General features: G+C 38.7%; 3 protein-coding genes and 3 pseudogenes across 11 annotated transcripts; 3 read left to right on the top strand and 3 right to left on the bottom strand.

Moving 5' to 3' along the window:
• Positions 1-22402: 22402 nt before the first annotated feature.
• LOC128020944 (protein Aster-B) lies at positions 22403-72423 on the top strand. Of its 8 annotated transcripts, XM_052607772.1 has the most exons (21): positions 22403-22611; positions 24962-25514; positions 27393-27470; positions 56238-56454; positions 58599-58619; positions 63002-63086; positions 63305-63408; positions 63647-63742; positions 63813-63893; positions 63992-64107; positions 64683-64839; positions 64988-65180; positions 65280-65423; positions 65509-65627; positions 65742-65884; positions 66027-66130; positions 66594-66797; positions 66951-67041; positions 67924-68031; positions 68377-68497; positions 68816-72423. In XM_052607772.1, the coding sequence occupies exons 2-21, from the start codon at positions 25150-25152 to the stop codon at positions 68897-68899; spliced, it is 2631 nt and encodes an 876-aa protein (XP_052463732.1). In that variant the 5' UTR covers positions 22403-22611; positions 24962-25149; the 3' UTR covers positions 68900-72423. The 8 variants fall into 8 exon arrangements, with proteins under 8 accessions (XP_052463732.1, XP_052463730.1, XP_052463731.1 ...); XM_052607770.1 differs by lacking the exon at positions 24962-25514 and having other exon boundaries at positions 22418-22611; positions 64659-64839; positions 65277-65423; XM_052607771.1 differs by lacking the exon at positions 24962-25514 and having other exon boundaries at positions 22549-22611.
• Positions 72424-73364: 941 nt separating this feature from the next.
• Positions 73365-82494, top strand: LOC128020945 (ARF GTPase-activating protein GIT2-like). 2 transcript variants are annotated; one of them, XM_052607773.1, is made up of 20 exons: positions 73365-73565; positions 74589-74722; positions 75126-75238; positions 75324-75429; positions 75581-75667; positions 75997-76127; positions 76234-76328; positions 76419-76464; positions 76660-76711; positions 76869-76941; positions 77045-77142; positions 77226-77337; positions 77415-77557; positions 77629-77781; positions 77893-78102; positions 78299-78388; positions 79205-79287; positions 79387-79578; positions 80751-80814; positions 80944-82494. In XM_052607773.1, exons 1-20 carry the CDS (start codon positions 73511-73513, stop codon positions 81121-81123), a joined length of 2217 nt encoding a protein of 738 aa, XP_052463733.1. In that variant the 5' UTR covers positions 73365-73510; the 3' UTR covers positions 81124-82494. The 2 variants fall into 2 exon arrangements, with proteins under 2 accessions (XP_052463733.1, XP_052463734.1); XM_052607774.1 differs by lacking the exon at positions 78299-78388.
• Positions 82495-92894: 10400 nt separating this feature from the next.
• Positions 92895-94502, bottom strand: LOC128020630 (trace amine-associated receptor 13c-like). Its single transcript, XM_052607244.1, has 3 exons — positions 94440-94502; positions 93540-94328; positions 92895-92936 (listed from the first exon to the last, which is right to left on the bottom strand). Exons 1-3 carry the CDS (start codon positions 94500-94502, stop codon positions 92895-92897), a joined length of 894 nt encoding a protein of 297 aa, XP_052463204.1.
• An 8308-nt stretch (positions 94503-102810) lies between these two features.
• On the bottom strand, positions 102811-103847 carry LOC128020943 (trace amine-associated receptor 13c-like; annotated as a pseudogene).
• Positions 103848-116927: 13080 nt separating this feature from the next.
• On the top strand, positions 116928-117954 carry LOC128020942 (uncharacterized; annotated as a pseudogene).
• A 9179-nt stretch (positions 117955-127133) lies between these two features.
• On the bottom strand, positions 127134-128186 carry LOC128021686 (trace amine-associated receptor 13c-like; annotated as a pseudogene).
• Between the last annotated feature and the right edge of the window lie 14359 nt (positions 128187-142545).

Below are 142545 nucleotides of genomic sequence, written 5' to 3'. Positions count from 1 at the left end.
CGGCGACGTTGACGTGCGGTCGAGCCGCCAATGAGGCGTCTAGGTATTTATAGTTCTATGGTTTTGTGAACCGATTAAACTGAATCATCTAAAAGATCTGAATCACAAGAACAATTCGTTCACGAATCGGACAACGATTTAAAGCGCCGAGACTTACGGGGGAAAAACAATGTTGAGTTAGTAATTAAAGTAAATCAAATTAAGATAATCGTCGTGCTCGTATCACACAGAACGCTTCCATTATGACGCGCCGATCTAGAATATAATTCAATATGATTTCGTACGATTAAATCAAGTGTCACAAAATCACAAATCATAAGAATCAGTTCGCTAGTTTCCCAACCCCTGCAGTCCAGCCCATGTCCAGATCCGCGAACAGCACCTCCCGCCCTCATTTCGTCCTGAGGCGAACTTTCCATCTCACTGGAGCTTAGATGCACTTTACACGAGCAGTCGAGAAAAATGGCTTGTACCGTTGGCGGTCGGATCATACCGCAGTTAAACATAGAGGAGGCGACGGAGGACAGCAGCCCGTCCCGGAGCATCTCCAGCCGGTGGAGCAAAACCTCCTTTTCCCCGTTCAACTCGAGGAAACATCAGAGGTAAGAATTCAGTGCGACGTTCCAGATGTTCAATATCAAATGAGTTTGGTCGCACTAAGGCTTATTTTGGTTATATAGGAACTATTAACAGCTGAGGTAAAGTTGGCTCAGGTCTTTTTAGACAAACGTCAGTCAATTTGACAAGTGTCAATCATGTTGACATCTGGTCTTGTAACAACTACAAAGTTCAGTAGCTTTTGCTTAAACCATCAAACAAGCCATCCATTTCACACATCCTCCATTTATTTCCCTTTTAAGAATCACATTTCATTTCTGAACCCTCAAAAGAGAGAGAGAGGAAAATAGAAGATGAGTGAAGCTTCTAAATGGATTTGTCCTATCATCTTTGAAGTCATTTCAATCTCCGCAGCTGTATTAAATCTGCAGAACGTCAAACATCATTCTGTGCTTGCAGAAGAGCAGAAGCAATCTGCTGAAATCAGTTCGCGGGCAATTACAGCAAATGCTCAAGAGGACTTCCAAAACCTCGTTAGCAGTCTATTTAATTAAAAGCTTTTAGTTCATCTGTAAATAAACATGTGCTAAACACATATTTTCCAGTTTGGGGTCAGCGATGATGGCCTCACCTGTCACCGTGGTGACTGTCCATGAAACCTATTTGGAGGTTTCAGCCGAAGGGAACATGTGAAACTAGATGTTAGTCTCGATTCCAAGCACAGAGGCAGCCTGCATGTTGGGATTGATTAACCATTGAGCTGGTGTATTTAGAGGACACTGCAGAGGGTACGAGAGCTGCAGTGTTTTATTAAAGGCAAATGTAGATATCAGATTTGTCAGAAATAAGTCCTTCTGACATTTACTTGTTTTCTAAGCAATGAATTATGACTATTGTACATTTTTACCATGATTTACAGAAGATACAAATTAGTGACCAAGGGTGATGATACACGGGGCAACATTTGAGCAATGTTTGTGGGCAACTTTAAATGTTCCCATCAACGGGTGAGACACAGGGCCCACAACCGATCCAGATATCCGGCCAAGCAACATTGCTCAAAAAAAGTTGCCCTGTGTACTCATCAGCCTAAAACGCAATTAATAATTATTATTTTTTGCCAATATCCTATATTTTTAATAACTTAAAATATAATAACATGTTTTCTTTTCTATATTTTGAAAAGTACAAATCAGAATAAGTATGTTGTTTCATTTTTACATTAATAATGTATATTTGTTACACTAAAAGATGAGTGGATCATTATTTAACCCATATTTTAACATTCAATTTTTACAAAAAAAATATTTGAAACACAATTTACTAGCATTTCATATGCATATATGAACATACTTGTTTATGTAATTACTATAATTGTATTATTTAAATATGAATAAACATTATGGATTAAGTGTTTGACAATTTGACACCATATGAATGTAGTTTTGATTGATGATCAAGATTTCATTTAAATACATACTTCCAAATAATGGTGCATCAATTATTTTACTCACTGTTTATTTCACAGATTAATAACTTGCATATGCTTTGTGAAAAATCCATTAAAAAAAGACTCTTTTCTTCAGGGGTCTTTTAGCTTCTTTGTACTCTATACTGTATGTTTAAGGTTTGTTCTGGTTTTCACTTTATCCTGACAGCCATCGGATTCATCATCAGAGCATGTAGAGCTGAAGTCAGATGGCTTAGTAACACATTTTTGTCGTTGTACTATAATATCTTGGCCTATAAATCTTGTACACACTGCTGGCTCTCTACCACTGCGGTGAAAGAGCTAGGCAGCTGGAGTAGCAGACATCAACTCTTTTATTAGCTTGATTACCCACTTTATATAACGAACAAAACTACGCAGTAGGCCTATAGCAAGTAATTGAAGTCATCATCGGTCAGACGTTGTTAAATCAAATGATTAATTTACTGGGATATAGCCTGTAGTTTTACCCAGCTCATTTGTTCTTGTAACCATCTCATTCAGATTGCCAGGAACTCAAGGACAGCATGCTTAATGCGTGACGTTATATCTGCTGCTGTAGAAGACGTTTCCTTGGCTTCTCTCCAGAGAATCCCAAGGCTGATGCATCATGACAAGGCTTTCTAAAGGATGGAACTTGCCTGGTACAGATACATCTCCGTCACTTGATCCATGCATCTTGGTGTTGATCCGTGAGCATGTTGATGTAGTATGAGCTGTGTCCAGTATGTTGTTTTGCTTATAAAAGTGATGTTTCCCGCTGAGAATAAAACGGTACTTTTTCTCAACTTTTGTGCTGTTCCGAAACTCTTATGCCTAGTTTGGCGTTTCTGGTCAAAAATGACCAGCCTTTTAAAAATTGCTGGAATATCTATAATGATGCTGCATTTATCACGAAATATTAGATTCAGTCTTTTTGTTACCTTAGCACAGGTTTTTTTCACCTCTGTGTTTTGAAAGAAATTGAAAGAAAACAAGTTGATAAAAAAAAGATTAAATCCAATATTCAGTAGAAACAGTGCATAACAAGAAATTTATAAGCAATTTCTTGTAGACTGGCAATATCACAAGTGTAACAAGGTGGGGGAAAAATCCCTCAAAAGTACAGTAAGTTCGCCGTGTGAGCATATTTGTTAGGTTTTAGTCCAATGCGATAACATTTAACAAGTATTTTTGTGAAAATAAAAATCCTCTCTGGTTCAAAATGACCGGTGCACAACATGAGGGATAATCTCCCTATCTTTAATTGTGAAATAATTATTCTGAATTGCAGCTACAGTATATGTCTCATAATTGGAAGCTTGTATATCTTGTATTTCTTATTTTAAACTTTATCTCACCATAATTTTTTTTTCTTTTGGAGGTTTTCATAATTGCTTTTTTACGTTATTATACTTGTGTTTTTTGTTCTTTCTTGACTTTAGCCATTAAGTAACCATCTAGCAAGACCACCCAGAGACCTATTCTTGCTCATAGTGCAGTGCGGCCCATTACAGTTTTATGTACATTATTGATTGTTAGTCCATTACCTGTAACCTCTGTGAGACACCCAGACAGTCCTGCCAGAATTAGATATGGTTGACCACATATTCTGGTTGTGGTTTAGAATAATATCATATTTTGCTTATTTTGCATTAGATAGTAAAGAAATAATAAGTCTCTCTGCAATCTATAAGTCATTTTAGTAGAAACAGAGGACAAGAGCATGAAAAGAGTTTTCTAGAACTCTGTTAGTCTGTGTTTGTCATAATTTAGTGGCTTGCTCTTTGCAGAGGACTGACTGATCTCTTTCAAGGCAAAAATGATGAATATGAAATGAAGGCACTGTTTTGCAAGTCACGCTGGTTGTCTTTAAGAGCTGCTCAGACTCACAGAAATGTGTCCTTGTTGAGTTTTTGTGGATCAAATTCAGTAGAGGGCCTTGAGAAAGCCACCTCTCCCAGGGACCTTCAGCATTCCAGATAACAGACACAGATAATAACAGAGAAATCAGCACCATGGACAGCAGCCTCACATTAGTCATGAATGCTTCACTGGCATTCACTAACACTAATGGCACTTGGTTATGATTATTTTATTAGTGACCTAGAAATGCAAATATCTTATTTAGGGATATAGGGATTCTTGTTTTTTATTATATAGTGATTTTTTTAGTTGTACATGCTCATTTGGCCTAATTTAACATCTACAGAGGTCACTACCTCACCTTTTTTTTTTTAAACACAACAAATGTACTAGCAGCATGAATGGACATTTATTTTGAGATTATTTTGAGATAAAAAATTATTAATGTTTTTAAATATTTTCTTTAGGTTAGGTAATATAAATATTTTACACACACACACATATGCATATACATACACTGGTATATAGTTTTATATCAAAATTGGGATTTTGGAAAATTATGTCATGATGTATAATGAATAAAATATAGAGAGAGCGAGAATTTTATTGCCTTTTAATTTAATTTTAAGATCCCATTTTTGGACCCCACTGTATTAATGTTTTTTAATTTTCAGTGTCTGTCTAAATGGATGCATTTGAGATTTAGTGTGAAGTGAATGTAAGCCTACATAAAAAATAAAACTTAGTGCAAAAGGAGGGAATTCAGTCACCTGATTAGCTGATTTACAGTATATAAAATATTTACAGTAGATTTCAATACAGGACACCAGAGGGCAGCACTTGTACATAGTTCATAACTTAATCTCATCTTTATTGACTGTTATATCAAGACCTTTAGAGGTACTATATGTTACTATAGAAGAAATAAATTCATACCATAATAACACTGAAATTTTAATTTACTGGATAATTACGTTCATCTAAATGTAAAGAAAAATATAGGAAGGTCCAGAGACAGGAAATACTCTGTTTGTGCATGCATGTGGCATTTTCGTCATGGTGAATCAGGCCAGTGACTCAGAAAGAGCTAAACTGATTTAGGTCATAGTAAAAAAAAAATAATCATGTTGCATGAATAACACGGAGTGGGTGTATGCCACATCAAATAAATGAATAGATGAGTGGATTTTTTGGGCAGAGCCTTTCTTCTGTCCATAAAATGGTGTTACTCATGCAGTTACGTAAGTTCCCACACATTCATCCAGTGTTATTTGAATGTAGGAAGACCCATACATTATCATCTGAATGGTCTCGGTTCTAAGTTATCTTGGCCTTTGGTGTATGTGTCATCTTAAGAGAGTAGCAAAATTATGAGTAATCTGCATTGTGATTGAGCTCGAACTTTCAGACAAAAGTGGGATTTTTTAGTGACAGATGTCCATCTGACGTTTTACGCAAATGCACAACGATGTGACACAGAAGCTGTCAATGGGAGTGAAGCTCAGCCTAGTGCAAATGCTTGCTGGCAGCCCACAGTATAGTGACTGTATGACCTTTATTGATTTAACCGCTGTCGGTGTGAACGGCCCTCGAGGCTGAGACTAGCGCAGAGATGCATTGATGTTTCCTCTGAATCCACTTCTGATGGTTTATAAAAATGAATACATAAAACAATGTAATGTTTTTAATCATTGCTCTCAGACTTCTAGCTGATCTTTTTTTTTAGCCTCACTGATGCTGTCATCTCTAAGCTGGGCTGAAAGTGCATGGTCACATGTGTCATTTTGCCTTTTTCAGTTCATCAATGTGCCACAGGCCCCAAAGTCAAATGCTATTTCACACACTAGGCTTAATGCCAGCGGTAGTGGACTATGAATTTCACATTTCAGTTTCACAAGTTTAAGACACATCAGCCCATGAGGAAAACTGTATATGATTATGCTTTCTGATCCAATCCCTCTTAAGACATCAAGTGTGTTCCTTTAGCTGCTCAGAGCTGGAAATAATTTCCTCTGGACCAGGAAACTATAGAGGAACCACAATAATACACTACTGTTTAAATGTGTGGGGTCAGTAAGATGAAAAAAAAAAAGAAATTAATACTTTTATTTAGAATGGAATTGATCAAATGTGACAGTAAATTACATTTTATAATGTTACAAAAGATTTCTATTTCAAATAAATGCTGTTCATTTGACATTTCTATTGATCAAATAACCATAAAATAACCATAAAGTATATATATATGTAAATAGAAAATAATATATGGTAAACAATAAGAAATTAATTGTCAATTTATTTAAAAAAATATAATTGCAAATTTTTCTGTAACCGATTGCTATTAATTGCATATAACGTCTCGGTTACGTATGGTAACCCTCGTTCCCTGAAGGAGGGAACGGAGACGCCACGTCGGATGACCGACGAATATGGGATATCGCTTCGATAGACCAATCTACTTTGAGTGTAAACTAAACGAGCCAATGCACATTGGCATGCAATTATTGCATCCAGCTGCCGCTGATCACTGCGTGAGTATAAGAGGGCAGCAGGTGCAATGCATACCAGTTTTTCGCTGAGGAGCCGAGCCGGGAACCCGGCAGCTCAGCGGCGGTACAGCAACCATGGCGACGGGACGTGGCGTCTCCGTTCCCTCCTTCAGGGAACGAGGGTTACCATACGTAACCGAGATGTTCCCTTTCAGTCGGTCACTCTCGACGCCACGTCGGATGACCGACGAATATGGGATCCCTATCAAAGCGCCATGGGTGCTGCCCCTTCCAGTGCCCTGTGCGAGCCGCCTGCGCCCCTATTAGGTGTAGGCCGGGGCTCAGAACAAGTAGCTCCACTCACCATTGTCAAAGCACTACCTCACTGGGTGAGATTGGATAACACTGGGAAAACGTACCCGGTCCGCTTGGAGCCGGGACGCTGCGGAAGCCCCATCCTTCCCGAAGGAGGTCTCGGAGGCAAATACACATATAGCATCCGTTTAGGAGTATACGGAGAAATTTGAGGTGATTAAAACCCTCTTGGGAAGGCAGAAGTCTGCCGGGGAAACACGGGCTCTAAGGCTATACCGTGGACTATACACATACGAGTACCACTTAGGTCTCAATATGGAGCCGAGCCTTCCATGGTTCTCACGGATTCATCATGAAGGCCTGGCGCCGGACGTTCCGCCGCGTCCAGCTGCCTAGGGTGATGGAGGATCTCAACAGGGTCTACAGTACGGACACTCTGGAGCAGTTTTAGCAAGCCGACACTAACCGGGGCCTCTCAGTGCCACTACCCGTTTGAGGTGAGAACACAGGAGGATACCGGCTCTACACGAAGGCTATAGAACCTAGCGAACGTGTTAGGGGTCGCCCAGCCCGCAGCTCTACAAATATCTGTCAGCGAGGCGCCACGAGCCAGCGCCCAGGAGGATGCAACACTTCTAGTTGAGTGAGCTCGCAACCTGAACGGGCAGGGCACATCCTGAGCCTGATAAGCCAGGGTTATGGCATCTACAATCCAGTGGGCCATCCTCTGCTTAGAGACGGCACTCCCCTTCTGCCGGCCTCCGTAACAGACAAAGAGCTGGTCTGAGGTCCTGAAGCTTTGCGTCCGGTCTACGTAGCATCTTAATGCTCGAACAGGACAAAGCAAAGCCATGGCTGGGTCTGCCTCCTCCAGGGGCAGCGCTTGCAGGTTCACCACTTGGTCTTTGAAGGATGTAGTGGGAACCTTGGGCACATAGCCAGGCCGGGGCCTCAGGATTACCTGGGAGTCAGCCGGCCCAAACTCTAGGCACGAATCGTCGACCGAAAATGCATGCAGGTCCCCTACCCTCTTGATGGAGGCCAGTGCAAGCAGGAGCAGAGTTTTCAATGAAAGAAACTTTAGCTCAACTGAATGCAAAGGCTCGAATGGGGCCTGCTGTAGTGATTTAAGCACTAGAGACAGGTCCCAAGAGGGTACACAGGGGGGCCGGGATGGATTTAACCTCCTGGCCCCTCTAAGGAACCTGATGATGAGGTCATGCTTACCCAAAGACTTCCCATTCACAGGGTCATGGTACGCAGCAATAGCGGCAACCTGGACTTTGAGGGTGGAGGGAGACAGCCTTTGCTCCAACCCTTGCTGCAGAAAGGATAGCACGACCGCAATCGGGCATCTTCGGGGGTCTTCTCGGCGAGAAGAACACCACTCAACGAACAGGTTCCACTTCAAGGCATAGGCGTGTCTCGTAGACGGTGCTCTTGCCGAAGTGATGGTGTTCACTACCTCTTGGGGCAGGTCACCTAGAACCTCCGCGTCCCGTCCAGGGACCAAACATGGAGTTTCCAAAGGTCTGGACGCGAGTGCCAAATGGTGCCCCGTCTCTGAGTCAGTAAATCCCTCCTCAGAGGAACCGGCCAAGGAGGGGCTGTCGAGAGGAGCACTAGTTCGGGGAACCAGGTCCGAGTAGGCCAATATGGCGCTACTAGCAGGACTTGCTCCTCGTCCTCCCGGACTTTGCACAGTGTCTGTGCGAGAAGGCTCACTGGGGGAAACGCATACTTGCGTAGGTCCCGCGGCCAGCTGTGTGCCAGTGCGTCCGAGCCGAGAGTACCCTCGGTCAGGGAGTAGAATAACTGGCAGTGAGAGGTCTCTGGAGAAGCAAACAAGTCTACCTGAGCGGCTCCGAACCATCTCCAAATCAGCTGGACCGTCAGGGGATGGAGTCGCCATTCTCCCGGGAGCATTGCTCGAGACAGCTCGTCGGCTGTACGATTGAGCAGGCCTGGAATGTGAACGGCACGAAGTGACCTCAGAACCTTCTGACTCCAAAGGAGGAGGTGGCGAGCGAGTTGCGACATGCGACGGGAGCGCAGACCACCTTGTCGGTTGATGTACGCAACGGTCGCAGTGTTGTCCGTTCGGACCAGCACATGCTTGCCTCGTAAGAGACCTTTGAGACGGTTCAGGGCAAGGTGTACTGCTAGCAACTCTAGGCAATTGATGTGCCACTGCAGCTGCGGGCCCGTCCAAACCCCTGAGACTGCATGCCCATTGTACGTGGCCCCCCAACCGGTGGTGGAGGCATCCGTGTAAACCACAGCATGCCTGGAGATCTGCTCTAGGGGCACCCCTGCCCGGAGAAACGCAAGATCTGACCACGGGGTGAGGGTTTGGCGACAGGCCGGTGTAACTTGGACCCGGTGACTGCCACGCTTCCACGCCCACCTCGGGACTCGGCCATAAAGCCAGTGCTGGAGCGGTCTCATATGTAATAGGCCGAGCGGTGTAAGTGCCGCCGCGGCCGCCATATGCCCCAGGAGCCTCTGAAAGAATTTCAGTGGGACCGCTGTCCTGCCTTTGATCGTATTCAAGCAGGCTAGCACCGACCGCGCACGTTCCTCTGTGAGGCGTGCTGTCTGTTCGACCGAATCCAACTCCATACCAAGAAAAGAGACCCTCTGACTCGGCGAGAGTTTGTTCTTCTCCCAGTTGACCCGAAGGCCCAGCAGGCTCAGGTGCCAGAGCACCACATCCCTGTGCTCGCGCAACTGATCCCGAGACTGTGCCAGTATCAGCCAATCGTCTAAGTAGTTGAGTATGCGAACACCTTGCTCTCTGAGGGGAACGAGAGCTGCCTCTGTGATCTTCGTAAAGACACGGGGAGACAGGGAAAGCCCGAAGGGCAGGACCTTGTACTGATATGCCCGTCCTTCGAACGCAAACCGCAGAAAAGGTCTGTGGCGCGGAAGGATGGACACATGAAAGTACGCGTCCTTCAGGTCGATCGCTGCAAACCAATCTTGGGGACGGACGCACCCGAAAATGCGTTTCTGTGTCAACATTTTGAACGGTAGCCGATGGAGAGCCCGATTCAAAACTCGCAGATCCAAGATCGGCCGTAACCCACCGCCTTTCTTGGGTACAATGAAGTAGGGGCTGTAAAACCCCGTCCTCATATCGGCTGGAGGGACCGGCTCTATCGCGTCCTTCGCCAGTAAGACTGCGATCTCTTCCCGCAAGACAGGGGCATCGGACGCTTTCACTGCAGTGAAGCGGATACCGCGGAACTTGGGGGGACGCCGGGCGAACTGAATCGCATAGCCGAGGCTGATGGTCCGCAGAAGCCAGCGAGACGGGCTGGGCAGCGCTGACCAGGCGCTTAAGAACCGTGCAAGCGGGACCAGCGCGACCACAGCCGTACCCGCAGTGGGGCAGCGAGGTGGAACACAGGGACCCAGCTCGGGCGGCTTGCGAGCAGGCCGGAGTGTGGTGTGGGGTGCAGGGCTCACCTGGTTCCACGGGTTGGCAGAGGGTGCGTGAGTAGGGCCTTTGCTGACGCTCTCGAACCGCCCGCTGCTGCCATCTGGCGAAGGAGGAGGATGAGTGAGGTCCGGTGCTTGGCCGTCCGCAACTCTCCGTGCCCCCCTGTGACCCAGAGATAAGGGAAATTGCTCTTTTATCGAGTATTTGGGTACCGTCGGCCGCGAGGCCAACGGCGGGAAAAAATGAAACAAAAGATTCTCCACCCGGCCCTCCTCCGGGGGAGGGAGTGGTGCGTTCACCATCTCCCGAAGAGCAGATCCCTCCATCTCTGGGTCGCCTGTCTCAGGGCCGCTTGCTCTTCCGTTCACCACCAGGTTTGGCGGGGGCCTGGACAGGCGGGGCCGCCTGCCCACGCCTGGCTCCACGGCGCTGCTTTGCTGGAGGCTGCTGCTGATGCGGCGCGGGAGCGGGGGCAGACGCAGGGGGCCGCCCTCGGCGACGTGCAGGCTGGGGCACTGCGGCCGGCGGACGGGAGGAGGCAGCAGGTGCCCGCCGGGGCAGGATGTGTCGTATTGCCTCAGTCTGTTTCCGGGCAGCCGAGAACTGCTGGGCGAAGCTCTCGACCGCGTCGCCGAATAGGCCGGTCTGGGACACGGGGGCATTGAGGAACCGGACCTTGTCGGAGTCCCTCATGTCTGCCAGACACAGCCAGAGATGGCGCTCCTGGACCACAAGCGTGGACATCGCACGACCCAGGGAACTCGCGGTGACCTTCGTCGCTCGGAGCGCGAGGTCAGTGGCGGTTCGGAGTTCCTTTAGAACTTCTGGGTCGTGACCACCCTCGTGCAGGTCCTTCAGTGCCTTAGCCTGGTGCACCTGCAGTAACGCCATAGCGTGTAAGGCGGAAGCAGCTTCCCCGCAAGCCGTATAGGCACTGCCGGTCAGACCAGACGAGTGCCTACAGGCCCGGGAAGGAAGCACCGGGTCTCCACGCCAGGAGGAGGCGGACTTAGGACACAATTGCATCGCTACCGCCCGCTCCACCGACGGAATTCCCGAATACCCCTTCGCTGCACCGCCATCGAGGGTGGTGAGGGGAGGAGGAGCCCACCGGCCGGTTTCTGGCAGTAAAAGGTGCCGTCCACGACCTGGTGAGCTCGTCATGCACTTCCGGAAAGAAAGGCACTGGAGTGGGGCGCTGAGAACCAGCGCGCGCCACCCCGAGAAACCAATCATCCAGCCGCGAGGGCTCGGGACGCGGTGGAGGATTCCACTCGAGCCCTACCCTCTCGGCGGCCCGGGAAAGCATAGCTGACATTTCGGGGTCCGACTCAGGCCAGTGGTTGCTCCACTGGATCGGAGGTGCAAGAGGAGTGGTGGTCCCCAGAGGGTTGGTTCCCTGCGGGGTTTGCCACCACTGTGACCCTCAAACCGCCCGAGCCACTACCGGAAGTGGACCTCGTCTGTCCGCCAGAACGAGCCCCAGATCGCGGCAGAGGCAGCGGGACTCCGCCCCCCTGAAGGTAGCGGAGCCTGGTTCGCAGCTCCGAGATGGTCATCTTCCCGCAATGGGAACATGAGTCATCCACGAAAGCCACCTCAGCGTGCTTGACGCCCAGACACGTGAGGCAGCGATCGTGACCATCACCCGGTGCCAGGTAACGACCGCACCCAGAAACGCACGGGTGAAACGGCATCCTTAAAAGGACGATCCGTCGTCTTTACAAAGACGCACCCGTGAAGCTCTTTTAGAGAGAATTTGCTCTTTTAGGAAATGCTCTTCAGTGCTGAGGCGCACAGGGGAGATGGCCGCTTGCCACACTACAGGGGATAGTGCAGCCTGAAGTGTGCAACCCACTCGATACTGGAACGACCGCCGCTGTAACGCCATCCCGCCAACACAGGAAGCTTCCCAGAGCGTGCTGAACTCGCAGTTCACCGTAGACACAGTTCAAGGTAAGCAGAACGATACTGTCGCTCGGCTTCGAAGCGAAAAGCTGGTATGCATTGCACCTGCTGCCCTCTTATACTCACGCAGTGATCAGCGGCAGCTGGATGCAATAATTGCATGCCAATGTGCATTGGCTCGTTTAGTTTACACTCAAAGTAGATTGGTCTATCGAAGCGATATCCCATATTCGTCGGTCATCCGACGTGGCGTCGAGAGTGACCGACTGAAAGGGAACTATAGTAATTTTTTATTCTCATCAGTTTATATTCTCTTTTTTTTTTGCATCTTATCGTGCTCAATATGTGTTCATATAGTCTGTAGCCAAAGGGATGCATTAATTGCATTAATTATTTTTAACACATTAAATGGAAAAACATTATTCATATAGTATACATTTAAAAAATAATAAATAAAAATTGCTTCACACTTGCTGTTATGAACCTCAAATTGTGTGCACCATTTTTTTTTTTTCACAATCATTAAAGCTCTTGTCTCATTAGATATTCATGACCTATAGACAGTTACTGAAACTTTCTTGCACTTTTCCATTTGAGAGAAACTGATTGAGTCCACACTGTTCCGTATGTTTATTGGGCCGCTGTGTGGGGGATTTCGTACTATGGGAAAAGCCACCAAGCACAGGTTGAGACAAACCTGTTATTTTCTCTAGATCAGAGAGACAAAGAGAGAAATAAATAGAGCGAGATCCACATTCAGTGAAGCACCTGAACACTGTTATTTTTAATGGGCTGCTTTTCATTTGTTCATAATAAATCATACATTGATTACTTTCAAACAGCAGTATTTTGAAGTGTGCTTCTGTGCAGAGAGAAGTGAAGGCAGAGGCATGTTTGTCCACCCTCTGAGCTGCGAAAGGAACGTTGTGTGGGCTTCTGTTTATCACAATATGCTAATGGTGGAAATAAGGTTGAACCGTAGAGCCCAAAGTCAGTTACACCTACTTTATTTGCACAATGGAAATATCAACTAGCTTCAGTAGCATCTGAAGAGAAACTCTTTTGTTTGGAGGCAAAAATAAACCTGGTCCTTCACTGAGCATTTTCGACAGTAAATGAGACTCCTGTGACTGTATGCACGTGTCTCTGCTCAATACATTTTTAAAGGGCTTGACTGAATATGTCCAATGAATCCCAAGATACCTGAAACTCTTTTAAATGATGCCAACTTATTTCTGTCTCACCCTGAAGAGTCAGTCTACCCACATCACAGAAATGAACCAATTCCACCCAAACCAGTGAGAATGATTTAGCCAAACCAGTGAGGACAATTTTTTTTCTTTTCAATCAAACATACCTAAATTTGCACTCAGTTTATTGTTATTTAAAAAAAAATGTATTACAAAAATAATGAAAATGTCAAAGTTCAAGTGTTACACATTAGGAAATAATTATTACATAAATGTGTTTAAAAGCAGCAGAGGTCAGAATAAATATGAGATGACATCACATCATATATAAAAAAAAAAAAAAAATCTTCCAAACAAGATTACTTTTGAAACAAAAGTGTATTATAACAGATAAATATTAAAGTAGGTAAATATATTATTATATTTATTTTAAATCTTAATTTTAATGTAACATATTAAATAATGTAATTATTTAAAATATTATTATGTATTAATATTTCATTTACATTAGTTTTTATTTTATTTTTTGTAATTTTATGAACTTATTTTTATTAATTGGCAATATTTAAAGCATAAAACTTACAGGTTTATTCTAAAACAATTGTAAAAATTAATTAGATTTATAAAATAAATAAATAAATAAAAATAAAATAAAAAGATTTACTAAAAACATGTTGTTACACATACATTTATATGTGTGTGTGTGTGTTCTAGATGTCTGTGAACTTCCTGATAGGCAACTGTACAACCATACATAAAGAGATGGAGCCCAGCAGGTTTAAGTGTGTTCATAAGTGAAGTAACAGAAGAAGAGCAGAACACCTGGAGACGGAGAGAGAGAGAGAGAGGGGGGGAGAGATTGCTGCGCTGACTGGGCAGCAGCGTGACGTGTGCTCAGTGTCTCGTGAATAAGTGCTGCACCGTTTCTTTCCGTGTGGGCTTAATGCAGTTCGACTGCGAAGTGGAGGCTGTTGTGTCATACGGTTGGGGACAGGTAACAGTAAAGCCTTTTTATCCAAATCCTGTGCATGTCCAGGTTTCTGAATGCATGTAAATGAATCGTATAGGTGTTGACATGCATGTGTCGCTGTGGGACTCCAGTTCACTTTCACTTTTGCGTGTATGTTGATGGAGCATGACTTCAGAGTAAATTCCTCCACTGCTTTGGAGTGCAATCAGGCTATAACACTTAAAAATTCATGCACATCTTTATTGTAGTGCATGTTTTGAACCGTTCTCTGCTGCCTTAGGTATGGAACGTTTACTAGTTGTTTTTTTAGACCGTGCCAAGAATCTGTCTGATGCCCTGCAAAGTCTTGTATCCATAAAAAGCATCATATTCCTGATGGCCTTTATTGTTTCGCTCCTTACCTCTCTCTCCGTCTGTCTTCAGCCTTTTGAGACTCTGCTTTATTCAGCATCATGCTGGGCAAACACAGTTCAAACCCTCTGGCAGCTACTTCTTCCATATTCATGAGATCACATGTTTATATCCCTGAAATGCCAGGCTAATGTCTGTGGCCTCCCGCTGAGGTCATTGTGTCCACGTCTTGGTCCAATCAGCTGTTAGAGACCGGGACGGTCCTGCGTCCATGCAGATGAGTTGTTGTGAGATCGATATCACTGCACCTCTGAGATCGCTTATCATCTTAATAATGCATTTTTATATCGTTACTGAAGACCAGATTAGTGTGTGTCTTATCTGTTTGTTTACTCAAAGTTTTCAGGTGATGTGACATTAAATATGCAGAAATGTTTTTGTCCAAGTAATGTCAAAATGTATTTAAACAGGGCTTTTTACAGTATATATATATATATATATATATATATATCAGCCGATAATATAGTTAACATTTTACAAAGATATTCAAGATTTGTTATAGTGCAAAGGAGTTAATATGGTTATGTTTTGCAAAAAAAAAAAAAAAAAAAAAAAAAACATCAGGCAGTTGAGATTAGCTTTGTAGTATACATCACTTTTTGGAAATGTGACAACATTGGAAAGCAACTTTATCACACCAAAATCATGTTAACACATACATTCTTGTGACTTTTCAGCTATCAGTACCTACCTGTAAATGGTGTGTATTTTAAAATGCGTTTTATTTTAGCCTTTGCCCATAGACTTACTGCACACTCTTATAATTAGGGTTTCATTTATTAATTTTAATGTATCAATTTATAGACAAATATAAAATTAAATTAAAATTAAAAATTTAATTTATGCATTTAGCAGACGCTTTTATCCAAAGCAACTTACAGTGCATTCAGGCTATCAATTTTTACCTATCATGTGTTCCCGGGGCATCGAACCCCCAACCTTGCGCTTGCTTGCTTGCTAACGCAATGCTTTACCAGTTGATCTACAGGAACACAGGAAAATATAAAGAATCCCCCCCCCCCCCCCATTGTGTCCAGTGCTGTTTTTGCCCACTGCCTTTCATTTTCAGGGCAAAAAATTACAATTAAATAAATAATTTGCTATTGTGCAGTCAATGATTTGTCCTGATTTTATTCCGCCTGGTGCTGAATAGACCCGGAGTTCTCTACAGGGGGACTGTTTCATAACATTTTGACGTCATGCACCTGTAACAGTTGCTTTATATTTCTCTATTCATGCTGACACTATTTTTACATTCTATTCTTGCTTATTATGTGCATTGTGTCAAATTAACACTGTTTAGTGCCCCAGGTTAGCTCATTTATAAAATGACATCAAACAAATGGCATTTCTGATGATGTTCACACTCTAGGTGCATATTTTCATTCAAAGTTAATGATTAAATGCAGCAGCATTTTACAGACTGGCGGTTTTCTAAAGTGAGCCTTTCAAATGTGATTCAGAATTGACAAATGTATTCAGTTAGCACTGTCAATCAACTGTACTTCAGCTCCCAGCAATCATGTATTCCAGAGCGAGGCTGCTTTGTTTTGTGAATGCAAGGTCGGCTTGTCAAATACTAAACAAACCAATGCATCGCAGACCATTGCTCCTTTGCAGCTCATGCCGGGACATTTTTAGGTACGTACTCACACATTCCCCTTGTAACTTGTCATTCTTCCATATGGTTGGAGACTCCCAAAGCTTCCCTTTTTTTAAGTTCCCAAAACATCACATCAGACTTTGAGAATGGTTGTCATGGTAACGTTGTGTTGAGTAGTATGTTTTCTTATAAGATTGGACAGAGCTTGGTTGCGAAGAGGCAAAAACTCAGTTTGTCCCCTCGCTTCATTCACAGTCAGAAAAATGTTGTTTGTTGAACTTGTCTTCAGGAATCAGGATCAGGATGTGCATGGATGGATGCGCAGTTGTAGAATTCATTTCTATAATTGGGTAGGGTAGTTGACAGATAGCATGGACATTTGTTTTCAGGTTTAAGTTTAGGTTAGAGAGAATGTGTTATTTCAGATAATGCACCATTTGCAGTTCTGCAATAGTCTTGAAGTGTAAAATGAATTTTAAATGTTTAAATAATTAATTACAAAATGTCTGTTTATTTGATTACTACAGAATAATGTGCAACTCTCAGAATTAATCATTTTGAATGATTAATTCTGAATTACTAGATATGATGGAATCATTATGTTCTTGTTTTTGAAGAAGATTAATTTAAAATAAATATTGACTTACTTGGCAGTCTATGGGACAGTCACAAGCCTCCCGGTTTTCATCTAAAATATCTTAAATTGTGTTTTAAAGATGAACAAAGCTTTTAAGGGGTTTGGCTGTAAACCCTTTAATCACTTACATGGGGGTAAGTGGTTAATGACAACATTTTCATATTGGGGTGGACTATCCCTTTAAATTACAAAAACCGAAAAAAGTAAATTAAAGCCAACTAAGAAATAAAGACAAATGACGAAAGAACAAAATTACTAAAACTTAAACTAACATAAAATAAAATATATTGAAAAAAGCGTGTATATATATATATATATATATATATATATATATATATATATATATATATATATATATATATATATATATATATATATAATACAAAAATAATGCTGATTTTTTTTATGTAAAATAAATTATGTATTGTAGGGTTAAAATAGTTTTAGATGAAGGACAAAACATGTTTATTGTAATGATTGAGCATTATGGAACCCATGGAAATGTGTCTAATTTCAATTTTCTTTGTCTGGCACATCTATGACGTGATGACACAGTGATGGTCTTGACAGGATATGACATGTGAACTGCCAGTGACTTCCCACTCAGTGCACATTCTGTCAGCAGCATTTACCATATTCGATGATTCCTATTTTTCTTTTCCATGTTAAGACTACACAGCGTTTCAAACTTTTGCGTGTATGTTGATGGAGCATGACTTCAGAGTAAATTCCTCCACTGCTTTGGAGTGCAATCAGTCTTTTACACATAAAAATTCATGCACATCTTTATTGTAGTGCATGTTTTAAACCATTCTCTGCTGCCTTAGGTATGGAACGTTCACCAGGTTTTTTTTAGACCGTGCCAAGAATCTGTCTGATGCCCTGCAAAGTCTTGTATCCATAAAAAGCATCATGTTCCTGATGGCCTTTATTGTTTCGCTTCTTACCTTTCTCTCCGTCTGTCTTCAGCCTTTTGAGACTGCTTCATTGAGCATCATGCTGGGCAAACACGGTTCAAACCCTCTGGCAAAATGTTGTCATTAATCACTCACCCCCATGTCGTTTCAAACCCATAAAAGCTTTGTTCGTGCTAGGAACACAATTTAAGATATTTTGGATACAAACTGGGAGGTTTATGACTGTCCCATAGATGCCAAGTAAGTTAAACTGTCAAGGTCCAGAAAAGTATGTTCTTGCCCAGTCTTCCGGATGCGGTGACTTGTGTCCTTTCTGTGGTTGTTCCTGCTAAATAATTCACACAAACCTATTTGGATTACTCAGGAAGGGTCTCTGGGCATCATTTCTCTCTTTTGAACTGCTCAGGTTATATTATATTGAGTTTCAAAGGGCACCTGTTCTTTTATGTGTGATATGAAATCTCAGCTCAAAGTTTATCATCACTGAGAAATGAAAGATGAAGTCAGAGTTATGGATTAGGAATTAATTTGTTCTTGTGTTTTTCATTTAAGATTGGTCATTTAAATGCTGATCCTGTGAAGTTAATATTACATCGCGCTTGTTGCCAGATTAATTATTTTGATTAAACAGCTCCAAAATTTTGGTGGATGGTTGATTTCACATAGGAGATCATAACATAGACAACAACAGATAAATTATTATTATTAAACAAGATTCTTTTCGGCATATACTTCACGAGCTCTGAGAGCAGATTAGAGATTTTACTATTTCATTACACTGAGCATATATTACAGTCATTAATTAATTTATTTTTATTAATTTCTAGTGGTCAAAGACATAAAAAGCCATTGGGTTGAATGAACTTGAAGACCTGCCGTATTCCTTAGCCCATGTTCTACTCTTCCACCCACACTGTCCTCTATCATATAAATATTCCAAGCACTACTCAAATATATTATAAAGTATACTTCATGAGGAAGATGATTACTCACTGATTGTTGAAGATTCACAGTACATGACTGACAGTTTTTCCCTTCTAAGCTCTAGGGGCATCTCTCCCATTTCTAGCCCAATTGCATCTGCAGGGGATGTTTTAACTGATTAACGTATCGTATTTTACGATCATATTACACTTTGATTAAATTTTACCTATATGCAGTTTCCATGATCATTTTCCATCAAACACTGTTTCCAATGTTTGAATATTCAAATTCAAATCTAAATGTTAAGTCTTCTTGTTCTTTTGTGAATGACATAACTCCTTTATGCCTTTAATAGCATTTTTAATATTGCTGCCTCTCTTCCATAATGATCCATCATCTGTTTAAAGAGCTAATCATATTCCTGTTTTTTTTTCTGTATCAAAAACATAATTAATCATTAAATTAAACAAAATTGGGCTAATTGCACTCCCCCGCAGAGTTCAATTTATAATGTAATAAGGAGCTGATATTTATTCTCCAAATTTAACCTGAAAAGCGTTTTTAAATAAAAAGTCTAAAATTTGCCACCTATTCTAATTTTGGTCAGTTTAATTAGCAAACCTTCCCTCCACAAAGTGTCATAAAAAAGACTCCCGACATGTATTCTTATATTACAAAAGCTTTTTTAACTTCAATTTCAAACAATACCATAGCATCTACTGTACCTTTCCTTAAAGATTAAATTTGAAACTTTGATAACCCTTCTCTTTTCTCCATAACGTAATTCAGTCACCTTAAAATCATTCTGTCTCTTACTTTACATAGCGTAGAGGTAAGAATGATATGTCTATAACTATTTTCCAAGGCTTAGCTATAGCGAGCACAATTGCAGTGTTCCATTGATTAGGAAGGTCACACTCATTCCATAAATAATTATATAAGTCCTATAATGTTTCTTTTTGTGTGCTCAGTTGCAGAACTTTATCTCAGTTCCTTCCTTCCCGTAATTTTGCTGTCCTCCACATTATGCACATTGCATTTTCCCTTTGCAAACAGCAGCAGTAGGCTATGCCTTATGTTCTGACATTTATTACAACTTAAAGAAGGGGGAACATACTCTCAAACCACATACAGTAACTGATAAATCCTAGCTTCACCTTCACCCACTAAATTAATGTCTTCAAAGTGTATCAACACAGAGAGACTATCAGACTTTTTATTATCTGGCATTCCTGAAATCACCCCACATGTTGCCCCCATCACTGATCCATATGATTCTTTTCAGAATCTGTTGATTTGTCTTGATGTTTTCTCAAAACGAGTCTCCTGTTGTTCCCACTGCAGACTCACTCTTTCATCCGACGTCCAGTCCCTAGCAGCAGTCCGACATGCACTTTGCTTGCAGGAGATCTAAACATACATCACATCCACCTTAGTCTCATGTAGCCAGACCTTCAGACTGATGGCTGAGTGTCAGGAATCCATGACAGCTTTATTGGCCAAGGCCCTCCCACGATCACAGTTTGTTTCATTCAGCGTCAAGGTTCAGGGCGTGGAAATGTCGCCAAAATAACAGACCGGTGTGTAAAAATCTCGGACGTATTTTAAAGATTCTATGCCACCAACTTTAAATATCTCACATACTTTTGAATATCCAGCATTTAGTTGATCCTGATAAGTGCTCATCGTCACAGTTGTTAACACAACAGTTTTCTTCTTTTGTGAGGGAGTTTGGCAGCACGGAATCTTTGTTTCCGGGTGGAACGTTAAAGAACGTGACACACACGTCTCTCAGAAATCCTGTATAACTCAACCACTTCGAAACTCCTGAAGTGTGTGTGCTAAATGTATCACCGGTCCGTGGGCATGATGTCTGAGGCTGAGACTACATCCACCTCTACTAAAGAATGAATTGTTCTCTCAGCTCCGATTACGCCTCTAGAGGCCGCTCTCGTTCTGTATGACAGAAGAGCCTTCTCACTCAGACACTCCAGCAAAAGCTGCAACCCGGAAAAACTATCGGCATGGATTTTTGCCCATTGCTCCAGCAATCAATTATCGGTGCCGATTTATCTGCAAAACTGTTAGATCGGTCGACCACTTTATGTAACACCTTACATAACCTTTAAAAGCAGAGTAAGTAAGATCTGCAGAAAAGCACAGTTTGCCACTGAATATGAATGTGTGGGCTATTCCTGCTAATCACTTACTGTAACTTAAAAAAATATGTATGGGTATATGCTCAGAAGATATTTTGAATAATGTGTGTCCAATTATATACAAGTGAAATTATAGCTATATGTTTAGATGATTTGATATTGTGATAAGCATACTAGTTAATGAATACAATATCTCTCAATGTTATCTACACGTGGGTCATAAGGAGCTATTATATTACAGTTTGGCGTTTAATTTACACTCTGAAAACCAGAAATGTTCATTTTTATTCTCATAAGACATGATGTGAATACAGATGGTCAAAGGTGTTAATAACAAACGCTCTTATATGGCGTGACTTATGGACAGGTGTTGTCAGTCTGCTTGACTGGTTGATCATTCATCAGTGACATTTAATGGCACAACGGTCTCATTCAGAATCAAAAAGAAGGCCAGTTGGCACATACACTCCAGTGTAGTGAATGAATACATCAGGGACATTATGGTGCGGTGAGGGAACTGTCACACGCAGAACAGACTGAAGTAGTCATCTGCCAAATAAATCCAGCATCCTGTGGCTTAATGTTCCTGAGCCAGTTAAAGAGACTCCCCAAATATCAAGCTGTGAAGCAAATTACTAAGAATTTGTGCTAGAAAATATTGCCAATAGAGTAACTTTAATGAACTGTGCTTTAGTGTTAATTTGCATAAAAATTAAATATGGCAAAAAAATTAAATAATGTTACTGCTTGAATGAGTATTAATGCAAAACAATTTTTGGATTAAAATAACAAGATGGACTACCCTTCAGTACTTCATGGTAGGTACTTTCTGTCAGACAAGATTTGTAGTTTATACTTTTACCTTAGTTTTACCTCGTTGTACAGTATCTCCTGATGTCAAAATGTGCTTCTCATAATTCTAGGTACATTTTGACTGTCATTTTATTAGAAGTATTTCTGGCTGTCAAGATGTGTGTTTTTTTTTTTTTTTTTTTTTACCCCAGTTATGTTTTTGACGAGTATTTCCTACTGCTAAGATATGAATATGATGTTTTCACCTCAGTTATAGGTGATTGTACATTTTGACATGTTTTTCCGGAAAATAATGTGTTTTTGATGGTTCTTTTTTTTAGTAACGTTACGTAGGCTTTTTTTACACTGTCTAGGTGTAATATTATGATTTTATATCAGCAAGTTGAACATTCTCGTGTTTCCAGCTGACAAGAAATGAAGTTTTTAACGTTTAAAGTAGTTCGCTTTGAGTGAGAATCTAGTTTCTCCAGACAAGCACGGCAGTTTTAAATGATCGCATATTCTGCGTTAATGTTTTTTTGCTACAGCAATCTCTTTTAAACGACAAGCCTGCACCGGTTGCTTTTATACTGAGAGATCCGGGGCGCCCCGATCTCAGAAAGAGGGGTTAAGCGCAACGCGAAATCTATGACATTTCCCGATCTTTTTTTTTTTAACCACACACAGATATTTTAATGGGATGTATGTGTGCATTTCTTTCGCTTATAACAAACCTAGTACACGCTTTTCTATAAAACAACATTTATTTCGTTTCTGCTTTGCATCTCTCCCCATGAATTGTAGTGGATTCGTCCGGGGAAAAGGAAACGTGAAGATAACGGAACAGTATGGGAATAAACGCCGTAACAGTTCCTCATTCATTCCGGCTAATTAAAACTTAAAGACAACGAGTATATATTAAAAACGAAGGTTTTGGTTAGGTATCTGAAATGTAAAAGGTAAGTTTTTTTTTTATTTCTCTTTAGTGCATATTTTCAACTTTTTGTTTGTACCGGTAACGATGGTTAACCGATCAACAGCATTTTAAAGAGCATTTGAAACCGTATTTTCCGCTTAAAACGATGAAGTATAGCATATTTTACATGAAATATTGTTATGCGCTTTGGTGTTGCATAATTAGTCTACTTTTAAACTTTGCTTTCTGATATAGTCAGATGCGGAGCTTAAGATTTGGTTTCTTTCCTTGAAAGTATCAAATGCATTATTATGCCACATGGTAAGTTAATACAAAAAGTGCAGTGTCAGTATTATGGTAAAATGATTGTAATATATTGTAGTGCCATGGTACTTTCATAATACCATGGTAATCTGATAAATACTTTGGAACTTAAATTAATGTAGCCTACCACACTTTTCACATGTAATAGCCAAGAATATGCCCTGGTATTACTATGGTGCCAGGTCCAAAAACCCTTGGTAGTGCCATGGTACAGTTGGAGATACAGGTGTAAAATATAATACATTGCACACCAATGCACATGATTCATATGCATTGTGATTTCTTAAAAAAATAAAAATGGTTGATTTTAGCACCTAACTTTACAAAAAGTTACAGGTAAGATATGTGCAGTACAGTTTATGCATTGTGGTACAGTGTGCACATTTCCGGTGCACCACTTGTAGTGGACATGGTTGGATTTGTTTTTATAGAACATCTCAGTCTAAGAATGCAGAATTCATATATTTGGCATTTACCGCTAAAGACAAGACCACAGAGACTTATTTTTATAAAAAAAAAAAAAAAAAAAAAAAAAACCCTGGCCATCTCCAGTGGAGCAGGAGCAGGAGTGATCTAACCATGTGTGACAGGTTACTAACCCGCCGTAGGGGTCAGTCAGCAGATTGTGTGATTTGTTGAGCAGGCAGATGGGCCGTGAGTGTGTGTCTGCTCTCAGTAGGATGCGGCTTACTGCACTTCCTCCTGTAACATGAACTCACTCGCATGTTTACGCCTGACTTCCTTACACACGCCTGAAGTGCAGCGCTACGTGACGCCTGGTATATTAACACTGGCATGCATGGCTGACTCTAAAATGTTTTATTAGGGACATTTCCTGAGGAATCAAGCTTCCTAGATTTTTATTTTTTTTTTTTTTTTTTTTTTTTAGATAAGAGTCGTTGTACTTTGAAAATTTATTGTAACTATCAAGGCAAAACTTCCATCCTAGTGAAAAAAGTATCTACTGAAATTATTGAAGTGGACTTTAGGGGGAAAAATGAAATGTATAAATATACATTACCAGTCAAAACTTTTTAATAATTAAGATTTAAAAAAATGAAATAAATATCTTATAATTACCTATTTATTTGATAAAAAAATACAGTGATATTGTAAAATATTTTTACAATTTAAAATAATATATTTTAAAGTGTAATTTATTTATGTGATGACAAAGTTGATTTTCCAGCAGTCATTACTACAGATTTCATGTAATACTTCAGAAACCATTATGGTGTGCAGATTTAGTGCTCCATTATTATTAATTATTATTCTTGCCCTGTTATTAATCATGTTTCATATTATTACTGAAAACAGTTTTGCTGCTTAGTATGGTTATGATAATTTAATTTTTCAGCATTATTTGTTAGATAGAAAATTCATATAAACAGCATTTATTTTAAATAATAAAGAAAACCTTTCCGGTCACTTTTGATAAATGTAACCCATCCATACATTTTATTATTATTATTATTATTATTATTATTATTATTATTATTATTATTATTATTATTATTATTATTTTACATTTTGAAACCTTTGAATGGTAGCATATCACAGTTTACTATATATATATATATATATATTGTGAATGTCCAGTGGGGTAATTTGAGGGGAAATCTTTAAATTAAGGTGTGATCATGAATGTTCATTTCACAGTGGTTTTACAGTAATACTCCAAAGCAGAGCAGGAAGAGCATGTGTGTGTGAGAGAGCAAATATGTCATTTTTGTTTCCTATTAGTATGTGTCTGACTTATTTGCATTTCTATGCTATCCTTTCTGTGAAATCTTTGCTGTTTTCTTTCAACTCTTGTGTGCATGTTTATGTGCATGTATAGACTCTGTCCACCTAGCACAGTGGTTCTCAAACACTTCAGCTCAAGTAGCACCTCTGATCAACTCAGAACATTCAGGAACAAGCACATTTTCAAACAAATAAATAACCTACAGTATGTACTTCCAGCAATCCAAACTCAAACTTAAAAATTCAAATAAAAGATACATTTTTATCTCAGAGTTTGAGAACCGCTGACCTAGTAGACCCTATGACCTTCCTCTGATTTCTAGGGAGCTATCCTGGTTTTCTGGACAGAAGCTTTTTGAAGGAAATCTTCTATAAGTCCCAACATGTCAGCACTGAGCTGTCTAGCAGAAAGTGCTAAACTTAGCTCAGCCCAGGTGTGGACTCGCTGAGCTCTTTGATCTGCATCTGTACTTGGTTCTGGACTCATGTAAGACTGAGCAGAAGCAGAATCATGTCAGAAACCCTCCAGCTGCCCGCGCTGCAGATCCAGGGCCCGGTAGATGAGGAGTGCAACGGATGCGAGGTGGATTCGGCCCTATCCAGCTCTTCTAGCCCTTCTCTGCGGCGTAAGCGCTTTAAAATGCGCCGTATGAAGAACGTCATGAGCGAGAAAGAGCAACTGGAAAAGGAACAACTTCAGCGTTCCAGCTCCAAGGAGTACCTGCAGCTTCCGTCCATTGAGATCACGCCGTCCAGCGATGAGGATGCGGCATGGTCGAGCTGTTCGACGCCCAGCGCCTCGCCCCAACGGAGACGCTTCCTCCTGCGCAAGTGGCTGAGAGGAGGCGAGAAAAAAGAGCACGGCAGTGAGAGCAGGTCTGTATGAGCACGAGACCGACCCCTCTGCACTGCCTGATCTCAGCACACAAACCCATCCATGCTCCATTCTCGCTGTCCATCATGTTGAAAAAACAAACAAAAACAGCATATGCTGGTTAGGTATGTTTAGAAGCATGGCAGCTGGTTTGAGCTGGCTTAGGCTGGTCCTGAGCTGGTTATAAACTGGTTATGCACCAGCATATAATGTTTTTTTTTTTTTCAACAGGGTCTGCATCACTTCATTAGTCTTCGTGTGAGCTTGCTCTACTACACAAGTCATAGCAGAAAACCTTTGTGTTTCTGTTTGAGTGTGATTTTTCCATCTTCTCTGGAGGGACTGAAGTCTCTGCTGTGACATTTATAGGCTGGAGGGAAGAACAAGCTGCCAGGAATGCTGACAGGAGTTTGTCGGGGGACGTCTTAAATATTCATGACTCTCACTGGCTTTTAATAGACAAAAATACGAAATATGTATCTGCTATGACCTGAACATTTACTTTAAGCCTCTTTAACAATAGCTGAAATTAGACTTCAAGTACACTCCCAGTCAAAAGTATGGACACACTTGACTGAATTTCAGATTTATGATCTTGAATATTTATAAATAAATTATTAATTTACAAAATAGAAATAGCTGAAGTAAGATTTGAGACGCTGTACAAACATACAGTAAAAAAAAAAATATATATATATATATTTTTTTTTTTTTTCTGAGCAAATTATTCTGCTTACCAAGGCTGCATTTATTTGATCAAAAATACTGTAAAATGTATTATTATGAAATACTATTACAATTTAAAATAACTGATTTCTATTCTAGTATATTTTACATTACTCCAGTGCTTAGTCTCACATTATCCTTCATAAATCATTCTAATATACTGACATATTGCTCAAAAAGTATTATTATTTATGTTGAAAACAGTTGTGCTGCTTAATATTTTTGTGAAAACTGTAATGCAGTTTTGAGTATTCTTTTATGAAGACATTAAAGCATTAATTTGAAATAGATTTGTGATGGAAAAGTCTTAACTTTCACTTTCAATCAATGTAATGTATCCTTGGAGTAGCAAAAAGTATTCATTTATTTTAAAAAAAATTGCCTGTTATTTTTACAGCTGCATAATTCTCATACTTTAAGTTTTTCATTTCAGAAATTTCATGACTTTACTATCATCCTAAAATGCTTCTAATAAAGAATGGGTAGGTGTGTGTAAACTTTAACTGGTAGTGTACATTTATGATTTAGAATTTGTATTCCAACGTGTAGCCAGATGTTTGACATGACTGACATGAATCCATTATTGTTTGTGTACTGAAAGCTGTCAGGTGTTTGCTGGTAGAAAACCCTTTTAAATACACCAGTTTTTACCAGTGTATGAGTCTGTTATGTTGATCTGTTAGGTTGTTTTCTCACCTGCTTCCTTTTTATGTAGCCAGGGAACCACTTTTGTGGTCAAATGCACAGGATGTTTTTCTGCCATTTCTTTTCTTAAGCATACTTTGCACACTGTACAATGCACTTGATAATCATGTCAAGGTTTACTGGTTAAATGTGTGTTTTGCTGTGTTGTTTGAGTTTATAGCACTTTTGTCAAATAGTACACTCTTTGCTGTCCTCTAGTGGAAAAGACTAAACAGCATCCTTAAAATAAACACTAAACTATCAAACTATGTACACGTTGTGATTTGATCTTGTATGTATTGTTTGAACATTTTTTGTTATAGTAATTAAAAGACATCACTGTGTGTCCAAACTCACCTTCTGTCATGTCATTCTCAGTATAAGTGAACATCTGTTGTGTGTGTGTGTGTGTGTGTGTGTGAGTGTGTTTTTCTTATGTTGTGATTGTAATGTGATGCTCTGTGTTACAGCAGTCAGCAGAGCAGTCTGCAGAGCAGCCATGAGGAAGAGTCCACACGCTACCTGAGCCCCAACACACGCGACGACAGGTACACACTCTGGGCTGCTTTGCATGTCATTTTCATTGTCAGTAGATTTTACATGTTAAAGTATTTGGAAGCTTATTAGTTGAGATATTTATCTCACTCGTCTAATATTTATACATTATGCTGATCTTACCGTGGTTTCCTTATGTGTCCAACAAGGGTCAGTAGTTGGACCGCTCACAATCTGGCTGAACCCAATTTGTATGCTTATAACTATTAGCTTGTGAACATATATCTTATCACAAATTATTTGTGAGCCATATTAGCATAGATCTGAAATCTAAAAATATGAAACCTTTTGACTTCTTATATACTACCTTATTTCTCATTAGGCCATCCTTAAAAATATTTTGGTTTGCAGTAACAGTAAATTTATTTTTAAAAAAAAAGGTCGGTAGGTAGGTTTATTTATTTTATTTTTTTTTCAAGTTTCAATGAAAATTTTTGGTGATGGTGATTATGTAGGTATGAATTTAAACAAATTTGCATATCATTACGCCACTGACTGGGTCTTCAACCCGTGCCTTCGGGCGCATAATTGCAAACCTCATTTTGATACAGGCTATATAAACCACAAACAAATTGAAATCTTTGTCAAAAACATGTTTATTGCATGAATTTCAGGTGAGAAGAAAAAAATGATGTACTGTTAACTGTTTTACTTCCACCGCTAAGTATCAGTGCAACCTACAAATGAGAGACCGTTTACTTTGCTTTTTTGGGTTGTCACTTTTGTGAAAATAATCCTGTTTAAATTGAGAGACAAGTGTTCATTAAATCGATTGTAAAATCGATTTTGCATGTCTAAATACGTTTTATATGGCAAGTAACACCAAATATAGGTAAACCCATGGACAACAGGCAGGACGAATGTAAAGATTCAATATATTGGTAAAGACCAATATTTCTGATGATTTATTGGAGTAAAAAACAAGGAGTGCAACATTCTCGAAAAACAATAAGCAGAGTGGACTGCCATCATGCAAAACATTTACTGCAGGCTTCAACATGGCTGTGTTTATGATTAGAAATGTCAACAACAACAAAAAATTGCATAAGCAATTCTAGCCCGAATCTGTATCTGGGTCAAAGACGTTAAGATGTCCGCAACAAAAGAAATGTACAAAAGTGATTTTGTGTCCATAGAAACCACATTAAAGGTAAATAAAATGTCTACTTTTATGTTTCAAATAAGTTTTTGTAGAATAAAATGTCAAAATTTGGTTGAAATAATGATACATGGTTATTCAGTGTAACACAATATTTATGCAAAAATTCAAACAACATGCTTATTCTGACGTGTACATATTAAAATATCTAAAAGAATAATGGAGCATACAAAATTTTATTGGGTCTCATTCATGAAACACGAGCAGAACGAATTTGTGTGTAAATCGCGTGTAAAGTGGTTTTGGCGTAAATTTTCGGATTCATTAAAATGTTCGTATTTTCCAAATGTTAGTTGGTACGAAAGAAATCTACACCTGCTCCCAGCCACGCGTGAATAGTGCGTTTAACGTCTGAACGTTTTGCTCATTAATAAGGCTGCATTTTAATTCACCTTAATTGGGTACATATTTATACAGCATTTTGAAAAAAAAATTTATATATAGTAATTACATTGTGTTTTAAATTAGTAACAAATTCTTACTGACAAATGGGCAAAACCTAGGATAGTGGCAAATGTTAAAAATGTAAAATTACAACTCATTAGTGTTTGGGGTGAAAGTAATTAGTTTTTTTTTATATGTCATAAATTGATTTTTGTTGTAAATATGCCTGACAAGATTGTTACACTGAATGACATTTTACTGGGTGTTTTCTGTAAATCAGGGAAAAACTAAAACAAAATTGCAATTAAAAGAACGTAGCACTTTTTCGTCTTTGATCCATCTATATGCATGAGACTGTCTCAATACCGGCAGAATTCACATTTCTGTTGTAAAAAGAGAAACATTGTGCAGAAGTATTATTTGCTGTTATGAGGTGTGTCCGAAGCTGCAGTTGCTGTGTGACGTGCTCCAAAAAAAAAAAAAAAAAAAAACCTGGACACACAAAATACAAACATTAATGTAATACAAAATATCTGGGCACAGTTTTTGCAGAACTTCGTGCCAAGTTAAAGAAGTGTCGAGCTGTTTTAATAAAATTTTTTAGATGAATTATGTTGCCCAAAACTGTATGACTTTGAACAGTGACTGCAAACATTTTGTTTACTGTAGCCATTATTACCAAGCGCGAACCGTTGACTGTGAATGAGAGTATGAGACGAAGCGTACGCACAGGCCATAGTGTGACATCCGTGTAAACATAGATGACGTCACAGGTTTTTTTAAAAGAAAGAACGTAGCCTTCTTTTGTATGTAGGCCAGGGCAATTTATGTATTTACAATACTTACTAAAATATAATTAATATTATTTTATTTATTTTGTATTAGTTGTTTGAAGAGTAAAAAAAAAAAATTGGTCAGTCTTAACGCAAATTTAGAAACCGGCAGGTCGGTCGGACTAAAAGCAAAAAAAAAAAACAAAAAAAAAACATTTGAGTCGGTCCTAAATTGACAGGGTCGGTCGGGTTACGGGAAACAAGAATATTTTTAAGAATGGCCTTACAGATCCTTTTCACATTTCCATGGTTCTCAGAAGTGGAAGATATCATAGTTGGGGGAACTTTTGTGTCATTACATTTATTTTTTACTCTGATGTGGAAATATGCTTGTGTATTTTATATGACAAATAGCGCGAATCAGGCTTTCATCCTTTTGTTACTTTTTCTCTTTTCAGTCTTTGCCATTGTATGTAATGCCGACATGTTTTGAACTTCCTGTAGGCAGCTGGTTTTAGTCTCAGTGTCAGTTCTCAAGTGTGGTTGAGAAGTATCTGTTTTTGGTGGTTCACGTTTTGCTTATGAAGTTGTTCTTCTTTCTGTGTCAAGTTCTGCATCTGTTATCTGGCTTTGAGTCTGACCACAGATCTCACTGTCTGTATTGTGCAATTTCAAAAACAACTCTTGCATGTGTCACTTTCCCATGGCAGGGCTGCAGAACAGCCCATTGTGTCTTCTGAGACTATACTGTACATTTTCATCTCAGAAATATCATGACGTAAACCAGGTGCTACACATTTTGTATCAGCTAATTAAGTTCTGTAGTGAAAGCTCAGATTTTTAGCTGTGCTCAAATGTTCTTGTTGAGCCCAGCTGGCCAGAGAACACCCCGATCCTCAGCTGCATATCATATGAAATGATGAGGCTTCAGGCACTTGTTCATTTGTGCTTTTAATGGACCTCTTAGAACACACTGTTTCTTCTGGATTTATGAAATATGTTTTGTGAACATCACTGTTTGTACACTGATTCACTTCAAGTTCATGAGCATTATTTACTATGCATTTGTCTGAAAAGAGGTTATATCTGTGTGAGTCTGTATGCATCTCTACTCCTACTAAAGTCAGTTTGTTAAAGTCAGTATGCACGCAGTTGCCAGCAACTCATTTTTGTGCACTCAGCAACCTGATTTCAGCTGATTTCTGAGCTTATTTTTAAATCAGTTTTGTGTTGTGACGTAAAAGCAGCTAATGTTCATTAAAGGTGATGAATGTTCAGTCTGTTTGTGTCCCATTAGGCTGAATTGATCACAGCGAAGTACCTAAACTCTCATTTACACACATACATATACATCACAGGCACCCTTTTAGTTTGCCAGTGTGTGAATTTGAATCGAATTGGCTAGATCTCACAGGATGTTGGATTGGAATTTGAATTTACAAATGTTTTATGAAAAAAATACATACATTTTATCCTTAATTTAGACTAATTATACCTGTTTTTTCATGGAATATACATTATTTCGGAACTGAAGTATAAAACTGTCAGTACTGTTTAAATAATTGAAGGGATAGTTTACCCAAAAATGAAAAGTATGTCATCGTTTACTCACCCTAATGTCTGTTCAAACCTGTATGACTTTATTTCTGTTCTGTGGAACATGAAATAAGATCATTTGAGATTTTTTTTTTTTTTTCACATAGTGGAAGTCAGTGGTAATCAAAATCATTTTGGAGTGAACTATCCCTTTAACATCAATAAATACAAAATGTAAGATTACCAGAAGAATTTCAGTTGGTCATATAATTTGTAAATGAATAATAATTGATGTAATAAAATATATGTGAATTTAACACAAGTTTCCATAGATAATACATTTTAGATAATAGTAGGTTATTTACAGTAATTTCATCAAATGTCTATGTAAATTCCCCAGTATGTGTATCAGAAATAGCAGGGAATTTGTGATTTCCAAGCCTGGTCATGAAAAACAGTTCTTTACAATTGATGGGCTTTTATTATTATTATTATTATTTTTTTGCTAGTTTATTTGTCTAATTCTTCACGTAGGGGAAAAAAAAGTCAAAAGGTATGGAAACTATGGAAGAGGATTAGGGCCAAGTAATGTTGTTTTTGGCAGCCAGTTTTAATTTTAGATTTAGTCTGGCTTTTGTGTGCTGTCATTTTAGTTTTTATTAGTTTTAGTCATGTTCATACTCTTTTTAGTCTAATCAAGTTTCAGTCAGCTAAAAGTCTGATCATTTTAGTCTTATTTTAGTCAGAATTATCGATGTATACTTTCGTCTAGTTTAAGTCAACAAAAACGGATAACATTTAGTCTAGTTTTAGTCAATGAAAATTGTATTTTAGTCTCTTATTAGTAATGCAATTCTATTTAACCCAGTCAATATGGTATAAGTACCTAGTAGTTTAGCCAAACACATTTCAAACAAGGTTATCTTATTATGTTATTGTTACCTCATAGACTGATAAATACATCCATTCCAGACAGAGAAGACACTTTGATTTGAATTTAAAACATTTATTTTACCAGCCAAACATGTTATAAAGTACACACATCATTCCCTTTCTCTGTGTCAGACTTAACTTTGTTTGTTGTCATCGTGAGTGGGGCCTGACGTCGTGACGTCCGAGTGACTGAGTGACGTCGCCTGCATCTCCGCAGTGCGACCTGATGCAGCCCCTGAAGTGAGACACAGGAAACAGAAATACTACAAAATAATCATAATAACGCGACTAAACGAGACTAAATAATGTTATAATATTTAGTTTTAGTCAACAAAAAGGAAGAGACATTTTAACATAGTTTTTATTTTGTAAACCACATTTAGTCTTGTTTTTATTCGTCAACAATATTGCATAATACATTTTATTATAGTCAACGTTACATGATCAGCATTTACGTTGCGTCTCGTCTCGTTTTCATCACGTGATAAAGGTTCGTTGACGGCAATATTTTGTCATAATTTTCATTGACGAAATCAACATTTAATAAATAAAATGTTGAGAACTATATAGTTAAATGTTGGGAATTATATAGCTACATTTTGAGAATAAAGTCGTCGTGTTTCGAGAATTTCTTTTTCAAAAAAAAATTGAAATAAAATGTTGAGTATAAACTCTTTTAAAAAAAAAAGTCTAAATAAAATGCCGGGAATAAGCACACTCGTGTCATGATCATTTTATCTCGTTGGACAGTGCTAGTCAGCGTCTGCTGTGGAATAGGTCGTAGAGTAATGCTTGTGGATGTAGCTTATGTGATCGACCAGAGTTCGAATCTGCCTTTTGCCGAACTCTCTCATCTTCCTTTTTTCATCACATACCACATATCGTATTATAATGACTTAAATCTCGAGATGGTTTTATTTTTTTATTTTTTTATTGCTTGGCCCTAGTCCTCTTCCATAGGAAACCTTGATTATTATGATTATGAAATTTACATCCTTAAATTTCTATTACAAATCTTACTTGGAATCCTACTTGCCAATTTGATTCAAGTTCAGCCGAATAAACAGCCAAATCTACTCACCTTATCACATCTGTCTGTCTCTGGTTTTGCATTTTGGCCAGTGGTTTGCAATCTCTCGTCTCTGAGACTCTGATGGTCATATTAATGTCTCTGCTGGTGGTCTGACTGCTAGCACACCTCAGGTGAGCAAACAAGCTCTACTGATCCGCAACACACAAACTGAGAAAACGCAGGATCTAGGTCACCGCAGGACAAGACATGACCGGCACAGAGAAAAAGAGAGAGAGAAGGAGGTGGTGAAGTGAGTTTAGTAAAGAGGAGTCCTCATCCCGCTAATGTGTGATTCACGAGTTCACCCTTACATCTAATCTGAAGGCAAATGGTAGGCATATTTTGGCGTGCTGTCCTGGGGGAGGGGTCCGGGCCCGGAGCATAGCCCGAACCCAAATAACTCCCCCTATCCCAATTTGGGATAAATAGATTAGAAGTGAGGAGTTGGGGTGGAGGAGGGTTGCCGAAAAACTGTCGTGGGACAGGAGGTAGGAAGACTGGATATATATACGCGTGCGTGCTATAAGATGATTAGCTAAACGAGATGCACCTGTACCAAATTGGATGATTATCTGATCGTGCTTCTCCCGAACTTTGTTAATAAAACCACATTTCACGAGTTCACCCTTACATCTAATCTGAAGGCAAATGGTAGGCATATTTTGGCGTGCTGTCCTGGGGGAGGGGTCCGGGCCCGGAGCATAGCCCGAACCCAAATAACTCCCCAAAAGAAGCTTAAAGCCATAGGACAGCAGCCAGAGAGATAAAATTTAGTTGCCCCCCAAAATATGCGTGTTGGGAAGAAAATGCAGAGCGACCTGGAGAGCCCGTGCAGTGTTCGACGAGAGCTGCGGCTCGCAACGTCTTACCAGCGAGCCCTCCATGCCGCTTATGGGAGGAGCACAATGCCAGATATCAAGAAATGAGGGACTCTTGCTGCCTCCGAAGGGAGCTGCGGCTCTGCTGCACCGGAAGGGAGAGTCCCTCTTGCGGCTGAGTACGAGGCGCGGTTTGTTGCATCTGATGGAGGGCTCTCACTGCGACTGAAGGGAGCCAGCGACTGTATCCCATCGGGAGGGAGATCCCTGGCCGCCATAGAGTATGCAACATAACTCGGACGGGGGGTTCACACTGCGACCGAAGGGAGCCGTGGGTCTGCTGCACCAGAAGGGAGAGCCCCGTCAGATGCTAAATAGGCAATGAGATTCGGGCCGCGGTTTGGCGCGTCGGATGAAGGGCTCCTAATGCAACCGAAGGGAGCCAGCGGCTGTACCCAGAAATCAACATTTAATAAATAAAATGTTGAGAACTATATAGTTAAATGTTGGGAATTATATAGCTACATTTTGAGAATAAAGTCGTCGTGTTTCGAGAATTTCTTTTTCAAAAAAAAATTGAAATAAAATGTTGAGTATAAACTCTTTTAAAAAAAAAAGTCTAAATAAAATGCCGGGAATAAGCACACTCGTGTCATGATCATTTTATCTCGTTGGACAGTGCTAGTCAGCGTCTGCTGTGGAATAGGTCGTAGAGTAATGCTTGTGGATGTAGCTTATGTGATCGACCAGAGTTCGAATCTGCCTTTTGCCGAACTCTCTCATCTTCCTTTTTTCATCACATACCACATATCGTATTATAATGACTTAAATCTCGAGATGGTTTTATTTTTTTATTTTTTTATTGCTTGGCCCTAGTCCTCTTCCATAGGAAACCTTGATTATTATGATTATGAAATTTACATCCTTAAATTTCAATTACAAATCCTACTTGGAATCCTACTTGCCAATTTGATTCAAGTTCAGCCGAATAAACAGCCAAATCTACTCACCTTATCACATCTGTCTGTCTCTGGTTTTGCATTTTGGCCAGTGGTTTGCAATCTCTCGTCTCTGAGACTCTGATGGTCATATTAATGTCTCTGCTGGTGGTCTGACTGCTAGCACACCTCAGGTGAGCAAACAAGCTCTACTGATCCGCAACACACAAACTGAGAAAACGCAGGATCTAGGTCACCGCAGGACAAGACATGACCGGCACAGAGAAAAAGAGAGAGAGAAGGAGGTGGTGAAGTGAGTTTAGTAAAGAGGAGTCCTCATCCCGCTAATGTGTGATTCACGAGTTCACCCTTACATCTAATCTGAAGGCAAATGGTAGGCATATTTTGGCGTGCTGTCCTGGGGGAGGGGTCCGGGCCCGGAGCATAGCCCGAACCCAAATAACTCCCCCTATCCCAATTTGGGATAAATAGATTAGAAGTGAGGAGTTGGGGTGGAGGAGGGTTGCCGAAAAACTGTCGTGGGACAGGAGGTAGGAAGACTGGATATATATACGCGTGCGTGCTATAAGATGATTAGCTAAACGAGATGCACCTGTACCAAATTGGATGATTATCTGATCGTGCTTCTCCCGAACTTTGTTAATAAAACCACATTTCACGAGTTCACCCTTACATCTAATCTGAAGGCAAATGGTAGGCATATTTTGGCGTGCTGTCCTGGGGGAGGGGTCCGGGCCCGGAGCATAGCCCGAACCCAAATAACTCCCCAAAAGAAGCTTAAAGCCATAGGACAGCAGCCAGAGAGATAAAATTTAGTTGCCCCCCAAAATATGCGTGTTGGGAAGAAAATGCAGAGCGACCTGGAGAGCCAGTGCAGTGTTCGACGAGAGCTGCGGCTCGCAACGTCTTACCAGCGAGCCCTCCATGCCGCTTATGGGAGGAGCACAATGCCAGATATCAAGAAATGAGGGACTCTTGCTGCCTCCGAAGGGAGCTGCGGCTCTGCTGCACCGGAAGGGAGAGTCCCTCTTGCGGCTGAGTACGAGGCGCGGTTTGTTGCATCTGATGGAGGGCTCTCACTGCGACTGAAGGGAGCCAGCGACTGTATCCCATCGGGAGGGAGATCCCTGGCCGCCATAGAGTATGCAACATAACTCGGACGGGGGGTTCACACTGCGACCGAAGGGAGCCGTGGGTCTGCTGCACCAGAAGGGAGAGCCCCGTCAGATGCTAAATAGGCAATGAGATTCGGGCCGCGGTTTGGCGCGTCGGATGAAGGGCTCCTAATGCAACCGAAGGGAGCCAGCGGCTGTACCCCATCGGGAGGGAGATCCCTAGCCATCGTGGAGCATGCAACATAACTCAGATGGGGGGTTCACACTGCGACCGAAGGGAGCTGTGGGTCTGCTGCACCGGAAGAGGAGCCCTAGTCCGATGCTGAGAAGGCAAAGAGACGCGACTGTTGGAGGGACTCCCGCTGCATCCGAAGGGAGCTGCGGCTCTGCTGCACCGGAAGGGGGAGTCCCCCATTGCGGGTTTATGGAGGCACGGTTTTTTGCCTCTGAGGGTTCTCCCAGCCTCCGTAGGGGGTTCGCAACTCTGCAGCAGGAGTGCTGCCCCGGAGGGGAGAGCCCTGATTGACGCTAACTAGAATACGACTGTTGGAGGGACTTTTGCTGCGTCCGAAGGGAGCTGCGGCTCTGCTGCACCGGAAAGGCGAGTCCCCCTTGCGATGCGAGGCATGGCTTGATGCGTCTGATGGAGGGCTCTCACTGCGACCGAAGGGAGCCAGCAGCTCTATTCCCCCGGGAGGGAGAACCCTATCCGCCCTTGAGCATGCAACATAACTCAGACGGGGGGTTCACCCTGCGACCGAAGGGAGCCGTGGGTCTGCTGCACCGGAAGGGAGAGCCCCATCAGATGCAGAATAGGCAAGAAGATTCGAGGAACGGTTTGATGCATCGGATGGAGGGCTCCTGCTGCGACCGAAGGGAGCCAGCGGCTGTGTTCCCCCGGGAGGGAGATCCCGGTCCGCCCTTGAGCATGCAACATAACTCAGACGGGGGGTTCACCCTGCGACCGAAGGGAGCCGTGGGTCTGCTGCACCGGTAGGGGAGCCCCGTCCGATACGGAGTAGGCAAGAAAACGCGACTGATGGAGGGACTCTCGCTGCGTCCGAAGGGAGCTGCGGCTCTGCTGCACCGGAAGGGAGAGTCCCCCTTGCGACTGTATAAGCGGTTTAATTTGATGCATCGGATGGAGGGCTGTCACAACGACCGAAGGGGGCCTGTGGCTCTGCTGCACCGGGAGGGATACCCCCATCTGCCGCTGAGCGCGCAGCGCAACTCAATGACAGATGAAAGGCTCACACTGCGACCGAAGGGAGCCACTGCCCAGCTGCACCGGAAGGGAGAGCCCTGTCCGATGCTGAAATAGGCAAGGAGATTGTAACGATGGCTGGAGGGCCCTTACTTTGGCCGAAGAAACGATAACTGAGAGGCTTCTATTAATCAAGTACACAACATGATTTAAGGAGGAATAGTTTGTTTTTTTTTATTTATTTTATTTTATTTTTTAATGTCTGATGAACAACAACCGAGGGCATCTATCGGATTATGTGAGAGGCCCCTTTTGAGCTGCTTAAGATTAGGGCCGAAACGATTCCTCGAGTAACGCGATTACAAAAAATGATGTAGGCAAATTCCTCTGCTTCGAAGCCTCTTTTAATTTATTCTAAATCTCACGTCAGGTTCTTTCGCAATGATTTTTTTTTTTTTTTTTTTTGAATGAATTAATCAAAATAAGTAATTGCACTTACATCCGATTCACGAATTAATAGCTCTAAATATTAAGACGGAACAGTGTTTAAATGTAAATCCTGCATGTTCTGTGCGTCTCTGTTAATGAATGGAGCAGGAGCGCGACTTCCTTTTTCACACACACACTGAAGCGCACATTACGCTCACGGTAATTTCTGCGTCTGCTGTCTCACTAAATAAGGACTTGAACACATGAACAACATCTCCAGAACTGCTCTGACAGTCAGTTCATGAGCATTTGACTTTAAGTAAAACTAGCGTCACATCACATGCACAGAACTGAAAAGGTACGTCAACCCGACTAAATAAAGGTCCGGGGTACTGACATTTTATCCTACCCATCGGATTTACTGTGCATGCGCACATCAGTATAATTAAGCAAAAACACATTTTGTAACTCGATTATTTTTTTTTTTTTTTATTTTTTTTTTTTTTTAAATTATTTATTTATTTATATCTATATAGCATATTTTATAATACTGTATTTATTTATTTATTTATTAAGGAATAATAGCTGGATTGATTTGAGGGCATGAGATGGTCGAGTGAGCAACTGACCTGCAGACTGCGCATGATATGTTGCGGCAGCTAAAAAATACGCGGCTGTGAAGATCAGCATCCAGGGCGCCCCAATAGGGGCATTGATTCCACTGGGCTAGGCGTACTGCACATTTGGCTGAAAATAGCTTGTGGTAAGTATAAAAATGGGTTCCGCCATAAGACAGCGCGAGTTCCGCGACTATAGCCAGATAGTCATTGAGCTCGCGCCGTCTATAGGGAAAAGCAGAGCAGATTACCTCCGTATAGCGGCTAAATGCGATCGTGAATTCGGAAAAAGAAAGGGGGCGGGATGAACTGGGAGTCGAATTTTTTAAAGTTACTGAGAAATCTCCGCAATCTATTTGTCGGTAGGAATCAGCCGGAGGGAGCAGAGAGAGAAGAGAGGAGAGATCAACATCCGCACCTGCGAGAATCTGTGATTTGATGGAACTAGGCACGGGGGGTGGTTCCATAGCGGCGGCATTAGGTGGAGTATGTAGAGGGGTCGCTGTGAATAGAGTATACTGCGGTTTAGCTTGGGTAGAGGAGTTGGAAGGAAGATGAGGAGGGGCCATAACCGTTTGCGGAGACATCCTCACGCACGGATTATCCCCTGGAGCTGGGGTCGGCCCGTAGGGAAAAGGATAGAAGGAGAAAGGCGGAAATGAGGGAGGGGTTGCACCCGTTTGCGGAGGCATCCTCACGCATGGATTGAACCCCGGTGCTTGGGGAAGCCCGTAAGGAGAGGAAGATGGAAAGGAGGAAGGAGGCCAGCCTGCTTGTGTTGCTAGCTGAGGATTCCCAGCTTGGGTGTCTGCAACTGGGGCTGCTGGCCATTGGTGGGGAAAAGAAAAAGTGGAGGGGTAAAAGTAAGGAGGCTGAGCTTGAGCGGCTAGCGGAGGCAGCCTCGCGCTAGTCTTTGCAGCCGAAGGTAAAGTAGAAACTAGTGGAGGTTGGAAATTCGCGCCCGTAGGCACTGTTGCATGCGGCGAGGCAGCTGAAGGAGCTGCAGAGATAGGTTGTGAAGAGGGAGGCAGTGCGATGGGAGGAGCGGCCGAATTTGGGGCGTGGCCCCGACCTGCTGATGATCTGCTATGTCCTGACGCTTGGGGGGAGCCGGAACTTGAGCTGGAAGAAGATGACATTTGTGTGACACGTTGTTTAGACCTGTGGGCTTTGGTTACCTTTTTGGAGGTAGGTGGATTATTTCCCAGTGTGCTATAAAGCTCATAGAGTTGAGCTTTGCTCATGTTGCGAGAAAACCTGACATCTGAATTTGACAGCGCTTGTCTTAATCCTGCGACGGTCCATTTTCCAATGGGTGGGATGGATGGTGAAGCCGATGCATGTGATGTTGATGGTGATTGGATTGGCTGTCTCGATGGTGGAGGTGAACGGAGACTTCGAGGTGTGTGCGTATCCGGCCTATTTCGTCTTCGCCCACGCGCTGAGGCCTCGGGCTCGGCGCTGCATCCCGGTTGAGAAGGAGGTGCCATGGGGTCAGCAGAGGAAGCTGCTTTAGAGCCGGTGGCTTGCTGGGGAGCTTCTAGCTCATTGTCTGAAGGGAAGAGTTCGAGTTCCGACATCTGGCGGACGAGTGGATGCCGAAAAACTGTCGTGGGACAGGAGGTAGGAAGACTGGATATATATACGCGTGCGTGCTATAAGATGATTAGCTAAACGAGATGCACCTGTACCAAATTGGATGATTATCTGATTGTGCTTCTCCCGAACTTTGTTAATAAAACCACATACAGTGTGCAGGTCCATAAGAGTTTAGAGCATCATGGTTCAGAGCAGGATTTTCTCATGCACTTCACCCGTTAAAATGGGCTGCCACCCACGAGTGTCCACGCTAAGGAAAAGACTGCATTTTCGCCGGGATTCGTGAGTACTTTTTGTGTTTTTGGCTCTAAAGTGGCTCTTGAATGGTGTTGTATACAGACTGTAAGTGGCAGGCAGAAATTCATGGTCAGTTGATCCAGCCTGAATTACTGTAACAGATACGGTTTCCAGTGATCTATTGAATTACGCTTCAATCTTTTACAGTAGAGACTTCAAGAGGAGAGAAAGGTAAACTCCTGATTATTCAGTGTACTGATACATTTGAGCAATGTTTGTGTAATAATAATTTGTTCTTCAGAACAGAAAGTCACATATTTGTGCATTATTTGCATCTGTAGTGCCTTTTAATACACATTGTTTTGCATTATTACATATAATTGTAATACATACTGATTCTCGGTTCTGCCTTTTAAATGTATGCATTTCATTGAAAGCATGTGATCAAGTGTGTTTAGTTAACAGTTTAAAGGAGTGGATAGACTTATAGAAAAATATAATGCATAACAATGTGAATTATAAGATATTGAACTTGTGTGACTTGTGTTAGACAATTTAAAAGGTTTCAGTATCATATGAGATTTCAGTAATTCACCCCAAAATGAAAATCTTTAATTATTTTCTCACCATGTGTCATTCCAAACCTTTACGACTTTTTGTCTTCTGAGCAACACAAAAAGAGAAATGTAGAATAATGTACTGAACGCTTTCTTCCATGTACAGTTGTATTATCTTATAAATTCTTATTTCATGGAAAGCATATGTGAACTTTTCAGATAATTCAACTTGGGTATAATGCACAATTCATATGGACTGCTTTTAAATAGTTTTATGATGCTTTTTTTGGCATTTTGGAGCTTCACTTTCATAATATGGAAAAGAGCAGCAAGGATATTCTTCAGATATTTTGTTTTTGTGAAAGCCATACAGAGGACATGAGATTGATACAATGAAGACGGAATCTCTTTAACAAGCTATACAGAATTAACATCTCTATCTCACACACACACACGTGCGCGCACACACACACACACACACACACACACACACTGTGAACACACACACGGTGCAGTGGGCAGCCATTTATGCTGCAGCACCCGGGGAACAGTTGGGGTTCAGTGCCTTGCTCAAGGGCACCTCAGTCGTGGTATTGCCAGATCGAGAACCCACAACCTTAGGGTTAGGAGTCCAACTCTCTAACCAAGACTTCTCTTATAAAGGAAAGGTTGAACTAAAAGCTACCTCAGTTGTTTACAGTTTAAATGTAGGTTTTAATAAATGTTTATGCATAATACATTTTCATTTAGTTTTGCAAATTTTTGTTTCTAATTTACTGTAGTTACATGTATTATATCGGCCTTGTATTGGCCATTCGGCCATTAAAAATCTCATATCGCTCGACCAGCATTTAAAACCAAAGTTAGCAGTCTGGTTTCTACAACTTTCACTTAGGAACATAAATCTGCCTTTAAACTAGAAAAAATAAAATTCAGATCTAAAATTTATCTGAAAAAATTTGATCATGATATTTTATTTATATCACCTGCAAAGTCTTTATCCAGACTATTTAATGTGCTTAGAGGTGGCATAAATGCATTTACAGCTATTAAAACTGTATCCTAGACGCTGAGGTGGGTCAGAACAGGCATCATTTAGACTGGCTTTAATGCAGTATTTCGTCTTCACACTACATTTTGAGCAGACACTGAGCAGCATTAAATCATTCAGACCTTCAGACATTTTAAAAGTTTTTTGTGGCCACGGTATCTGTAAACTACATGAAAATATGAAATGTTAAATATAGCAAGAATCTTTTTAGGGAGAGAAAGCCGTGAATAATGTATGCTTCCTGTTATAGGCTTGCTGCACTTTTCTTTTGCAGCATAAGCATCTCCTAACAAACTATAGCAAAAAAGGGCAACTCAGAATGTTGCTGATCATGTCAAAACGAAATCCCTGTCCAATGTACAAGGTCTGACCTCACCTTAAATACTCAGAGGAAAAGAGAGTGAGGCAGGCAGAGCGATTTCCTTGTTAATAAGTCTGCCTTGAACGACTGCAAATTAAAGGACAGGAACACTGGTGCACGCACACATATGCACACACACGCATCTGTGTTCAAAGCTTTGTGCCTGAAGAGAAACAGATCTAGTTAGTCTAGTTACTGTGACAGGGACACACTGACCCTGAGCTCACGTTGACCAGAAAAACATGACATGACTCTGTCACTCTCTCATCCTCTCACTTAATTGTGTGTGTGTGTGTGTTCACTGCTGTGTGTGTGCACTTTGGATGGGTTAAATGCAGAGCACAAATTCTGAGTATTGGTCACCATACTTGATTGTATGTCCTTTCACTTTTTTATAAGTGGCGGAAACCCACCCAATCTGGCAACATTGGTCAACAGCTTGTCTTTCAAAATAAAAGTATGTCATAAGAAAAAAAAAATGTAGAATGATGTTTTTTTTTTTTGTTATCGATGTTGTTTCTTTGACTATTCACTTTGCAAGCCACTCAGAACAGTCTTGGGACCCACCGGTTTGCATCATTTGCATCATATACTTGAAGGAGCCACTGTATAATCTGTATATGACCACTTAAAGTAGATCAAGAAGTTTAGATTTGTTCAGTATTGAGTTTGAGATTGATCTTTCTATCCATCCAGATAGTCGCTATCAAAATAATTGAAGAATGTGGAAGCACATTATTGCTGGACATTGTTCCTGTAATAATTTTTCAGGCTGCTCAATGTGCCCTGGTTGCCTCTTGTGTTCTTATTTAATTGGTCAGATCCTTGTGAAAGATTTGCAGGCCATCTTTCATCTGAGATTAGACAGAAACCTTCAAGCAGTAGCGTCCTGTTACCAGAGCTGATGATTCATCAGATAACTGTAGACTGATGTTATCTAACACCCCAATCAGATACTGCTCTCTCTCTCTCTCTCTCTCTCTCTCTCTCCGTGCCTCTCTGCTTTTTCTTTTCCACTGCGCTGTAAACAGAGTCCCGTCTCTCATACTAAGCTCATGTGCACTTCTGACTTACTGTCAAATGAACTCTTTCCTCAGACATTCGTAAATTTAGTCCTCTGTGGACATCTGTCTGTCTGTCTGTGGGCACTGAGTCATTTTACTTGCAGATTAAACTAACTCTCAGAGTTCTTTGGGTTTTTGTCAGGAACAGTGGGCTGTATAGAACCAGTGAAAGTAGGTCATGAGCGACTGATTGAGTTCTCCTCCTTGTGTGGGATTCACCAGTGCTGCTGCATAAATCTCAGTAAAACACCAGAGACCTTGGTGTTTGTATCATAAGTCATCTCCTCAGTAATCTGTGAGGTATGAGTGGATCTGCATGGAATCTGCAATGAATTCCACAGATTTCAATGGGTTTTGAGCACAATTCATTGCTAAAGTTCTACATATCTGTAAATCTGAACTGTAGAGCTTTCTGCATATATATATATAGAGAGAGTCACAACCTGATATTCCAGGCCAATTATTAGGCCAATATTTTGCCTCGGCATTGGCTAATGGTTGGACAGTTGTTGTTGTTTCCCCTTCATCTTAAAAAAAGCTTTTTCTACCCACAGCCTTGTCAACATTTTATTTTCAGTAAAAATTGTATGAAATAAGTATTCTTTTATTAATAATGTTGCTCTTATGTTGGCATTATATCAGAAGTTGACAAATAGTTAATAATGTCTTCTAACCCTCTGAGCTCTTTTCAGTCGTATAATAATCTCTGTTATTTTTGCTAGTCAGGGTTGTGTGCAGTGCTTGGTTTAATTTCTGTGTGTGTGTGTGTGTGTGTGTGTGTGTGCATGCATGCAGGGATTAGCTGCCTCACTTCACTCTCTCCGGTATGCTCACTAACTAAGCCTGACAGTCACCTCATCACCTGACTCCTCATGCTCTCTTCTCATTGGCTGGCTCCTGTCAACCTCCATACGGCAGTGAGCTCAGCGATGCCGAGGGGGCGGGGCTATGTAAAAGCTGTCGGAGGCCATTGGGCCGCGAGGGTAAACATAGCATGACTGGACCCACATAAATAAACTCCAGCCTCCACGGGCCTGGTTCGGCGGGAGCCAGAGATCCTCATCTGTGCTTCCCCACTCAGACCCCTAGAGACCCAGCAAGGGTAAAGAAACGTGCAACCAATGATGCAACCGATTACATATACCCACAGAATACTCACAATCTTATTGGTGGAGAGGAGACAGAGTGATGAAGCCAATCATTATATGGGGATGATTAGGAAGCCATGATGGTCAGAGGGCAATGGGCAAATTTGGCCAGGATGCTGAGGTCACAACACTTCTCTTTTCTAAAGACATCCTGGGATTTTTAATGACCACAGAGACTCAGGACCTCAGTTTAACATCTCATACGAAGGATGGTGCTTTTGTTACCTATAGTGTCCCTGTCACTATTCTGGGGTGCTAGGACCCATGCAGACCACCCCCTTCTGGCCTCACTAGCACCTCTTCCCCATGAGGTCTCCTATCCAGGTACTGACCAGGATCAACCCTGCTTAGCTTCAGTGGGCAACCAGATGAGAGCTGCAGAGTGATAGCTGCTAGCTATTTAAAATGATTTTTCCATATTCAACTGCCTTTGGGACAAGTAACATTGCTAATCAGATCATATAAGAATTAAAATATTAATTAATGAAAGGATATAGTTTGTGCCACATATATAATTTAATCCCATGGGGGAGTGAACATTTCCCATTTTTTATTTTGTCTTCACAAAACTATACTCATACATTTAATTTCCAGATAAAATTGTGTTTCAGATGGCATACGGTGGTGTGTTGGGTTCACATTCAGAGCCTGTGATGGAGCTGTCCATTCAGCACCACAGTGACATGCACTCACTCTGATTGGCTAATGCTTTTACAGGGATTCATTCTGATTGTCAAATCCTCTGCCAATCAGAATCCGCTGCAGGATTGGAAAATGGGAATTATATGGCAATTTTTAAATGTGTTTAGCAATCTTTAAAATGTGCATGTGTGCTAGTCTTTTAAGTAGTATCATAGTCATCCGAAATAGCAGTTAAACTTTCAGGTTCAGGTGTCTTCATTCTAGTCTCTTCAAAAACCTAAAAAAGTGTATTTTTAATATGTATCTGTCTACTTAAGAATTTCACAATGAATTAAATGTGTTACAATTCGTGGAATTTACTACTAATTTCTGAATGATTTCTGAATGTTTCTTCCTTTTTTTTTTTCGGTGTAAGGTGTGTTCTCACCGATAGTGACTGAATCAGTGGAAGTCTATGTCCTGTTTTTTTTTTTTTGTTACTGGGTGACAATCACACACTTTACTGTCTGCACTTCCAGTGGTTCAGCACTGTGTATTTGCATACATCCATAACAATTGCTATCTCATGTTACCTAATATCACTAAACGAACACATTTTGTCAGTACAGAAACAACTTTTCTAACCTCTAAAATAAAAGGGAAATAATCAGCTAGAATACTTTTCATGCCTAAAAACCCAACTCTAATCCTCAACAATTATTGGTTGATATAAATGTTGTTCTGGGACCAACAAGGATGTTGATTCAGGAACATCTCTTACTTTGCAAAATCATGGTCACTGTATTTAAGAATGTCTGGAGACTAACTCAGCAAGATCTTGTCTTTTATACTCAGTCAAAGCTGAACGCCACATCCCTCAAAAATGAGTCTGCAACTGCTGTTGCAATTTACTGACACATTAAGCCCTTTTTCCGAAGACATATCACAATTTTATAGACGTTTATGTGTTCAGACAGCTTGTGGATGTTTCTGTGACCTGTGATTCTATGGGATCAGAGAAAAACTGCTAGCCTGTACACCTGCCTAGATATTTGCCATAATATCAGCAGTGTGTGTGTGGCTTATAGCAGCTCAAACTAGGATAGAACAAGACACCATACAATGCATTTCTCTCATACATACACACAAACACACACACACACGCACGCGCACACACGCACGCACACACATGCACACAAACACTCACACACACACACACACACACTGTTCAAAGTGTTTACCATTCATCTGTATTAAGGGATTAGCGGACCAGCTGTCGACTGCCTCATAGTACCTCACACACCGCAGCAGCAGTGAGACCAGACATGACTCTCTGAGTCAGGAAGGAAGCAGGGGGGAGTGGCCTGAAGGATCTGAGCATGCTCAGTGAGTACCGGATTGAGATGAGAGCCGTTCATGCCCTCATCTGCAGGAAGAGAGAGAGAGGCTGCTGCATTTCAGAGAGGTGCACATGAGCGCTTCACACACAGGATGTGGAAGTATGGCTTTGCCCGGCACTTTCATGCAGAATAAGGCATTCTGAGTCGGGGCTGATCACCTGTGCTTGGGTCACGCGAACCGACCCGGATTATCATCCAGCTCAGGATGCCTTGGGAAAGGCGGCTCGTGAAATGGGAAGATGACACTGTGGGATCAGGACTGCCTTTACTGCACTAATGAAGGGCTTCAAGCTCGCCTGGTAAGATAAAAGGATAGATACCACTGGTCTGCCATGGGCCTCTCTTCTCTGTGCAGTTCTCGTTTCTGTGTACCTCTTATTTTAGTGTCGCAAGAAAGAGATTTTGACTTGCCAAGCTCATCCTAAACACCTGCATTATGCTGTATGCGCTCTGAATCTGTCGCTGTCAGAGATCTGCAATGACGTATTAATGTCCGTTAGTTTAAATCAACCAAGTACAGTGTCGACTTGCTCTGATGACTGAATTCATTCTCCATAGCTCCAAGCGATTGGCAGTCACACAGCTGAGGCTGAGATGGTTGACTTTAATGTCAACCTTTTAATGGTTATGTAACAGTGCCCTCTTAGATAGTGTTGGATAGTGACAGCTTATTTAGGGGTTTTGAGTTCAGTATAGATTAGTCTTTGAAGAGACAGTGACAGTGCAGTTTTCATGTGATAATATCTTTATATTCCTTTTTCTTGTTTCATGTATATACACTGCTACATATGAACAAAACAAAATATCATAGTGTGCTATTTGTGATAGGTGTTTAGTGGTGCGATGCAATGAAAAAAATTGGGAAAACAAAAACTTTGCCAGTTGGTATTATGAAGCAGTCGCTCGATGCAAAGAGTTTTAATTGTTTTTCACACTGAACTGTGTTTTGGACACGTTCTTGTCATTTGTAATACCGTACATTTCAATCTGATAAACGTGCTAAATGCAAATGTTTGTTAATAATGCTGCAAATACGTTACAGTAGATCAGGAGTTGATAAAGCTTGTATATGAAGAACTTGGTGTTAAGATGTCTTATCTGATAGGGCTAGTGTCTCAGTCTTGTAGTCTACAGACATTTCAACTTCATGAGAGAGAGAAAAAAATTCTGTCACGTGTTATAAAAACCTCAAACACAGATGACATCTTTATCGTACAGAGCATTTGCAAGAAAATGTGCTGCATATAATACAATTATTACATGCATACATACATACATATATACATGTATATATATATATATATATATATAGTAATGAGCATTTTCGTTATTAATTCTAAATGATTAGCCTGGTCTGGAAAGCTGCTGGTCTGCATCTTGGCCTCAAGGTGTCTAGTTCTAATCTGAGATTTCCAGAAACTCCCCGTCTGTCATTGGTCAAACAAAGAAACTTTCCCATCCTAAACTCGTCAGTTGGAAATTAGGCCAATAATACCATGGTTTTCTAATATACACTATGCTACTGAATTATATTCTGTCCATCCTATTTTGCAATGCGGAAGTATTTTCTGTGATTGCGCAAGACTTCTGATTCATTAGCCACTGTACATAATAACTAAAAGAATAACGAGTGCAGTAAGCAGTTAAACTATTTGTGCTGCAAACCAATGTGTTTATGGTAATGACAATACAACTATATGATGTCTTGTACAAACGAGATGTCTTGTATAGCTAAAATAACTGGTAGCAGATGAAACCGGAAGCCATGCGCATGCAAGTTGCAAATAGCTACACCTGCGCTTACGTTAAAAATCAGCAGATACAATGGTATTTTTTATTGTATTGCAGTGTATTTCATGAATTAGTGAATTACAATAGAACCTGTCAAAAGAAACATATTACAATAATACATGTTACAAAAACATGGAATGCCTTGGTATTTTTTGTAAGTGGTTTATAGACAGTTTTCCCTACACTGGTGTATCTGTACAGTTTTTTGATAATTAGCTGCTCTGCGGTAACCGTGTGGACAGTCTCAGCATCTGTGTGCTGCTGTGTCCTCCGGTGGGACTCATGCTCCCAGCGCTGTTTAATGAGCACTGCAGAGTGTGTCCTTGGATTGGGTCTTCACTGTGTCCATCTGTGTGTGTTTCCTGCAGTGAAATCCAAGAGACAGGTTGATAAACAATTATGAGTCCCTCATGAAAACACATCACAGATTTGCCATTTTGTTTACTTTTATATGATTTTTTAATTAATCCTGTATGATTATCCAGATTTATAGCATCTCTTTGTAGAATACTGTATAAAGAAGATGTACTTTCTAAGGCAGATGTGGTCACATGACCAGCTCTGTCACAGTCGAAGAATGCGAGTGTGTTAGAGTGTTTCAGTTATACTGCACAGACTGCACACTGTTAAAACAAAATGACTGTGTGTGTATGTAGTATGGAATGATAAACATTTGATGGTGGCTACATTACTTGACAGATGATCTGACTGTATGGTGTCCAATAGTTAAAAGTGTAGTATGTAATATTGACAGCTACATAGTGGTTGAAATGGGTCCCCCAGTCCAAATTCAAAATATCGGAGATGTTTCTGTCATTCCGCCCCCTCTTCCGCAAACTGGATGTTCATGTGGGTTGCCAGATTGAGGACACACAACAGGAACAGGAACAGTTGACAATGGAAGGTGACTATCTTTACAATGTAATTTAATGACTTTTTTAAATGACTCCGTTCGTTTGAAAGCTCCCATGGCTAGAATACACTGTGTTTTCCACCAATTGGCAACTGGGGATGTCAGAACCCAATTGGATAAACTGGCAGTGGGTGGAATCACAAAACAAAAACATACATTCTGGCATGGATTCATTGCACAATTTAAAGCAGAATAACTGTCTATACTGTAGTATTGTTTTTCAGAAAAGCAAGTATGTGAGTTTGACATGTTTCCTGAATATCTGCAAACACGTTAAGGTATTTTATGCTTTAGTAGAGTAAAATAAATTACATACAGCACCTTAAAATATGTCAGGCAGCTGGATTAAGTAATAAGACAAATACATTTTTATTATGATTGATGCCTTATGGTTCATTTTTCTCATGGAAAATAGAGGTCAGGTGCATTGCATTGTGGGATACGCCATTTCAAGCAGTGTGCTCTGATGCATACTGTTCATGTTGGAAATTGTACAGTAGTAGGTGAGCTGGGTATTCTATGCATACAAAATTGTGCATGCTTTTCACAGTATACATAGGCTACTGATTGTTATAAAGCTTTTATTATAGTAAAGATGGGCTGTTTGTTCCAGTTATGTTGGTGTTTAATTCTTTGGGGTGATTTATTGTTGTTGACTCAGTGCTGCAGTTGAAAAGCATTGAGCAGATTACAGGCCTATTTTAATCAGAGATGCACTGTCTCTCTCTCTCTCTCTCTCTCTCTGATTCAGTGTAGATCCGACTAGCTTGATTTGATTCACAAATTCATGGTTTGATTTGTTCTTTTGTTATTTTCATTGTCTTATTCCTGTCTCTGTTTCTGTGATGTTGTGATAGTAAATCATCCGATTATTCTTGAATTATGATTACAATCTGATGTGACCAATATTTAGGGTCTCTGTGATAAGACCCTAATTTAAATGTACTACAGTAACATAGAACTGATCCGATTCTGATCTGATTTAATATAATCTAACTGAATCATGATCTGATGCAATTTTTTAGATACCTAAAATGAACAGATGACAGTTTAAACAGACCTTTCTGATCTTATTAGACTCTCTAATCTAATCATAACCTAATATATTCTGATTTTGATCTGACTCTGGTCTAATACATTTATACTTCCAGTCAAATATTGAGAATAATTAAGCTTTTGAATGTCAATGTTAAACGTTGCAGAGATGCATCCTTAGTCATTTTGACATCATCCCTCAAATTTGTTGCAGTGCTTTTTTTTTTTTTTTTTTTTTTCAACAGTCTGAAGATGATCTGCCTTGAATTTGGTGAAAATCAGACAGATGGTTTAGATGAAAAAAAAAAAAAAAAACTAGGTTCAGCCAACTATGGCAAAGAGTCATTACAATAGGCTAATATACTCAAAAGTAATTACATAAATTTCATTATAGCTCTTTACCAATAGATGGTGCTGCCCTGAAACCTTTTTTATACCATCAGGGCATGGTGCCCAAGACACATATCGAGTTTTGTAATGATACAGCAATGCATATATAACATTTTATGATAAAAATTCAAAATGGCCAACACCCAAAATGACTGACATGGGAAATTTGGGTATGGTTTAACTCGGCATGCTGCACTGAATCTAAAGAAACCAGTTTTGTCCAAATCGTTTTGAAGTTCTAAGCAAAAATAGCCATTTTTTCATATCTCTGAAGAAACTGTCCAGGTAGCCTCAGCTCTTATAACACACACCAAGTTTGGTTTCAATATGCTAAAGCGCTGTGCAGATAAAGCCTCATGTACATTTTGCCATACTCTTCGTCAGATTCGTTCGCACATTATTCAAGAACTAGAGAACTTTTAGGGTGCTTTCACTTGCCTGGTCCGAACCTGAGTTCGGTTGCTCCCCCCTCCCCCTGCCCCCGCTGGACTGTTCATATTGTAATATTTGTGTCCGAACCACGGTTCGCTTGTGTCATCAGGCCAGCAGCTGTTTACCCCGTTGCTTGGTAACGACAGCGCAGGAGAAGGCGGCAAATGCATAACATTAATCTCTGCAATTTTATGTATTACGTTTTTGAACCGTTCATTTTGTTTATAAAGCTTCGGAACATAACAGCACTTGCGTCTGTCTTACAAATGCACTGAAAATGCTCTAAAGAAAGTTGAATGTGAACATAAATGAGATGTACAGCTCTCTGCTTGCAGCGCGTCAGTCACGCTCATCAGGAAAGTGAGTGAAACACACACACAAACACACATTTTCATCAAATAATTTGTCATTAAACGTGGTTCACTTCCGTGATTTGGTACGATTGCGTTCACATAATCACCGAACCATACCAGAGTTCACATGAAGCATACCCCAGACCACCGTTTTTAAGGGGACTCGGGTACGGTTCATGGGTGCACATCCGAGTACGGCGTTCACATCGGCCAAACGAACCCGAACTCTGACATCAATCGAACCCGGGTGCGCACCAAAAGTGCTAGTGTGAAAGCACCCTTAGCCATTGTGGTCTGAAGAGTCTTGACCGAAGTCTTGACCTTTAGAATTTTACATTTTGGTAAGCATTCGACGTGAGCCAAGGAATTAGAGGAAACAATTATTTTGCTTCTAAACTTTACTGTTCGAAAGTTATGAACTGTTAGTGGTGCTAGGGGGTTTGAGTTCAAGGCTCCATACTTGCTACGGTTAATGTTGAGATTGTCCTCTATTTGCGTGCCAAATTTAATAACTTTCCCAAAAAGTGGTTCTATGGGCTGCCGTAAAACCCCCTGGGAAGAAGAAAAAGAAGAATGCCAACGGATTTAATAGGTGCCATCGCACCTTCGGGTCTTGGCCTCTAATAACTTAACCCAGTCAGTGTATTTAAATAATTTCTGAAGGATCATGTGACAAGTAATGATGGTGAAAATTCAGCTTCGTTATCATAGGAATTGCCTCTTTTATGATACACCAAAGAAACGGTCATCGTTCAGAAAAATAACAGCACATTGCTCTTCAACAACACTGAGGATTTTAGCCATCATTCACACATATGCAATATGCAATAGTACTATCGGTTACAATACAAGTTATGCAGTCCAAAATGTATATGTGTGCAGAATTTGCTGGCATATGCATCACAGGAGAGGACAGAGTCAGCGAGCGAGTGAGAGTGAGAGGGGAGTGGTGTGATTGGACGGGGGGAGGGGTAGAGAGCCAGAGACTGGCTTGTTGTTCAAGCTGCTGACGTGTGCGGCTTCATTCAAGAAACCCATGCATATTATATCAACCCCAGCCGTCACACAGGAGTCGTTTTTCACGTCCTCCTGTCCCCGCTGACCCTGACAGAATGATAGCGAGAGACTAACAGGATAGCAGAGGAAACGGCCATGCGGAAGAGCGAGAAAACGAGAAAGACTGCTTGAAAAAAAACAAGGATGCTGGATTCAGAGATGATATGCTCCGCCTCCTCTTTTCCTCCTCTCTCGTCACATCACTCCATCCCCACACTGCAGCCACACTGAATGAATGAAGCTGAGCCCAACGCTTTCATGTAGCCCCTCATGGCCACCAGGTTTGTCTGTGTGTGATTTTTGCATGAAAATCATGAAGGGAAGTAATTATTTTTGCATTTGCATGATGGGCAGGCACACTTGACATGTTCATTAGCGGCAATTTCCAGTATTTCAGCTATCACAGATGCTTTTGCCACCTTTCAATATTTATCTGAGTGATTTCTTTGATGCTACCAGCATCTTTAAACCCATCTCAGCAGTCCTTCTTGGAACTGGATGAATTTGATGATGTTTTTAGAAGAATATCTGATATGCGTCATTTGACCAGAGCGATGCATCCATTTTCTGCATGTTGCAAGCATTTTTTTTTTTTTTGCATCACATACGAGCATTTTCACCCCTTCAACCAGTGTGAGAAAGATGTTTATCACTGCTTTTTGCTCTCTATGTAGGCTAGCGTGAGAGAGCTTTAACCTCCAACTGGTGGTTGGAGAAAAAAACACTTTCTTAGACCAGAAGTGTGTTGCACACTTAGATGTGTGTTGGTTTTTTAGTCTCAACATTTAAGCACAAATGTGAAAACTGCATTCACACATATACATGTGAATACGCCTCAGTGGCCTGTCATTAGGTCCCTAATGAGTGGCGCTATGACAGGTGAGAGGTGAGGAGAGCCAGACAGCCAGCCATAATAACTGCTTTTTTTCTATAGTTTGATAAAGACCTTTTATCACTAACATCAGGTGCTCAACATGATAGACAAAGCTTTTGTAGAAGACATGTTTTGAATGGATTATGAGGTACCTGCTTATTGGACTCTGTGCGGTATGTACTGTAGATTCGAAAAAAAAAATAATAATAATAATTCACACACTTTGCACAATATATGTACTATCTAGTGCACAACTATTGGGTAGCAGTTTTATTTTAGCATCATAGAGACACTATTAGTTTTTTGGTAAAATGTAAAATTTTTATTTACATATTTGTATTTTTTTTTTTTGTAATAATTATGTTTACTAAATTGGGATTATAGCACAAATATAAAAAGGAACCATAAAAAAAACACAGGAAAAAAGGTACACAGTTCAGATTTGTAAGAGGAATAATTCATACATAATAATAATAATAAAAAAAGAGTACAGAAGAATATCTCCAGAGAATTATAAAATGTCTATATAACTTTATTTTATATCAGTTTACATTATTTTAGTTAAGTTAACCTGAAGGAAAATGAGAAATGTCGCCTTGTCAACTTTTTTTTTATTTTTTTATTTTATTATTATTATTATTTTATATTATTATAGTTAACATTTTTTATTTCATGTAATGAAAATGTTATGGTTTTATTTTTAGTTTACTATAATAATCCTATAATATATATATAATATATATACTATAATAATATATTTAAAAAAAATATATTTTTTTACAATTTATTCTTAAAATATATACTATTAATTTATCAGTCAATATTGATTATTTAATTCTGCATGCTTGTTTAGTATGTTTTTACATTTTAGATCACACTTTCCATACTGTACCTTATAAAAGTTGTGATGCCTAAATTCACTAATGGCATTTAAAAACGATTTTTATTAGTATTTAGACTACTTATTTAGACATAAATACAACAGAATTTCAAATCAACAACTTTGCAGTTCATTTGCCAGAACTGTGCTTCTCATCCTCACTTTGTATATGAAATTTGATGATGGTCAAGAAAACATTTAAGCAGCTGATCTAACAGATTCTTGACAGCAGGACAGATGTAGACATATGTACCAGTAATTTGATGCCACTGTTTCTATAAAGGTTTCATCTGCAGTGATTTATTTGCCGTCAGAACCTTGTACAACATGTGGATGTGTGTTCTGGGAGGGAACGGCTGCCTGAGTGCACAAGTGCATTAGGCTGATATGAAACCAGAGATATTGTGAGGTGTTTTATGAGTTGCTGTGTTTTATCTGCTCTCTCTCTCTCTCTCTCTCTCGCTTTATCTCTCTTTTGTCACACTGTGTTTGTTTTTCCAGCCGGGCAGCTCTTAGCTCAGGTACAGAACATTAATAATTAAGATCGGTGCCCGCTCTGAGGGACAGATGAAGGGCTGACAGCAGGAAGATGGAGGATTGCTGCATGGAGAGATTGAGATAGAGATAGATGAAGTGCTTCCCCTTCTGATTGAAAAAAACCTTTTCATTTTCAGTGTTATTAACATGATCTTGACCTTTGTGAGCAATTCTGTGTGTTTGAGGTCAGCCAGTGGGTGTCATTCTGATGGTTTTTCCCAGAAGACGACTTTAATGTCTAGAGGTTACTCTTCATTATAGAATAATTAATGGAGTTCTCAGTTATGCTTTATTTACAGTGTGTGCTTTATTAACTTTGCCTACTTCGATGCTTCTCCTGAAAGCTCTTTAGAGAAATAAAATGAGGCAGTACAAGTGTAGAACTGCATTAAAGGGGTCATCGGATGCTACATGCACTTTTACAAGTTGCTTGAACTGAAATGTGTGTTGGCGGTGTGTGTTCACAACCACCCTATAATGATTAAAATCCACCTAGTGGTTTTTGTATTTTATCTCGTTAAACCATTTCCCCTTTCTCAAATCGAGCCGATCTCAGATGCCTATCTGTGTGACGCCACAGAGACGTCTACCCACACGTCACACATCCCCGGTCTACCTAAATACGTCCATGTCCGCGTGAATCATTCGTGATCCAGTTTCAGCAACGGAAGAAGCGAGTATATGTTTTTTTGTTGAATCTTTGCAAATCTCCTTTCCTAATAATGTGCTAATTAGCAAGTTTCACGATGAATGCGGCTAAAGTAAACCGTCTCTCTGAGATTAACTCTGAAGAGGGGGCGGGGTCAGCAAAGCTCATTAACATTTAAAGGAAAATCTACAAAACAGCTTGCTCTGAAAAGAGCTGTTTTTGACAGGGTAAAAGAAGGGCATTGTTTTACACTACCACTGAGAAATTTTGACCAAAAGAATCATATCAACTTGTGGAAAATGGGCATCCGATGACCCTTTTAAGCTAACTGAGACTTGTTATAGCACTTGCATATCGTTGCTCTATTGTGATTGCTTCCATGGTCCTTATTTGTAAAACTTTTTACATTCTCAGTCTTGTGTCTTCTAAAGATAATATGATAATGTCAGTGATGTGGAAATTCCCAGCAGTACTGCAGTGGTTCTTGATGTGACCCCCGCTGTTGTGTGTTTGGTCAGAGCTGTGAGATGTCAATCTGAATACATTCCTAAGCTGAAAGGGCAGAGGTGAAAGGCCAATGAGTGGCCTGCTAGGAAAATGTGTGTGTGTGTGTGTGTGTGTGTGTGCGCGCACTTTTGTTTTGGTGGTTGACTTCTGTTGTTTTGCCGGCTTAAAGAAAACTTGAACCATCTCCCACATGAGCACCACTGATCAGTGTGTCTGGAAGTTATGTGCTTACTTCCCAACAAACATTTGTATTCCTTGTGAAGTCTAGAATCTGTGTTTTACTGGATATTTGTCTTGTTTCTGTAGCACTGCCAGTAACTCGAACCGCAGCTCGCCAGCCTGCTCGCCTGTCCTGCATAAACGCCTGCGCTCCCCAACGCCCCAGAGTCCAGAGGGAGAGAACATGGTGGAAAAGAGCTCCGATCATTCCTCTGATAAAGCCCCCTCCACCCCGGAACAGGCCATCCAGCGCACCTACAGCCAGTCGCTTCACAGCACCCGCCCCGCAGGGAAGAACTCCAAAGTAAACATGTGTGACTGTACTTACTGTACTTCTGCTCTCTCCGTTTTCATATACTGCATGTCTTGCACATTTATTGCTACGATGGGATTCAATTTCTTATCAGTGCAGGTTTTTAAACTCAATTCTGCGTCGCGTTTTAAAATTGCAGATGATGTGTACTCATAGAGATGATAATCCACATGTTCATACATGATAACGGTGTTTGCAGTTTTAGTTTTCCAGTAAATTGAGTTCAAAACCCCGTGAGCTGCCTACTAAAAAATTAATTTAGACATATTATTTTAGCAACATATTCATTGAGGAAAAGGTAGTCCCAGACAAGTCGATGATGATGTCATTTATAAATAAATAATTACCTATATACTGTGTGTGTGTGTGTGTGTGTGTGTGTATGTATATATATATATATATATATATATATATATATATATATATATATATATATATATATATATATATATATATATATATATATAAATGAATTGACTGTTTTACACAATATATCTAGTACTTGATAGAGCATAAGTTTAGCAACAAACATATATATATATATATATATATATATATATATATATATATATTACTAATTATATTAAATTATCTTATTTAGTATTTTAATTTCAACTTAAATATTTTGCTTCTAAAGGTGTACAGTAGACAGCGTGGCAGCTCAGTAGATTTTGAAACCGAGCTCTTGCTTTCATTTTCATACCATTGCATCTGTTAAAGGATTTCATTTCCAAGATGAAAGGTTAAGTTCTCCTCTTCAAGAAGAACAATGCATTTTATGAAAAGGTATGCTTTACAAGAGGATATCATTTGAGAAATACTTTATGCCTGTCCCAATGTGAGGCACATTACATTCTGGTCTGATTTGAAGTTGGCGATCGTTGGATAATCATGTCATATCCATCAGCACCTCGTGTACAGGAGTAATTCGCAGAACATCTCTTCTGTTATGTGGAGAAGCTTTACCACCCAACAGTTGTTATTTTCTTTTTTTTTTCATTTCTCTGCACTTATTCATAGTTTTCTTTTTATTTGTTTTCTGATATCTGTTCTTCCTCTCATGCATGCTAGTCCCACAAGAGACTGTCTAAAGTAAGCATCACTCTTTTCTTCTCTACTGTACTTCCACCCTGCCTGTGAGCCATCCCATTATGCTCTGCTTCACCTGTCTGTGCTAACCTACAGTAGTACATAATAAACAAACCCAGTGTGAAGCTAGCTAGTAATGCCAAGTTAAATGTATTCAAGTGTGTCTGAATCACTATGAAAAAAGTTCACTTGTAATAGACAACAAACTGTACCGAGGCAGCATCAAACCAAATCAGATTTCAGTTACCGATGCCATAGTAGAGACGCATAACTTGTGTCGCAGAGGCAGAAAAACATATATTAGTAAAACATCTCACACCTAACCTCTTACTCTTGATGAACTCTCTCTCCAGTATGACAGATTAAACCTGATTAAAGTAAGAACTCAATATGTGTGGCCTTAAATCCCGTGAGAAGAGTCCGCAGTAGAGAACTGTAGAGTCCTGATGCTCTGTCCAATGCTCAATGCAGAGATTGCTTTTAGGTCTTTATTTGCGTATGTGTACCGTAAACCTGTATCATAATCACTGCTGAGGTTGTTTTGAGCTACTTGTGATGTTGTAGATCAGTTCTCTATAAAATGCACAAAACGGTTAGCAACATTTTATAGAAAAAGTTTAATTTAGAGTAAATACTGCCCCCTTGTGGAAGCGTTGTGTATGAGGAATGTGCAATGGTACAAGCACCAGTGATCCTTTAGGATATGCTCAAATGAAGTGCACTTATACCTGTGCTGATCAAACATTTTTGATAGATAGATAGATAGATAGATAGATAGATAGATAGATAGATAGATAGATAGATAGATAGATAGATAGATAGATAGATAGATAGATAGATAGATAGATAGATAGAGTAATCTGGATGCAACACACAGGTATACCTGCACATTCAGAGTTAAACCCTGTGGTGTGTGTATAATATGTAGATAGTCAAATGTATGTGTTTTTATGTATTTGAATGACTCCCTTAAAAACCCACTCTAATGTTCCTCTGTTCCTCTCTTGTTTCTTCCACCATCAAATTCGGATTCTTCAAACTCACAGAAAAGTCAAAGCTGGTATAACGTAAGTCTATTTTTATTCTTTTCTATGTTCTATTTATATCAGTGATTTTTTTAAATATTCAGTGTTGTGTGTTTGTATGATATCGGCATTTAGGGCTGGACAGTGTACTGAGTTTGTATGATATATCAATATATATTTTCATAAACGACATCGTATTATGCAATATCATCTATATCGATATACAGTGAGGCCTAGTTTGATAAAAATTCGATCTGAAAAATTGTGGAGGACACAGAGAGAACTGCTGCGGGGAAAGTACATTATCCAGTTTGTCCTAAATATGAGATATACTCTCATATATGTTAGCAGTTAGCACCTTTTTGCACATAATAGCCCATAAGCCACATGGTTACTTTCACTATATTTGTTTTCATTCTCTTTAACCTGTTAGTGTTTCACTGTAACTTTGTGACATACAACTTAAAAAAAAAAAAGTTATAACTTTGGAAAGCAGGTATAATCAGTGTCTTTGCCAACAAGGCTTCATGCTGTGATCCCATTGTGTTTTTTTTAGCTAATAGCTTTCAGCTATAGTCAACTATAGAGGCTACATGAGACTAGTCAACATCTGTTTCTGAAAAAAAAAATAAAAAAAAAAATGGGCAAAATATTTTTTTTCCTTATCCAGTTCAGTAAGTTCTTACAGTGACTTTCCTAAACAGAACAAACCTCAAAGTGTCACCTTTCAAAAGAGACCAAAACCATGCATACTGTATACTCCAAATGGTTCAAGAACAGCATGAAGTTTACTTTCGGTATGTGTTTTGTAGGCCTTCTAGGCAAATTGTACAGGAATGCTCAGGGGTTACGATAAACATTGTTACATTGCACAACATTGGGCAGGACTGGAAAGGCTTTATTGGTTGTAGGATGATGTCGCCTCCCAGTGTTGTTTGAGTTCAACTGCTTTCACAGACATGTTGGAAATAATTACCTATTTCTTCTCTAAAGCTGGATGTTTGACCTGATTTTCCCAGCATTTATTTTCCTGTGGGAAAGAATTGATTTTTTTTTTCTTCGGGTCAGGCAGCTCTTCACGACATTTTTTTCAGCATTTCACAAGTGCCTTTGTGATGTTTTGTCAGTGTGTTATGGTCGGTCATAACCTCTGGGCCATCTCGATGAAAGTGCACTGCAGAACAGCAGAACAAAGACTGCAGTGTTCTCTCTCTCAAATAAACAGTTTCTTTTTCTGCCATGGATCAGGCTGTGTTACTGCTCGAACATAATACATATACGAATGAATTTTTCTAAGCATGGTATAGCTCAGATCATTTGATTCTGGAGGAATTTGATGCATTTGATGAGATTTTGAGGTCTCTCCTGAAACTCAAGTCAAAGAATTTTCTCTCTCTCTCTAGAAAAATCTTAAGAAATGTAATCATATTGTCTACATTTTATCCCTACATTTTAGTTTTACATTTATGTTTTTTTACATTTTATCCCATTTTCCCTAGAATCACTCAGTTGAGCAGACCAAATTTTGACAATAGAATGGATGATGGTTTAAACTTGGCTTAAAAATGTTAGGGAGGTACAAGGGCAGTCTGAATGAAGCTTCTGCATGTCTCCGTAAACGAAGAGAAAACAGGATGTGTGGACACCAAAAGCTGTGTGATAACAGATAACAGTCCCTGTTAATAAAGATCAGCAGGAAACAATGATTCTAGGACTCCCTCCAAGTGTGCGCTTATCAGAAAACATTCAACTTTGCTCATTTTAGTTTTTCCTGAGTGGACAGATGAGACGGACACAAGCTGTAAGATGTCAACTTTAAAACACTCTTCTGACATCCATTCCATTAGGGAATCAGTGAAGAAATAACATTTTCAACTACAGGACTGTATAGTTTAATCAAATCCCATGTGGTCGCGGGGAGGGTTGAGTCATTTTTATTTGAATTGCTCATTTTACAATCCATTACGTTTCAAAGACTTCTACAGAAAATGATGCATTAGGCCTTCAGACCCTGAGTGAACATGCGAAGAGCAGCTGTGGCAAGAAAAGAAAAAAAAAAAAAACTCCCCATGACGCTAAGCCAGCGGAAGAAAAATCTTGAGAAGAACAGGACTCGTCCTTCTATATCTCCAGATTTAGATTTCGGTAACTATCTCAAATGGAATACCTATATGACCCAGGCTCGACATTGGGCATCAAGTGACAACCCGACATAGTACCAAAATTGTTCAAATAAGGGACTCTCTTAGAGCTTTCGAAACAAATGCAATGATAGGGTTTTACTAAGTGTGTCTTGCTCCTGAGCTGAACAATGAGTCTGCCTCAGATGTTTTGCTTGAAAGGGGATTGAAGGAGAGGCCAGAATGAGAGATGATTCACCCATTTGGCATCCCCTCGTCGTCCCCCCTTCCTCTAGCGCAGGAAGTTAACTAGAGTTCGTTCACCCCGTGAGAGTGCGAGTATGAGGGAGAGCGGGAAGACTGAGGCGTTGTCCTTGGCCGTGTCTAAACACTAACACCATAAAATGACTTGTGCACAATGGGGGCCTCTGTGATTCTCTCTCAAACTTTCTTTATCTCGCCATCCTATATTTTCCTCCACCGCCCACTGTTTTGATCTCTTACTCCCACTTCATGAAACCAAAAAAATTTCTCCTTTTCATGCGAATTTTTTGGGCTTTGTGATGAAATGAAAACATTAGTGGAAGCTGAAGTGTCTTGTTCAGTCATTAAGCACCTAATGGTCTTCAGGAAACTGACTATCAGTGCAGTATAAATGGTGTTTTTGCTACATTTCTGGAGAGATGTCAAATCTAGGTTGACCCGGGATGGGGAGGGGTGTAATGACAGTCCTAGGAGAAGCGTATAAATCTCACAGCTCTTCGATCATGAGTGAGAAAAATGTACAGCCTGAAGCAAGGAGTTTACTACATCTGACACGGCCCCTCCTCTCTCGTCCCCTTGGCGTTCTGTTGGCCAGCTGGCTTCCCGAGCTCCTCCCCCTCCCTGTTTCTCACACACAAACATTCTCTCAGGCCACTCCCACTCCTCTTGGCAGAATTGTTTTGTAGAAAATCTCAGTGAGAACTCTTTCCTGCCATAGTAAAGGGTTGCTCCAGCTCAAGTTGGAGAGAAATTTTGCATCCTCTTGGAAGAAATTTACTCAAAATTGCTCGTGGCAGACGAACGCATCTTGGCTTGCAAGGATATTAATGCATGCAATTTTGAATATGCATGCTGAAGAAAGAATTTTTTCTTTGTCTGAAGAGAAGAGTTTTTTCCTCAAGCAGTCAAACACTTTTATATTTTTGGATTTGTGTAAACGAATGTTTGCCTCTGGATATTTCTAGGTTAACAGTGTAACAATTTAGTTTTTCTTGACAGAATTGATATTTTCTCGCCATGCATTAGATAACCGGATTGAAAACCTTGAACCGTTTGGATCTAAAACACTGTAAAGTGGCAACATTCCTCAGTTGTTGACTGGATCTGGAACTGCTTCTTGTATTTTGTAAATTTGGTGGATCAGCAGGTGTAAACCCTAAAACAAGAAGAGAGCAGCTGCAAGGGACATTTCCATTCTGAGAGCATCAAGTGATCAATTCCAAAGGACGGACATTGCTCCATGTTACCACTAACTGTCCTCTGTGTCTTGTTAAAAATTTGACTCATTTCCTGAGGAAAACGTGCTCCATTTTTATTGTCAAGAGCGATGTGTGTATTTTAGTGTGAGGATTTTTCCTGCTGTCTGTGGAAGATTGTTTTCATGGTGTTTATGTGCTGAGACTTACTTAAACAGCAAAATAGATAATGCCAAAGAACAGTTGCACAGGTTACTCCAGGTCATTTCAGAGCATGGTGAAACTGCACTGGATCTCAGCGCACATGTTGTGAAGCATTACACCTCAGGAGACAAGTGAGACAAGTGGCATCGACTCCAACGCTGGACAGGAGCGATGGAAATCCTCAGTTTTGAAGCAGAGTCTGATTGGTTCTATGACTGGGAGGAGGTCCAACAACCCGAAGTGCCTCCGTGTGATTGGACGGACCGGGATTCTGAGAGCGTTCCTGCTGTAAGCAACCAATCAGAGAGGAGTAGAGAAAAGAGTTATCTCCCTCCTTTTGTTTGGATTTTGTTATGTTAGATCATGAGCATCTCGCAAACTGTTGGTGGTTTCAGTCAGGACAGGCCTGCAGAGGATCTGAAGTACTTATCCAGTACCTTGGTGTAGATAATGAAGCCAACAGAGCATTGAAAAAAATAAATATTGTAAAAACTTTTTATGTTGTATATGGGGGACACAAATGGCACCTGTTTTTTAGAATGACCCTTCACAGTTTGTCTACTTTGTACCTTTTGGGAAATGCTGTTTTGTCTGTGTCTGGATGTTTGTGTCTCATTCTCTCTCTCCTCTTGTCTTTCAGGTTTTGAGTCCCACATACAAACAGCGAAATGAAGACTTCAGGAAGCTCTTTAAGCAGCTGCCTGACACAGAGCGCCTCATTGTGGGTGAGTCTTATATTTGATCTTTATGCTACGGTATAATACTGTAGGAATTAAAATTTTCACAGCTTTAAATTAGTATTTAATTTTTTTCAAACTAGTGATAGCTAATTACATTTTTGGTGTGTGTGATTTGAAAAAGATGTGTAAAAAAAAAAAAAGCATGAAAGGGGCTGCTGTATCTTAACATTCGTAACCTCTGACCTCTCGCCTCATCCTGACAGACTACTCCTGTGCCCTGCAGAGAGATATCCTCCTGCAGGGTCGCCTCTACCTCTCTGAAAACTGGCTCTGCTTCTATAGCAACATATTCCGCTGGGAAACGCTGGTGAGTTGATGAATTACTCTCATCTCAGAGGGCATCAGTTACAATCAGTCGTCAACTCATGCCATATTCTTGAACCGCTGAATCTGAAAGCTGTGTGAAGGGATGCAGCTATTTTGTGCCCCCTTTATTTTGTTGGTCTTTTTAACTTTGTAAATAGAGTCATATACATTGAACACACTGTTTTGAGATGTGGCTGCTGCTGGTTTGTTGAGTTTTCTTTGTTTTCTTGTGTGTGTAGCTGACTGTGAGGTTGAAAGATGTTTGCTCCATGACGAAAGAGAAGACGGCTAGACTCATCCCCAATGCCATCCAGCTGTGCACAGATGGTGAAAAGGTAAACACAGGCCTTTGACTTTGACTTTAAGTAGTGTACCAATACTAAATATCCACATTTTCTCCTCTAGCACTTTTTTACCTCATTCGGGGCAAGAGATCGGACGTACATGATGATGTTCAGACTCTGGCAAAATGCCCTACTGGAAAAGGTTGGACAAGACATGGCATTATATCCAGTGATCCATTGAAAACAAATGCTTGGTTGCCATGTTCACCCACTGTGTCTCTGTTTCTCATTTTTATCTAGCCATTGTGTCCCAAAGAGCTGTGGCACTTTGTCCATCAGTGTTATGGGAATGAACTGGGTCTGACCAGTGATGATGAAGATTATGTACCTCCTGATGACGATTTCAACACCATGGGGTGAGTTTTCCCCCGTCACGAATGTTCAACCATTTAGGTGATTCATAATTTACAAATCTCCACCCTCTCTCACAGCTTTGTAGGAAGAGGTCCAGCAAACAGTCATTTAAGAGATTTCTCAATTTTCATGCGACACTGAAGAATGGAGTAATGATGCTGAAAATTCAGCTTTGAACCACAGAAATAAATGACATTTTCTAATATATTAAAATAGAAAACTGTTATTTTACATTGTAAAAATATTTAGCATTATTACTGCTTTTACTGTATTTTTGATTAAATGAATGCAGCCTTGGTGTGCATAAGAGACTTGTTTTAAAATATATATTTAGCCTCTCACGATTCAATAAATTAAAAACACCATCAAAATCAACAAATCAAAAGTACCCAATCAGATATGTCAAACTTGGTTCATCCAATATTCATATGATCATTAATTTGCTCTAGACATCTTCATATCCCCTTTTCACCCACTATCCATCGGTCCATTCCATTGCTATTTGTGGGAGAGGGTCTATTCTTCTGCTCGAGCTGGTAATCTTGACCTGCAGCTGTTGCCCTTCTCCCTGGTGCAGGTACTGTGAGGAGATTCCCACAGAAGAGAACGAGACCAATGACAACTGCCCCAAAACCCCAGACGCCAAAATGGACATCAGCCCCCAGCTCCATAGGAGGGTTTTCCCAAACAACAGTCTGAATTCCACGGACAGCACAGAGCACGGGCTGGTCAACGTAAGCACCAGATCCCTCCACACAACATATCAGTGCATTACTGTGGGAATAGTAGTTTGTAAAAGGTTGCCATACCTGACCACTACACCATAATGTTTGAATGGAAAACGCATGTTTTGAGTGATTGATATTCTTTCTGTCTGTGTAGTTTGAGGTGCCCCCAGTGGAGGACTGTAGTGGCTGTGTCCCTGAAGACCTCCTACCTCTGCCGTTACCTGACAACAAGCTGCCAGAGACTAGTGGCTCCGCCCATGTCCCCACCCCCTCACCCTCCCTTGACTTCAACGACAATGAGGACCTCCCCACTGAACTCAGCGACTCGTCGGAAACGCACGATGAGGGTGTGTACGCGCTCTCAAAAATAGATTTTTACCATTTCTATATACCGCACCATATCTGGAGTGACACACGGACTCTTCCTGTTTCTGTCATCTCAGCAGGGGAAGTGCAAGCCTTCCAGGAAGATCTGAATGGGAAACTGTACATTAACGAAGTGTACAAGTTCAGTGTGGATAAACTGCATGACATCCTCTTCACTGAATCCCAGTTCATGAGAGAGTTTCTGGAGCAGAGACGCTTTTCAGGTTGACCGTTATTGTCTGTCTATCTGTCCGTCCGTCCTTCCTTTCTTTCTTTCTTTTTGATTTAACCTTTTTTTACTCTATTCAGACGTGGTCTATCACCCGTGGAAGAAAGAGGACACTGGTAATCAGACCAGAGAGATCATGTACACCGTCTCCCTCTCCAATCCACTGGCCCCAAAGACGGCCGCAGTCACAGAGACGCAGGTGAGCTCACCAGAGCAGACAAACAAGCCACGTACAGCATACAAGACATGTCTCATGTAGTTGTGTCTTCTGATGATGCTGTGAAAAGCTGTTTTTTTTTTCTTCTTCTTCTAGACTTTGCACAAGGCCAGTCAAGTGAGCGAGTGCTACATCATCGACGCCGAGGTGATTACTCACAACGTCCCGTATCACGATTACTTTTACACGCTCAACCGCTACATGCTCACCAGAGTCGCCAAGAACAAGTGCCGCCTGAGGTAAAGCTTGTGCTCTATTTTAATTAATTCTTTACCTTAAAATCCAATAAATATCAATATAATGTGTAATGACCTGTGATCTACTAAAACATTTACAGCATGTGAGGATAAAATGCTATGTTTTTTCTCACGAATCTAAAAGGGTATCAGCTGAGCTACGCTACAGGAAGCAGCCATGGGGACTGGTCAAGGGCTTCATTGAGCGAAACTTCTGGAGTGGCCTGGATGAATATTTTAGGTATCTAGGTAAGTTTTGGCAGGGACTAATAAAATAACACTGATGAATTAAGTATAAAAATCTAAGGCTAACCCTCTAGCACTTGCACTTTTCATTCTTCTTCTAATCTAACCACTTGTTTTATTTTGATTATATATATATTTTGCTACGTGTTAGACTAACTGGGACTTGTCACAACACTTATATATTGCTGCTCTTTTGTTGGTTTGATTGCTTCTATTGTCCTCATTTGCAAGTCGCTTTGGATAAAAGTGTCTGCTAAATGACTAAATGTAAATAAAAATGATGAAGATAAACAATGTTCATGCCAATAATGGTCTTGAAATGAAATTAGAATCAGATCATACATTTTAAAATATTTTAAAATATTTAATTTGATAATAAAAGACCTTAAAATAATAAAAAAACAGAACATGATCTCTCTCTCTCTCTCTCTCTCTCTCTCTCTCTCTCTCTGCTCTGTGTGTGTAGAGCTGGAGTTGAGTAAGGTAAAGCTGGTGCTATCTGAACCTCACAAGCAGTCTCCCAAATCCAAAGCGCTACGCACAGCTACAATGAGGCGGAGGAAACGGCAGCTGACGCACATGAGGCAGCAGCACCTGGATGAGGTGCTCAGCCCCGTCACCACACCTGAGGAAGAGAAGAGTGTCATCCATCGCATCAAACACGTGGCAGGTGCGACATTACTTTGGATAATAATGTTGTTTTGTTGTACTTTTGAAGTGCTCTCTCTGTGTTACTGACATTACTTTGGATAATAATGTTGTTTTGTTGTACTTTTGAAGTGCTCTCTCTGTGTTACTGATTATAAAGCATGTGTTGTCGCAGGATCCACACAGACCAGACACATCCCAGAGCACAGATCTGAAGGCCTGGCTCTCTACAGTGTTTCCAAACTCCTGCTTATAATCAGCTCTGTGTGAGTATTCTCAGTGGGAAACCTGCTCACAGGAATTAGACAGCAAAAAACGTATCCTTTTTAACTTATCCTTATCCTTTTCTCCCAGATTGCTAATTTATAGCATGTGCATCTCATTTATGAAGACAGTTTCTGGTATAACACAAGAATTTGATGTATGCATACTGTAGCATGCTACAAAAGTATAGAGTAGGACTTTTTAAAGTCATCACTGCATGTTTCATTCAGTGTCTTGAGCTGATATCCTTCTGATTAATCTTCATCCTGTGTCAGATTAAAGGGTTACTCCGTTTCTTTCACATGTTTCAAAGTGACTGTATAAGTAACCCAGACTGTTGATCAGCTGGAATTTGTTACTACACACTGGCTTCATGTTTTTTCTCTCTTCTGTTTTCATTGCATCCTGCAGGATTTGTGTAAGGTATTCAATGTTTTCATCTGTATGAATCTTAATAAGAACCGATCCCGTGGGAAAAACTCGAGATATTTTTTATTCACTATCATATTGGCGATATAGATCTGGCAAACTTTCCAGTGTATATTTGTGTTTGCATTCTGGAGATTGTCAGAAGGTTTCTGTTTACATCGTTTCTAAGTTTTGGAAGCTCACGAATCCTCTCATTGCAGTATAAAAAAACATGTCATGAGATCGGGGTGAACTAAGACAAGGGACAGCTTTTTAGTTATTATAAAATGAGTTTTATTTATTTAACTTTATTTGAATAAAAACACAAAACATGGTTATAAAACATGGCAGAAACATAAATTGATGCTAATGATGGTGTATAAATGCTGTCAAAACATTTTCAGCTGTACCAAGTTTTTTTGATGTAGGCGATTGGTTTATGAGCTGATCTGAGTAAGTCGTCTTTTGTTCCTCAGCCTGGTGCTGCTGGTCTTTTTGAACATGATGCTGTTTTATAAGCTATGGATGCTGGAATACACGGCTCAGAGTTTGACCTCCTGGCAGGGTTTCAGATCTCATGAAAGGTAACTAGATCCTTGAATCTGTTTATTTGTGTTTATTTCCTGCACTATTTGTGCCACTCTGCAAAGCATGATTTTAGTAATCTGTATTTTTGTTTGTTTTCTTGCAACATCAATTTAATTGAGAAGCAGCATTGCATAAGATTGAAGTTCATACTTTATTACCCAATTGTATTTTTTATTTTATTTTTATAAACCTAACTCAACATATTTTCAAAAAAAAAAATATTTTTCTGATTTTGCTTTTCAAGTTAGCTTTCCCTAGGAAAAAATACTGATTATGAAACATTTTCATAATTTGAACATGAGCTATACTTGTGTGAGGAATGTTTTCCGTGTGTGTTGCAGTAAACTTCCAGAGACGCAGATTGAATGGGCTCAGCTTTTGGAATCTCAGCAACATTTCCATGAAAATGAGCTGGAGAAATGGAGGGAAATAATAAAGTCCTCTGTGCTTTTGTTAGATGAGGTAAGATCGAGTACAAGTTTGAGACAATGTGAAACTTTCACAACTGCACAATATTAATAAATTATATACAGTGTCAAACAATGAGGAATAAATAAACTTCAATGAATAGTTCACTTAATTTTTTTTTTATTTTGTCATCAATTACACATTTTCATGTCATTCTAAACCCATATGCCTGACTTGCTTCAGTAGAATCCAATAGGTTAAAACTGGCAGAAATAAGTGGTCCATATGGTTATATTCTAAATGTTTATAACAAATGATTCCTTTAAACTGCAATCACTACAGAATTTTAAAGATGTGTTTGTGTGTTTACAGATGAGAGAGTCTCTAATGAAGCTACAGAAAGGTATGGGGATAAACGACTACAATTCAGACAGTGGAGAGAGTCACTATCACTGACACTGAACAGAGTCCCGTCTCAGGGAATGTGAAGATCATCTCCACATGTAAGCGTTCAGATGAGCTGAGCCGAGCCGGCACTGACTGAGCGACTCTCACGGTCCTGCTGACAGCAGACACTGAAGGAAACCCAGTACTGTAATTTCTGTCTTCTCTGCGAAGAAAGAGACGGGGGGAAAGAGAAAGCAGTCGCTTGGTTGGTATTTTTATCCAGGGCTAAAACAAAATCAACCAAAACAATCCAACTGTTACTGCAAAACGGGCACAGACTCTCTGGTCGAAACACTCAGAAACCTTCAGCAGATGTTGGAACTCGACAGCATCCTTTTCTTTTTAAAACCTTTTGGATTCTGGGACCAGAGAAAGTAAATATGAAGTTACATGGACATGTACACATTTATTTATAAAACAAAATATGTAATTGAATGATACCGTGATAAATATGAAGATGACATTTCTATGTAGAGCTATATTTGTTGCCAGAGTACATTTGTAACAGGCTTCCATGGAGAATCAAGGCTGGTTCCTTGATAACTTGAAACATGGTGCATCAACTATATGCAACTGGTTCATCCTCCCCTGTTTGGAGGAACAACTTCTTCTGATTGGTTGATTAGCAATGGCGAAAGAGCCACAGTCAATTAGGTTGAACAGTAGAACCATATACTGTGTTCCCAAAGTTTCAGGAATGATTCTGCATATTTATACAGGATTCACTCTCAAAATAGCACTTATTGACAAAGTGATAACCATAGCAATGGATGGGTGAAAAATATATTAAGTCTAGATCGAGCACCCTAACTAACTCCAGAAGCACCCTCATTGATCTAATTCTGGAATAGTGTCTGGTGCAGAGTAAACGCTTTTCCACTGCATGGTACGGCTCGGTATGGTTCACTTTTGGGGGATTTCTAGCGAGAGCTTGATGGGGTGGCACAGAATAAAAAAAAGTTTTTCAGGAGTTGCGGAAGTATAATAACGCAACTATAATGACATGAATAATCCCGCCCACTCTAAAGTGGTACTAAACTACAGTGGAAACGTAAGCCGAGCCAACGCTATATCTCGACCGAATTGTTTGTATTTGACAAGGTGGCTAATTCGTACGAATTCATATGAGCTCACTCATACGATTTTGTAAGATTTGTCTAGACCCCAGTGACGGGTATGTTTAGGGGCGGGGTTAGGTGTAGGACATTCGTACGAATTCATACGAATTGTGCAACTCGTAAAATACGTACGATTTAGAACAATGACTTCATGACTTCAATTAGCCTCCTCGTAAAATATGTACGAATTGCTGTGAGATCAGGCTGGCCGAGCCAAGTCGTACCACGCAGTGGAAAAGCGCCAATATAAGAAATCCGTTTAAGGTTGATTTCCCTGAAAAGTGAAACGCTGTGGCTCTGTGGTGCTATCAAAACATCCCAACCATCTTGACACTGCATTGGCTCAAACAATAGCGTGAGTTTGGGGCAGGACCCAAACTTTTATTTAAAAAGATGGTTTGTGATCGCTTTTGATGATCATGATCGTAAACTTTTTGTCACAGGGCTTGTTTTCTGCAATAAACCTAAAGCAGATGGAAAAATACTATTGGGTTTTTTGGTGATGGAAACAGGGTGATGCTAACTTATGTCCTGCAAAAATATTTCAGCACTCCAGCACTCTGTTGTGAAGAAGAGTATGGGTTGCAGTAACGGTTGTGAAACATTAGTGGTTATCCACAGCAGGTCCACTCCAGCCAATAGAATCCATGCATTTGTTAATGAGTTATTGTTATATGAATGTGTTTCTGCTCTCCCTCAAGGTTTGTTTATATCCTGCGGGAAGCTGTACACACCTTCATATTGCCAAGCTTTCAGTTTAAAACCATTCCATTATTTGTTTTTTTCATGTTGTAAGTTGTTTTTGTGTTTTGATGCTGAACCAGCTGCTGGACGGGTGATAGATGCACATTGGTCATGTGATGTGAGAAAGAATGGTTTTATAAGTGTAGTAGAGCTGGAGAGACTTATATCTTGAAGTGACCAACAGTTGGTGTGTTAAGACGGAACTGTGAAAAATCCATATTATGCTTGAATTAATAATGAGAAACTGTTTAGAAACTTACATAATAAAAAATCAACCTCATAAAAAAGTTATCTCTATCCTCTTGAGGTGTCATACTAAAAAGCTTTTCTTACACAAACTCCCACACACAAGTACTGGAGTTGATGGTATTTATAGTTGGAGCTACAGTCCTAGAGTGGCCTTTATTGATACTGAGCTCATGTTGGTGACATGGGTTCGAGTCTAGCTTGTTTTAATTCCTGTTCCCTCCTTTAGTTCAGCAGGCAAGAAATAAAATTAGAAATGTATCTAAGATCTAAGATCTATTTCTAAGCAATTTGGCAATTTAAAAATCAGGTGGTTTTTGTGGAGTCATCCACTAGTTTCTGATTGGTGTATCTTTAGTATCTAGCGTTTAAACCAGTATTTGAACTAATGAAAAGAGACATAGCTGATTGCTGTCTTATGTGATGTGAAACTTTCTCAGATGGACTGGTCTAATGTGGTCACTCTGAGCCATTTCTGAGCCTCTGCAGCCCCCTGTTGGCTTTAGTGGCAGACCCCTTATCCTACTTTAAGCAACAAGGGCAATTAAAAAATGGTAGATAACTAAAAAATAACATCTGCAGGCTGTAGTGATCAGCTTGTACTGTTTATGCTAGGGGGTCGGTTAGCTTTTAAGGGCAGACCACACACAAAATAAATTTTCTTGATGCTTATGATCATTGAAATCAATCCAGAAAAAGGACTATGGTTCATGGTCATCTCTGTATTCATCCTCATAGTCATTAAACCAAAAGGCAGTATTAAATGTGCAATGCGTGTTCAAGTAGAGTGTGCAAGTGCTGCTAAAAATCCCCATGAAACGTCTGCGTGAATGTATTTTCTAGGTGTAAGATGACATAACCTGCTGGTTTTGGATGCACGGGTGATTTAGAAGGCGTAATGTCTTTTGATGCGAAGCATAGGGAGGCCTCTGCAATGGTACCACATTGCTCACTGTCAGGCCCTAAAAGTATTATTTTTCAAGTTCTGCTGACAATATTATTTTGTACTGTAGCCTATGTACACAAACAGGATGGTTGCTTTCCTATGGCCATGACTGTTATGGTCTAGAGACAGATGGGACATTAATTTACAATGTTTTTTTAAAGGTCATGTCAAAGCCAGGAGCAAAACACTGAGGTAAAAACACACCAGTTTTTTTTTTTTTCTTTTTCTGAAACATTGAAAAACAACAACAATGTAATTACAACAGTGAGGTTTTTATTTTAATTATTAAAACATTTACAAAATGTATATAGCCTACACACAATTATACTGCAATGTATGTATATGTTGTGTACAGTGCACATCCTACATGCGCTGGCCGACTGCAGGATGTCTGAAAACCCTTTCAGAAAAGTTTATAAATAACTATACAATTTGTGTTGTCAAGAATAGGCGGAATGAATAAAAGTATTTAAAAGATATTTGTATTGCATTTCTTATCAATTGCTAAATTTTCTGATTTTTTTTTTTTATTATTATTTCCTCTCAACAATATTTATACATACAATAAAGTGTTGAAGATTGCTTTCTATTGTTTGAATTCTGTTAGTGTGTGTCTCCACCTTGTGGCTGTGACACATATTGTACATTTTTTTAAATACGTTTTAGTAGGATTAATCTGTGTAAACTACTAATTTACTCCACCTTTATTTTGTGTTCCAATTTACCTGAATTAACTCTACATTTAAGATGCGAAAATGGTACTCCCTTTATGCCATAATGTTTAAATGGATAATTATTTAATTGTAATTTATCTACGAAGATGACTTTAGAATAGAAGGTAAATTGCAGTAACATCTCGTTTAGAGGCATGCTCTACTTGGAGATCTCTAGGGCCTTTTCTTATAAACGCCCCAATTAATCTCAGTTTTACAGGGAGACTTTCAAAATGACCCATATATTTGATGAACAGAACAAAGAAAGGTTGTTACAGATGATAAAATATCACTGTGTCTTCTGAGGTAAGTAAATGTGAATTTGTAATTTATGAGCAGAGAAAGGCAAATCAAGTGGCCAAAAGGTTTATGTTCTCTATATTTCAGCGCCAGATATTTTAGCCAATAAATATTTATTAATTATTAGTGACATTCAAACAATCATTCGTATCAGAATGATAGTACTTTGTTTAATAAAATACTTTGTTTTTTATTAAAATATATAAAAAAAATATCGTTGAACCCAGGGTAAGAAATTAACCAGGGGGGGAAATCTCACATATAAAAAATAATAATAAAATAAAAATCCTCTTTTCACCTCTCTCGTTTGCATTTATGAAGGTAACACTCAGTGACAAGACGCGAAAAACTAAATGTTCGCGTCGCGTCGCTCGCCTTTCAGCGTCATGTTGAAGAACACCCGCCCATAACTGCAGATCTCCTCCTTTTCCAGGAAGTAAAAAAGGCGTCAAATAAGGAGAAACGGGAAAACGCGTCCTCCTAACATCTGTCCCTTTCCCTAATTAATGTGTTAATCACATTAATATTTGAGATTGTCGTGTGACGCAGCTGTATGATGTCCATTAGAGCGCGAAACAGAGAGATCTGCGCGGACTGCAGCGCGCCCGGTAAGAAACAAAACAAAAATCAAACAAACCGATGAGATCCTGCAGGGTTTTATTTTAGACAGATGTTTAGAAACGGAATTGATTTGAAATTATTCTGAAGCAAACACAGTAATAATTACATGGATGTCGGTGTCTGCATTAAAAACAGCGCGGTTAAAGAACAATCCTGATATTCCCACTGTAGAATAGAATACCGCTAACTGATGATGTCCAGGCCCTCGTTAAAAAAATAATAATCATATTTTTTACATTCAGAGCAACCAATGAATTGTAGTTAGTCAATTTCTACTGCGAAGTAAAACCGCGAAATCTTTATTTTAATAAGAAGGGAAGACGTTTAAAAAATATATGGAAACCAGTTTCCATCAAAATATCTAGTTACTACTGTCGTAACAGTTATTGTTATTATAATAAAACATACAACTTAAATAACTTGTTTAAGGACAAGTTGTTATTAAAAAATGTGAGAAAATGTACAACTTATTTTTATTATTATTATTATTATTATTATTTAGCGTTCAGATTATTATTCGTTTTTCGAACTATTGTATGCGCTTATATTTTTATAGCATTGTTTGTCATCCAACTGGTCTCATTGATCTACATATAATGAACCTTTATTTTGCACTATATCTGACTGCTAAAATGCTATTTGTTGCACACCAGAGAATAAATGTAAAAATCAGAGTTATTATGGAAACATTAAATAAGGGCATTAAATAAGTTACTGTACTTATTTTATTTTATTGACTATAGCAGCACTTGAATTCTAATGATACTGTATTATGTGCGAATGACCTAAAGAGCATGTTGTGCTTCAATGGAAACAAGCACATCTGTCCATTTGTACAAAAGAGTCATATGTATAAATGCAGATGTATGGCTCAAAGTTTTGTAAGGGCCATTATGTGACAAAGGGAAGCATGACTAGAAAATAATGTCAGGATCTGCCTTTTCAGGGGAATTTGTAACCGTGTTGTGCAATACTTCGTGACTCACAATGCTTTTCTTTCTCCCTCTCAGATCCTCGTTGGGCCTCGATCAATCGTGGAGTTCTGATCTGTGACGAATGCTGCAGTATTCACCGAGGTCTGGGCCGCCACAGTTCTCAGGTCCGGCACTTGACCCAAACTCTGTGGCCCCCCTCACAGCTCCAGGTGAAGACCCATGCTGCATGCTCTGATGCGGAGCCGCTTAGCTTTGCATTTCCTGTGGTTCATTAAAAGGAAATGAGGCATTGTACCTCAGTTCCTCTGACAGGAGTAGAACACCGCAGTCTTATCAGCTTCCCATTCTAGCTTTGTTTGTATGCATCACACTAAAAAGATTAAATAAGTACACATCACGTCCAGCGTCTTGAATTACCAGAAGAGATAAACAAGTCATATTAAAAACATACTGCATTAGGCTAAATTCAGACCTGTGGTTATTTCCGTAAGACGCCACAACATCCGTCTCGAAACTTCTCGTGCGTCTGATGTTGGAGTCTCAGAAATGCCATTGCAGCATTTTATGTGTTTGCTTTCTGTCTCAAAGTGGAAGTTTGGTGTTTATCCACAGATGGTGAAGTCCCTGTACAATAATGGAGCGAATTCAATTTGGGAACACAGTCTTCTGGATCCATCTTCCATCATGAGTGGAAAACGTAAAGCCAATCCTCAGGACCGAGTCCAGTGAGTCCCATACACCGTGAAGTCTAGTACAAAGCAAATCTCTCGGCATAAACATGTTCACTTTGTTGTTTATCCTCTCTCTCAGCCCCAACAAAACAGATTTCATAAAGGCTAAATATCAAATGCTGGCATTTGTTCATCGAATGCCATGTCGTGAAGATGACAGCGTTACAGCTAAAGACCTCAGCAAGGTAATATATTATTAATAATAAATAACATGAGTGGACAAGAACCTCCAAGATAAAACTGAGATTCAAACAAGGGATAGCAAAGATTTACGTCTGATGTGATCTTCAAGTTCATGAGACCAAATAAACCATGAATTCGTCCTTTTTCCCCCAGCAACTGCACTCTAGTGTTCGAACCGGCAATTTGGAAACATGTCTGAGGCTGTTGTCATTGGGAGCACAGGCCAACTTTTTCCATCCAGTAAGTTTTAAAGCTATTGCTCCTTTTTCTGTTCTAGGGAATGAAATATTAAAACAACATATTAAAAACAATAACTATACCAACACTGACACACACAAAAAATGAATCTCTGAGTCTAGTTGATAATACCTGATTTCAGAAATCAGCTTTGACCAAATATGAAAATACTGTGTTCTGCATGACAGTGTATATAGATATCTTTGTGTCGATCTACTGCTAAGATTGAATAAGTTTTCATTGTTTTGCTTTGTTTTTTCTATATGTAATGGAAGCGGTATTGTCCTAAACTGAATTATGCCAGGGAATGCCCCATCATTTGTTTTCTTCAGGAGAAAGGAAATACTCCATTACATGTGGCCGCTAAAGCAGGCCAGCTGCTCCAGGCAGAGCTGCTCACCGTGTATGGAGCAGATCCCGGAGCACCCGACAGTTCTGGGAATACTCCTATTGACTACGCCAGGTGAGAGAGAAGCAGATCTGAGGGATCAATACAAAGAATTAATTATATGTCGCTAGAAGTTTTCGATTATGTTTAATGTTCTGTAATCTGTAATGTCCTACTATAGGCAGGCAGGACACCAGGAACTTGCAGACAGACTGGTGGAGATCCAGTATGAGCTGACCGATAGACTAGCGTTCTATCTGTGTGGAAGAAAGCCAGGTCAGTCCGCAGTAGCTCCTTAAAAGAGTACAACATGTATCTCAAAGAGTTTAGAGCCTGAAAAGACTCAGTTTTTTTTTCTTTTTTCAGATCATAAAAATGGTCAACACTTTATAATTCCTCAACTAGCTGACAGGTAGGATACGTTCATTTTTGAATCACACCTATCTCTAATCTGTTTTTGATTAAAAAACTTAATTGCAGAATTTGTTTTCTTTGCTGCCTCCATATGGATAAGAAATGTGTAAGTATGGAAGTAGAACCTGCTTGTCTTGCTAGACTAACTTATGATCAGATGATAACAGCTCTCTTCATTTAATTTTACATACAGCAGTCTTGACTTGTCAGAATTGGCCAAAGCAGCTAAGAAGAAGCTTCAATCAGTAAGTTGTAAAGTAGTTTGCTGTTGTTGTTTTTCTTTTGTAAAGTTGAACCTGATTTTGTCTTCACACATTCTGGGTTATTTATATTTAAAAAAAAATTTCATTTTGACACCTGAGATTTGCTGTTTGTATAATAACCTTGTTGTGCTGCTCTCAGCTCAGTAATCATCAGTTTGAAGAACTAGCTATGGATGTTTATGATGAAGTTGACCGAAGAGAAACGGATGCAGGTTAGAAGTGTAATATCCTGATCTCTGTCCACTTGTCCCCCCAAAGTACCTATCCTGATTTTATCCTAACATTTGGAATGGTGTCATTCTTTTGCGATTATAGCCTGGCTTACGACTCAGAACCACAGCACCTTAGTAACTGACACCACGGTGGTACCTTTCCTCCCTGTCAACCCTGAATATTCTTCCACTAGGAATCAGGTACATTGACACAGATGCGTACCCACCTTCTTAAATCATGGAGTTGGTTTGATGAGTTTTGATGAGTTTCCTTCTGTATGCAGGGACGTCAGAAGCTTGCAAGGTTTAATGCACATGAGTTTGCAACGCTGGTTGTCGATATTTTAACTGATGCCAAGCGGCGTCAACAAGGAAATTCTACTGATAATTTTAAAGGTGATGAAGGGGTTTTTCTTTTATCATGAAATGTATAATGCATAAAGCTAAACTTTGTCCCTTTGGTTTCTGTCCAGACAATGTAGAGTTAATTCTGAAGGACATTGGGAACCGTCGTGGCAGTGAAAGTCCGGAGCTGGATCAGCCTGATTATGACAGTGTGGCATCCGATGAGGATACCGAGCAAGAACCAACATCTGGAAAAGACGAGCGGACCAAGGTACATCAGGAGTTCCCCTGGGTGTGTAATTGTGCGTGGGACCAAATTTGAAATGTGATCTCTTTTCTCAGAGCTCAGAGTCCTCAGACTTGTCGGACAGTCTCATCTCTGTGCAGGAGTTGATGGAAGTGAAAAGTGCCCTCACCGCCTCTGAAGCAAAGATCCAGCAGCTCCTCAAAGTCAACTGCCATCTTAGTGAGGAGTTGAGACTCATGCAGAGCAAGGTAAGCAGTCAGATCAAATTAGATTTTATTTTTTTGCCATCTCGCCCAGCCCTACTCAACACTCCCATCTTTGCTCCAAATGCCTGACTCTGCTTGGTGCATTCATTTCAGCTGAACTCCCTCCAGAATGAGAACAGCACTCTGAAATGGCATACACCTAACAGTTTGGCAAGGTCGCAGGACCTCCCGAACAGGGCACCTCCACGCGGCTGTAGGGCCATGTCGATGTATGAGACCGGCTCGGGTCTGAGACAGTACCTCCCTAGAGGAGAAACCGTCTGCCCTGACACAACCCTGACTCTTCAACCACTGCCATCAAATGTAAGTACAAACCAAGTCCGGAATTGGTTGTAGCAGCGTTCCTGTTTCATTATTCCCTTGGTTTTAACTCATTTAGTAACCCAGTGAATCATCACCTCAGGTATGCTTTGATAGCCCAATTCTATTTTTTTGCATTAATATAAAATAAAAAAAAAATCCCTTTGCCCACTTAAAACATAATCTGAACCCTTTTTAGATTGGGAAGGGTCCCCCGGTGACTGCCTTCTCCTCCCTTCCCACGTTCCCCTCAACTCTGTCCTGGTCCTGGGATGAAATAACCCAAAGGGTGAAGTACCTGCTCAGTGAACAGGCTGTTGAAAGGGCTTCTCTTTTATCTGTCCCCCATTCACCCAGTGCATGAGCCACCGATCTATCCAACCAATTGACATCTTGCTCCTCAGCTGGACTACTAACGTTAAACCGTACGCACCGCGAGAAACGCCAGCTTTTAACATTACTCACAACTCCGCTTGAAAGCAGTCACTGGCTCTCAGATCCAAAACATACTCCACGCAAGTACATGAATGCAGATGCTTCTAGCCACACAAGTTTGACGTCGTTCCTCATTTTGAAATGTATCAGAATGTAATCCGATCATTTACATTTTGGCAGATGGTTTTATACGAATCAATTTAGATTATTGAAGGTAAACATTTGGTTAGTTCTTTTATGAACCCATGACCTTGGTTTTGTTAGTGCACTGCTTTGCGGTCTTCTTTAGTTGGTTTGAAGAGAGTCTTGTTGATGAAGTCAGTTGAACTGTTAACAAGTTTATAGCTAGCTATTTGTATAATAATGCAGGGCAGATTAATACGACAGATGTTTGAAGGTAACTCCATCTCCCCCTTGTGTTTTGAGGGTTGATACTGGATTGGTAATGTGAGAACACGTTTAAGTATTTACAAAATGTTGTCCAAGCATCTGCCTGTGACTGCTTGGGTGGAGTATGTTTCTGGTTTACAGCTCTGTTATGCTGATGTTTTGATTCTACACCAAAAGCATGATGTTGTGTCTTCGAGCTTTAAGTGAGCACCAGTTCTCAGTAACGGGTAGCATCCCTTGTTTCTGCAGAAAGCTCACTGCGACTCTATTCCTGTTACAGGGATCCACATTAGACGCCCAGAGCGGCATGCCGGAAAGTGACTATGACAATGCACTGAACCACATTGAGATGGACGAGTCTGGGTTTGTCTTTAAACCTACTGTTGTTTTAAAAACTATATATTCAAATGTTTTTTTTTTCTTTCTTTTTTTTAACACTGAACCCTTCCACTTTCCCCACAGGTCAATGCAGAATAATTTCTCCAGGGTGAGCGGCTGGCCTGGCGATGGTACAGTGCTGCAGTCAGAAAACCCATCTGAGGCCGAGTGTGACTCGTCTCTACCGTGCACAGAGGACGTCATCAGCAAAACGGAGCTGATCACTAAGAACATCCAGGAATTACTCCGAGCTGCACAAGAGAATAAACATGAGAGGTAAGAAAATTAGTCTGGCCTTTGTGTGGCCACAGCATGGGGGGGTTTATTGGCATAAAATGGGTGAAAGGACCCAGTCTCCAGTTGGAAACTCCAATGGTATTAGCCCCAGGGACACAGAGTCTCCTTTATCTGGTAATGCAAGTAATGGGTTTGTGTCAACACAGCTGGGATATAACAACACATGATCAAGATGGAAGGATGCACATGTAAATTCACAAATGGCACATGCTTTGTTTCTTTTTTGGTGAGTTTACAGCATGCAGTATGTTCAGTATACACATAAGTATCAGAAACATTGATTTGGATCCAATATACTGAACACTGCTTGATCTGTTCTGGTTTTCTCAGTCTCCGGTCAGTGCAGATCATTATTCATTCATGGGAGAACAATACGATAGGTTAGCATTACACTAACCCAGATCTGCACTTCAGCTCTCCTTTCACAGTGTAAAAAAAAGCCACTGTGTGGTTGCTTTGGTGTTCTGGTTGGTTTTAAGATTAGATGCATACTTGATTCACACTCAGTTCAGCCTTAAATAAAGAAAATGATCTAAGCATCCATCATATTTAGATTTAAAAGTTTAAATCAAGGGTAAGAAAAGCCATTTTTAATCATTAGTTGTTCTTAGAGTTAAAAACCACCCGGAACACCAAAGCAACCACAGTGGCTTTTTTTTTTACACAGTGAAAGGAGAGCTGAAGTCATGGCCTAGTGGTTAGAGAGTTTGACCCCTAACCCTAAGGTTGTGGGTTTGAGTCACGGGCCGGCAATATCACGACTGAGGTGCCCTTGAGCAAGGCAATGAACCCCAACTGCTCCCCGGGGAACACAGCATAAATGGCTGCCCACTGCTCCGGGTGTGTGTGTGTTCACTGCTGTGTGTGTGTTCACTGCTGTGTGTGTGTTCACTGCTGTGTGTGTGTTCACTGCTGTGTGTGCGCACTTTGGATGGGTTAAAAGCAGAGCACGAATTCTGAGAATGGGTCATCATACTTGGCTGTATGTCATTTCACTTCATATTTGTTTCTACTTCTCCTAAATAATAAAACAAGTAATAATATTTTAAAATAATATTTTAAAATGGTAATATTTGAGTCAGAATTAAAAAGCCCCTTTTTATCAATATAATAAGATAATAAAATGAAAGAATTGTATTTCTTTGTTGAAGCTTCGTCCCGTGTTCAGAGAGAATTCTCATAGCAGTGACAGAAATGGCTACGTTATTCCCTAAGGTAAGCCTTGAGCCAAAAAGAATACTTTGCCTTAATGAAGAATATATATATATTTATATCATTGTCTAATGTTTTTGCATCCAAAGCAAGCACTTAATGGTTATTAATTATATTTATGAATAATTACAGAGGCCATCCTCTGAGACTGTTCGCGGGTCCCTGCGCCTCTTGACCTCCAGTGCCAGCCGTCTGCAGGGTGAATGTCAAAAGGCCACATCACACGACTCCCAGCAGGTTATTCAGTGTGCCTACGACATTGCCAAGGCGGCTAAACAGCTAGTTACTGCAACTACCAAAGACAGTAACTGAGTTACAGTACAAGTGAGCCCCTTCCCTGTTTATATGTTTCACCATGTAATTTTATTTGCTTTTATATTATCCAGTATTATTGATGATCAACACAGCACAATTTGGTTTGTATTACTGCAGATAATGAATTGTTTTTGAAGTTTATGCATACATACACTAACATACCTTTTGGGGCACTAAGCCTTGATAATCAATGCCCTTTTTTCTTTATGGTACCATTTTTAAATGTAAACTAATATTTGTTTTGCTTCCTATGGTGCTAATGAACTAATTTGTTATGTTAGTTTTTGCTTCTGTTTGTGGTAAAACAGAACAAGGCCTTTACTCATCTAATACCTGCACATTTCAAATGCACCACATACAAAGTTTAAGTGAGACTAAACCGGAAATCATAAATGGCTGTTATTGCTGAAATTCAGCTGGTGTATTAAGTGTTTCTTTGTCTTGAAAACCAGCTCTCTGAAAATGTGACAGTGACGTAGATCTCGGGACACACAATGCCTCATTTCTTGTGCAATAAATAACTTCAGCCTCACTGCAAAATCCTACCTTACCTGTCCTGGTGTTACCATTGTATTAAGTATTCATATTGTATAGTCTTATTATGGAGCGCTTTAGTATTTGAGCTGTTATACCTCACTCGTGTGTGTGTGTGTGTGTGTTATACTCCTAAATATATAGACACTCACAAATACGGACATGTTATGTTGCTCCTGATTTTAAAATGTCATGTTTGTAGTTTTTCCCTATAATGTATTATTTTTTTTTCATTCATATGTTCCTCGTCACTATCTAATCCAAATGTATTCCATTTTAGTTTATGTGCTCTTTGCAGTTTAATCCTAGGTGTGTGTGTGTGTGTGTGTGTGTGAAGGTTTTCATTCGTCCAGGTCATCAGAGAATGTCAGAGTTTATTCATAGACAACTGCAAAACGAAGTCCTGTTGCTATGAGTTCAGCCCGGCTGATGTGTTAGGGATGCTCTTGTGTTAGTTTGCATGTCCAAAGGATGTGTTCATGTGTTGCCTTGTCTGAAATAATACAAATAACACAAACAATTGCCTAACGGCCACCAGCTAATGTGTTAGTGATTCCGGTATTATGTGGTATCGCTTGTATTATTCAGTACATGTATTATATTTATATATAACTTATATATGTAAGCTGCTAGTTGTCAGTCATGTATGCAACTAATCTGGTGCGAGTTCTGGTCCTGCTCTAATATCTGCCGGATGTGTACACATGCTTTTACCAGCTCAGTTAAGGTCCCGTTGGCCTTCAGATGGGAAATGCATCACACAGTTGATGCTGCTTCAATAAAAGTATTGTTACTCAGTATAATAAATTTGATCTGTATTCAAGCTAAAACTTGTCATTTTTAAATCATGTCCATTGTTATTTGTCTTAAATAATTGTACCTTATATTTTACCGTAGTATGACATCCAAACTTAAGCTGCTCTGTCTGAATGCAAGCTGAAACTACAAGGTTTCAAGTCGGTTGAATTGTTTTCACTTAAGCATTTTTTTAATAACATTTTAGTTTATATATAAAATTATATATGACGTAAATATATATTTATATATTGTGTGTGTTTGGTTGAAAATCTGTAAATATTTCCAGGAAGAGTATTTATAATGCTGGCATGATTTCCTAAGGTGGCTTCACTAAATTCACTTCAAGGTCTTTCATTTTCTCGGACAGTCAGTGCCTCATCACAGGACAGTAAACGAAATGGGCACAGCAACCCCATTGAATTCAACGGAGACAAGTGAGATCAATTAGAAGCACGCACTTCCTGGGGGGTCGAGCGTACTGCGCAGACTCAAACTGAGCTTAATGAAGTAGACGTCACGTGAGCAACCTGTCTGACAATTGCAAGTCTTCTAATAGATGTGCCAAGAGAAATCTGAATCACCCACCAAATTCCTCAAAACGTTGCTGAACAATTTTGTCCCGTGGCTTTTATGGGCTCTCTGTGGGATCCTCCCTTTACTTCATGCCTCCACGTCCCCCCGAATGCCTCATAGACAGTAAAAGATTGACTACGAGCTTCTCTTCCTGTTCATACGGTAATTTCTCTACTATGCGACAGAGAGTCGCATGTTATGACGGAACCGTTAGCCCATTTTTAAAAAAGCTGCTTCTACAGGACCATAAGGTAAGATACAAGGTAATGGGGCATTGTACACATTTTCGTGTTTCTTTAGAAATACTGAATGGACAAATTGAGTCTTTAAACGCCTCAGATGTAAAGTTATTTGCTGTCAAAGAGACGCCAAAATGAATGGAAGTCAATAGAATGCTAACAGCAGGTGAAGGTCCGCTAGCCAATGGCGGCGCCCGGGGATGCTTCAATAAAAGATGAAACCCTGCCCCCCTGCTTCACACCTGTTAAATATATTTTTTTTCATGAAAGCACGGAGGAATTGAAGCCATACTATTTTCAAAAACTTACATTTAGTTCAGATGTCTCGCAATGACACTTTTGCGGAATCAGCAGTTCACGCCGCTGCCTGACAACAAGATCGCGACTTTTCGGTGAGTCCCGAAAGTCGTGTGATTTCATTATCAGAAGTTAGAAAAATTATGTGTATTTTAACTATTTTAAGGCCTGTAGATTAAAGATGGATTAAATAAGTAGATTTTTAATTAAAGAAAGGGCTGGGAACATCAGTGAAAGCGTTAAGAACAGCACACATTTCTCTCCATGCCTGTGCCTTTCAATTTGACATGTTTACTCGACTTCTGAATGTATTAATTTATCAAACCTGTGTAGTAAACAACAAAGAGGTAATTAAATATTGAGAGGACCGAACTGATACTGTTGTTCCCGCATGGTCCTCAATACCTCCTTCAACCACACGGTGGCGAAAAAATGACCATGTTCCAGGATCAGAAATTAACCTCGGCAAAACGTCTCACATATTTAAAATGTGGGTGCAAAAATGTTGCCGTAGTTAATTCCTGTTATTTAATATTTTATGTATTTCAAAGTATTTTATTTTAAGTTTTTATAGTTGTAGTTTTATAGACCTAGTATTGGTAGTTTAGTATAATTTAAGTAAAACCGTTTGAACAATTTACAGCAAATGTTTCCCAGATGACTACAACTTTAATGGTTAAGTATAGCACTTCAAGTGTTTCATGAAATTATTTTTCAGATTGCCTTGATTCCAAGGTTTTTTTGCACCGATTAAGGCTGACATAAATGGAAACATCACAGTAAGTCTGAGAACGAAGTATTGTATTATTAATGTTTTTTTTTGTAAAAAATATAATTTCTTTCAGATTCCTTTGAAAATTTATTGAAAAGATTTCTGAATTTCTCCCATTTCTCACAAGAAAATTAAAGCTGTCTATGACTGTGAAGTATGAGACTCTCAGCAGATTCTGCTAATTGAGAAAAGCATCTATGGCTCCGAGTGGCCTTAAGTCGGAGCCACACTGGCACTTATGTGGTCTTTTGTCAAAAACACAATGCCTGCAATTTCCCTTTTATAGGAATGTCTCTTCAATGTTCTTATCTTTAAAATAATAAAAAAAATGAATCACTTTTTTTTTTTTTCCTAAAACATTAGTGCAAACAAGATATTGCGATATTGTACTCATCAATTTTGTAGCTTCTAAAAGAAATATATTATGTACAATGAATGATTTTCACCTACGTTTGAACAGTTTACTGGACGTCTCAAATGACTGGGGTTCATTCAGATTTTACTGCAAAGTCTGAGAGATGGGGAAAGAGATGAGGACAATCCTTATTTTATTCACATCAATATCAGTAAAGCCTATGACCAAGCCCTCGAGAGGTACCATGGCTGGATAGTCCTGAAGGTTTTCCAGGGGGGTGTTTTCAGTAGCTTTTGTGGGCATGGCAGGATGGCCATGTTAATTTGTTTTGCATGTTATGAGGCCCTGCAGGAAAGTATCTTCTAAATAGATTGTCTACTCTGTGTAAAATAGATTTTTTTAAAAACCCAGTAATCACAAACAACTGGGAAAGTCATTAGTATGTAAAAAGCTATGGCACTTTTTAATTTTTTTAAGTGATTGCTTACCCAGCATTTTGTTTGGTTCTGCTGTAGGCCTGCGTTATTCGCTGCCCCATGCCGGTCAGCATTTCTTTTGATAATAATGAATGCTAAATTGGACTACTTAATTTGAGACATCCTACAAAATATGTAATTTTTAATGGTGCACAGTTCACACACAGTATGACACACTTGAGAGGGCCTAAAACTGAGGTCACAGACTTGATGACTGTCTAAGAGCTTTTGTTGTTGTATGATAGTAGTCGTTTATGCTTGTATGAATGCAGCATACATGTTTTATTTATTTTTTGGTGTGGGTGGGGATGTGAGGATGTGCTGTTTCATGAAGTGACAATGCTTTATCTTCACTGTACAACAAAACAGCTTGTGTTGCCTGTATGTGCCAGTGTGGCACATATGTGCTGCTGACTGACATCACCGTATTAGCAAAGACCCCTGCCTGAGTGAGCTGCACACAATCCGCCATGTTTATCTCCATGCTAGAGCATTTAAGTAGTAGTAATAGTCCAGACAAGACAGATTACGAAACTGAGTGACTCAGTTTCTGTTGACATGTTCATAAGATTTAATAGATCCTAACAAGAGACACTCCTGAATTAAAGATTAGCTCTAAGTGTGGAACAGCAATTATAAGGGGAAAGATCGGAATATGGTTATGCTGCAAGTTAAAATCTGATTGGATCCTGGTCACTTGTTTCTTATTTCATGATAATAATAATAATAATATTAAAGGAGAAATTATTATAATGTAATGTAAAATATAATGGGTTTTCCAAATGGCAGTGTGGGTAGGCCTCTCTCAAGGCCCGTTGTTCAGTTTGTTTACTTTTAGTGATGTCAGAAAACATCAATGATGTGTCAACTCTGAGGACCAATTATAATTGTTATGATTTTATTTCTGCATGTATTATTGCTGTGGAGATGATCCTCCATGGACCTGTTCATTAAAGGTGTGAAATGCTGTAACACACACACACACACACACACACACACACACACACACACACTCACTCACTTACTGCACTGATGCAACAGTGCTTCAGACAATATCAAAGTATACGCTGACATAATCATATGTTTATCATAAACAGGCAACAGACAGTGTTGTCAAGTTATGATATTAATAAACAGTGTGTGCGTCTGGACCATATATACTAACACCAAACACACTGAAAGAACATGAAACATATATAGGCCTACAAACTGACTATCAACATGTTAAAAATAATAAGGCCTTGACAAAAATCTTAGTCGTGGAAAATACTGATTATTTATGCCATAAAAGCGTAAATGTAGTTTGTTAATTTCAGTGTACTCATCTTTACAATATAACAAATTATAACTTTTTTTCTGTTAATCTGCCTTTGGAAATTATATCTCTGAGATCCAGTGTTTTTACATCTTTTTACCTGAGACTGAGAACTGTACATTAGTGCGTGCTTTGGCATTTGCAAAAAAAAAATCTAAAATAAATCCCCACCTCTCTACAAAAGTCATGAATAATCAGTAAAAATGTCCATAAGAGAGGATTATGTCTCAAAAATTTTAACAGTTAAAATTTTAAGAGTTAAGATGCATTTAACTGATTTTTTAAATCAGCTGTAAAATAAAGCATAGATAAGAGGATCGACTCCTGCATTAGCATACAAGAAATGCAAGAAACGTCATTGTTGAAGAAAATATTTCTTTACCAGTAGTGACAGCTCTTATATACAATATACAGAATGGAATATAGCAAACAGTGTTAATTTCGTTGACGAAGACTATGACGAAAAATATTCGTCAACTAACCTTTTTCACGGACGAAAACTAAATAAAAACTAAATAAAAAGTCAGATATGATGACGAAAAACGTGACGAAATATAACTGACACTTTAGTCAACGAATAAAAATGAGACGAAAATATATGGGAGGGACGAATGGAGAAGAGATCCAATCAGAGCGAATCTTTGAGGGTAGGTTGATCTATGCAGAAGCAGCCGAGCCATTTTAAAAAGCCGCGGCAAATGCAAGCGCAACAGCTAAACAAACGCAGCAGCAGTTACACAGAAAAGAGAACAAAGATGAGTTTGCAGAAATTCGCACAGTTTCGAGGACGTTTTCATAACAGTTAAGTTGTTTACACAGGGAACTACACTGCGACCTTTTGAAATGTCATTGCGACCCAAATTTTTATGGGGTCGTAAATGTATCACTGATTATTTTGTACCTACTTATGTGTAATGCTATGTTTTAATATGAGCATTTATTAAAACAGAAATGTGTATTTTAAGAATACGTTTTATAACGTGCTCCGAGCATTCAACACATCAAGTTGGCTTCAGCCCCGTGATGCGGGACAGTTGAACTGAGCAGCTGGTTACTCGCGCAAGACTGAACCGAGCTCTCCTTCAGGACGTTTGCGTCCTCCTGCACGTGAAAGAAAAAATACAAATCGCATTTTAAATAAACATAAGAAAAAGAGCGAAAAGTGAAAGAGCTCAATTCAGCAGCGCGGTGTTCTGGTGTTCAGGGAGCAAGCAGAGACGCGTCTCAAAGTCTTCTTGCTTTTGTACCGACAACAAATACATACTAAATATGTCGAAATACCCGTCTTGGAAAGTGTGTTCGAAAAGGTCTGTAGTTATGTCTTCAGTGAAAGTAAAGAGTTGGAAAGAAATCGGATGTGTATCTTTATAATGGATGCATTTGTCTCTTAAAGTGACCGCGCCTAATTTACTAGCTCTGCTGTCAGTGTCTTTAATGTATGAAAATGAAAGTAAATCACTCACTGCTCTTGATTAAATTACTTTGTAGTTTTAACAAGAATTTATCCAAAGTCAATCCAAAAATCAGATAGAATAGATTATATTGTTTTACTAGTGACTAAAAAATACCAAAAAAAAAATAAATTAGGGACCTGAGCATGTTTTGCTTAAGTGTTTCTTTCTTTAATTGCTAATGCAACCTTTTCACACCACAGACTGAACCAAATTAAGCATTGCATCAGACATTATCAAGATGAATTTGTTGTTCTGACACAGTTTAACCCTGAGTTATTGTCATATTTTATTACCAATTTCTAAACTACAGCAAATAAACTGTGATATTGTAAGAAATGATGAAGGTGTCTGAATACATTTTGGTTTGATTGTGTATTTTATTTTACAGTGAAGACTATGCAGTGCTATTTTAAATGAACAAAAACAAACTTAAAAAAATGTAAACTTTGTGTAAATATCACAAATAAAGAAATATAATGAACATACAATACAAATATAATATAGGTGGTTGTCTATTTCAATAATACTGTACTTCATCTTGAAAGAATGTCATATGCATTGCATATAATTCAGGACGAATGCATATCTTTTTCAGAGAGCATGTATATTTTTCATTGAGAGCAGGCCTTATGTTTATTTTATAAATACCATTCCATAACAGACTGATGGAAACATTTAGTCAAGTCAACTAAGTTGACTTTGTTCTACTAAAAAAAAACTAGACTAAGACTAAAAGACTTAAGACTAGACTAAGACTAAAACTCTTATGATATTTAGTCGACTAAAACTAGACTAAGACTAAAACATTTCAGATGACTAAAATGTGACTAAAACTAAATGGTGTGTTATTCAAAAGACTAAGACTAAGACTAAATCCGAATTTGCTGACAAAATTAACACTGATAGCAAAGCAGATAAACTGTGACAATGATTCCTAATGTCAGAGCAGATTTCCTCTTCGCTTAACCCTCCTTTACACATTTACCACTCTTCATCAGAGAGTTTATAATTTTCATTTGCTGATGTACAATGTAAAATATCTTCAAATATAAAGCTATGATCATGGTGCAAGGGATTAGGAAAAAATATGAATATATCGATGATCCTTAATGGATATGGAATGTTTAAATAGCATCCTCCGTAGCACACACTGGCCTGTGCGGTGTCAAAATATCGGTAATTTATTGCAAAGGCAAAATTGCTACTGAAGCAAGTAAACCAACATATGCCGTATTTTCCGGACTATAAGTCGCACTTTTTTTCATAGTTTGGCTGGTCCTGCGACTCCTAGTCAGGTGCGACTTATTTAACAAAATTATTTTGACTTGAACCAAGAGAAATAAACTAAGAGAAATGAAGATGAGCGAGAGGGCACTCTATGCTTCTCAGTGTAGGCTTGTACTCAGGTGCGACTTATAGTCCGAAAAATACAGTACAGATGCCCATTAAAGTTTTGGTCATTTTCTTTGGTACAGTAAAGGTTGATACACAGCCACATAACGATCAACAGCAATTAAAACTAAATTACTGAGAGACACATAAAGCAACAGTCCGCTGAAGACTACAAAAAGTGTGTCCAAAGGACCAAAATGTCTCAATCAGAATTATGACCTCTATGGGTATCACAATAAGTCCAATAAGCATATCGGAAACAGCCAGAGAGAAAATAATAAGATTAGTTGGAGTGTGAAGCTTCTTGAAGCGAGAGATGGAGATGATCACCAACAAGTTCAGAAAAACTGTCCATATTGACAACATTAATATCAACACATTCATGATATTGTATTCATGACTGGAGCATTTTCCTTGATACATGATGAGTTGATGGCAGGAAAGCAGTATTGAATCTCATGATCCTCTGTCTCATAGACCATGAGTAAATCTCCTCCTGTTAGGAGTTTGTTCTGCTCTTCTTAATGTAATTTGTACAGTGTCTGGATCAGTGTGACCAACCCATCTCCTGCCCACTCTGAAGCTGAACAATGCCATAATTTTCTTTCAATAGTTTCAACCTTGGCAGTCAAATAGCTCATCTTAAGAGGCAAAACTTAAAAACATAAAACTGTATACCTTTGATTTTACATGATGTATATCCACACTAATAGAGTAGATGTAAGAATGTCCCAAAACACTGATTTATCAGCCAGTAAAGCATAAAAAACAAAATTAAATACTTTGTTAAGCATTGTTAAGCCCTGAGTCCCATCTCAAAAAGCAGGTTTAACTATTAACTACTCAGTTAAGGTGAATTAGAGGTCGATCAATTTTTTCAGTGTCATGAAGGTAGATTAGTTTAAATTGGTGTTCCTAAGTAATTCTACATCTCTGGCCAATCAATAAGTGCATTTACATGGACGCCTTTTGCTTCCATCGGATTGAATTCATTCTGATTGACTAATCCGAACATAGTGTTTACATGAACGCTGAATAAAGTGACCGGGTTGATGTGCGTGTTTACATATCACAAGCTTCTGATCGGATTTACTCTTTTGACATGCGCACACTGCATGAATATACAGAGTTTCCTGCTGCTGTCGCATACTGTTTTAAAAAGCACACGTGATATTTATCTACTTCGGGTCCTAATTAGGTAACGACCAGCACATGAACTGTTGTGCTGCTTAATGTTACTGAAAAAAAAGGTGTGAAAGTGTCCCTTCCCACACCCAAAACTAGCCGTCTGTTGATGAGAGTCTTAAACAAGGACTGGTGGGACGTGGTCCTGTTCCACTTCACATACGCTGAGTGAAAGAGGAGTTTAATTTTAAATTGGATCTGGCCAATTCAATCCGATTGACGTGTTTACATGTGTCATTTTTTATTCTGATTGTGCTTCTAGTCCTATTACGATCGGATTAGTAATGTCCATGTAAACGCAGCTAATGACTGGGTATATCACTGTTTTAAAACACATGAAAAGTTAATGATGTCTACCTAATGGATAATGTGAGCAATAATGATTAAAGGGAGAATAAAAAAGTGCTGCTCATGCTGATAAAAGCAATACATCAATCAAATCTGTAAAGGGTCTACTTTTATTTGAATACAGACAATAATAACAACAAAACTTTGTGCATTTATAAAATAAAGATAACAAACAAGGTGTGCTGTCTGCAGCCTTGGTCTGCGGTGATCTTAATTTACAAACGCGTCATTAAAATGAACCGTTACTCAGTGAATACTCAACGAAGAGACCTGAGAGATATATTTATAGAAACCTAAACGTCTTTTTTAAACTAAACAAATGCTACCAAAACAACGCGATGTCCGTTTTTCACGTTTCCCTTCATTATATCTAATACGACCACTCCTCCACGCTGAATGCGCTATTGAGATTATAATGTTTCACATGAAGCTCGCGGCTTGTAACGCCCATATAGAAAACAAAGCAGCGAGACTGTTCAAGTTTTTATTTATTTTACTGTTTGCTTTGCAATGAGAGTAATAAGACATAATTCATCCCAAGAAGATGCGCTGAGGACTACCTCAGGATTTGAGTTATTGGGGGCAGTTGTGGCCCAGTGGTTAGAGGGTCAGACTTGAAACCCAATGGTTGTAGGTTCGAGCCTCAGGTCTGGCAGGGATTGACAGTGGGGAGAGAGAATGTCCAGGGCTCCAATAAGTTTTGCCTGGAGAGTCACTGATCTGATTTTGTCCTTTGTGTCTCTTTGTAATCAGATACCTTTATATTTGAGGATTTTCTTTGTTGTACATCAGCAAGTGACGATTACAATGAGACACAAAGGACAAAATCAGATCAGTGTCTCTCCAGGCAAAACTTATTGGAGCACTTCTACTCCAGAGGTATAATAAATTTTCACCTTCACCATTGTCTTCAATTCGTAAAAATGTGTTATCTTTTACATGATTTATTAATTTAGATTTATATTAATTCATAATTACTGTATATACCGATGATTTTTAACATTTTGCATGAGTATTAATATACAATAATACTAAATAAACATTATTATATGATATATATTAATCTCATGAAATTAATAAATTCTGTACAACTATTTTACAATAATTCATGATACCTAAGGCAAAAATGTTAATGAATGCATATAAATGAACCTTATTGTAAAGTGCTTTTCATTTTAGAGAAAACTGCCAGAAAATGAGAAACAGTATCTCATAACATCTGTTTAATCTGAAGTGACTTGAATATTAAAGGATAATATTGATTAATGAAAGAATAGATTAACATAAATTCAGTAATTCAACAATTAAATGTAAATAAATGGCTTTGCAAAACTAAAAACACTTTAGGTATCTCACGGGGTCTCATGGGTGTAAATGTCTTTCTCTCTCTCTCTCTCTCTCTATCTCTCTCTCTCTCTCTCACACACACACACACACACACACACAGATGCAAAGTCCTTTTGTTTTGTTGTTTTATCAAGAAATTGATTATAGTGAACCCTGAAGCCCTGCCATGGATGTCATGGTTTGCTATTTATGAAATGTACATCTGAGGGTGCTGTTAACACCTGTGCTACATGCAGAGATGATTCTCATGTGCATCAATCATTCATTAAAGATGCAAAACACACACAACAGACTGATGCTACAGCTGCTGTTTCTACTGCAGAGTCAGTGATTTAAGAATTAACCTCTTAAGAACCTGCGGCCTAATATGAGCACATTCTATTTTTATGAACTTCTCTGAGACTGTATATACAGTACCACAGTTTTAAATCTGTTTGTTATGTACAGAGCATATTCAGGGCTTTCAGAGATACCAAATGATTGGATGTTTCACCATGACCACTCCCTCTCCTTGGTCTTCAAAAATGTCTGAAATTAATTTAATGACACTATTATGGAAATATAATAACATTAAAAGTTTTAATTAACATAATAATAATAACATGTAATTATCATTTAAATCTCAGATTTTTTAATTGTGTGTTATAAATCAACATTTCAGGAAAATATTATAGCATTTCAAATCAGAATGTGAAACAGGACATTGGTTTCTCATATGAGGACACCTGGAATAAAAACATGTTTATTAGGCATTTTGGGAGCTGCAACAAATTAACAGGGAAATATATTATATTTCAATATTCTATGAAATATGATATATCATTATGAAAATCTTGTCAATTATTACTCCCATTATTACACTTCTTTTTTCATTGCATGTTGCCCCAAAATACCATATATGCTATATATTAATATGCTAATTAGATTTAGTTTATAGATACATTGTATATAATAAGAAACCCCGTTTATGGCCATTTTACACACATTTTGCAGAAAGAAAATGTTTAAATTGAATCATTCCATTATAAAATAGTTGAGAATTATCTATATACAAAGTTTAAAAAAAAAAAAAAATCTCCTGAAAATTAAAAATGGTTTGATGATTTAAAAAAAAAAAAAAAAATCTTGCATTTGAACAGAGTATTATTATTAAGCAATGATACTCAAGGAAACAAACTACATAATATTAAAATGCATATAGTGTAAATTATAATTATTACGATTGTTTACTTTTATGACTTTATAACAATTGCAGTTTTTGTGAAATTTTTCTAAGAATGATGTCTTTATCAGTTTAATTACAATTGATGTTCTGTAAAAATATTTACCAGAGAGGATTCTGCCTGAAATATTTTCAGAGTTAAGATGAGTTTAACTGTCTTTTTAAACCAGGGGTAAAATAAAGCATAGACCATAGGATTCAGACTTGAGTTAATATACACGACCCACATCAAAACATTTATGGTTGTGGAAGAAACTGCTGATATGGAACAGATATAGTACGGAATCCAACAAAGCAGATAAACTGTGACAATGATTCCTAATGTCAGAGCAGCTTTGCTCTCAGATTTCCTTCTCACTGAACCTTCATTAACACATTTACCACCCTTCATCAGGGTGTTTATAACTTTCACTTGCTGATGTACAACATAGAAAATCCTCAAATATAAAGATATGATCAGGATACAAGGAAACATAAAACACAAGATCAGATCAGTGACACTCCAAGCAAAAACAATCATAACTGAGCACTTTCCAAAACACATGTTTGTTTTGTGCAAACTGTTATTAATTACAAAGACAGTGCTGTAAGTTGAGGAGCAAACCCAGCTTAAAGAGATGCTTATTAATGTTTTAGTCATGGTTATTTTCTGTGGGTACTGTAAAGGGTGACAAACAGCCACATAACGATCAACAGCAATTAAAACTAAATTACTAAGAGATGCCGAGAGAAGCATTGAAATAAATATTAAATAGACTCCACAAAAAGTGTCTCCAAAGTACCAACATGTCTCAATTAGATATATGGCCTCACTGGGCATCACAATTCCAATAAGCATGTCGGCCACACCCAGAGAGAGAATGATCAGGTTGGTTGGAGTGTGAAGCTTCTTGAAGTGAGAGATGGAGATGATGACCAGCAAATTCAGAAACACAGTCCATGCTGAAAGAATTGAAAAAAACACATATAAAACATTGTATTCAAGCCTTGAGCGTTTTCCCCTGATACATGAAGAGTTCATGGCAGGAAAGCAGTATTGAATCTCATGATCTTCTGTCTCGTAGGCCATGTGTGAGTCTTCTGTTAGGAGTTTGTTCTGCTCTTCTTAATGTCCTTTCATTTATACAGTGTCTGGATCAGACTGACCAACCCATCTACCACCCACAATGATGCTGAACAATGACATAATTTTCTTCCAGTAGTTTCAACCTTGGCAGTCAAATAGCCAATATTAAGAGGCAAAACTTAAAGACATAAAACTGAATACCTGTGATTTTACATGATGTATATGTGTTTGAGTTATATTATTTTGATCCAACACTTTCAACCTTGATGTGACTTATGTGGTCTTTAGACACCTTATTTAAGACGTATGCCAGTGGGTTTCAACCTGTAGGCTACAGTGTAGACACTGTATTCTTAAATATTAAGATATCCAGGGATGTACAAGAGGCAATGTGTATGTGTGCATTATACTGTAATCTTAAATATTAACCCATTTGTGCCCAAATTTTTCTGAACGGTTCCATGCATATAGTCATGTTAATAGTGTCTTATTATTAATAATTATATTCATCCAATTTTCTTTTTTTTTTTTTTTGCTCTAATAATTTGCTTTATAATTACAAATATTTTAGGAATATATAGTGAGTTTGTAACACATGCTTCTATTTTTTTAAACTCCAACAAGATGCTCAGAACAAAGTTTGTGCACCGTAAAACACGGAAGTGGTACATAACAATTTAACAGCACTTCCTGGACATTGCAGTGTCCAACTGCTTAATTTTACACAAAGCATTGTGTGCCATCCACCATGACAAACACATGACAGGGTAAAACATTTAGGAGCTGCTAGCTGCTCAGCTCACAGGTTTTCCCCTGGATGGCAGCCCATACATACGTAAATGAGACGTTCCCTTTCAGTTGTTCACATTCTACGTTATGTCAGAAAGAGACTGACGCATGTGGTCCCTTACAAAATGCAACGTGGCTGTCTTCCAGTGACCCGTGTGAGTGATAACACCCTGTCGTAAGGCCAGCACGAGTGAGGGCCTATAGCTTACACAGAATACACTGGGTAGCATATTCCAGCTGGACGTATGCTAGCAGGCTGCCTGCTCGTAGAACGACTTACAAAGGCAGGTATCAACCAAAAGGTGGTGATACACATGAGCTCTGAGGTACCCAGGCCCGCAGGATAGAAGATTCAATGACAGAGGGAAACACACATGCTACGAAGAGATTTACACACATGGGACTGCCCAAAAAGGGGTATCACAACACATGGAGGCACCTAGTCCCATACAGGGCTGACCGAAAGGGCATGCACACAATTGCTGGACATCAGCAGTGCTGGAAGAACCCAGGGTTCTGAACTGAGGAACTCACCTGAAGGGAATAGCGCACACACCCAGTCCATGGAGTGGAATGGTGCAGCAAGCTTATTGACACCAAGCACGTCCTTACTGGCCCAAATGGGTGAGTAACCGGGAGGACACGAGCTCTACACGGTGATTATAAAATCTTGCAAATATGTTAGGTGTCGCTCAGCCCGCAGTTATACAAATTTCTGTTAGTGAGGCGCCAGCTAGGGATGGGTATCGTTAAGGTTTTAACGGTATTACTACTCTTACTGATACTGTTTAACGGTCCGGTACTTTAACAGTATTCTTATCGGTACTTTGTGTTGTGTTACTTTGTGTTGTGTTAGGCAGTCGAAAACTTTGCATTTCTCTGTCTGCACATAATGCACTTTTGAAAGATGCTTTGACAGATTGCTTGTGTTTCCGCCCTTACATGCAAAAAATGTTGTAGTACTTATGACAACCAGCATTGTCTGCATCAACTAGTGAAGTATAACCACACTTTGGAGCATTTTACTGTCTCTGCCATCGTCACTCTTTGTATTAAGTGGGAGTTTTCGTACTGTAAGGGGCCGTTCACATATCGAGTCTAAAAACGCGTGGAAAATGCTAGGCAAGCCGCTTTCTGATTTTTTTTCCCAAAGCCTTCGGGCACTTGCGCTCCTGAGGAGTCTAACGTTGCTAAGCAACCATGACCTACTCTCTCCATGAAGACGTGAAAATTTCAGCAATGGATAAATGGATTTGCAGCACTAAAAAACTGATTGCAGTAGCTCTGCTACTAAATTAATTTAAAAATCCACATTCAGCTATCAGCTGTTCCTTCATCTTGGCTGAGCTTTCACCGTTGTTAAGGAAGAGGTGAGGAAGCTAAATGACCTGTGGTGCGCTTGCGGCATTCTGAAAAGTTGAGATTTTTTTAACTCGATGCGGTGCGGACGCACCTGAAAAATAAAACGAGCTTGAAGAGAAAGAACGACTTTCCTCAGAAGAATTGGCCAGGGAGGGGCTGTCGCAAGGAGTAAAATCCTGAACCAGGTCCGGCTGACCAAAGAGGCGCAAACCATGAGGACCTCCTCCTCGTCCTCCCTGATCTTGCACAATGTCTGTGTAAGAAAGATCAATGGGGGAATGCATACTTGAGCAGGTCCAGCGGCCAGCAGTGCCCCAGAGCATCCATGCCAAGGGTGCTCTCGGTCAGGGAGTAAAACAATTGGCAGTGGGGATTTTCTGGAGTGGCAAGCAGGTCTACCTGAGCATCTCTGAAGCGTTCCCAAATCAGCTGAACCGACTGGGGGGGGGTCTCCATTCCACGGGACAAGACTACAGCTCATCGGCTGCATGATTGAGCCTGCCCGGGATGTGAATGTCACAAAGTGACCTCAGATGCTTCTGACTGCACAAAAGGAGATGGCGAGTGAGTTGTGACATGCGACAGGAGCATAGATCGCCCTGACAGTTGCAGTGTTGTCTGTATGGACCACAACGTGCTTGTCCTTCAGCAGGGCACTGAAGCGGTGCAGAGCAAGCCATACTGCTAGAAACTCGAGGCAATTGACATGCCACTGAATTCGGGGGCCTGTCCAGGAGCCTGACGCAGCATGCCTGTTGCACATGGCACCCCAGCCCCTGGCAGACGCATCTGTTGACACCACAACATGTCTGGACACAGGTTCTAGGGGAACACCAAACTGTAGAAACGAGACGTCCAACAACAGGGTGAAGGTTCGGAGGGTGGCCGGAGTGACGGTCACTTGGAGCGTGCCATGTTGCCATACCCATCTCAGGACTCGGTCGTGAAGCCAGTGCTAAAGCGGTCTCATATGGAGTAAAGTAAATATGGAGGGGTGTCCCTGAGGAGGCTGGCTCGTCGGTGGAAGCCCACACGGTAATCCTCAGATCACCCTGGCCACCACCCGAAGTAGCCCTCTTACGAGAAACTATATACCTTTTAAGATAATCGAGTCTCGATCTTAACGGCGAGATGGTCATGTCCCCGCAATGAGAACATGAGTCATACACAAACGCAGTCTCAGCATGCTGAAAGCCCAGACACGTGACAGCGATCGTGGCCGTCACGAGGAGAGATTTATCGACCACACCCAGAAACACACAGGCGAAATGTCTTCTTTAAAAAGATGCAATTTCAACTTGTTTACTCTTTTAGTGAGAGAAAAAGCTCTTTAACTGGTGCTGAAGCGGGAATGCAGGAGCTGACTGCAGGAAACCCAGATGAACTGCTGAATCACACCTTCACACCAACACCAGCTGACTCGCGTGTAAACACTCCGGTGAAAGCAGCAAGCAATGTGCTCGGCTCCAAAGTGAAAGCTTGAATGCGAGTTGCTTGCACTGCTCCTTTTATACCCACTCTGCGGGGTGGAGCTCGCGATGCAAGTTCCGCAGACCAAGGTACTCTGTGTACCATTGGCTTGTTTTGTAACCACTCGAAGGTGATTGGGCTCTCGGGCAAGATCCCATTCATCAGTCTCTTTTTTACATAACGTAGATCATGACCGACTAAAAGGGAACTGGGGTAAAACAAATTGTTCCTTAGTGAAAACAGATTTGTATATATGTTTTGTAGTTCCTTTTTCAATACTGGGGCTTTAGAATCTTTCATTCATGAGTTTTCCATTTTTTTTATAAAAAGAAGTAACATTTATTTTATTTTATTTTTTGTCTAATTAAATTATATTTACTAAAATAACCATGCACAATAATGTACAATACCTTTAAATTCCTGAAAGACAATAATTTCATGATACCCTGAATAAAAATAAATCTCTCTCTCTCTCTCTCTCTATATATATATGTTGTGTGGGAATCCTGGCTTTTAGGACGTCGCGAAAGATTTGTCCACACACACACACACACACACACACACACACACACACACACACACACACACACACACACACACACACACACACACACACAAAACACCTCATAACTGTATATAATTTTTTTTTTTTATAAGGTGCTGAATAATTTTTGGTCCCAATTTTATTATTATTATAATTATCAATATTATTATTATTATTAATCAATTTCACTAGTGGTCCACTGTATGAAGAATTTTGGGGTATAATATGTCGCAGTTCACTTTATTTTGCTATACTCACCTGCATAAATGTATTATAGTGTCCTGCCCCTACTAGTAAAAAAATATATCTTGTGTCTGAATAATTGCTGGTTTGAATGTGCATAAATTCTTGGTAAAACTACTAAATGCTGTTTTATAACAAAGTTCGGGAGGAACAGTCGCAGTTCATTAACCTGATTAACACAAGTGGAGACCAATCAGTAATCAACTCATGGCAAGGTATAAATAACAGCAGAACCTATCTCTGTTCATTGACGGTTTTCAGCATCCCTCCTCCACCCCATTTCTCCTCACTTATAGATCCATCTACTCTTACCACAACCGGGGGGAGTACTCTGGGTTCGGGCCATATCCCGAGCTCGGAGCCCTCCACCCGGACAGCACGCCAAATACGCATATACTTACGGTATTAATATACGTAGATGTGAACTCGTGAAGTAATTCAGTCAAGAGCAGTGTGTGATTTTCTTTCATTTTCTAACATTACAGCAGCTATATATAGCTAAATTATGCGCGGTCACTTTAAGAGACGATGAATCCATCAAATATAATACATGTCAATTTTTTTTCTAAACTTTTTACTTTCACTTAAGACATAACCAACAGTTTTTTTCGAACATACTTTCCAAGACGGTATGAATTTGACGGTATTTGTATTTGACGGTACAAGAGCAAAATAAGGCAAATTCAGTGTTTAGGCATTTTGAGACACCTCTCTCTACATGAGCTCTGAACACCAGAACACCGCGGTGCTGAATTGGGCTCTTTCACATCCTTTTCTGTTTGTTTAAACTGCGATTTGTATTTGTTTGTTCAGGTGCAGGAGGAAGTTTGAGGAGAACTTCACAAAGGAGAGCTCGGTTCAGTGACGCCACTCTCTCGAGCGCTAACCACTGTTGGGAACGTTACTTAAAAAAAATAATTAGTTATAGTTACTCACTACTTGTTCCAAAAAGTAACTGAGTTAGTAACTGAATTACTCTATAATAAAAGGAATTCGTTACCAGGGAAAGTAACTATTTGCGTTACTCTGTAAAGAAAAAAAAAAGTTGCTTTATGTCAAAGAATTTTTTTTTAGCAGTTTTCACAAGAACTGAGTAGATGAGTAGAACAGACAGGTGTTTGTACATAACTTTCGATATTTATTGCACGTCATGGGCCACTAGCTTTGTAGATTTGTGTGTCACACATGTACATGTACACATTACATGCACGTTCTTGCCTTTGACCACAATGAATTTGAAGTAGCGCTTATATCTCCACCATGAAAATGCCAACTTTTCATCGGATTGCTCCTATCTCGCCATTTCTGCTGCTGCTGCGAATCTCTGTGTAGCTGTTGCGTGTGTGTTTGTGTGTGTGTGTTTGGCGCCGCTGGCGCTGGCGCGTGTGCCGGCATGTGTGTAAAGACACTGGCTCTGATTGGCTACCATGAAACACATGACTTTGCCTTAGCCAGTCATAATCGCTTATCTCATTTTTAACCCACCTCCACACTCGCTGTGTGAGCCAGGGATGCGTTCGGATTGCATAGTTTATTAAATCAATGCATAGTAACACACTGCATTTAACTTTCAGTAATGGTACCGTTCTTTTAAACGCCGTTATTCCAAACACTGGCGCTAACCGAACATAGCGCGCGAGTAATAGCTTCTCAGTTGAGCTTTTCCGCGTCTTGTGTTTCAATGCTTTAAACTCTTTTTATTGTTTAAATCGGCAAGTGGCAAGGCTTAAAAACGGTAAGCTTTTGTGACCACAAGCAACAGTGGCCTATCAACTGTCCTGAATGTCTTTTTAGGCTGGCCTCAGCCAGACGGTTGAGATCGCCTGGGACACCCATAGACAGTAAAAGAAATGGACACAGCGACCCCATTGGAACTCAATTGAGATAAGTGAAGCCCATTTTCAGCGTTTTTTAGCACTTCCGTTTCGACTCAAACAAATTTTCAATGTAGGAAAAACCCTGAATGTGCACCTGAGGGTGCTGTTAACGCCTGTGCAAAAATGATCCTGAAGTGCATCAATCATTCATTAAAGGTGCAAAACAATCATAAGCAAACAAAAAATGGGATCCAGGAGGTGGAGAGTGGTAGGTTTAGAGCAGGGGTAGGCAAGTTCGGTCCTAGAGAGCCGCAGAGTTCAGCTTCAACCCTAATCAAACACACCTGAACAAGCTCATCAATCCATTCAGGATTACTAAACTACAGGCAGGTGAGATTTTTTTTTTTTTTTTTTTTCAGGGTTGGATCTAGGACCGAACTTGCCTACCCCTGGTTTAGAGATATGTAAAGTGGGAGAAGTTGGTGCACTATTGTAAAACCAGTGTACTTACATGGTAACTCCTCAGCAATTGTCCACTTAATATAATGTTTAACATTCTAGACATCAACCACTTACACTGTGGTAACATACTATGTACACATCTAGTTACTAAGTGCACAGGTTTTAGTGCCACGTTGTAAAGTGGGACAATCAGTCCACTAAAATAATCCAAAAGAGGCGTATAAACTTAAATAATAAATAAAATGAAAATTGTGTTAGCTGTCATAACTATTTAATTAGTCAAAGCATTTGATTAGAAAAAATTGTTTGCATTTAATTTTAGCATTCAATTGAATCATAAAAATTCAGCCTACATGAGGTGATGTGCAGGAGTTACAGTATTAATTTATTCAAATCAGTTTATATGAAACAATAAATATTACTTCAACTTACTTGAAAAGTTAGAAAACTAAAGTAGGCTTTACCTTTGTGTGTAGCTCCAACCATTTCATCCCTTTTGGATGAATCTGAAGTTACTTTGTTTCAGATATTTTAATCTAAGGTGTACTGTTAGCCATTTTAATTATTCTCTTTGTGATGGACCACCATAATATACTTGACACTTACACAAAGTTTTAATTCACTGTCCTGTTTGGATATGTTTACATGCACATTTTTGGTTCAATCGGACTGAATTCATTCCGTTTGATGAATCTGTATGTAATGTTAACATGAACGCTAGATAAGTGATCGGGCTGATGTGCAGGTTTTTTTTAAAAATGCGCTTTCTGCACAAATAGTGAAAGTGACATATAGATAATATAAAGTTTCTCAGTGTTTGCACATAAAAACCACTCTCACAGCAGAATTCATATTTATCCATTTATGGATAAATATACAAATAAATTATTGTGCTGCTCGTATTTATCACACCAAAAAAATAAAATAAAAAAAAGACTTATGTGTTGCCTGTGGATGATTACCCAAAACCAGATGTCCTGCTCCAATTCACAGAATTTTATGACAGGACACACATTTATACAACACTTTATTTATAAAAGGAAAAGCAGCTCGTTCCGTGTGTCATACGTCATAATGTTATTTCGGCATCATTGTCATTCTTTCAGTTTCTGGTTTCAATCCAATCAAGGTTTTACATGCACTCTCAATCATATTAGAAGAGGAATAAACCACCCGCTTCAGTTCGATTGAAATTTAATTCAGATTGAGCTCAATCAGATCGCTAAAGTTGTTTACATGAAGGCTTTTCAGTCTGACTGAGCCATCAATCCAATTACAAATAGATTATTTGGTTGCATGTAAACATAGCCATTGTGTCTGTCATTATGTTTTTGATTTATATCAACATAGATTCAGCATGACTGATAAAAGTGAAGCATAAAGTACATAATATCCATCTTTGTCATCTATTCCATTATTTGAAGATTTGAGATTCAATTTTCCTAGGCTAAATCAAGACAACTGAACATTTTGTACATCAGATATGTAAAGTAGCAATGATAGTCGAAACAAACTATAATATTAAAGTGCAAATTATAAATATTGTGATTATTTACCTTTATGACTTTATAACAATAACAGTTTTTGTAAAATTGCTCTCAGAATGATGGCTTTATTAGTTTAATTACAATTGATGTTCTGTAAAAATATTGACCAGAGAGGATGCTGGCTGAAATATTTTCAGAGTTAAGATGAGTTTAACAGTCTTTTTAAACCAGGGGTAAAATAAAGCATAGATCATAGGATTCAGACCTGAGTTAATATACACAACCCACATCAAAACATTTATGGTTGTGGAAGAAACTGCTAATATGGAACAGATATAGTATGGAATCCAACAAAGCAAATAAACTGTGACAATGATTCCTAATGTCAGAGCAGCTTTGCTCTCAGATTTCCTTCTCACTGAACCTTCATTTACACATTTGCCACCCTTCATCAGGGTGTTTATAACTTTCACTTGCTGATGTACAACATAGAAAATCCTCAAATATAAAGATATGATAACGATACAGGGAAAAATAAAACACAAGATCAGATCAATGACTTTCCAAGCAAAACTCACCATAAGAGAACACTCTCCATAACAGATGTTTGTTTTGCTTGAAATGTTAAAATAACCATTACTAATTACAAAGGCAGTGCTAGAAGTTGAGGAAAAAACCCAACTCAAACAGATGCTTATTAATGTTTTAGTCGTGGTTATTTTCTGTGGGTACTGTAAAGGGTGACAAACAGCCACATAACGATCAACAGCAATTAAAACTAAATTACTAAGAGATACTGTAACAAGCAGCCCTGTTATTGCCAAAAACAGTCCACAGAAAGTGTGCCCAAAGTACCAGCACATCTCAATCAGCCTCGAGGCCTCTATGAGCATCACAAGTCCAACAAGCATGTCGGCCACAGCCAGAGAGAGAATGAGCAGGTTGGTGGGAGTTTGAAGCTTCTTGAAGTGAGAGATGGAGATGATCACCTGCAGGTTCAGAAACACAGTCCATGCTGACAGCAACGAAGAAAAAAAAACATATACATGATATTGGATTCATGTTGGGAGCGTTTTCCCTTGATGCATGATGAGTTGATGGCAGGAAAGCAGTACTGAATCTCATGATCCTCTATCTTATAGGCCATGAGTGAATCTCCTCCTGTTAGGAGTTTATTCTGCATTCCTTAAAGTCCTTTAATTTATACAGTGTCTGGATCAGACTGCCCCCTCTGATGCTGCATAATGACATTATTTTCCTTTAACACTTTCAACCTTAATATGACTGATGTGATCTTTAGACATCTTTGTGTTGTGAATTTAACATGCATTTAGGAATAACATGCTTGGATACAGCACTCTGTGAACAGCCAGCTTCTTTGGCAATTAATGTTTGTGGCTTACCCTCCCTGTGAAGGGTGTCGATGATTGTCTTCTGGACAACTGACAGATCAGAAGTCTACCCCTTGGTTGAGTAGCCTAGTGAACCAAACTGAGAGACCATTTTGAAGGCTCAGGAAACCTTTGCAGGTGTTTTGAGTTTGGCATGTAACCATATTGTAATTTGTTGATGAGTGAATTGGGAGGTTTTGTTAAATCTGAGCCAAAATCATCTAAAAAAAAAAAAAAAAAAAAAAAAAGACTTCAGTCTGTGTGCAGTGAATTTATTTAATACACAAGTTTCACAATTTTAGTTGAATTACTGAAATTAACTTTTCCACAACATACTAATTTATAATTTTTTTTAAATCTAATGCCTTTTCCCCCTGCTTGTTTTGCAATCACATATTTTGTTATGTTGACATATTAAAGTTTTAGTGGAAAAAAATACTTTCAAACAGTCATCGTTTCTGCCAAACACCATTGTTGCTAAAAGAGCAGGCTATAGTTGATACAGTTGAGATTGAAATGACAGAGACAAAGTAAAAAGTAAAAGTGGAGAAAAAAACATTATCTATTTCATGCACAACTTGAGTAAATTATAACAGGTAAAGCTGTCAGCTGTGTGGACATTAACAATATTGTTAACAGTTCTAGTTCATAATCATACTAAAAAGGCTTTTTTCTTAACAAGATCTTTAGTCTAAATGCTGTGTTCTGTTAATGTGTGAACTTCATATTATTTGTAGTTGTAAGGGGGCTGTTCTAGGTGGGGATTGAACCCGGGTCTGTTGCGTTCAAGGTCACTGAGTTAAAGGAATAGTTCACCCAAAAATCATAATGATGTTATTAATAACTCACCCTCGTGTCGTTACAAACCCGTGAGACCTCATTTTATCTTAGGAACACAGTTTAAGATATTTTAGATATAGTCCGAGAGCTCTCAGTCCCTCCATTGAAACTGTGTGTAAGGGCTACTGTCCATGTCCAGAAAGGTAAGAAAAACATCATCAAAGTACAGGCGCGCAGATGGCACTAGGGATGGGGGGGACATGACCCCCCCAGATTCATAGTAACCAGATCCGTCCCCCTCACTTTCTCAATGAAAGGTTCTATAGGTAAACAGAGGATTAATCTGAGTTTCCACGATGTACATTAGTCTAAGTAGAAGCGACCCGGCCCGCCGCTCCTTTAAACGTGTAATAAACAATTTTTGAAACACGCTTTTGACCGCTTTGTCTGACCGAGTCCCAAAACACACTTGTAGCCAATCAGCGGTAAGGGGGCGTGTCTTGTCCTGATAGCAAGAAGAGTGCGCTCAATTTGAGTGCACTGGACGCATATTACATTACATTTAGTAATTTAGCTGATGCTTTTATTGAGAGAGATGGCGGATAAAGAGGTAGGACCCGCCTAAATATCAGACCAGCTTTCCAATGGTGGAGAGAAACTCAAGGATTGAGAAGGGCTTGAATCGGACGCCGAGGTTGATTTGTTTCTTTTTGATAGGTGAGTAACGATTTTGCGTTGTTTCACACAACTTATCCATGTTGGCTTTTGTTTGAATATGCTTGTGTGTCATCTTCGCTTGTTTCCGCGATCGTTGTTGCTATGGTTGCGTATGTACGTGTGGGGTAAAGATTTCAAAATAGGGGTGATGCACGGTGGCCGAGAGAGCTCAACTTCACAAAACACATTCAAATAGAAAAAGCACCAACAAATTAAGAAAACCTCTTCATCAGTTTGACAGCACACGTGCTGCAAATACTCAACACATTGATATACAAAAAACAAGCTACAAATGCTCACAACACAAATACAGAAACGCTCTGCAAATACTCAAACCAAACTAAATTACCCCAACAAAAAGAAAATTTAAACAAGTTTTTTTTTTTTTTTTTTTTTAGTATTGATTACCATTTTTATGACCATATTTGTACAAATACCATGGTTAAACTATGGTTATAGAAGTAAATCCATGGTAAATTTGTTAACGATTACAGAAACCGTTTTTTTGTTTGCTTTTTTTATATAATAAATTTATTTATTCATTAATTCATTTCAATAGTAAAACCACAGGCTATGGTTAGTTTTTGTAAGGTAAGCCAGCTTACATAACCTTTCACAGGTACAGAAATTGTGTATTTAGTCAGCTTATTTAGGCTAATAATATCCATAAAGCTAAGGAAACGTATGACCAGGATTGTTAAAATAAACAAAATATATTTTTTCAGAGTAAACATTTATAAATTATGTCCCAGCCACATTTGTCCCTTTACGGTGACCCCAGGGTCCTACGAATAGCTGGTAGCTGCCTCAATTGTGCCTATAGCTGTAACCATAGTGATCATATACAGGTGCATCTCAAAAAATTTGAATGTCATGGAAAAGTCCTTTCTTTTTTGTAATTTAATCCAAATAAGCAAACTTTCTTATATTCTAGTGGCATGAAGGCGATCAGTCTGTGGCACTGCTGAGGCGTTACTGAAGTCCAGGTTGCTTTGATAGAGGCCTTCAGCTCCTCTGTATTGTTTGTCAGATGTTACTTCTCTTCCTCTTCACAATAAACCATTGATTCTCTGTGAGGTTCAGGTCAGGTGAGTTGGCTGGCCAAACAATCACAGTAACATGGTCAGCAAACCACTTGGAAGTGTTTTTTCACTGTGGGCAGGTGCTATCGTCTTACTAGAAGAGGAAATCAGCATCTCATTAAAGCTTGTCAGCAGATGGAAGTGCTCCCAAAATCTCCTGGTAGATGGCTGCATTGACTTGATAAAACACAATGGAGTAACACCAGCAGACATCCCAGCACCCAAATCATCTCTGACTTCAGAAACCTCACACTGGACTTTGGATTCTGTGCCTCTCCAGTCTTCCACCAGACTCCAGACCTTTATTTCCAAATGAAATGCTAAATTTACTTTCATCTAAAAAGAGGACTGTGGACCACTGAGCAACGGTCCAGTTCTTTTTCTCCTTACCCCAGGTGAGATGCGTCAGACGTTATTCTCTGGTTCAGGAGTGGCTTGGTTCTAGGAATGTGACAGCTCTGGCTCTTTTCCTGAAGACGTCTGAGTGTGGTCTTGATGCACTGACTCCAGCTTCAGTCCGCTCCTTGTGACCCTCCCAAGTTCTTTAATGAGCTTTTCATGATAATCTTCCCAAGGCTGTGGTCATGCCTGTTGCTTGTGCACCTTTTCCTACCACACCTTTTACTTCCAGTCAACTTCCTATGAATATATTTTGATACAGCACTCTGTGAACTGCCAGCCCTTTCAGCAATGACCTTCTGTGGCTTATCCTCCTTGTGGAGGGGGTTGATGAACTTCTTCTGAACAACTGTCAAATCAGTAGTCTTTCCCATAATTGTGGTTGCATGTTCTAAACTAGCCCAGGAGGTACCCTGTATTTATAATCAAAATTTACCAAACTAATCAACCTCAAAATAGAATATAAAAATTTTTGAGATACTGATTTTTTAAATTTTCTTAAGATGTAAGTCGTAACCAAGAGAATTAAAAATTTTTTTTTTATATATATATTTCAGATTGTGTGAAATTAATCTAAAATATAAGAAAGTTTGCTTTTTTGAATTGTTACAAAAAATAAAGACCTCGTCTATGACTGAGCTGGTGATTTTTCTGGACTGAAAAATTTTGACTGCTGGACAGCTTGGTTCCCCCCTAGTTAAAAAAATCCCATCTGCACCCCTGTCAAAGTAGTCCATGTGACATCAGAGGGTCAGTTAGAATTTTTTGAAGCATCGAAAATAAATTTTAGTCCAAAAATAGCAAAAACTACGACTTTATTCAGCATTGTCTTCTCTTCTGTGCCTGTTATGAGAGAGCTCAAAACAAAGCCGTTTGTGATATCCCGTTCGCGAACGAATCATTTGATGTAACTGGATCTTTTTGATCCAGTTCACTAAATCGAACTGAATCGTTTTAAACGGTTTGAGTCTGTTCTCAGGTCTACTATGTTGTGTTTTTGTCATTCCTCATTCCTAGCTCCTGAGTTGGATTTATCCCTGTGTCTTGGGTCTAATAAAGATTATTTTGTGTATTCTACCCTCCAGCAGCGATCGTGACAGAAGACCTGCCCGAATAAGACCCGACCTGACCGTTTAATCCATGTGTTCCCTTCATTTTTGTTTCGTTTTTGTCTACCATTGTGTGTTGCTATATCCATACCAATAATATGAAAACAACAGTGTTACAACAGTGCTAGCATTTCAATCACATTTGCTGCTAAGAATAGATGAGTACATCTGTAATATGTTTAGGAGCATGTGAAAAAAGAAAAAGAAAATAAAACCTTAACCAAGTCCCTCCAGATTTTTAAGTCTTAATAGTCATAAATGACATAACAAACATCTTAATTATACTTTTTAGAGGTCTTTATTGTGATTATAGTGATTATACAGTTTTTATGGTGACCACTCTGATACTGCTCTGTTGGTCACTAGATTCTGCAGGAAAATGTGGAATGTGTGACTGAGATAAATTTACTACTATTAGACTGTGTAAATAATGATAATGATTGGATGATAACATTCTTTTAATCATTAATAGGTTTTGTTAATGGTCACCCAACTCAGTGACAAGTTCAAGTCAGACAGTTTAATTTACTCCACAGAACCTATTCAGTATAAAATAAACCAAATAACAGGCTGGTAGGTAAAATAATTGTATACCAAAATTAATTTCTTTAATAGCAAGTATAAACATTTATTAGACAAATATGAACAATTGTGCAAATATGAAATGTGCTTACCTTGAACTTGTACACAGCATATTTAACTACTTATTTATTAATGTCTTTCAGGTATCATGAATGATATTATAAAACTAATTTCAATCAAAGTGGATGCAGGGTGAACTATTTTAAGAATTAAGATGTAACTGTGTGTAGGCTTCTCTCGAGGAAGTGGGTTGATTTGTCATATACATGGATTTGTCTTTGTTCAGTTGGCTTACACTTTACTATGATGTCAGAAAGGTCACTGAGGTGAAAATTCGGAAACACAATTATAATTGGTATTATTCATGTTTTGCATGCATTATTGATGTTGAGATGATCTTCCACTGAATATTGTAATAAATATGTGAAATAAAAAGTAGAGTTCCTCAGATATTGAAAATATTTATGATGTTTTCAAATTACAAACTGGCTAAAGATATTTAATTGAGTTAATTGCAAGCAGCATTGCGATGGATGAGACGCTGAAGAGTTGGAATTTAAATAGACTGCTTGTGATAGGTGTCAAGACTGGATTGGTACACGTCAGGCTAACTGTCAGCTGATGTGAGCTCAACTGAAATGGCCTACCTGAACTAACACAATGCTAAATAATGTTTTTGATTATTGTTAGTATTTATGTCTACTGAAAGCCATGACAGGAACAATAACAACAAAACATAGGACAAGGATCTATGGTTTAAACATCAGTTTGTGCTTTATCAGTAAAGAATAAAAAGTGTGTGTGGGGGGGATCATAACAACAATTATGATCTATTATAAACTCTGATTATAATCTGTAAAAATGTTAATGATAGAGGATGCTGTCTGAAATATTTTAAGAGTTAATATGTGTTTAACTGACACTTTGAACCAACGGTAAAATAAAGCATAGACAAGAGGATTCAGGCCTGAGTTAATATGCACAACCCATATTAGAAATCTTAATATTTTGAGAGAAATTACTGTATTCACTGTAAGAGACAAGATGTAGTATGGAATATAGCAAAGCAGATAAACACTCACAATGATTCCTAATGTCAGGGCAGCTTTACTCTCAGATTTCCTCTTCGCTGAACCCTCCGTTACACATTTACCACTCTTCATCAGAGAGTTTATGACTTTCCCTTGCTGATGTACAACATAAAATATCTTCAGATATAAAATTATAATCACAGTACAAGGAAATAGGAAAGACAAGAACAGATCAGTCATACTCCAGGCAGAGTTAGTCATAAAGGGACACTCTCCATAACACCCATGTGTTCTGCTTGATGGATCAAAATATCCGTTATCTGTTATGATGGAAATATTGTAGGCTGAAGACCACATCCAGCAGATACATATGATAATCAAAGTTTTAGTTGTAGTTATTTTTTGTTGGTACAGTAAAGGGTGACATACAGCCAAATAACGATCAACAGCAATTAAAATCAAATTATAAAGAGATGCTGAAATGAGCAGCCCTGTTATTGTCAAAAACACTCCACAGAAAGTGTCCCCAAAATGCCAGCAGATCTCAATCTGCCTCGAGGCCTCTATGGGCATCACAAGTCCAACAAGCATGTCGGCCACAGCTAGAGAGAGAATGATCAGGTTGGTTGGTGTGTGAAGCTTCTTGAAGTGAGAGATGGAGATGATCACCAGCAGGTTCAGAAACACAGTCCACGCTGACAGCAATGAAAAAAGCATATACATGACATTGGATTCATGTCTGGAGCGTTTTCCCCTGATACATGATGTGTTGATGGCAGGAAAGCAGTACTGGATCTCATGATCCTCAGTCTCATAGGCCATGTGTGAGTCTCCTCCTTTAAGAATTTTGTTCTGCTTTCCTTAGTGTCCTTTCATTTATACAGTGTCTGGATCAGACTGACCAACCCATCTACCGCCCACTCTGATGCTGCATAATGACATTTAATAAGTTATTGTATGTATTCATTTATTCACACAGTCTGTTTAACAGCCCATAGGTAACACTTTAGAAAAGGAAATGCTTATTCACCATTAACTATGACTTTCCCCTCAATAAACTCCTAATTTTCTGTTTAATTAGTAAAAGTCGTTTTTAAGTTAAGGTGTTGGGTAGGATTTGGGATGTAGAATAAGGTCATGTAGAATTAGTACAAATAAATGGCTAATATTCTAGTAATATGCATGCTTATAAGCAACTAGTTAAAGGACTCTAAAATAAAGTGTAACAACTAATATATTTTTTAACAAACAAATCTATGAATATTAATTATTATTTCTATACATTATAACTCTACTTACAATGGTAGGGTAAATTCTGGTATAAACCAGCCTTGGTATAAAACAATTAACAACCAGGCTAACAAAGTGAACCGGTCAAAAGAATGAAAACTCATGAAAGTGCAACAGTAAGTGAATGTGACATATGGTGTTACGACCTTTGTTTCTTGTAGTGTTGTGGTGTGTGTGTTCTTTCTCCTCCCTCTTACTCTCTCTGGTATCTGATAGGATCCCGCTGATGGGATGTACGATCACCATTGGTGGTGGAGACGAGGTGTGGGCTTTAAAAGGACCCTGCCGGCATTCAACGGGGAGCTCATTGTTGGTTCAGTCGCAGTTGGGTTGAGAGCTCCTGGATCCCGTCTTCGGTCGATGATCAAATTTGTTACTTTCAAGTGTAGTGTAAAATCTATTGATCACGTTCATTCATTTTCAGCATTATGTACTGAGAACGTGGGGCAAAGGGGTGTCCTGCAGATTTGTTTTGGCTATCTTGTTTGGGTTATGTTTTGTGTTATGAAGTTAGGGAAGTAAAATGTATTAATCTTTTAATACATAAGCCCGGGGTGTAATATATGGGTACGCTACATATTGATATACATATCACAGCTGTGACTGTATCATGTATTTAGATACAGTAGACAGTTCCTCCACATAGAACCTTTCAATACACAATTCCCACACTTCATATGAGAGTCTGTAACTTGTCATTGTGCACAGAAAATCCTCAAATATACAGTTTAGTGTTACAACACATCATTCAGAAGACAGAGGTGAACCCAATTTGAAATTGAGGAAATGGTTAAATATTGAGAGGTGAGTATGCAAGCAAGTCACAAACAAGAAGCGATGGGCCGTGCCACATCTTTAAAATTTTAACAGTGTTTTAGTACGCACTCCATCAGTTCCAGTTGGTGACATCAGTTCAGTTCATCTTTATTAATTTCCCGAAGGCAATTTGGTTGCAGCAAACTAGCATACACATAAAACAATGTCACACACACATACATAATTTTTTTTTTTTTTTTTAATCTAGAATTAAAAGTTTTACAAGCTGAGGGGACAAACACATTTTTGAACCGATTAGATTTATGTTTATGATCTCTGCTGAATAAAGTGCTTCGTTCTTTTTTTTTTTTTTGAGGAAATCCTAATGTCAAATCCTCAACCACACATCTTTTTGGGGTGAATTATATCTTATTCCTCTCATCGTGAAGCAAACAGTAAAATAAAATTAACTTGAAGAACAGTCTGGCTGCGTTGTCTTCTGTTGTGTGGGCGTATTCAAGCTCGGACTTCAGTGAAATATAAGAATCTGAATAGTGCGTTCAGCACGGGCAGGGCCAGCGCTCCGCACACGCACATCACGCACTGCGCGTAGGGCACCAAGTGCTTGGGGGGTGGGGGGCACCAAAAAACTAGTATAAATAACAAATAAAATATTTCTAAAAGCATGTTAATATACAAAAGCAATACAAAAGTAATATAGGCCTAGACCAAATTAGTCGAGAAAAAGGTGAATCTTTGTGCCAGTCTCCCTATGGTGCCCCCCCCCCCCCCCCCACGTCCCAGTGGTCTGTTCGATTATGCCTCAATCAATGTCAAATTTGGCAGACACCGACCTCAGACATGGCCTCGAAAAGGCACCAAGAGTCGGGGGCGGAAAAAAAGAAAAAAGAAGAGACAGCGGGATGAATATAGCTTGCAGGTAAGACAATGTTTTAAATAAAAATGTTAGTTTTAGAAAAACGGCGTTAGGTAACTACGTAATTTTTTCAGTAATGCGGTAATCTGACTAATTACTTTTCCCGTCGTTACAACGCCATTAACGTTACTGAACGTTAAATGCGGTGCGTCACTATGCATTGATTTAATAAACTATGCAATCTGAACGCACTCCTGGCTCACACAGCGAGTGAGCAGGGGGGTTAATGACGAGATAAGCGGTTGTGATTGGCTAAGGCAGAGTCATGTGTTTCATGGTAGCCAATCAGAGCCAGTGTTTTTACACACATGCCGGCACACGCGGCTGCGCCAGCGCATCAAACACACACACACACACACACGCAACAGCTACACAGAGATTCGCAGCAGAGATGGCGAGATGGCGAGTCAGGAGCAATCCAATGAAAAGTTGGCATTTTCAAGGTGAAGATATAAGCACTACTTTAAATTCATTGTGGTCAAAGGCAAGAACGTGCATGTAATGTGTACATGCAATGTGTGACACGCATCTACAAAGCTAGTGGCCAAAAACACTTCTTACAAAGATAATACATGAAGTGCAGGATAAAACTCTTGCTGTCTGTTGATGTGTAATAAATATTGAAAGTTATGTACCTGTCTGTTCTACTAATTTCAACTGACTTGTGAAAACTGCAAAAAAAAAAAAAAAAAAAAAAAAAGAAAAGTACAAATTCTCTGACATGTAGCAACTTTTTTTTTCTTTTTTTCTTTTTTTTTTTTTTTTTACAGTAACGCAAATAGTTACTTTACCTGGTAACGAGTTACTTTTATTATAGAGTAATTCAGTTACTAACTCAGTTACTTTTTGGAACAAGTAGTGAGTAACTATAACTAATTACTTTTTTAGTAAAGTTCCCAACAGTGCTGATAGCTGATTTTGCAGCTAGGAAATGTAGGCGTGTGCCTCTGTAGGGCCTCTGACAACTGATGGAATGTTTAATATAGTTCTATAGAATAGCAGAATGGTCTCTTTATAGAGAAGTAGTCCCTCTGTTGAGTAATTTCTACTGTGCAGTTATGCATGGTTATTTGCAGTTTAAAATGTGCACTTTAAAATTCATACTTCATAAAATTCATACACTTATACTGTTATTTGCACTAAACTTTTTTTGCACTTTTAACTTTCTGTGTTTACATTATTCAGTTCCAATTATTCATTTGCAGCAGTTATTTTGGAAGTAAAGAGAACCTAACTAAGAAATTCTGAATGGTAGTTATTTCTTTGGTTGGTTGGTGGGTGGGTGGGTGGTTGGTTGCGGAGGGGAGGGGGCGCCAAGCATTTGTTCTTAGGGCACCCAAATGGCTAGCGCCGGCCCTGAGCACGGGGGCATCGTCGCATTAGAAGATAATGAAGGGAGACGTAAAAAACATGTTTTCATATGAATTACTTTGTCACAGAATATTTGTTTTTTTCAGCAGCACTTATGTGATATGTTTAGTTTCAAAGATGACATGTCAGTCTTCCTACAGATATATCTCTTATGTCTCTTCATTGAGTATTCACTGAGTTACAGTTCATTTTAATGACATGTTTGTAAATGAAGATTAGCGCAATATGTTTAAAGTGTACTACTAATGTACTGACAAACAATTAATGTGAACTAAAATGTAATTTAATGTCAGTTAACAATACACCTAAGTTTGAATTAAATCTAATGTTTTTGACAACATCAATGCATATTATTTGTAGTTAATTTCAATATATCACAATTTAAGCTTACATTAATTGCAATTAGTTTAACTTTTGAGTGATATTTTTGAACCACTTAAATGGGACTTTAGTATATTTTACATGTGATTTGAAATATGTTAAATATGCACTTCTGATAAGCAATTAATGTGAACTAAAATATACTTCAATGTAATATATCTCTAGCAATGAAGTTGAAATTGAGTATATTAAAAATAATAATAATAACCTCTTAATAACCTAGCTACAATCATGGCAAAAAAAAAAAAAAAAAAAAAAAACAATCTTTAAAACAAAAATGCTAATTTCACCATGACAGAAAACACCATTCTGTAAGATGTGTAAACCTGTTTGCTCACTGGGGACCTAAAAATGTCCAAATGTGTCATTTGGTTGCCATAACATATATGATTACTAACACACAAACAGACATACACTTAATACAAAAAAGAATAAATAAATAAAGAAAATTATCATTCCACGTACAACAAATGAGACCTTATTGTAAAACATTACCAAAATGGCTTACTTGTACCACTGGTTTCACAGACAAGGCTTAAGACTATCCCCAGACTAAAATGTAATTCTGAGCTGTTTCAACTGATAGAAAATTGGGTAACACTTTATGATAACGTTCTGTTATAAGTCATTTTTAAATTATTAGTTAATGATGAACTAATCATTTACAAAACATGACTATACATTTATAAATGATTAATAAGTAATAAGTTAATTTTTTTGTAATGTTTTATTAATTCAGTTAAAAGTCACTTATCAGTAATTAGTTAATGATGAACGAATAATTTACAAAAACATCACTATATGTTCATAAATGATTAATGAGTGGTAAGCTAAATATTTACAAATGTATTGTAAGTTATCTTAAAAGTTGAAATCATGAAATAAATCAAATTGATCATTAGGAGATGGTTTATAAGTTATTAGTTGATAACATTATATATCACTAATAAATAACTGAAGAATTTATTTAAAATCGTTTTTGTATGATTACCTCAATAAACAATTGTTAATCATGAACAAATGATGAACAAACCATTAGGTAATGATCAGTATATGATTTATTGGCGAATTTGTTAGCTGGTCTGTGTTCAAAATGCACAAACATTCAGGTATGCTAAAGCACTATTTTTAAGAAGAGTAACTCATTTGTTTTGAAGTGGATAAACATTTATAAATGCCTTAGGCAGGTGATTCCAGTGGCTTGTGTTAAATCCTTTCACTCATCAGCACAGACTTGTGTTCTGTGTTGAGTGTGTGGGATCTAGTGATGAAGTGAACCTCTTAACTGGTTTTTACCTTCCACTGAAGCTCACATCAGGTGCACAGAGTTAAAGACTCCATGTGAGTCAGAGAAGACAGCTGTCTATATCCTCACCAGTCAGTACTTAGTACACACTATAAAGTGTTCAACACCTGTTATAGATGATGTGTAGATGCATGAATAAATCATTTACAAAGCTTTCTGCATCCCCTAATCTAAAGTGTAAACGATTCATCTCTTCTAAATGTGTTACATATCACTTGTAGACCTTTCTTACCTGTTACAAATTATGTGTATGTGTACACAAGTCATTTATAACACTTTCTGCATCCCCTAATCTAAAGTGTAAACTATTCACCACTTCTAAATTTGTTACACATCACTAGTAGATCTTTCTTACCTGTTACAAATTATTTGTATATGTACACAAGTCATTTTTAACACTATCTGCATTCCCTAACCTAAATTGTAAACTATTCATAATTTCTTAATGTGTTACATATCACTTGTAGACCTTTACTACCTGTTACAAATTATTTGTATATGTACACAAGTCATTTATAACACTTTCTGCATCCCCTAATCTACAGTGTAAACTATTCATTACTTCTAAATGTGTTACATATCACTCTTAGACCTTTCTTACCTGTTACAAATTATTTGTATACGTATACAAGTCATTTATTACACGTTCTGCATCCCCTTATCTAAAGTGTAAAATATTCATCACTTCTAAATGTGTTACATATCATTTGCAGATCTTTATAAATTATGTACAAACTGCAGTAGCCATATGCAAAGGTTCTGGTATACCTTTCAGTTACATTATATACAAATCCCTTATATTATATTTAAATTATAAATATTTTTATGCAAATATATTTTCCTATTATATAGATATCTTTGAGCCTCTAACTCTCTCCTTATACACAACTTTTTAGCCACTTCACAAAAATAAAAACACATTATAGATATATTGACAGAGACTATTATCTTAGTTAATATACTATTGTATTAATAATATCATTTTAATCTCCCTACTCCACCCTATTATATTAAACATAACCATTTTTACAATATACAAAGTGTAACAGGCAGATAAATGTACGTTAGTCACAATAATTTATTTAAAACATTACAAAAAGCAGTATAAAGAACAGATAAGCACACCTGCAAAGCGTTAGCACTCGTTAGCTTGTCATTAGCGTTTTCTTTTCTCCTCTCCTCTCCTCTCTCACGCTGCAGTTTTCCACAAGTTCATCAAACAACCGCAGTAAGAATATTTCATCAAGCACGGTGAGTAATGGCTTCTCCTACAATTGTTATTTGCACCTCTTGCCACATGTACAGTTTATCTATCTCTGTCGCTGATGAGGGATTCACATGTGATAAATGCAGGGAAACAGTTAGGCTGACAGAGAAGATTTCAGAATTAGAGACACGCATCCAAACTTTAATTGAGGACAGTAAGAATGTTAGGGCTCTAGATATGGCTTTGGATGCGTCTAGCTCAGGGATTCCTGTACATTGTCCGGTTCCAGCAGAGCCCCTGCAGCAGGGCAACTGGGTGACGGTGAGGCAGCGTAGTCGTGGGTCAAAACACCGCTCTTCTGTTCCGATCAAAACATTAAACAGGTTCTCCCCACTCAGTGATGCACCCACTGAGAAACCTGATGAAAGTGCTCTAGTTATTGGCGATTCTATTGTACGGAACGTGAATATAGAGACACCAGCCACCATAGTCAAATGTTTACCGGGAGCCAGAGCGCCTGACATCTTGGCAAATTTAAAAGTGCTGGCTAATGCTAAACGTAAATACAGTAAGATTGTTATTCATGCCGGCGCTAATGATGTTCGACTTCGCCAGTCGGAGATCACTAAAAAAAAAAAAAAAAAAAAATAACTTTAAAGAGGTGTGTGAACTTGCAAGCACGATGTCAGACACTGTAATATGCTCTGGTCCCCTCCCTGCTTACCGTGGTGATGAGATGCATAGCAGATTGTCATCACTCAATGGCTGGATGTCTAAGTGGTGCCCACAGAATAACATAGGTTATATAGACAATTGGACGAGCTTTTGGGGCAGACCTGACCTGTTTAAAAGAGATGGTCTTCATCCCTCCTGGGGTGGCGCCACTCTTCTGTCTAGAAATATGGCAAATAGTCTTAGTGTTTATACTTGACTAACTGGGGCCCAGGTCAGGAAGCAGACAGACTGGCTAAACCGACCGTCTGCTAGCTGCCTCCCGTCACAGAGGTCAGTTAATTCTCAGCACATAGAGACTCTTTCACCTAGATATCACACTATAGAGACTGTGTCTGTTCCACGAACTAGAAAATACAAAAAACGTCCAAACCAAGTTAAGGTTAACAATTTAATTGAGGTTCAACAAATAAAAAACAAATGCAATATGGATAAACAAATGATAAAGATTGGCTTATTGAATATCAGATCCATTTCTACGAAAACACTTTTTGTAAATAATATGATAACTGATCATAATATAGATGTGCTCTGCTTGACAGAAACCTGGCTAAAACCTGATGATTACATTATTTTAAATGAGTCCACCCCCCAAGATTATTGTTATAAACACGAGCCGCGTCTAAAAGGCAAAGGGGGAGGTGTTGCTTCAATTTATAATAACGTTTTCAGGATTTCTCAGAGGGCAGGCTTCAAGTATAACTCGTTTGAAGTAATGGTGCTTCATATAACATTATCCAGAGAAACCAATGTTAATGATAAATCCCCTGTTATGTTTGTACTGGCTACTGTATACAGGCCACCAGGGCACCATACAGACTTTATTAAAGAGTTTGGTGATTTTACATCCGAGTTAGTTCTGGCTGCAGATAAAGTCTTAATAGTTGGTGATTTTAATATCCATGTCGATAATGAAAAAGATGTATTGGGATCAGCATTTATAGACATTCTGAACTCTATTGGTGTTAGACAACACGTTTCAGGACCTACTCATTGTCGAAATCATACTCTAGATTTAATACTGTCACATGGAATTGATGTTGATAGTGTTGAAATTATTCAGCCAAGTGATGATATCTCAGATCATTATTTAGTTCTGTGTAAACTTCATATAGCCAAAATTGTAAATTCTTCTTGTTACAAGTATCGAAGAACCATCACTTCTACCACAAAAGACAGCTTTTTAAGTTATCTTCCTGATGTATCCGAATTCCTTAGCATATCCAAAACCTCAGAACAACTTGATGATGTAACAGAAACTATGGACTCTCTCTTTTCTAGCACTTTAAATACAGTTGCTCCTTTACGCTTAAGAAAGGTTAAGGAAAACAGTTTGACACCATGGTATAATGAGCATACTCGCACCCTAAAGAGAGCAGCCCGAAAAATGGAGCGCAGCTGGAGGAAAACAAAACTAGAGGTATTTCGTATTGCTTGGCGGGAAAGTAGCATATCCTACCGAAAAGCATTAAAAACTGCTAGATCTGATTACTTTTCTTCTCTTTTAGAAGAAAACAAACATAACCCCAGGTATTTATTCAATACAGTGGCTAAATTAACGAAAAATAAAGCCTCAACAAGTGTTGACATTTCCCAACACCACAGCAGTAATGACTTTATGAACTACTTTACTTCTAAAATCGATACTATTAGAGATAAAATTGCAACCATTCAGCCGTCAGCTACAGTTTCGCATCAGACAGTGCACTATAGACCCCCTGAGGAACAGTTCCACTCATTCTCTACTATAGGAGAGGAAGAATTGTATAAACTTGTTAAATCATCTAAACTTACAACATGTATGTTAGACCCTATACCATCTAAGCTCTTAAAAGAGGTGCTTCCAGAAGTCATAGGTCCTCTTCTGACTATTATTAATTCCTCATTGTTATTAGGACATGTCCCCAAAACCTTCAAACTGGCTGTTATTAAGCCTCTCATAAAAAAGCCACAACTTGACCCCAGAGAACTAGTTAATTATAGACCAATCTCGAATCTCCCTTTTCTGTCCAAGATACTAGAAAAGGTGGTATCCTCACAATTATATTCCTTCTTAGAGAAAAATGGTATATGTGAGGATTTCCAGTCAGGATTTAGACCGTATCATAGTACTGAAACTGCTCTCCTTAGAGTTACAAATGATCTGCTCTTATCATCTGATCGTGGGTGTATCTCTCTATTAGTTTTATTGGATCTTAGTGCTGCGTTTGACACAATTGACCACAACATTCTTTTGCATAGACTTGAACACTTTGTTGGCATCAGTGGAAGTGCATTAGCATGGTTTAAATCGTACTTATATGACCGCCATCAGTTCGTAGCAGTGAATGAAGATGTATCATATCGATCACAAGTGCAGTATGGAGTACCTCAAGGCTCAGTTCTAGGGCCGCTACTCTTCACGCTTTATATGTTACCCTTGGGAGATATCATCAGGAAACATGGTGTTAGCTTTCACTGTTATGCTGATGATACGCAGCTCTATATTTCCTCGCAGCCCGGTGAAACACACCAATTTGAAAAACTAATGGAATGCATAGTCGATATAAAAAATTGGATGACGAGTAATTTCTTACTGCTAAATTCAGAAAAAACAGAGGTGTTAATCATAGGGCCTAAAAACTCTACTTGTAATAACCTAGAACACTGTCTAAGACTTGATGGTTGCTCTGTCAATTCTTCGTCATCAGTTAGGAACCTAGGTGTGCTACTTGATCGCAATCTTTCCTTAGAAAGCCACGTTTCTAGCATTTGTAAAACTGCATTTTTCCATCTCAAAAATATATCTAAATTACGGCCTATGCTCTCAATGTCAAATGCAGAAATGTTAATCCATGCATTTATGACTTCAAGGTTAGACTACTGTAATGCTTTATTGGGTGGTTGTTCTGCACGCTTGGTAAACAAACTACAGCTAGTCCAAAATGCAGCAGCAAGAGTTCTTACTAGAACCAGGAAGTATGACCATATTAGCCCGGTCCTGTCCACACTGCACTGGCTCCCTATCAAACATCGTATAGATTTTAAAATATTGCTTATTACTTATAAAGCCCTGAATGGTTTAGCACCTCAGTATTTGAATGAGCTCCTTTTACATTATACTCCTCTACGTCCGCTACGTTCTCAAAACTCAGGCAATTTGATAATACCTAGAATATCAAAATCAACTGCGGGCGGCAGATCCTTTTCCTATTTGGCGCCTAAACTCTGGAATAACCTACCTAACATTGTTCGGGAGGCAGACACACTCTTGCAGTTTAAATCTAGATTAAAGACCCATCTCTTTAACCTGGCATACACATAACATACTAATATGCTTTTAATATCCAAATCCGTTAAAGGATTTTTAGGCTGCATTAATTAGGTAAACTGGAACCGGAACACTTCACATAACACCGTACTTTCTACATCATTAGAAGAATGGCATCTACGCTAATATTTGTCTGTTTCTCTCTTATTCCGAGGTCACCGTGGCCACCAGATCCAGTCTGTGTCCAGATCAGAGGGTCACTGCAGTCACCCGGATCCAGTACGTATCCAGACCAGATGGTGGATCAGCACCTAGAAAGGACCTCTACTGACCTGAAAGACAGCGGAGACCAGGACAACTAGAGCCCCAGATACAGATCCCCTGTAAAGACCTTGTCTCAGAGGAGCACCAGGACAAGACCACAGGAAACAGATGATTCTTCTGCACAATCTGACTTTGCTGCAGCCTGGAATTGAACTACTGGTTTCGTCTGGTCAGAGGAGAACTGGCCCCCCAACTGAGCCTGGTTTCTCCCAAGGTTTTTTTCTCCATTCTGTCACCGATGGAGTTTCGGTTCCTTGCCGCTGTCGCCTCTGGCTTGCTTAGTTGGGGTCACTTCATCTACAGCGATATCGTTGACTTGATTGCAAATTAAAACAGACACTATTTCAACTGAACAGAGATGACATCAATGAATTCAATGATGAACTGCCTTTAACTATCATTTTGCATTATTGAGACACTGTTTTCCAAATGAATGTTGTTCAGTGCTTTGGCGCAATGTATTTTGTTTAAAGCACTATATAAATAAAGGTGATTGATTGATTGATTGATTGATAAAACATTGCGTGTGCTACTGTACATTACCAGTGTTCTGACAGCGAAACAGTTTTGTGTAAGTTACAGAATGAAATTAAAGTGTTTATTCGCTGTAAACATTCTCCTGATCTGCATTTATAGTCATGTTTTGTAAACTATTAGTTCATCATTAACTAATAATTTATAAATGACTTATAACAGAACATTATTATACAGTGTTACCGACAATGACTATATGCAAGAGCAAGAGATTAACACCTTTATGTTTCAACACTATATTATATTTATATTATTATTTTCTGTCCTGTTCTATTGTTTAGGCTATCTGTTCTGGGTCAGGTTTCCCGATAACAATGTAGCCTAGCCTATCTTAGCTCTTAAAAACGCTCTCTACGTGCAAGGGTATGAACGTCAGCTGCAATTCCCAAAAATGTAGGCTACTGAACTCGCAGAACGCGAGAACAGGCTACTACTGTACGTACAACTTGAGTCGCTGTCCTTTCGCAAAGTGCTGATCTAGGCTACTAACCTTATATGGAATTGTATTCTGAACGTTTAACCTAACATTCGTCATCTGTTTTGTATTAGGAATCAAGACAGGTAAAAATAAAAAATAAATGATATAATGACATTCTATATAGATAGGTCATTGTAGTTAACATTCTAGGGTAGAATGTAATTCTGTATTGATCATTGGAGCTAACTGACTCTTGCCGTATCCGGTCGGCAAAACAGCTAATTTCAGCGCTGTCTTCTGTTTAGGGAAGTCTAAATCGTTCATTGTCATTCTATATAGATCTTGCAGATTTAGGTCTGGATTTCCATGCTACTATAATGTTGCCAATGCGTCAAAAAATATTTAGCAAATGACAGTGCCCCCCGCCGATGATCCAATGCCCCTCCAGATCTGCTCTGACACCGACTCTGTACCAGTCTCAAGAACAGTTGATCAGGGAGGCTCACACAGAGAATCACAACCTGTGCTGAGAGGATGAGGAGGCTCAAGTCACTAGCCTCCTTCACCAGTAATGTAGATAACCCACAGTATACACTGTTCCTATTCTGTAAAAAAATTGAAACAAAAAGGAATTCTGGAAGAAAAGGCATTTTCTCGTGCAAACGCTGGCAAAAATCTAGAGTACGTTTGAAGCCCAATTCATGCGTCCCACAAATTGAGACTGTGTCACACATAATCAATGCTTGCTCAAACAAAAGTTGGTCGCTAATCTATATCTGGAGTCACCAACCCGTCGATCGCGGTCGACAAGTCGATCTTGGAAGCATTTTAAGTCGATCGTGAAGATTTTTCAAAATCTGAGAAAAAAAGGTGCGAGCCTCCGGTGCGATTTGGGAGGTGCGAGCCTCCGCTGACTGCGTGCGCACCTCTCGAAACAGATGAGACATTTATACTTGACACAACTGTTTTAGACTGAAAACCAGACCATATAACTGATTTAGACGCGGGTGCCGCTGTGATGAGATGTACTAATTTCCGTACGCTCGGGCATGATTAGGCCTGTAATTGATTGATTATTGAGGTAATAGGGATGGCACGGTTCGCTGAAAAAAAAAAAAAAAAAAAAAAACGTTTCTGTTGATGCATGCACATTTTGGCTTCAGAGACATTACAAAAACATGAGAGAAAAAAAAAAACCCTGGACAAATTATTCACTCTTGTTCAACGCGAATGCTGTATATGAGCAGTACTTTATTCTTAAAGTGAATAAATTTTAATGAAAAATAAATAAAATTAAATAGCTAAAGTAAATTGTAAGTGGAAGTGCATTTGTTGATTCTGTCATAAGCAAACAGTACATCAGCAATTACACGTTTAGGGTATTATATTAATATACCATGTAAGGTGGTATGTGCTAGAAATGAGTAAACCACTATCAGTGAGTCTGCCCATGGGGTAGGGGCACACCTGCGCAAGGCAGTGTCCCACATTGTCCCTCAGAAACATACTCCTTGTCCCCCCTTGGGCTTATTAGCAGGTGGTCACCCTACTGCCAATGTCAAGTTCATTGTTGTTATTTCATTCATGCTTCAGACACCGGTCACGCTGACAGCATTCCCATAGTGCTCTCTACAGGATGCAGCATGGGGTTCCCTTTCGAAAGGGAACTGGGCTTCCATACCACCTCAGCAGTGTCACAAACCGATCACCTCCATCCCATGCTGAACTGAGGCAGTAATTAAAGGAAAAGGAGCCACTACCAAGTATTGAGTACATGTATAGTAAATGAACATACTTTCCAGAAGGCCAACAGATCACTTTTATTATTATTATTATTGGTCTTATGAAGTATTCTAATTTGTTGAGTGAATTGGTGGGTTTTTGTTAAATGTGAGACAAGATCATCACAATTAAAAGAACCAAAGACTTCAAATATGTCAGTCTGTGTGCACTGAATTTATTTAATAAATGAGTTTCACATTTGAGTTTAATTACTGAATAAATATGTCCCCACTGGATGCAACACACTTTATATATATATATATTTTTTTGGGGGGGTTTTCTGCCATTGTGCTGGGACACAGGCAGCATCACAGTATGGTAAGAGGCATATCATTTCCATCACATGCTTGAAGAATTCGGCCAATTCCAATGAACTGAATAGATCAGCGCACACATAGCTTTTCAGAACCATGAGCTTTGTTAAAAAATAACTAGTTTCAGAAAGGCACATAATGTACATTATGTGTAAAATAATGTTTTTTGAACATAATGGCAAAAACACATTTCATTACACCAAATACACAAAATAATGTTCTTTTTAGCAAAATATTATGACCCCTTTAATAAATCAACTAAATTAATCCAAAGGTGGCATTCAAATATTAAATAAGAAATAAAAGGAAAAGAGTGTGAGCTTTGAAAACTGATCATAATTTTATCCTTTGTTTGGATCATAAAATAAATCGGCCTACATTAGGTCATGTTTAGCAGTTAAAGTATTCATTTATTCACATCTGTTTATATGAAACAATAAATATTACTTCAACTTATGTACTTGAAAAGTTACAATACATGCGCACCAGTGTTAATTTCGTTGACGAAGACTATGACGAAAAATATTCGTCAACTAACCTTTTTCACGGACGAAAACTAAATAAAAACTAAATAAAAAGTCAGATATGATGACGAAAAACGTGACGAAATATAACTGACACTTTAGTCAACGAATAAAAATGAGACGAAAATATATGGGAGGGACGAATGGAGAAGAGATCCAATCAGAGCGAATCTTTGAGGGTAGGTTGATCTATGCAGAAGCAGCCGAGCCATTTTAAAAAGCCGCGGCAAATGCAAGCGCAACAGCTAAACAAACGCAGCAGCAGTTACACAGAAAAGAGAACAAAGATGAGTTTGCAGAAATTCGCACAGTTTCGAGGACGTTTTCATAACAGTTAAGTTGTTTACACAGGGAACTACACTGCGACCTTTTGAAATGTCATTGCGACCCAAATTTTTATGGGGTCGTAAATGTATCACTGATTATTTTGTACCTACTTATGTGTAATGCTATGTTTTAATATGAGCATTTATTAAAACAGAAATGTGTATTTTAAGAATACGTTTTATAACGTGCTCCGAGCATTCAACACATCAAGTTGGCTTCAGCCCCGTGATGCGGGACAGTTGAACTGAGCAGCTGGTTACTCGCGCAAGACTGAACCGAGCTCTCCTTCAGGACGTTTGCGTCCTCCTGCACGTGAAAGAAAAAATACAAATCGCATTTTAAATAAACATAAGAAAAAGAGCGAAAAGTGAAAGAGCTCAATTCAGCAGCGCGGTGTTCTGGTGTTCAGGGAGCAAGCAGAGACGCGTCTCAAAGTCTTCTTGCTTTTGTACCGACAACAAATACATACTAAATATGTCGAAATACCCGTCTTGGAAAGTGTGTTCGAAAAGGTCTGTAGTTATGTCTTCAGTGAAAGTAAAGAGTTGGAAAGAAATCGGATGTGTATCTTTATAATGGATGCATTTGTCTCTTAAAGTGACCGCGCCTAATTTACTAGCTCTGCTGTCAGTGTCTTTAATGTATGAAAATGAAAGTAAATCACTCACTGCTCTTGATTAAATTACTTTGTAGTTTTAACAAGAATTTATCCAAAGTCAATCCAAAAATCAGATAGAATAGATTATATTGTTTTACTAGTGACTAAAAAATACCAAAAAAAAAATAAATTAGGGACCTGAGCATGTTTTGCTTAAGTGTTTCTTTCTTTAATTGCTAATGCAACCTTTTCACACCACAGACTGAACCAAATTAAGCATTGCATCAGACATTATCAAGATGAATTTGTTGTTCTGACACAGTTTAACCCTGAGTTATTGTCATATTTTATTACCAATTTCTAAACTACAGCAAATAAACTGTGATATTGTAAGAAATGATGAAGGTGTCTGAATACATTTTGGTTTGATTGTGTATTTTATTTTACAGTGAAGACTATGCAGTGCTATTTTAAATGAACAAAAACAAACTTAAAAAAATGTAAACTTTGTGTAAATATCACAAATAAAGAAATATAATGAACATACAATACAAATATAATATAGGTGGTTGTCTATTTCAATAATACTGTACTTCATCTTGAAAGAATGTCATATGCATTGCATATAATTCAGGACGAATGCATATCTTTTTCAGAGAGCATGTATATTTTTCATTGAGAGCAGGCCTTATGTTTATTTTATAAATACCATTCCATAACAGACTGATGGAAACATTTAGTCAAGTCAACTAAGTTGACTTTGTTCTACTAAAAAAAAACTAGACTAAGACTAAAAGACTTAAGACTAGACTAAGACTAAAACTCTTATGATATTTAGTCGACTAAAACTAGACTAAGACTAAAACATTTCAGATGACTAAAATGTGACTAAAACTAAATGGTGTGTTATTCAAAAGACTAAGACTAAGACTAAATCCGAATTTGCTGACAAAATTAACACTGATGCGCACGCTGCATATAGATAGTGAAAGTAAAAAGTGAAAGTGACATATAGATAATTTAGAGTTTCCTAAGACAGTACTCAAATATCAAAGCTAGAGTGTTTAATCTTCCTACTGATTGCACAGTTTGTCCAGAAGGTGATGTTTAACATGCTGTGAACTGAAACAACAATAATCTGGGGCCAATGATGATTTTTGACAGCAAAGGGGTTAAATTCTTACAAAACCTGCAACAGTTATGTTAAGTAGCAATGATATTCGAAACAAATGCATGGAATGTATATTATAATTATTATAATTATTTACCTTCATGACTTCATGAAATTGTGCTCAGAATGATAGCTTTGTCAGTTTAATTAATGTTCTGTAAAAATATTGACCAGAGAGGATGCTGGCTGAAATATTTTCAGAGTTAAGATGAGTTTAACTGTCTTTTTAAACCAGGGGTAAAATAAAGCATAGACCATAGGATTCAGACCTGAGTTAATATACACAACCCACATCAAAACATTTATTGTTGTGGAAGAAATTGCTGATATGGAACAGATATAGTACGGAATCCAACAAAGCAGATAAACTGTGACAATGATTCCTAATGTCAGAGCAGCTTTGCTCTCAGATTTCCTTCTCACTGAACCTTCATTTACACATTTGCCACCCTTCATCAGAGTGTTTATAACTTTCACTTGCTGATGTACAACATAGAAAATCCTCAAATATAAAGATATGATAACGATACAGGGAAAAATAAAACACAAGATCAGATCAATTACTTTCCAAGCAAAACTCACCATAACAGAACACTCTCCAGAACAGATGTTTGTTTTGCTTGAAATGTTAAAATAACCATTACTAATTACAAAGGCAGTGCTAGAAGTTGTGGAAAAAACCCAAATCAAACAGATGCTTATTAATGTTTTAGTCGTGGTTATTTTTTGTGGGTACAGTAAAGGGTGACAAACAGCCACATAACGATCAACAGCAATTAAAACTAAATTACTAAGAGATGCTGAGAGAAGCATCGCAAAAAATATTGTATAGAGTCCACAGAAAGTGTCTCCAAAGTACCAACACATCTCAATCAATTTTATGGCCTCTATGGGTATCACAAGTCCAACAAGCATGTCGGCAACAGCCAGAGAGAGAATGAGCAGGTTGGTTGGAGTTTGAAGCTTCTTGAAGTGAGAGATGGAGATGATCACCTGCAGGTTCAGAAACATAGTCCATGCTGACAGCAATGAAAAAAACATATACATGATATTGGATTCATGTTGGGAGCGTTTTCCCTTGATGCATGATGAGTTGATGGCAGGAAAGCAGTATTGAGTCTCATGATCCTCTGTCTCATAGGCCATGAGTGAAACTCCTCCTGTTAGTAGTTTATTCTGCATTCCTTAAAGTCCTTTCATTTATATAGTGTCTGGATCAGACTGATCAGCCCCCTCTGATGCTGCATGATGACATTATTTTCCTTCAACACTTTCAACCTTAAAGGGATAGTTCACCCAAAAATGAAAATTCTGTCAGTAATTACTCACCCTCATGTTGATCCAACCATGTAAGTCTATCGTTCATCTTCGGATCACAAATTAATATTTTTATGATTAAATATGAGTGCTGGAATACTCCTCCATTGGCTTTAAGGGGGCCCAAACTTGTCCGTCCAGAAAGTCAGTGAAGAAAATGTTTAAATAGTCCATGCCACTACAGTAGCTCAACCGTACATTTCTCAAGCGACAATAATACTTTTCGTGCGAAAAAAAAACAAACAAAATAACGACTTTATTCAACTATTCATTTTCTCTCTTGTAGGCCTCTTATTTCACGAGAGCTCCATGACGCATGCGCGAGAACTAAACCGACGATGGTCTTCTTCTACTACTACTTGTTACTGGCTGCTCACTCCTTACGAGTATTACCGCCACCTAGTGTTCAAGATGACGTGCTGGCATAGCTGGAAGCACTAAACTTTGTTTACAAGCAGGTGAACGCGCGCGCGGTAGTTAAAACCATTATTTGTAAATATGTCGGCAGATTTTGACGTAGATGAAGACTTGAATTTTTTTAACCAACCTTACTTATTCGAACCTGAATACACAGACATTGAAATGCAAGAGATGGAAGAAGCTGCCGCTGCAACACAACCACAGTCTCAAGCTTCCGAAAGACAGAGAGCATTGGAGAGCTGGTGGTGTAAATGTAATCAGTGCCAGGCGATGCCAACTGAACAGGAGAGCATGTGCTGCATCGATTGGGACATTGTCATGCCACAGCTTGAAAGTTTGGATAACGCAGACAATGGGACAAGTGTATTTAGCTGTATAACCGAGGATCCTGGTTTTCCGCCCCTGCTAAGTCGAAGTGTTTTAGAAGTGTTTTTTAATTTGCCTAAAGTGAACTGGAAGAGACGTCCGAGGCCAGAAGGACCGGCTGACACTTCATCTATGGAGTAAGTAGGTTTGTTTTAACTGTAGAATAATTACACGTGCAGCCTAGCTTTTTACAATGTGTTTTCTTTATCATCTATCCTTATGTGTGTAAAGTTTTTTTCTGTTTACAGTCAGTACAGACTGGTGGCATATTGAAAGGTCAAAAACTTGGAAGACACAACAGAAAAGTTCTTCAATCTTGTGTAGTGCGAGCCATACGGGAAAGATATCCCTCATCCTCGGGAGTATATGTCAAGGATGCCGAAGAAGCTTTTATGCTAATGTAAAGAAATTAAAAGCAAGTCAATACACTAATTTATTTTTATTTATTTAATTTTTTTGAATATTTACATTTAACATTTTTGTGTATTGCTGATATACTTGTTAAAATAAAAATATTAATAAAAATATATTGTCTTTTGTTTGTAATTTAGGTTTAAGGTTTACCAAACAGTTTTACTTTAGATGTTAAAGAGAATTTTAGTCAGAGAGCTTTCTTTATCATTGCAATAGAAATGCACAATTTTTTATTATCAACAGTTTCAAACACTATATACAATTTTTTCTAACAACAACAACAACAACAAATTGTAAATATGCATCATGAGATAGCATTTCACCAAAAGAAAAATCTAACAAAATAAGAAAAGGCCAAAAAAAGTTTTACAGTATTCTGTTGACAGTCTTTTACTTGGAAAACCTTGACACATGTTTTGCAATAGCAGCCTCCTTTTCCGGTTTGGGTTTTGTTGCAATATTGCACGGTATATCAGGCAAAGAAACTTGAGAGGAAGGGTCCTTGAAAAGTACAGTAGGGTCACTGCGTCATTCCTGTACCCTCTGTAGAAGTTCATCCCTGAAGTTTTGTGTTGTTGGTTCATACATTTTCCTTGCCAACCAATCTTTATTTTGCTTGGGGAAAACAATGTTGTATTGCGGAACACCTGTTAAAGTGAAATATATACAGCTGTAATGCATTATTTTTTGCCCTAACTAAATTACCTTGTCTATTTTGCTCTCTGTCAGTGTGTATGTATAATTCAATTGTGCATTTTGCATTGTCGCACCCCACTTTTGGAAAGTTGATTACTTGCCTGAGCTGGTTGTGGCCTGTTGACGGTTTACATTTTCATTGTGATCCATGACAGCAAGTTGAGAACGAGCTGTCATCGAGGAGTAGTGAAAATGCAGGTTCTTTCTGCAGTATTTCAGAAGAACAGAATGGTAAACCTCAAGACAGCCAGAGAAAAAAATAAATGTTTAGGTTTTCCCTATCCATGTGAATTTTAAACCATTTGTTTTAGCATTTACTTGCCTGTATGCTTGAAGAGTGCCATTTGCCTCATGTCCTTCAGCAGATTGGGATGTAAAACCAGTGTTGATAGTGTGCGGAAGGCTGTGGACTCTTTTCTTAGCCATAGTTTCCTCCTTTGCTGGTCATGGGTGAGGTCATTGTGGGCACACGTTTGTTGACGTCCATTTTCATCCCACCTGTGTTCACCGCAAATGTGATGGAGCAGAGATTTCCACTTTTCTGTCAAAACCTGTTTAAAACATTTTTACAATGAAATTTTTGATAAGGGTTTGTCATCAGATGTATAAAATAAATATTAGATAACAAACCTTTGGGTCACCATTGCAGGATGCACATGCATACCACAAATGGTTGCATATGCTTTTAATCCATGGCTGAAGGTCTACATTTTCTTTCTTTTTAGAAACTGATAGTAATTTCTTGAAGAAACCAGCAAAACATTATGACAGTTATTTATTATACATTATGAGATTGTGGGGTAAACCTAGTACATACAAACAGTGTTTATATTATTGTCAAACTATTTATGTACAACAGTAGTTAAAGGGACAATAAGTAACTTTTTAGGTATTTTATTATCTAAAATCAATATTTTTATTCATAAATATGCCCTCAATGGTGTACAAATACCTATACCAATGTTTAAACAAATCCTCGTAAATGAAGAATTTATTATCTTTATATACATGGGACGGGTAGGTCGACGGAGGCTTCCATGTAGTTCTGCCATCTTGCAAAACTATAATAGCAGAGAGGGACAAAAAGTACTAAGCCAACGCGTTTCCACAGCGCGTTTTCGGTCAGAGCCAGAAACGCAGGTGCAGAGCAGTGAGAGGCGCTTGAAACTGCACCGGCAAGTTTAAAAGTCTGGATTGCATTCTTATTATGGACCATACATATGCCGCGCCACAGGAGAAGAAAACATTGTCGCCAAAACAGTAAAAAATAGAACGTAAAAGGAAACGTGACCGTAGATTACAGAAAACAAGAGTTAATGTCAGGGAAGCTTTTTCTAGGTGGAAAGAGCTAATGCTTGATAAAGATTTCAAAAGAGACGCTGAAGTGGCCAGTTTTCTTCTCTACAGGTAAGTCAGTGTTACAATCTATATTATAATATTTTTTTTATATCTAACAATGCATATAATTCAGAAAATATAACGAATAAATTAGACATAACTACTAATTACAATATTTCATGTTTTCCACAGTCAGTAATTCATACTGTAACATTCGTTTGTTAGTTGTCATGTTGCAGTTTGTTTGAAATAACACACCTGTTCACCTGAAGGAAAACTCGACGAAGTGCTATTAGAAGACATCCTGTCAAAGCTTTTTGGTACATATCGCCTACCGTAGATGCAACGCGCATTTGAAAAAGCGAGGCGCTGGAGAGCAAAATTAGTTTGAATGCAAAATACAATTTCACCACTAGATGGGAGTAATTCCTACTTAGTGTCCCTTTAAGAAATAAAAAAAGTTATAAAAAATACGTATGAATTAGTATGGAAAGATGTATACCCTTCACTACGTGCCAGATGTCAAACTCATGATGAATTTGTGGATAATCAACCCTCATGATCTTTCTTATAGATGGGGATCTGTTCGTATTAATCACGTCAATGTCAATTCCCATTTCCAAAAGAGAGTTTAGACCTCTTTTAAAGCCTCTGACATTGTCTGTGGTTCAGTAAATTCCTTGAAACGTCTGTGTGTGGTGTCTCTTGACCCCTTGATGCCTTGATCAGTCCATTCCTTGTGAAGTTCACTCAAATTCTTGAATCAATTTTGCTTGACAATCCTCATAAATCTGTGGTTCTCTCGGTTGGTTGTGCATCTTTTTCGTTCACACTTTTTCCTTCTACTCAACTTTCTGGTAACATGCTTGGATACAAGACTCTGTGAACAGCCAGGGCCCGGTTCCCCGATAACGTTCACTCTTAGCGCTCTATGAAGACCTCTAAAGATATATCTTACCAAAGGTGTTTACGTTCCTAAGTGTGTTCCCTGAAGTGTCCCTTAGGAAGCTTCTTAGCATGCTGCCTCTTACGTCCGACGTTACAAGAGCGCTGTCCCGAGTGAGGGTGCTGAATTATATGGCATCGATTGCTCAGGAATCGATTTTCCACTTCACGCGAAGGTGCAATACAGCGTTAAGAAAGACAACACGTTCTATGCAAATGAAACATTCCTCAAATTATTCAAGTAACATTTATTTTAACAAAGTTTAAGTTATCATTAGAAGATAGACTATAAATTAAATTATCAAATGGTCAGTAATATGTTCACACAATATGTTGTGACGTTTAGACGAACCGGGTATCCCTCGCTAATCATCCACCCTCCTTATCCCGTTGTGACACTTGTACTTCTTGACATGTGTTTAACGGCTAAAAATTATAAAATACACTTATATATTTATGGTAAGGTACTTTACAATCAGAATTGATTGGCAAGCAGTTGCTTCTGTTTAATGCGGTATTGATTGCAATTGGTTTATGTTTTCAATAAAAAGCAACCTATCTACAATGAACACAGAGATAGAGAGAGTTAGATAAAAAATATGCTGGGGAAGCAACATAAAAAAGTAAGGCACTAAGCCTTTTGTCAGAGGAACTTTCAGTTTTGCTGGACCTTGCCATCAGGTCAGAGATCACACCCCTATGGTCCACTTTTGTGATAAGTAGCCTACACCTGATCAATCACTGATGAATTGGCGATAGGGATAAGTGTGCCATCCACCAGGATGTAATCCGCGGCATGGTGCAGAAGGGTGTTGGTGACAGTGTGATCGCACCTCCACACCGAGGTCTTGATTAGGCCGTAGCCCTCTCCCACGACCTCGAAGAATCTCTCTGTAGCAAAAAACAAACAACAAACTTATGCTGGTCTTCAGGGTTTAAAGCAAAATTCCGCTGCGTTAGCCTGGCAAGCGCAGGTCTGAGAAGGTCCAGCAGCTCCATAATGAGCTGTCTTGGGAGGCGTTTTTAATTTTTTTAAAAAAAAAAATTATATATAGCCACGTCAGGCAAATTGTCAAAAGGGCTTAAGTTTTGCAGATTAAAAAAATTTACATGTACTAAACGGCTCCGTGTCCAGCTCCGTCTTTGATTCAATACAAGGACACGTTGGATCACTGCCATAGTTGGTCGCTTACTGGACACCACCATGCTTACATATTTATAGATCTTAGCCATTTAAAGCCAAATTGTTTGCCAGATTTTAATTATCAAAAGTGATTGCCAATTCGCTTTAATTACATTACGAAAAAGCCTAGGCTACTTATCACCATATTACTTCTGATACCACATAAAGTCAACTTTGTAAATAGGCCTCTATCCATTGCGAACATAATTTATTATGAGTCTTAAAATGTCCATAACATAAAATCATTGTTGAGCCACAACATTGTCAACATACATTAGTTTGACTTGTATTGCACTGTGCTGATTTCTAAAGACTACTGTACAGTAGCATCTGGAGCTCAAACAACGCTAAGAGTGAGCTTACGAATGGTCCAGACCAACCTTATGAAAGTGTGACTTACAGAAGATATACTTAGCGTACGAACATGTCGGGAATCACGCCATAAGGTTAAGACAGAGGTTAAGGAATAGGTTAAGAACTACTTAGCGATAAGAACATTTTGGGGAACTGGGCCCAGCTTCTTTGGCAATTAATGTTTGTGGCTTACCCTCCTTGTGAAGGGTGTCAGTGATTGTCTTCTGGACAACTGACAGTTCAATCTAAAATATCTTAAACTGTGCTCCGAAGATAAATGGAGGTCTTACTGGTTTGGAACGACATGAGGGTGAGTTATTGATGACATAATTATGATTTTTGGGTGAACTATCCCTTTAGGTGCTAAGATCAATCATTAGCGGGAAACCCTGCCCTGGACACCAACCACTTACACTGTGGTAACATACTATGTACACATCTACTTACTAAGTACACAGGTATTAGTGCCACAATGTAAAGTGGGACAATCAGTTCACTAAAATAATCCAAAAGAGGCATTGAAACTTAAATAATAATAAAAAAGTGTGTTAGCTGTCGTAACTATATAATTATTCAAAGCATTTGATTAGAAAAAAATTGGATGATAAAAATGTGGCCTACATGAGGCGATGTTAGGCAGTTACAGTATTAATTTATTCACATCAGCAAGAAACATTACTTCAACTTAATTGAAAAGTTAGGATAACATATTTAATATTGTTATAGTTTACATTTGTGTGCAGCTCCACCCTTTAAATGCCTTTTGGATGAATCTGAAGTTACTTTGTTTCAGATGTTTTAATTCTGAGGTGTACTGTAAGCCATTTTAAATATTAACTTTGTTATGAACCACCATAATATACTTGACACTTACACAAAGTTCTAATTGACTGTCCTCTTTGGCTATATTTACATACAAAATTTTGGTTCTTGACTGTCCTCTTTGGCTATGTTTACATGCAAAATTTTGGTTCAATCAGACTGAATTCATTCTGACGGATGAATCTGAATGTAGTGTTAACATGAATACTAAATAAATAAGTGATCGGGTTGATGTGCGCGTTATGTCACATGCTTCAAAATCTGAATAATTTCTTTTTTTAGATGCGCATTCTGCACAAATAGCGAAAGTGAAAAGTGAAAGTGACATACAGTAAAAGCACATAATAACGACTCTCCTGCAGAATTTTTTTTATTCGTTATTAACAGCAGAATTCATATATAACTATTTATGGTTAAATATACATATAAATTGCTGTGCTGCTCGTATTTATCACACACACGCACACAAAAAACCTCCCCGTGCCCAAATAGGGTTGACTGTGGATGAGTATACAAAACAAGGTTGTCCTGCTCCCCTTCACAGTTGTTGAGGATTAGGAATATAAAAGGAATAGTAGCTCGTTCCGTGTATCATACACTGTAAAAATGACTGATTTTAACTGTAAAAAACTGTGAAAATGCTACTGTAAAAACCTGTTAAGTGGTCAAAGGTAATTTCCTGTAAACTTTCCAGGGAAAAACTATAAACTTCCGTTCCCACAATTCTCTGTGTTACATTTCAGATTCAGTATCTTATTATTTAAAAGCTGCTTGTGATGGGTTGTGTTTCATCACGTGTTTTTGTCATCACCACCTGCTTTTGGTGGTTACCAGTGTATTACAAAGGTACAAAACAGATTTCAGTACTTCAATAAGTTGGTATATTATTATTATATCAATTAAATTACGGTATTAAACTGTATATTTAAGGTAAAACTGTAACTGTTACTGTATTTTTTATGTTATAAAACCGTTAAACCAAAAATGGTTTTACTGTATTTTTACGGTAAAATTCTGGCAAAAACAGCTGCCGGGTTTTTACCGTATATTTTACGGAATATTTTTTAAAGTGTATGTTATAAGGTCATTTCTCGTCATTTTAGTTCTTTCAGTTTTGGGGTTCAATGCGATTGAGTTTTTACATGCACTCTCATATTAAACGATCTCTTAACGCAATATCGTATTAAATGAGGACTAAACCACCCCCTTCAATCCGATTTAAATTTAATTCCGATTGAGCTCAATCAGATCGAAAGAGGTGTTTACATGAAGGCTTTTTAGTCCGATTGAGCCATCAATCCGATTACAAATGGATTATTTGGTTGCATGTAAACATTGCCATTGTGTCTGTCATTATGTTTTTTATTTATATAAACACAGATTCAGCATGACTGATAAAAGTGAAACATAAAGTACATAATATCCATCAATAATATGAAAACAACAGTGTTACAACAGTGGTAGAATTTCAATCAAATTTGATGCTAAGAATAGATGAGTGCATCTGTAATATGTTTAGGAGCATGTGAAAAAAGAAAAAGAAAAAGAAAAAACTTAACCAAGTCCCTGCAGAGTTTTAAGTCTTAATAGTCATAAATTACATAACAAACATCTTAATTATAATGTTTAGAGGTCTTTATTGTGATTATAGTGATTATACAGTTTTTATGGTGACCACTCTGATACTGTTCTGTTGGTCACTAGATTCTTCAGGAAAATGTGGAATGTGTGACTGAGATAAATTTACTACTATTAGACTGTGTAAATAATGATAATGATTGGATGATAACATTCTTTTAATCATTAATAGGTTTTGTTAATGGTAACCAAACTCAGTGACAAGTTCAAGTCAGACAGTTTAATTTACTCCACAGAACCTATTCAGTATAAAATAAACCAAATAACAGGCTGGTAGGTAAAATAATTGTATACCAAAATTAATTTCTTTAATAGCAAGTATAAACTTTTATTAGACAAATATGAACAATTGTGCAAAAATGAAATGTGCTTACCTTGAACTTGTACACAGCATATTTAACTATTTATTTATTAATGTCTTTCAGGTATCATGAAAGATATTATAAAACTAATTTCAATCAAAGTGGATGCAGGGTGAACTATTTTAAGAATTAAGATGTAACTGTGTGTAGGCTTCTCTCGAGGAAGTGGGTTGATTTGTCATATACATGGATTTGTCTTTGTTCAGTTGGCTTACACTTTACTATGGTGTCAGAAAAGATCACTGATGTGAAAATTCGGAAACACAATTATAATTGGTATTATTCATGTTTTGCATGCATTATTGATGTTGAGATGATCTTCCACTGAATATTGTATTAAATGTGTGAAATAAAAAATAGAGTTCCTCAGATATTGAAAATATTTATGATGTTGTCAAATTACAAACTGGCTAAAGAAATTTGTTGGGGTTGGAGGAGGGAGTTAATTACAAGCAGCATTGCGATGGATGAGACGCTGAAGAGTTGGAATTTGTGATAGGTGTCAAGACTGGATTGGTACATGTCAGGCTAACTGTCAGCTGATGTGAGCTCAACTGAAATGGCCTTCCTGAACTAACACAATGCTAAATAATGTTTTTGATTATTGTTAGTATTTATGTCTACTGAAAGCCATGACAAGAACAATACAACAAAACACAGGACTAGGAGCTATGGTTTAAACATCAGTTTGTGCTTTATCAGTAAAGAATAAAAAGTGTTGTGGGGGTGGGGATCATAACAACAATTATGATCTATTATAAACTCTGATTATAATCTGTAAAAATGTTAATGATAGAGGATGCTGTCTGAAATATTTTTAGAGTTAATATGTGTTTAACTGACACTTTGAACCAACGGTAAAATAAAGCATAGACCAGAGGATTCAGGCCTGAGTTAATATTCACAACCCATATTAGAAATCTTAATATTTTGAGAGAAATTACTGTATTCACTGTAAGAGACAAGATGTAGTATGGAATATAGCAAAGCAGATAAACACTCACAATGATTCCTAATGTCAGGGCAGCTTTACTCTCAGATTTCCTCTTCGCTGAACCCTCCGTTACACATTTACCACTCTTCATCAGAGAGTTTATGACTTTCACTTGCTGATGTACAACATAAAATATCTTCAGATATAAAATTATAATCACAGTACAAGGAAATAGGAAAGACAAGAAAAGATCAGCCATACTCCAGGCAGAGTTAGTCATAAAGGGACACTCTCCATAACACCCATGTGTTCTCCTTGATGGATCAAAATATCCGTTATCTGTTATGATGGAAATATTGTATGCTGAAGACCACATCCAGCAGATACATATGATAATCAAAGTTTTAGTTGTAGTAATTTTTTGTTGGTACAGTAAAGGGTGACACACAGCCAAATAACGATCAACAGCAATTAAAATCAAATTATAAAGAGATGCTGAAATGAGCAGCCCTGTTATTACCAAAAACAGTCCACAGAAAGTGTCCCCAAAATGCCAGCAGATCTCAATCTGCCTCGAGGCCTCTATAGGCATCACAAGTCCAACAAGCATGTCGGCCACAGCTAGAGAGAGAATGATCAGGTTGGTTGGTGTGTGAAGCTTCTTGAAGTGAGAGATGGAGATGATCACCAACAGGTTCAGAAACACAGTCCACACTGACAGCAATGAAAAAAGCATATACATGACATTGGATTCATGTTTGGAGCATTTTCCCCTGATACATGATGTGTTGATGGCAGGAAAGCAGTACTGGATCTCATGATCCTCTGTCTCATAGACCATGTGTGAGCCTCCTCCTTTAAGGATTTTGTTCTGCTTTCCTTAATGTCCTTTCATTTATACAGTGTCTGGATCAGACTGAACAACCCATCTACCGCCCAACTCTGATGCTGCATAATGACATTTAATAAGTTATTGTATGTATTCATTTATTCACACAATAGTCTGTTTAACAGCCCATAGGTAACACTTTAGAAAAGGAAATACTTAATCACCATTAACTATGACTTTCCCCTCAATAAACTCCTAATTTTCTGTTTAATTAGTAAGGTTGTTTTTAGGTTTAGCTGTTGGGTAGGATTTGGGATGTAGAATAAGGTCATGTAGAATTAGTACAAATAAATGGCTAATATTCTAGTAATATGCATGCTTATAAGCAACTAGTTAAAGGACTCTAAAATAAAGGGTAACAGCTAATGTATTTTTTAACAAACACATCTATGAATATTAATTATTATTTCTATACATTATAACTCTACTTACAATGGTAGGGTAAATTCTGGTATAAACCAGCTTCAGGATAGCAATTTAACTGATTTGAGTGTTTTATATAGTTATTATATAGTTAAGATATAGTTATACACAGTAATTAAATTTGATTTTATGAAATGGATACTACAACATTAAATCATTAAATACTAAAAAAAAAAAAATAATAATAATAAAAAAATAACATAATTATAACACTATTTTATTAATCAAATTAGTCAAGTGCTACACATACTCTGGAAGATATACTGTAATCCCATATTTGTAAAATAAGGTTAATTTTTGAACTGTATGGGGTCACAGTTGTGAGGTAATCACATGCATGACAAAGAAGATGAAGAATATCAGTCTTAAATTATCCACACTGTAAACAATGCAACACAATGTACACACTGACGGTACCAGACAACTGAACTGACACAGAACTGATAATGAGACACACACAATAACTAAATGAATAAACAATTAACAACCAGGCTAACAAAGTAAACCGGTCCAAAGAATGAAAACTCAGTGCAACAATAAGTGAGTGTGACATGGTGTTATGACCTTTGTTTCTTGTAGTGTCGTGGTGTGTGTGTTCTTTCTCCTCCCTCTTACTCTCTCTGGTATCTGATAGGATCCCGCTGATGGGATGTACGATCACCATTGGTGGTGGAGACGAGGTGTGGGCTTTAAAAGGACCCTGCCGGCATTCAACGGGGAGCTCATTGTTGGTTCGGTCGCGGTTGGGTTGAGAGCTCCTGGATCCCTTCTCCGGCCGATGATCAAATTTGTTACTATCAAGTGTAGTGTAAAATCTATTGATCACGTTCATTCATTTTCAGCATTATGTACTGAGAACGTGGGGCAAAGGGGTGTCCTGCAGATTTGTTTTGGCTATCTTGTTTGGGTTATGTTTTGTGTTATGAAGTTAGGGAAGTAAAATGTATTAATCTTTTAATACATAAGCCAGGGGTGTAATATATGGGTACGCTACATATTGATATACATATCACAGCTGTGACTGTATCATGTATTTAGATACAGTAGACAGTTCCTCCACATAGAACCTTTCAATACACAATTCCCACACTTCATATGAGAGTCTGTAACTTGTCATTGTGCACAGAAAATCCTCAAATATACAGTTTAGTGTTACAACACATCATTCAGAAGACAGAGGTGAACCCAATATGAAATTGAGGAAATGGTTAAATATTGAGAGGTGAGTATGCAAGCAAGTTACAAACAAGAAGCAATGGGCCATGCCAGATCTTTAAAATTTTAACAGTGTTTTAGTACGCACTCCATCAGTTCCAGTTGGTGACATCAGTTCAGTTCATCTTTATTCATTTCCCGAAGGCAATTTGTTTGCAGCAAACTAGCATACACATAAAACAATGTCACACACACAAACATTATTTTTTTTTTTACCTAGAATTTAAAAGTTTTACAGCTGAGGGGACAAACAAATTTTTGAACCGATTAGATTTACTATATACTATATATAAAAAGAGACTTACTCATGTTTATGATCTCTGCTGAATAAAGTGCTTCATTCTTTTTTTTTTGAGGAAATCCACGTATCGACGAGGACACGAAAGGTTCAGTAGACTTTTTGCTTTAAATGAATGGTTGTTGTCATGGTGTAAAGAACAGAAACTGCTATTTGTTAATAACTGGAATCTTTTCTGAGAGCGTCCTAGACTGTTTCGCGCTGATGGATTACACCCCAGCAGAATTGGAGCGGAAATTCTCTCTGACAACATCTCCAGGACACTTCGCTCCATGTGACTAGTAAGACAATTCTCAAATAACCATTATGATGAGTTTTGTTCCAACCGCTTAAATGCTAAAGGTACTTGCGCTGTAAAACCTATTAAGACTGTGTCTGTTCCCCGAATAGTGAGGTCAAAATATAAATATAAATATAATGTAGGATCTAGAAAAAATCTTATCGTAATTAAACCAGAAAAATGTAAAGTAAATGAACAAAAACAATTTTTAAAGTTTGGGCTCATAAATATTAGATCACTCGCACCAAAAGCAGTTATTGTAAATGAAATGATCACAGATAATAGTTTTGATTTACTCTGTTTGACTGAAACCTGGCTAAAACCAAATGATTATTTTGGTCTAAATGCGTCTACTCCACCAAACTACTGTTATAAGCATGAGTCCCGTCAGACTGGTCGTGGCGGGGGTGTTGCAACAATATATAGTGATATTCTCAATGTTACACAGAAAACAGGATACAGGTTTAACTCTTTTGAAATACTTCTGCTAAATGTTACTCTGTCAGTCATGCAAAAGAAATCTAATGTATCTCTTGCTCTGGCTACTGTGTATAGACCACCAGGGCCGTATACAGAATTCCTAAAAGAATTTGCAGATTTCCTCTCAGACCTTCTAGTTACAGTTGATAAGGCGCTAATCATGGGAGATTTTAATATTCACGTTGATAATGCAAATGATACATTAGGACTTGCGTTTACTGACCTAATAAACTCCTTTGGAGTCAAGCAAAATGTCACCGGGCCCACTCATCGTTTTAATCATACACTAGATTTAATTATATCGCATGGAATCGATCTTACTGCTATAGATATTGTACCTCAAAGTGATGATATTACAGACCATTTCCTTGTATCGTGCATGCTGCGTATAACTGATATTAACTATATGTCGCAGCGATACTGTCTGGGCAGAACTATTGTCCCAGCCACCAAAGAAAGATTCGCAAATAACCTGCCTGATCTATCTCAGCTGCTAATTGTACCCAAAAATACACACGAATTAGACGAAATTACTGACAACATGGGCACTATTTTCTCTAATACATTAGAAGCTGTTGCCCCAATCAAATTGAAAAAAGTTAGAGAAAAACGTACTGTACCATGGTATAACAGTAATACTCACTCTCTCAAGAAATTAACTCGTAGTCTTGAACGCAAATGGAGAAAAACTAACTTAGAAGTTTTTAGAATTGCATGGAAAAACAGTATGTCCAGCTATAGACAGGCTCTAAAAACTGCTAGGGCAGATCATATACACAAACTCATTGAAAATAACCAAAACAATCCAAGGTTTTTATTTAGCACAGTGGCTAAGTTAACAAATTACCAGATGCCACCTGATTCAAATATTCCACCAACGTTAAATAGTAATGACTTTATGAATTTCTTCACTGATAAAATAGATAACATTAGAAATACAATAGCGAATGTAGATTCTACAACATCTAACACTTCAGTTTCATCCATCGCACCCAAAGATAAACTGCAGTGCTTTACAACCATAGGACAGGAAGAGCTAAATAAACGTATCACTGTATCTAAACCAACAACATGTTTATTAGATCCTGTACCCTCTAAATTACTGAAAGAGCGGTTACCTGTAGCCGAAGAACCGCTTCTCAATATCATAAACTCGTCGTTATCTTTAGGACACGTCCCAAAACC

This window comes from Carassius gibelio, chromosome A10 (assembly GCF_023724105.1).
Source record: "Carassius gibelio isolate Cgi1373 ecotype wild population from Czech Republic chromosome A10, carGib1.2-hapl.c, whole genome shotgun sequence".
Classification (NCBI taxonomy): Eukaryota; Metazoa; Chordata; class Actinopteri; order Cypriniformes; family Cyprinidae; genus Carassius; species Carassius gibelio.
This window is presented reverse-complemented; position numbering and strand designations above follow the sequence as displayed.

What these genes read in the sequence shown, in the direction of transcription:
- LOC128020944 (XM_052607772.1), top strand. Translation starts at nt 25,150, where the DNA reads ATGTCAGAAACCCTCCAGCTGCCCGCGCTGCAGATCCAGGGCCCGGTA. An exon ending in CACAGAGCGCCTCATTGTGG is followed by an intron (nt 63,087 to 63,304) that starts GTGAGTCTTATA and finishes TCATCCTGACAG; the next exon opens with ACTACTCCTGTGCCCTGCAG. An exon ending in GTCGGAAACGCACGATGAGG is followed by an intron (nt 65,181 to 65,279) that starts GTGTGTACGCGC and finishes TCATCTCAGCAG; the next exon opens with GGGAAGTGCAAGCCTTCCAG.
- LOC128020945 (XM_052607773.1), top strand. Translation starts at nt 73,511, where the DNA reads ATGATGTCCATTAGAGCGCGAAACAGAGAGATCTGCGCGGACTGCAGC. An exon ending in GGCCCCCCTCACAGCTCCAG is followed by an intron (nt 74,723 to 75,125) that starts GTGAAGACCCAT and finishes GTTTATCCACAG; the next exon opens with ATGGTGAAGTCCCTGTACAA. An exon ending in CAAGAGAATAAACATGAGAG is followed by an intron (nt 79,579 to 80,750) that starts GTAAGAAAATTA and finishes TCTTTGTTGAAG; the next exon opens with CTTCGTCCCGTGTTCAGAGA.
- LOC128020630 (XM_052607244.1), bottom strand. Translation starts at nt 94,502, where the DNA reads ATGGCCTACGAGACAGAAGATCATGAGATTCAATACTGCTTTCCTGCC. An exon ending in CTGCCATGAACTCTTCATGT is followed by an intron (nt 94,329 to 94,439) that starts ATCAGGGGAAAA and finishes TCCATCTCTCAC; the next exon opens with TTCAAGAAGCTTCACACTCC. An exon ending in TTCAGGCAGAATCCTCTCTG is followed by an intron (nt 92,937 to 93,539) that starts GTAAATATTTTT and finishes TTTTTATTCCAG; the next exon opens with GTGTCCTCATATGAGAAACC.